This window comes from Hemicordylus capensis, chromosome 2 (assembly GCF_027244095.1).
Source record: "Hemicordylus capensis ecotype Gifberg chromosome 2, rHemCap1.1.pri, whole genome shotgun sequence".
Classification (NCBI taxonomy): Eukaryota; Metazoa; Chordata; class Lepidosauria; order Squamata; family Cordylidae; genus Hemicordylus; species Hemicordylus capensis.
In genome coordinates, this window is record NC_069658.1 from 67,886,405 (window position 1) to 68,030,583 (window position 144,179).

General features: G+C 44.3%; 1 protein-coding gene and 1 long non-coding RNA gene across 9 annotated transcripts; one reads left to right on the forward strand and one right to left on the reverse strand.

Moving 5' to 3' along the window:
* Window positions 1–10,897: 10,897 nt before the first annotated feature.
* Window positions 10,898–72,744, reverse strand: LOC128348306 (solute carrier organic anion transporter family member 4C1-like). 8 transcript variants are annotated; one of them, XM_053304156.1, is made up of 14 exons: window positions 72,460–72,744; window positions 71,798–72,099; window positions 65,931–66,194; window positions 61,840–62,034; window positions 57,824–57,920; window positions 52,849–52,970; window positions 51,970–52,085; window positions 33,447–33,591; window positions 29,397–29,592; window positions 21,636–21,798; window positions 20,981–21,162; window positions 20,014–20,078; window positions 12,356–12,493; window positions 10,898–11,200 (listed from the first exon to the last, which is right to left on the reverse strand). In XM_053304156.1, the coding sequence occupies exons 2-14, from the start codon at window positions 72,000–72,002 to the stop codon at window positions 11,082–11,084; spliced, it is 2,007 nt and encodes a 668-aa protein (XP_053160131.1). In that variant the 5' UTR covers window positions 72,003–72,099; window positions 72,460–72,744; the 3' UTR covers window positions 10,898–11,081. The 8 variants fall into 8 exon arrangements, 7 of the variants coding, with proteins under 7 accessions (XP_053160131.1, XP_053160132.1, XP_053160130.1 ...); XM_053304157.1 differs by lacking the exon at window positions 71,798–72,099; XM_053304155.1 differs by lacking the exon at window positions 72,460–72,744 and having other exon boundaries at window positions 71,798–72,354.
* Window positions 72,429–75,775, forward strand: LOC128348307 (uncharacterized). The gene is made up of 3 exons (XR_008318068.1): window positions 72,429–72,532; window positions 73,577–73,677; window positions 75,629–75,775. It is a non-coding gene; the product is annotated as an uncharacterized LOC128348307 (long non-coding RNA).
* The last annotated feature ends 68,404 nt before the right edge of the window (window positions 75,776–144,179 follow it).

The following is a 144,179-nucleotide window of genomic DNA, read 5'->3' on the forward strand; positions in this document are numbered from 1 at the left end:
CTCCCTCACTCCAGATGCTACTGGCCTCCAGGGCTGTCCTTCAATCAAGAGAGAAGCCCAGGCAGCCAGTTCCCCCTCCTCTCTGCAGTCTCACTGATTGCAGAGAGGGAGCTCTCCATTTTGTCCAAATTTGGATGGGACAGTGGGGGGAGTGGAATCGTGTGAATGTGGCCAAAGTTACCTCACACATTTGCAAGTAGATGCAGATGATCCATTTGATGTGGTAATTGAGCCACAAAGGGAAACTACAGGGAGGTGGCTTCATCTCATTCATTATATGTAAACAGTTGCCTGAAATAATCCAGCCTGCGTGTTTTATGCAAATCTTCTATTTCTCATTCACATAATTTCTGAAATTAGGAGTGTATTTTTAGGTTCACAGCAAATAGTATTACACAAGTAAATTTCATATGTTTTAATGGAAGTTAATTCCTGTAACTTTGCTTAGGTTTGCGGCATTGCAATCAAATACTTACAATCCCCTTAAAATTTGTGATTGCATCATTCCTGAATCTCAACCCTCAAAATGAAGAAATAATCCTTAGTTCCTTTGCCAGTTCACCTACATGTTTCCAGTCCATCAAACCATCACTATCTCTAGCCTCTAAAATCTCTTTCCCCCCAATAAGCTTCAGCATTGTACACTTCTTCCAGTGCCTCGTGCCCATCTGCCTAGCAAATCACCTATATTTTTGCATGCTCTCCCCCTTACCCCTGCAGCCATTGGCAGTTGGCACAGTATCCTACATCATAAATGAAGGTCCCTTTGCTCTTAGGAACAGCTTTTTCAGCTGCAGGGAGGAGGATGAGAAGGGGCCACTTAGAAGGAGAGAACTACTTCTTGGTGCCTCTGTGTGTTATATACATCATTGTGGAAGCTACCCATTGTGTTTGCTAACTTGGATACCTCCAAACATTTGGGACAAGCATTCTCAGTTACGATTCTAAATATTTCATGGCAACAATGTGTATAATTTCAAGCTGAATTCTCATCACTTGTTTTCCTTGATGTTGTTAATGAAACTGCTCTTGAAATATTGGCAAACCACCCCGACAAACTTTTGGGCTTGAGTGGGGAATCAGCAACTCTGGAGTGAGCAGTCCACTACATAATAAATGTGTACAACACTCCGGTCTTGGAAATGACTGACAGAGAACTGAAGTCAAACACAATCAGGTTTATTTAGGATTTAGGGGTACAGAAACGAAATCTTGATTAGCAAGCAACACAATATTAACTAACAAAACTAACCAGACTAATATTAATAGTACTAAACTGAGACTCACCAAGAGGCATTTTGGCTTGAGATCTGAATTAAATCCACTCAAGCCTGACAAGGGAAAAGGACTCAGAGAACAGCCTCAGACTTTAAAGAGAGCAGGAAGAGAGAGAAGCAAGAGATTTCAGAGCAGAAATTAGTATACCCAATTCTTTCCACTGGTGGGCTCGAATGTTGCTTGGTCCCTCGATACTGAGGGACTTCTCTCTCCAGGAACAAGCAGAGAAGTGGGATGCAGGAGTGGGGACCTGTGTGCCACTTGCAGGTCAGGAAGTCAGGAAAAGTCCAAAGGAGGCCTGATCTCGGGAGACCAGGTTCCTGATGCAGCCAAGCATACTGCGCAGATTGGGCCTGGAAGCAGGGCTGATCTGGAGGCAAAAGGCAGGATGGGGCACAAGAGCCAAGGCACAGCAGGATGATATAGCTGGTGCCCATGCACACAAAGCGGGTGAATCCAGAGAGGAGACACACTGCTTGATGATCTCGAGGACAGAAATAGGCAACATCTTGCCTTGGGGCCAAATGTTGACCACACCTTTCTGCTGAAAAGTGTGACTTTCGTGATAGACAAAGGAATACATTTTGTCCTGTTCAAACTTCAGTAGGTATGCTCTAACAGCACAATGGGGGGAATAGGTTTGAGAAAAGTGTGCAGGATGGAGTGAATGGGCGCATTAAGGTTTATCTCATGGTTAGGAAGACCTTGATAGATGACTGAAATGTGTTAAAAAGCACACCTCCTGAACCTCGAACCAACCATTGTTTCTTGTTAGAGAGATGAGACTGTTATCTCTTATCTGTTCTTCCTGTGGTAAGCTGGGAGGCTACTCCAATGTGCCAACAGAGGGGAGTACTTGGCTATCTCTGCTTGAGAAATAACTCTTCATTAAGTCATGTCTGCTTTAGCATCCTCACCTGATCTTAAACAGAGAGGAGAACATGGAGGTTACCCACCCCCACCCCACCTTCAGTTGCATGTTAGACTTGATCTGGGATTATCTTCCCCATGTTACCTGCTAAGTGACTTACCCTTGGGAGTCAGCCTGTGTAAGCAAATGGTTAGGCCACAATCCCTTAAGTCCAGAGTCAATAAATAAATAAAACTACAAGCCGCTAAATCAGATGTAGGGTGCTGCAGGGAGCCCCCAAACAGACCATCTTCATAACAATGTATAGATAGTTATGTAGAATTATGCTAGCTTTGTGATAGTAGTGATGCATAAAGTACTTGGCTAACTCGCAAGTTTATAAAGATCCAGAAATAAGAAACAATATATTAATTTGTAACAGTGAAATACTTGGCTGAATCGCAAGCTTATAATGATCTAGAGATAAGAAACAATATACTAATTTGTAATAGCTCATTTCTGTAACCCTATGAGCCATGTGATCTTGACAAATTAAGAAACTTAGGTAGTGCTTACAAACAGTATGTATGGAGGAATGCATGAGTGAGCAACATCAAGTGTGCCCCAGCCCCACTCTCTCTAGAACACGAACAATGTTGGGAAAGATGCCAAAGGCCTGAAGAATCGGTGAAAACCGGGGAGAACTGCCAAAGACATTGTAAAGGAGAAAGAACTAGGAATAGAACAAAAAGATGAGTACATCTTGTGATCACGGAAATAGAAGTGGACTGCAGATGTACTAGCTGGTGTGGAAACATCATTGCATGTATGCATCTTCATTCCTTGCATTAGAGCAGCGTTAGTCAGGTTGCCAACCAGTAATGGGGAGTAAAACCAAACCTGAACCCCAAAACCCATTCAGAGGGGTTTCTTACCAAAACTGAACTTGAACCAGAAATCTTCTGCTTGCCTTGAACCTGAACTGAACCCCTAATACAAAGAAATAGTAACTGGTTCAAAACCAGTTCATTCAGGGCCAGCCTTAGGGGTGGACAGCTGGGCAATTACCCAGGGCACCCACCTGAAGGGGGCGCTGAGCTGAGCTGAGCCTGGTGGCTTGCTGGTTGGTGAGCATACTGTCTGCAGTGAGCTAAGGAGAAAGAGAGGAGATGACCGAAGAAGAAGCTGCAGAAGGCCTGTGAGTCTTCAGTGGGATCCAGCTCATTGGAGCAGGAGAGCACTGACAGCAAAGCAGCACATTATTGAGAGGTAATTCTGGGCCCTTTTCATGGGCATTGCTGAGAAGCCTGGGGACAGCAGGGGCTGTTGCACTAATAGGTTTTGCAGCACTGCACAAGCGACACAACCTGGCAACAGTGATAAACTAATATTGGCGGGGGTGGGGGAGAGAGAGACCAAAGCCACTCACTCAGGGCATTATTTATCCGAGGGGCAGCCCTGGGTTCTTCAGTCAGGCACTCAGGGGGTTCTTTTGAGGAGTAGTAAGGGTTCCTGTCTGTTCCAATTATATTTGGATAAACCATATTTCCCAGCAAGGCACTTGAAAAAAAGAGAAAGAGGAACAGGAGAGACTGGCCGGCACAAAGCTTACTCGGCCAATTTTGCTCGCAGTAGCAGTGCCAGTGCCCTGGTTCTGGTATGAAGAAAAAAAGAAGGGAGGTCTCCCTTCCTCCCCACCACCACCACCACCACCACCACCACCACCACCACCACCACCCTGGAACATTACATAGCAGCTCAGTTGGACAAAAAGTTTAATGGCCCATAGGCAATGTCATTTTCTCTGGGGCTACTGGCACTGCAGTAGCCCTTGGGGAACAATTTCCCCCAAGGATGACTAGCACATCCTAGCACCCTGTTATGGGTGCCAGAGTACTGTTGGGGAAGAGAGACATAACTCTTGTTCTCTCTTCCTATTGCAACATCAGAGTGTCGCTGCCACCGCTGCCTTAGCTAAGCCAGGTTACAAGGGGATGGGTTTGGAATTGGGGGGCTGGACAGAAAAGAGGGGGAGTGATTCCTATTTTCCCCCTAAAGCAGTTTGGCTCATTTAAGTTTGATCCAAGCTAATAGCCCTGTGCAAAACTTCAGCTCTGAATATGCCAAATTTCTACCTAGCCTCCTTGGTGCAGTGTGGAGGCAACCCTTTCCACTACTCACCTCTGTGCGCTGCTGTGCTTTTCCGGGCCTGGTGGGCCCCTTAAAAAGAAATGAAGACTTACTGGGCCCCAGCAATGTCCGGGAAAGCACATGGAGAGCACTGGGTGGGGGTGTGGACTCCACGTCCTAGTGCTCCCCATGCATCTTCCACATTGTCCCTGGAGTGTGCAGGACTCAGTTTCTCTTTCAGGGGCCGCACCAGCAGAGGAGGCAGCACAGCACTGCACAGAAGTGAGCGGTCAGAACAGTTGTCTCTATGCAGTGCCCAGGTGGCTGCAACCAATATTTGGCTTTGGGTATCTGAAGTCGAAGCTTTTCACCAGCCAACAAGCTAGGGGGAACTCACCGATCTCTACCTAGGACACAGACCCTTCTATACTACTGTTAATGACACGGGAGGTTCTCAAGGTCTAAGAGCTAGTGACTCCTTGGTTCCTTTGACTAAAGGCCTCCAAATATTTTCCTCAAGCTTCTGCCTCTTCTACCTGCTCTTCCCTCAGATTCCTCTATCCAATTCTATTGCCTATTCTATCCCTTTCCTTCAGCCACCCAACCTTTCTCTATCCTGCCTCCTTAGACTTCCTCCCAATCAAATTTCTAATCCTTATCCTGACTCACACAGTTTCTCCTCCATAGGCCCTGTGTCAAATATTGATCTCAGCCAAATTTACATTTTCTTTCATCATCAGAATTAAACTGTGACCATTTTGTTGTCTGCAGCTTTTCTCCCTAGCAGTTAATATTTGTGGCAATTATTTAGTACCATGCCAACTCAAAAGAGAGTAGTCCTCTACTTTTCTACCCAGATTAACGCACAGATGTCCGATCAAATATTTTTGATAGACCTGTGCAAATATCTGGCAGCAAATAGCTGAAACGGAATAATCAGCCCTGCTGGCGCTGTGCAGAAGTGACTGCTGCCACCATTCACGTGCACACAGCATGGTGTTGTTCCTCACATCGTTGGAGGCCCTCAAAGAAAAACAGAGCCCTAGAGCGGCGTGGCAATATCTGGGAATGTGTGCAGGGAAAGCTGAGCATTGGAGTCCTTTCTAGCACGCTCCACTTTACAATGCTTCCGTGTGTCACTGGGGCTCTCTGGGTATGCTTCTCATTGAGGAGCTCCACCAGTGCAGGGAACAGCACAACACTGTGCACAGGTGAGTAGAGGGAACAGTCACCCTAGTATGGTACCAGCAGGGCTGTGTGGACTGTTTGGCTTCAGCTATTTAGAGCTGAATATTTGCACAGAATTACTGATCAGGATTGTTCTGCTACTTCTGCCCTGAGCTCCGTGTTTGCATGGAGCCTACATATGCACACTCTGACATGTTAGGCTCCTGTATATGCCATCAAAGGCCCTATATTTTCCAGGCATTGGATGTGTTTAGGTATATATATATGGGGTCCAGGAAAATATCACACGAGAGTGCATGGAGACTGAGGATGGGGCAAGAAAGAATGAAAGTGAGAATGAAAGTTGACACTCACTGAAAGTGTCAGTATGCGGCAGCTGTGAAAAAAGGCATATTCCATGCTAAGGATCATCAGACAGGGGTTTAAAATAAAGATGCAAATATTATAATACCCTTATACAAATCTATGGTGCAGCCACATTGGGAGTACTGCATGCAGTTCTGGTCACCATATCTTAAGGACATTGTAAAACTGGAAAAGGTACAGGAGAGGGCAGTGAAAATGATAAGGGGCCTGGAGCACCTTCCTTATGAGGCAAGGCATCTGGGGCTTTTTTGTTTGGAAAGGAGGCAACTACGGGGAGACATGATAGAGATGTATAAAATTATGCATGGAGTAGGAAGAGTAGACACAGAGAAACTAGAACCAGGGGTCATCCCATTAAACTGATGGCCAGGAAATTTAGGACCAACAAAAAGAAATACTTTCCCACCCAGCACATAATTAAACTACAGAATTATCTGCCACAGGATGCGGTGATGGCCACTAGCTTGGATGGCTTTAAAAAGGGCCTTGGACAAAATTCATGGAGGTCTAACAATGGCTACTACTAGTTGATAGCTATAGACCACCTCCAGCCTCGGAGGCAAAATGCCTCTAAATGCCAGTTGCAGGGGGGGAGCAGCAGGAGAGAGGGCATGCCACCTTTTTCTTGTGGGCTTCACAGAGGTGGACCACTGTGGGAAACGGATGTTGGACTGGATAGGCCTTGGGCCTGAACCAGTTGGGTGGTTGTAATTAAAGCAGTCAGACTCCTTCATATTTCCATTTGGTACAAATGCATGCCTGAACAATGATGAGATTGAGTAAATTCACTCAGCAGTTTTCCCCTAGATCACTTTCTAATACACCTGTAAGAGCAGGCAAACAATATGGGACCAGTTCAAATGAACATTAGGAGAGGAGAGCTGGTCTTGTGGTAGCAAGCATGACTTATCCCCATAGCTAAGCAGGGTCTGCCCTGGTTGCATCTGAATGGGAGACTTGATGTGCGAGCACTGTCAGATATTCCCCTCAGGGGATGAAGCTGCTCTGGGAAGAGCAGAAGGTTTCAAGTTCCCTCCCTAGCATCTCCAGGATAGGGCTGAGAGAGATTACTGCCTGCAACCTTGGAGAAGCCGCTGCCAGTCTGTGAAGACAATACTGAGCTAGATAGACCAATGGTCTGACTCAGTATATGGCAGTTTCCTATGTTCCTAACATGGACACCTACACATGATTACTGGCACTGCGGTGAGAATGCACTCATCCCAACATCACTAAAGAACCTGCTGACATGATCTCAGCATGTTCTGTAATCATATGTGAAGGGTGTTCATCAGAATCGCCCCTTTACAAGCACTACAATATGCAGGGTTTTGTAGTACATGTACAGGGGCAATTCCAATAAGTGATTAAGGATATAGCAAGACCACATTGCCACATCCTTTACTGATGTCAGGACAGGTGCGTTCTCACTGTGGCTGAATTTATAACATGTAAGGGTCCATGTTCATTTGAACCAGGTCCATTAAGGAACACTGTAGGTAACTAATCTCTCTGCTCATAAAAAGCATTATTCTTTCATCTGAGACATGAGATGCTACCTAAATATGCCTAAGTTGCTCTTCCCTACTAAAACAACAACAGTGGAATACAGAGAAATAAATCCCCCAGTGCACGGCACTCATTGTACAGTGCATTTGGGAATTCCAGGAGGCCATGACTCATTGTCCCAGCCTCCGGCGAGCAGCACTACAGTGGCACACCCAAAGGCAAATTGATGATTGTCTGGGGGAGAGGTAGGTCCATCCCTGCCTCCCCTTCCCCTTGTTGGTCATGAGAATAGCCTTATTTCCCCACTTTTAAGAAGTGCTCCATTTAAGTCACATTTAAATGACCATCAACATTCACAGGTACACATCTGAGTTTTGGTGTATTTTGAAACTTCATCTGGGATTGCCACTATTCATATCTAATTTATGGGCTAATTTATTTCATTTTCAGGTGTAAATAGTAGGGTTGTGCATTGGCTGCTTCAATTGCAAGAAATCTGTAACGTGTGCACACATGCATCCGTGTACAGGAAGCCACTCTCCGCATAGCCATCTCCATGCAGTTCCTCAGATTTCTTGGGCTCAGAATTGCACAAAGATGGCCATGCTGGATGTGGCCACCTCCACATTCCACGGAGGTAGGGGTGCTACAAACCTATCCAGAACAGAATGTCCAATGCACATCTCTAATAAATAAAACAGTGATGATTCTCTGTCTGACACTACCTTGTTTCTATAGATCCATTATCTCAAAATTGCATGTAGGGGTGTGCCTGAAGCATGCTTTGAGCACTTTTGGATAAATGGGACAGATAACCTTAAGGAAAAGGAGAACAGGTCCTTGCCTGGTTTCCACCACCCCATTCTGCTTCCTGCTGGGGCAACATGCATCCCAGAAAGCCCTCGCATGACAACACTATGCACATGGCACTCACACATGCCTGGACACCATGTGTGTGCTGGCACGGCATTGGGGGTTTGGGGGATGTACACCACCCCAGTAGGAAGCAGAACGGGGCAGCAGAGACCAGGTGCTCTCCTTTTCCTTAAAATTATCTGCCCCATTTACCTAAAAGTGCTCAAACCGCAGTTCAGGTATATCCCTAGTCACCACAAAGGTATTGCAAGACAGAGCAGCAATAGGCCATTTCTCTGGAGTATTGGCAAAATGATTATAATCATGTTTTCTACTTTGAATTAGTAGTGATACAGTGTACCATGTTTGTAAGGCATACATGGTGGTGGCCTCCCAGCTCCATACAGTCTTGGAGGAATCTGACTATCTAGATCCATTTCAAACTGGCTTCCGGACTGGCTATGGGGTGGAGACTGCCTTGGTCGGCCTGATGGATGATCTCCAACTGGGAATTGACAGAGGAAGTGTGACTCTGTTGGTCCTTTTGGACCTCTCGGCGGCTTTCAATACTATCAACCATAGTATCCTTCTGGAGCATCTGAGGGGGTTGGGAGTGAGAGGCACTGCTCTGCAGTGGTTCCGTTCCTACCTCTCGGGCAGGTTCCAGATGGTGTCCTTTGGAGACTGTTGTTCTTCAAAATCTCAACTTTTGTATGCTGTCCCTCAGTGCTCCGTATTGTCTCCGATGTTGTTTAACATCTACATGAAACCGCTGGGAGAGATCATCAGGAGATTTGGTGCTGGGTACTATCAGTATGCTGATGACACCTAAATCTATTTCTCCATGTCAGCATCATCGGGAGAGGGCATAACTTCCCTAAATGCCTGCCTGAAGGTGGTAATGGGCTGGATGAGGGATAACAAACTGAGATTGAATCCAGATAAGATGGAGGTACTCATTGTGTGGGGTTGAAACTTGAGAGACGATCTTGATCTGCCTGTTCTGGATGGGGTCACACTTCCCCAGAAGGAACAGGTACGCAGTCTAGGGGTACTTCTGGATCCAAGTGTCTCCCTGGTGTGGCCAGAGGTGCCTTCTATCAGAGGCGGTGGCCAGAGGTGCCTCCTATCAGCTTTGGCTGATACACCAGCTGCGTCCATTTCTTGAGACAGACAGCCTCAAAACAGAGGTACATCTGGTAACCTCCAGACTCAATGCGCTCTATGTGGGGCTGCCCTTGTACGTAGTCCAGAAACTACAGTTGGTCCAGAATGTGGCAGCCAGGTTGGTCCCTGGGTCATCTAGGAGAGACCATATTTCTCCATTATTGAAGGAGTTGCACTGGCTGCCGATATGTTTCTGGGCAAAATACAAGGTGCTCGTCATCACCTATAAAGCCCTAAACAGCATGGGCCCTGGGTATTTAAGAGAACATCTTCTTCGTCATGAAGCCCACCGCCCATTGAGATAATCAGGAGAGATCTGTCTGCATTTGCCACTGGCTCGTCTGGTGGCTACTCAGGGACAGGCCTTCTCCGTTGCTGCCCCGAGGCGTTGGAATGCGCTCCCTAGTGAAATAAGAGCCTCCCCATCTCTGATAATTTTTAAAATCTTTAAAGACACATCTATTCACCCAGACTTTTAACTAATATTGTTTTGATTGTTTAAATGTTATTTTTAGAATATTGTTTTAAAAAAATTAAATTGTGTTTTAAATTTCTTGTTTTGTTTTTAACTAATGTTTTACCTATGTTTTTATCTTCTTGTAAACCACCCAGAGATGTAAGTTTTGGGCAGTATAAAAATCTGTTAGATTTAATAAATAAATAAATGTTACACAACAGAGGCACTGCCAAAGTAGTTGACTACATGTCAATCAACTACACAGAATTACAAGATTCAACCATATCAGCAACTCACTAGAAAGGCTTTCACACATACAGTGAAGCCCAAAAGATAACTACTATTATGTAATTTTGTTCTTTCTACCAAGTCAATGTACTGAAATGAAGAAAAACCAGACGCGGTCAATTAGCTCAAAATCAAGCAAAAAAGGGGAGATGAAAGCATAAGTAATTTAGGATAATTTATAAATTTAAAACTCAGTTGGGTCAATCTGTGAGCTATATGAACATTAATCCATATTTATCATTTGAGAAACAGAGGATGAACAAACTTATATTACTTTGAGCTTGGTTAACTAGCCAGAGCCATTATATATTTTGCTGAAAATACTATGAGAACTTTAAACTACTAAAATGAACTTTTAAAGTAGGTAATGCCCTCCAATCCATTTCAGTCTGGTGGCAAACCCAGTTAGACATTCAGAATATACTGGCTGCTGGTAGTTGCATGGGATTTCATGGAGCCACTAACAGCATGAATCAGTGCCAGCACATGAGCCTGTACATATGGCTGTCATGATTTACACAATAGCAGTGGTCATGTGTCACAGCCCCATGGGAAAGGATTATTTCATATTAAGTGCCTCTATCTCATGTGCCCCACGGGGTCATAAGCTTTGCTGGCAGCCTACCTACTCCTACAGCCAATTGCACAGGGAGTTGCTGAGAACCAGAAGCAGGCACAATTAAACGAGGCTCCTAAACTCAGTATATGCTTGATATGCTAACCAGAAAGGTTAAATAAGAGAGCTACTTCACGTTCTGCAATATTCCATATTATTTTGCCTGGTGAAAAATTGTTTCACATGACTGAAATAAACCTGACAAGCTGTATTTATTTTAAAAACATGAACTGGTTGCTCAAGAAGTGCTGGTATCATTCATTTCAGCAGGCACAACTGCCATGCTAGCTGCTATTACAAGTTCTTTCAAAGCTGTCCCTTGAGTCTTAGATTTGTCTGCAAGTTTCTCTGAAAGTTTTAGCTGTTTGTTCATCATGTTATACAGCAGTTTCCATTTCATCTCTCTCCTGTGAAGCTGCAGTTTGAGTTGGTGGAGGGTTATAGAAGACAAGTGCTACAACAGTAAATATAATTGTATTTATTTTGGCAACTGCACCTGTAAAAGAGAGGGAGAGGAGCTGTATGTTTATTTCTTTATTATATTTAAATAACACTTATCTTAACAAGAAAAACTCAACACAGTTCAAAATGATCAACATAATTAAGAAGTTACAGTTCAGAGATCAATATAACTCATACACATACAAAGTATATGTAAGCTGCCCCGAGCAGTATTGTACTGGAGGGACGGGTTATAAATATTTTAAATTAAATAAATAAATAAATAAATAAATAAATAAATAATATAGACAATAGCAGTAACAAAATAATCTCAAAATACAAACAAGTGTGCCCTTCTCTTTCAGACTTGTCAATCAAAAGTTGCCCTCACTGCTTGCAACTGGCCCACCAATTGATCCACTAGTTTAGCTGATTATCAGTTAAAACCAATTCAATGGAAGTTTCAAAATAATTAGAACTGCGAGATTTAATCAGTTTCATCAGTAGATTAATCTGATTTAATTGATTAATCAATGTGGATTTAATTGATTAATCAGTTTGTTCCATTTTAATTTTAATCAGTAAGCTCAAGTTTTGATTGAAAATAAAGGAATAATGGGACTACTTTGGTTCTGGTTTACAGTAATAAGGGATAGAAAAGAAATTATTTTTTAAAGATGTTATATATGATTTCCCCCCACAATAATTAATATGAACTTTTAAATAAATAAATCTATTCATTAGTAAAATTCAGACATTAAATCAATTAAGACTACATTCCTATGCACACATGGAAGACAGACATAGGACATGTCTGCATGCTATTTTCTCCTTCCATGTGATTAAAAGGCTGACATGTGGAGTGCCCACTCATTGTCATCCTTTTCCACAGATGTCCCAATGCCCTCCTGGAGCATCCCTTTATAGCACTGGGTGTGTGTGTGTCTTTTAATGGCCATGCTACACACACTCCAAATACAGTAGTAGTTTAAACTATTATTTGGAATGCGTGTAGACCTCTACATTTGCATTCAGTTTGCACAGAACACCAAATGGAAATCAAAAGTTTAATTATAAACACAGCTGAACTTTCTTCCCCATATTTCCATCAATTTTTATTTTGAAGAGTTTGCAATTAAATTATTCAAACCAATTAAATTATTTTGCATATAAGATATTAACTTATCTAATGTTAATGTGTGGCACTTACTTATAGTTACTAACATATATGCCATTCTTTTGTTGTCATAGGTCCAACATGATCCCCTAACTCCACATGTATCTACTGACCATAAAGTACATGTTTCGTCTATTGCAACACCAAACACTATTGGTCCAGGGATAGTACCTATAAAAGACGGAGTGTTGCAAAATTACTTCAAAATGCAACTCAAGACAGTACTTGGCAAACATTCAGAGAAGGCTGTTTTGTGGTGGCAAGAGAGAAAAACATGAAGATGGGACACAGAAGGGACAAAGTACATTTATGGGTGGACAGACTGAGCTACATATTAGATTTCTGAAACAGAAAGTGGGGCAGAGGCAAGCCACTTACCCTGCCCCCCCCCATGCACCGCCCCATGCTCCCCCACCTCAAGCTGTGCTTGCCTCAACTTTTTTTGCAGATAAAATCTCTCACATTTGGGCTGAGCTGGATTCCATAGTTACTGAAGAATCTACTGTGGTTTCCAGCAACTTCTCTTATGGGATTAGATTGGGTCATTTTCCGTTTGAGACATGTGAGGAAGTGGACAAACTGCTTCGGACTGTGCATCCTACAACCTGTTCTCTTGACCCTTGCCCAGCTTGGCTTATCTCATCTGATAATCATATTATCAGAGAGGGTCTGGTAAATATTATAAATGCTTCTCTGAGGGAGGGCAGGATGCCTCCTTGTCTTAAGGAGGCTATTATTAGACCACCTTTGAAGAAAGCTGCACTTGATCCCTTGGAGTTAGCTGTTTCTAATCTTCCATGGTTGGGCAAGGTGACTGAGCGGGTGGTGGCATCTCAGCTCCAGGCAGTTTTGGATGATGCAGATTATCTAGACCTATTTCAAACCGTGTGGACTATGGGGTTGAGACTGCCTTGGTCGGCCTAATGGATGACCAATCGACAGAGGGAGATGGATGGCCATTGACAAAGGGACTGTGACTGCTGATCCTTTTGGATCTCTGCAGCTTTCAATACCATCGACCACGGTATCCTTCTGGACCACCTGAAGGAGATGGGATTGGGTGGCACTGTTTTACAGTGTTTCCGCTCCTACCTCTCTGGTAGATTACAGATTGTGTCGCTTGGAGACTGTTGCTCTGCAAAGTGAGAATTGAAGTGTGGAGTTCCACAAGGCTCCATACTGTCTCCAAAGCTCTTTAACATCTACATGAAACTGCTAGGAGAGACCACCAGGAGGTTTGGTGTAGGGTGTTATCAATATGCTGATGACACCCAGATCTATTTCTCCATGTTGAAAATCATCAGAAAATGGCATTTCTTCCCAAAATGCCTGCTTGGAGGTGGTAACAGGCTGGATGAGGGATAGCTTACTGAAGTTCAATCCAAATAAGACAGAGGTTCTGACTGAGGGGAGTTGGGACCTGAGAGGTGATTTAGATCTGCCTGTTTTGGATGGGGTTACACTCCCCCTGAAAGATCAGGTATGTAGCTTGGGAGTGCTCCTTGACCCTAAGCTCTCCCTGGTATCTCAGGTTGAGGCAGCAGCCAGGAGTGCTTTTTATCAGCTTTATCTGATATGTCAGTTATATCCATTTCTAGAGGTAAGTCACCTTAAAACAGTGGTACATTTGCTGGTAACCTCCAGACTTGACTACTGTAATGTGCACTATGTTGGGCTGCCTTTGTATGATATCTGGCAACTACAATTGGTACAGAATGTGGCAGCCAGAATGGTTTCTTGGACAACACGAAGGGACCAAATAACACCGGTTTTGAAAGAACTGCACTGGCTGCCGATATGTTTCTGGGTGAAATACAAAGTGCTGGTTCTTACCTATAAAGCCCTTAACGGCTTGGGTCCAGTGTATTTAAGAGAGTGCTCCTTTGACATGAACCCTGCTGCCTGTTATGATTTTCTGGAGAGATTTATTTTTAATTTATCATATTTTTATACTGCCTGATATGTAAATCTCTAGGCAGTGTACAAATCCCAACATTAAAAATCACAGGTTAAAATACATAAAACATGATAAAAACTATATAAAATGAATTATTAAAATCCTAATTAAAAGCTTGCAACAGGACAGTCTTGAGGGTCTTCCTGAAAACAAACAGAGAAGGAGATGTTTTAATTTCAGCAGGGAGCATATTCCAAAAGCCCTGGGGCAGTCACAGATAAAGCCCGGTCCTAAGTCTCCACCAGACGAGCTGGTGGCAAATGTAACTGGACCTCTCCAGAAGATCGTAAAAGGCAGGGGGGTTCATGACGGAGGCACTCTCTTAAATAGCCTGGTCCCAAGCCGTTAAGAGCTTTATAGGTAATAACCAGACTTTGTATTTCACCTGGAAACATAACCTGATGCAGATCAGGTTACGATTGCCACCAGCTCGTCTGGTGGTGACTCGGGACTGGGCTTTCTCTGTGGCTGCCCCAGGGCTTTGGTATATGCTCCCTGCTGAAATAAGAGCAGGAAGACCCTCAAGACTCTCTTGTTCTCACAAGCTTTTAATTAGAATTAATTTTAATAATTTGAATTTGTTTAATAACTGTTTCATACTATTGTTTTTATTGTGTTCCATGTATTTTATTCTGTGTTTTTCTAATATCTTAAATTTTGTACACCACCTAGAGATGTACATATCAGATGGTATAAAAATATGATAAATAAATAACAAACAATGGCATAATTCCATGCTTTAGCAAAATATTAGATTGACTATCACATATAGAAAACAAACACCAAAACCCTGCAATATGAAAATATTTTAATATTTAGAAGTATGTTCTAGGTCCTCTTGTTACCTATGCATGGTGTACTTTCTCTCAAACAAGAAAAATAGGTTGTTTACCTGTAACACGTGATCTTTAGGCGATCCGAGATCATTCACAACATGAGTAATACGCCTGCACAGTAGCCCCATGGAAGGACTTCATAGCTCCTCTAGGTGCTCTGAAGTTCTGCCCTTCATGCGTGGCGCACACTTGGTATCTTGGGCAGCAGAGCACCTGCAACTCAGCTTGGTTGACCACGAGAGGCCTTTTGTTTGCTGGAAGCATTGATTGTAAGTGACTAGACATAACATCCAGGCAGTGGGGAGGCTGGGCAGGTGTTGTCAACGATCCCAGATCACCTGCTAAAGGTAAACAACCTGTTTATCTTTATGGTGATCCGGGGTCATTCCCAACATGGGTGATTAACGAGCTCACCAAAGAGGTGGCAGGGTACAAGGATGTTATTAAAGAACTTTCTTTAAAACTGCCCATCTGAAATTAGCCTCAGCCGCTGTTCAGATATCAATTGCATAGTTCTTTATGAATGGTAGGTTAGAAGACCATATGACTGCTTTACAAATGACCATAATACTAATTCCAGACATATGTGCACAGAGATAGTTATAGCCCTGGTGGGATGGGCTTTAATAGTTGGAGGAGGTTTTAGTCCTTGAAGGTAACAAATAGTCTCTTTGTCTTCCTGAAGCCTTTAGTTCTGTCCATACAGATAAGAAGGGCTCTACCGACATCCATAGATTGATCATTCCAGAACAGAGATAGCCTGGCCAGCCTTGTCAATAGATATAGGCAATCATGGTCGCATTGTCTAGTAATACCTGAATTATGCAATTTCTTATCATGGGCAGAAAGGATTTTAGACCTAGGAAGATCGTGACAAGTTCCAGGAAGCTGATATGGAGAGCTGACTGTTTGAAATTCCACAGGCCCCAAGCATGTAGGTTCAGGCAATGAACCCCCTAACCTTTGTGAGAGGTTAACCTTTGATCCATTGTCACCGTGACAGTAGGAACTGGGTACTGGAAAGGAACACCCTCAGAGAGATACTTCTTTCGAGTTCACCACTGAAGAGACTTTAATACAGGTTGAGGGATGATCAGCCATAGATGCTGACTGTCCACATTCAATTTGAACACCGACAGAAACCACATTTGAAGCCGCTTTAGCCTTAGTCTGGTGTATTTTACCATGGCTGTGCAAGACACCATTAAACCTAAGGATATGGTTTTTGCTCTCTGTCTTGGATTGGTTCTGAAGGCATAGATCAGGTTTACAATTAATAGCTGACTCTTTTCAAGTCCGTATCGAGGAGGCCCCCTATATAGGAAATGTATTTTTCAGGTTGGAGGATGGATTTCTTCCAGTTGACCTGGATACCAAGGTCTTGGAACAATGTCAAAATGCACTGGACATGGTAATTTAGGGAGTCTTTTATTGTGGAAGTCACTAGCCAGTCGTCCACATACGGGAAGATGGAGACACACTGCCTGTCATTGGGCAATGACAGCAATCATGCACTTTGTGAAAACACAAGGTGTGGTGGAGAGACCAAAGGGCGAATGGTATATTGGTAGGCTAGTTGTCCTAAGGTGAAACATAAATTTTTCTGTGTTTGAGGTCAATACCAATATGAAAATAAGTGTCTTTCAAGTCCAAAGTCATGAGCCATTCTTCTGCTAGTAGGGGAAGGATGCCTTGTAAAGTGACCATTAATTTTTTTTTTTTTTTTGATGGATGGATTTGTTGAGCCAGCATAAGTCTAGGATTGGATGGAGGCCTCCATCTCTTTTGGGAACTTGAATATACCTGGAGTAAAACCCCTTCTTTTGTTCTTTTAGAGGGACTTGTTCTGTCGCTCCTTTCTATAAGATATCTTTTACTTCTTCTCTTAAAGTAGGAGTTGAATGGGTGTATTTTATCTCCAAGAAGTTAGGGATAGTGGTGAATTTGATTGCATATCCAGTGAAAATGATACTTACTATCCAAGCATTGGATGTGATGCAACACCAGGTTGGAGGGAAAGGGGCAAGTCTGGTGGAAGAGGGGACTGTAGGAACAAGTGATTGGAAGGGGGTGGTCAAAGATGCTGTTTTGACTGGTCCTTTAAAAAAATTCTGTTTCTGTGTTTTTTAAAATTATTATCATCATATTTTATATCCCGCTCTTCCTCCAAGGAGCCAAGAGCAGTGTACTACATATTTAAGTTTCTCCCCACAACAACCCTGTGAAGTAGGTTAGGCTGAGATAGAAGTGACTGGTCCAGAGTCACCCAGCAAGTATTATGGCTGAATGGGGATTTGAACTCAGGTGTCCCTGGTCCTAGTCCAACCCTCTAACCACTACACCATGCTGGCCATAGGAACGTCTGGGATTGTACTGGAAAAGGAATGGGAGGTTTTTGATTTTTCCTTCATGTCCAATTAAAGACTTGTAGTTTGTAGCCAAGCATGGAATTGAAGTGATATAGCTCCTTCTAGTGAGCATGATTCTGTTTCAGTCAGAAGTTTCATTGTGCTCAGATGCTGGTGGGTTATATTCACTGATATGGATATAACGTCTTTAAACTTAGATTTCAGAGTTAGATTTGGGGGCTTTTACAAAGTGAGGAGTTCCTTCTCCTTCTCCTGATCATGACCCTGTGAAGTAGAATTAGTTTTGAGGTTTTTCAACTTCCACAGTCTGAATTTGTCATAGTTGTGTGGTAAGGAAGGAGATGGCCTGACATAACGATCTCTAAATTTGCCAAATCTGCAAATATAGACAGGACTCCTGGGGAACTCCAGTAGTCCATACGTTTCCTATAGGAGCAATAGGCAGAAGTAGAATAGTGATTATCTCTCCTTCCAAGGATAAATAGATATGTAGGATGGAGAGGAGGATAGTGTTACTCTAGCAGGACATGCTGATGAGGTTTTTGGAATTGGTACTAGACCTGAGCCCAGGTCCTCATCAACATCCAAACCATGTAGAAGAAACCATTTGAAGGTGGAGCCAGATAGTGTATTATTGATAGAACCCAAAACCGATTCTATATCCTGTAACAGAGGAAGATCTTTGGACACTGAAGGTGTAGAAGAAAAGTTGATGCTGGAACTGGAAGTAAACCTAGCACTCTTTGCATCCATGGTATGGGCTTCAGGCCACATTGTGGAGGTGCTGACAACAATGGGTATTGTAGGTACTGAAGTAGCCAATGTTGAAGGCTCAGTAGAAGAATGAGTTGTCATCAATACTGGTGTCTGTGTCAGTGTCAGCTTAGGTATCAGTATCGGTGTCTATAACAACAAAAAATATTTATATACCGCTTTTCAACAAAAGGTTCCAAAGTGGTTTACATAGAGACATAATGAATAAATAAAATGGATCCCTGTCCCCAAAGGGCTCACAATCTAAAATTAGCTTCGTGGTTGGTGTTGGCATTGATGCCGGGGAAGAGGTTGGAGTCAAAATTACATTCAAAATCTCTAGAGAAGAGGAGGCATTAGATGGGATGTACTGAACCATGAAAGGAGAAAGGGTATGAGGAGAGCTGGTCTTGTGGTAGCAAGCATGACTTATCCCCATAGCTAAGCAGGGTCTGCCCTGGTTGCATCTGAATGGGAGACTTGATGTGTGGGCACTGCAAGATATTCCCCTCAGGGGATGAAGCTGCTCTGGGAAGAGCAGAAGGTTTCAAGTTCCCTCCCTGGATTCTCCAAGATAGGGCTGAGAGAGATTACTGCCTGCAACCTTGGAGAAGCCGCTGCCAGTCTGTGAAGACAATACTGAGCTAGATAGACCAATGGTCTAACTCAGTATATGGCAGTTTCCTATGTTCCTATGATCTCGAACCTCCAAAGAGCTTTCCATGAATAAGGTGTCTGAGGTCAGTGGTTGAACTGAGGTCAAGAGTTTGATGTTTGTCCCCCGCGATTGTCAACAATAATGAGTGGGTTGATATAGATGATGGACAATTTGAAGTCTCCGATGTCAGGGTCATCGACCTTAGGATCAATGCCGAGGAAGAGGTCTTTTTTTGCATTTAGAAGCTGAGCACGATCAGGGATCTTCTGATGTTTCCACTTCTTATGGTACTCGTGATGTCCTTCCTGGAGACATTGTGGGGCTTCTTATAAAGCTCGTTAGAAAGCTCCGGGCTGACACGTTGGGTATGGGAGGCTCTCTCAGTTGAACGTCTCAACACTGACGTTGACTTTGAGTGTCGATGACTGGACAAGATCAAAGCCATAGACACTGATGGTAACAGGAACTCAGCTTAGGCAATGGAGGACCTAACACTTTTTTGTATAAAGCAGCTCTAAGACACAATTCTCTACTTTTTCTGGTCTGTTTAGCAAAAGAGAGGCAAATCTTACATGTCCAGATGATATGATCTTCTCCCAAACCAAGCAAACACTGGTCATGTTTGTTCAACAATGGGAGAGTCCACCTGCAAGATGAACACTTTTAAAAAGCGTCCATGAGTCCAACATGATAGGAAAGAGAGGAGTCAAGAGCAGTCCGAGTCCAAGTCTTAGAATCTAAACCAATTTTCTTTGAATTTCCACAGGAACCGAGACGAAAACGAGAGACAAACTTTGAGGCACACACTGAGGCAGTCGAAAAAGAAATGAGCAACAGGTGCTCCATCACCCAAGATATTGAGCGTGTTCTGTGTGCAAAGAACAGAGCTTCAGAGAAGCTATGAAATCCTTCTGTGGGGCTAATGCGTAAGAACTAATGACAACACATATTAACCATGATCCAAAAGGACTGCAACCACACAGATTTTCCCCAGTCAGCTATGTACATGGAAAAGCTGCTTTTGAAAACGAAACACTCTGATCCTTCATTTATTGTAGATAACTCTGGGATTATCCATTATTATACCATTTTTACTGAAGTAAAAATAAAAGGCATACCCAGAATTCGTATAAACAGCATTAGAACACCCATAGCAAATGATCGAAGCCTTTCTGGTACGCACCTGTAACCCAAAGTTAAGAATGAAGGAAATGTCACCAATGTAACTTTCAAATCTAGTATTTCTTTTGTACATTTTACTTATGCTTCTAACCATTCTTTGGATTACAAAAAGAATATGCAACTTTTAAAAATATCAGTAAGCTAATGTATTGTAAGCAAGATAATCAAGTTCAGCAATGTACCTATAAATTGTTCTATGCTTCTAGATTTTAATGAAATAATGGAACATTCTGGATAATGGCTAAACAGTATTGCTGGGGAAAATAGAAACATCCTGGTTTCATGTTCCCACAGGGATTTAAGACAGATTCTTTGAAAAGCATCCCCCTATGTCACATTGCAAGCTGCTTTGGAGAGTGAGAGGAATTTCAAAAGGAGAGTGTGATGTGGCATGGGGAACTGGTGTTCAAATGAAAAACATCAGAAGTCTCACAAAGTATGCCTAAACACTACACCTAAAGTTGCACTTATTTCAAGTTGCCAGCCTCTATCATTTTATCTTATAATGAGGCTACTTAGGATTTTTTTCAACCATTTATAAAGATTAAAACAACTTTACCATCAGTTGCACTTATGCATACTTTTATATGACCTTCTCACTTCAACACATTTGTTAGATTTTGCTCAAAGCTGTTGTGTAGCATAACAGTTACTTCCTTCTATAACAACTATTCCTGAGAGAAAATACTTCATTAGAAATTAAATCCAGTTGAAATCATAATCAGCCCAACTATCCTATAGACCTTTAACACCAAAGTTTATTTGTTGTGACTTGAAATGTAGTAGGAAAACAAAAGAGAGGAGAAAAGAAAAACCTTTTTAAAAAATTAAGTGAAAAACTATGAAGGAAATTTAGAACATTTTACAGGGTTCTATAAATAGCAGGAACCACATGAGTATTACCTAAGAATAGCCACAGTTGTAGGTGTACCTGCCATAAACGTAAAAAATACAGCAAAAAAGAAGAAGCCAATGAACACAGGAAGGACTTTACACTTGGATTTACATCTCTCATCCTTGGCTCCATGAGTGATATTTTTAATTTGATGTTTTGGATTCACAATACAGGAACAGTTAGTATACACCTATAAATAGAGTACATAAAAATATTAGTATAAAATACGTGAAAAATAGAAAATGTATCCAATATTAGATATTGGATAACAAAGTACTTAACCAGTTACAGCATAAAAAAACCTACTTTCAGGACACAATCCTTTTACCAGTCCTGAAATTTCCTTGGAGTACATACTCATCCTGATCCAACTCCAGCTGTTCACATACAACACTTAGCAACTAAATGCAGATATGAATTCTCATCTTTATCAAGAGACACATCAGCTTAGCTCAAGGGCAGCTAGATGAGCATGTGCATGCGCAGCTGCATTAGCAATGGACGCCTGTTTCTACATGAGGATCTTCCTCACTGGATTGGGGTGAGGGTCTCTATATGGATATTTCTTTGATTTAAAATCATAATAGCAGCACTTCAGTTCATAAACCCTTGCACTTATTTCAATTCAGACTTAAAGTAAATTGTGCTATAAAATGACAATACCTTTACATTCCTCTGAGGTAGTCTTATATATGATGCAGCACATCCTGCATAACATGGAGAAAAATACTGTACTTCATCTGTACCACACACTGGGGAATAATATGATTCTAAGCATCTGCAATCAGCATTACATGGTGCAGACAAGTTTGTTAATGTACCTGTCCTGAAACAGAAATATTAAAATGAAATGAACTGAACATACACAATTTTGTGTACTCCCTAGAAAAATATTCTGAATCATTAACAGCTATAAAATATATGCACAGTATTCATATATTCAGTAGAATACACTTGCAGGAATTCAAACCATGTCATATATTACCATCTTTATAAAGAGAAGGTGGGAAAGCAATGGTTGAATTTGCTCCTTCAATGTTAGCACCAGAGATTTTGAAGGGGAACCTCTGCCTTCCTGAGCCATTGTTAGAATTTCATATGGAAATACAAAGCTGCTACCTTATACCAAGTCAGAACATTAGTCCACCTTCCTCTGTGTCCTCTGCTCTGACTGGCAACAATGCTCCAAAGCCTTAGACTGGGTCTTTATCAGCCCAACTGTCCAAGATTCTTTTAAGTGAAGATGCCAAAGGTCAAACCTGGAACCTTCTGCACACAATCCATGCACTCCATCACATCCATCATTGGTCCATCCTCCAATGGAATCAAATTGTTAGCTATAAATGACCTAAGCCTGACACATAATATCAAAATGGTGGGCTGGGTCCGCAAGGGACATGAGTGGTAGGGTAGTATGGTGGGGGTGTATGTGTGAAGCACAGCTGTGTGGGCAATGGCAGCAAAGGAGCACAAAGCCAAAGGAGGTGGGAATGGTGATAACAGGCAGGTGTGATAATACCTGTGGGGGGGGTGAGGTGTCCACACTCACCACCCCAGGCTGCACTCACCATCTGAGGCCATTGTCTCATATGGCTGACCTGTCTTAGATGTATGGGATTTCTCCTCCCATAACAGCCACTTAACATACAGTATGGCCTATCTGTGGATCTGAGCATGTATTGCTCTTACTGGAGCAGGGCACATATTGATAGCAGTTCCTCTATATCAAAGTCCAGAAACTTTGCAACTAATTGCTATTCTTCTGCTGTATAAAATTCACAATGATGAAATATTTTCTATTACAGTACTGTGTGTCAGCATTCAGTGCTGTTGTTTTCAGATGGTGGGGGAAAGGATATATCCTCCCCCCACCATTAATTTCTTTATTTAATTTTAAATCAAACACATGATCTGGCAGATTTTATGAGCTTAACCATTCACCATACTTAGGATTTGCCATCAAAATGGTGGTATTGGCTAAAAGCCCCATGTGGGCTATTTTCACATCATTATTATCAGAGTTTTCTGTAAAGCAGAGCTCTCGGTAGACTTACATTAAGATATTACATATTTTTAAAAGGTTAGAATACATTTGTCGTCACTATATTCCCTGACTAGACCAATTTTTCTCAAAGCAAAAAATGCATTTAAGATATTGAGTTCAAGTTGTTTTAAAGTATTTGCTGACAACCATACAAAAAAACTCAAGACAGATATGCACACATGACTGAGCCCATAACCAGGAATGTTTATATTGTATTAAACACACAATGAAGTCTTTCACACAACCAAAAACTGAGTAGGACAAAACTTGTTTTGGCTGTGTGAATGAACTCAATGAAGTACAGTAGATTCAACATAACTATTTCAAGATTATAGGAATGCTCACACCATCAAACAAAACCTTTGCCTCACAAAGCCTAAAACTGAAAGGTCAAATACGAAGAAAGATGGCTAAAACCTTTACATAAATAGAACTTAGTTACATAAAGGTTTTACAGAGATTTCTTGGTTCATGGTCTCTCATGAGGCCAGAGAAAGTGGTGTTGCTTTTAATTAATTCCCGGTTCTTCCAAGGAAATACAACCCAACCATATTTTATCTAGTGGCTTTTTCATTTTGCTACATCCCTTAAAAAAGGAAAGGAAATGATCACAAACAGAGGTTGTGCACATGACAGAATCACCACTGGGCGGTGGGAGGGCGAGCAGGGACGCAGGCTCCTGCTTGCCTTCCCACACACAATCTCCCTCCCCAATTCCCTCCACCACTCACCGTGGCACATGAGTGGCACTGTGACAAGCAGCAGAGCAGGGAACAAGAGGAGGAAGTCCTCCGGCATTGCTCAATGCACTATGCCAGGAGCATGGTGCATTGAGAGATCCTCCCTCAGCCAGGCACCCTTGCTGACTGGCTTGGTGTATGCCTATGCTGCGTGCAGCCCAGGCATACACACAACACCAGTGCCAGGGTTAAGGGCATGCTCGTACACTTAACCCTGGCTAAAGGCTGGGGCAACAAGTAGGGTTAGGCAGGTTAGGAGTGCCAGGATGGGGAGCGATCCCAGCACTCCAAATGAGCAGCCTAATGCAGGCTGGGCTGCCCTATGCTGCTCATGAAAATAGCCTTATAGTGTTTGAGGTATGCAGGTATCTTAATCATTTATGGACTTCATGTGTAGTAAAGTGTGCTGTCAAGTTGATTTCGACTCCTGGCGCCCACAGAGCCCTGTGGTTTTCTTTGATAGAATATTGCGGGGGGGTGTACCATTGCCTCCTCCTGTGCAGTATGAGATGATGCCTTTCAGCCTCTTCCTATATTGCTGCTGCCCGATATAGTACCAGCAGGGATTAAAACTGGCAACCTTCTACTTGTCAGTCAAGCATTTCCCCATTGCGCCACCTAGGTTCATGGATATCAATCAGATCTTCCTCATTCCCTCCCCCCCTTTATTTTGTTCCACTCCTATCTTAAAGTGTGTCATTTCTTTCTCCCGTCTACTCTCTGGTGTGTCTCTGCATGTGACAAAGATTCCATCTTTGTATGCTCATACTGAGTCCACATGTGTTGCTTACTGTCTTGCCCTTTATCTATGACATAACTTTTATTACATGTCAGCATTTATCCACTGTTCATCTGCACCTTATATAATCATTGGTTTCCTTGTTGCATTACTGTTGCCTTTTGCCAGATTGTTCTGTTTTGTTAGAGAGAGCACCCTCACTGCATCCCTTGGCTCTGGGTCTGGATCTCTGGTCAATCAGTTGTAGTACAGAACTTGTTTCTGTTGCTGCTGTCTCCTTAGTTCACCAAAGGGTGCCCCTGTGAATCCTGGCTGTAATGGCCTCTCACTTGTTAAAAGTATATTAGTTTGTCTACTCATTAACATTTGTGCTGGGCTTGATGTCAGGCACTGAAATAGTGCTTGATATGGATCTGCACCTGGAGTTTTGGCTTTTCTTAAGAGTTTCTTAGCTGCTTCCACTGCTGATTCTATCCTGGTATTATATTGAGAATATCCAGATGATTCAGTGATATCAACATCTCAATTCTTGATGAATTTCCAGAATTCCATCACAATGAACTGAGGCCTGTAATCCTAATACTCACTGTTTGATATCACATAGCATGCAAAATGTGCTTTTATCTTATGTATGACTGTTTTGGCTGAAATATAAGGGACTCCAAAACTGGAAAAGAAATGAACAATGGTCACATATTCATTGTCTATCCAGCGATGGCATATTCCTTGTCCGTCCAGACCTCTTTTTACCCAAGGTCTTTCTGGAGCGATGATTACAAGTATTTATATACTGCTTTTCATTTTTTAAAAAAAGTAGTCCATGAAATGGTTTACACAGAAAAAGGAATGAGAAAATGGTTCATGATCTCAGTTTGCTGAGAAATGTTAATAAAAGTGGTTGGCCATCCCCAGAAATCTCAGGACTCCCTAGATAGGGTCTTAGTATGTCTGGAAGAACTCTTACTTGTTCTGGGACTACCTTCATGCCCCGCAAGGTCAGTAAATGTTCAAGGTATACTTCACTGACACTCAGTATGCATTTGTCCTGATTCAAGTTGATATTCTTCTCCTCTTTACATCTCTTCATAAATGCTATTAGTTTGAGATCACAATCTTGCCACTCTTTCTCTAGGTTTTCACCCTTTCCTGCTATCAGATCATCATCAGCTGTTGTATGGACGTCAGGCCATATACTTGTGTCGGCCTCTTTTGAAATAGCTTAGAGGCCAGACAGATGTTCAATAGCATCTTCCAGACAGTGGTATCACCCACATAGTCTAGATAGTAAGTAATTTCAAAGTTTCAAAATTAGATAATATCTGAACTCCCAACAATATGTTTTAAATTGCCAATATATTTTAAACCATTACTGTATTGATTATATCTGTTCCTTACAACTAGCAATAGCACTTACATTTATATACCGCTCTTTAGCCGGAGCTCTCTAAGCGGTTTACAATGATTTAGCATATTGCCCCCAACATTCTGGGTACTCATTTTACCGACCTCGGAAGAATGGAAGGCTGAGTCAACCGTGAGCCCCTGGTCAGGATCGAACTTGTAACCTTCTGGTCTCTCTAGAGCGGGTATTCCATAGATGGAGGGCCACCACTGAAAAGGCTCCAAAGATTATTTTAAGGATGAGGCAGGTATGTGTCAAGGGAGCAGCTCCTTCAGATAGACTGGTCCTAAGCTGTTTAGAGCTTTATAGGTCAACACCAGCATTCTGAATGGGGCCCAGAAACAGACTGGTAACCAGTCCCAGCAAGCAGCCTAGCTGCACTGTTCTGCACCAACTGAAGTGTACAGGATGTCTTCAAATGTAGTCCCATGTACAATGTATTGCAATAATCCAGGCAGAAGGTTACCAGTGCATGGATGACTTTTGTCAAATTATCTCTGTCCAGATAGGGTTAATCTGCAGCTGACAAAAAGCACTCTGTGCCTCTGAGGCTACTTGAGCCTCAAGTGACAGAGATGGATTTATAAGGACTCCAAACTATGAACCTGCTCCTTCAGAAGAAGTGCAATTCCGTCTAGAGCAAGTTGAGCATCACCTAACCAGACACCTACCAACCACCTATTAACAGCACTTCCATCTTGTCTGGATGGAGCTGCAGTTTGTTGGCCCTCATCCAACCCATTACCAAGTCCAAGCAATGGTTCAGGACAGCCACCAACTCACCTGCATTTGATGAGAAGAAGAGATAAAGCTGAGTGTCATCAGGCACTCCTTCCCCCTGAACAACCTCTCCCAGAAGTTTCATATAGATGTTGAAAAGCATGCGGGGGAGGGGGGGAAACAGAATCCCAAGGAGCCCCAAAATTTCAACAATGCAGAACAATAGTCTCCCAGCACCACCTTCTGGAGATGGTCATCCACTTATTTGTTTAATTTATATACCACCCATTCTATAGTGGCTCAGGGAAGTTTTCATTAAAAATGTAAACCATTTAAAATTCCAGCATACAATTTAAAAGTTAAAATATTAACACAAAACTCATTTTAAGACCATTTAAAACCAGTTAAATATTATTCAAAGCCAGGCTGAAAAAATTGATCTTTACGGATCTCTTCAAGGCCTCCAAAAATGATAAACATCTTATGCGGAGCATGTTCCACAAACTAGGGGTGACAACTGAGAAAGCTCAATCCCAAGCTGCCACCAGATGAACTGGTGGAATTTGAGGACAGACTTCTCCGGATGATCTTAATGCATGGTTAGGATTTTACAGAGAAAGGTGCAATCTCAGGTAACCCAGGCCTAAGCCATCCAGGGCTTTAAGAGCAATAACAAGCACTTTATATTTTGCCTAAAAACATACTGGCAGTCAGTGCAACTATTTAAGAACATGAATAACGTGGTCTACCCAAGCTACCCCAGAGACCAATCTGGCTACCACATTTTGGACAAACTGAAGTTTCTGAATTAAGTACAAAGGCATCCCTACATGGAATGCATGCAGTAGTCCCGCCTGGGGGTTGCCAACAGATGCACCAATGTGTTGAGATCATCCTCTTCAAGGAGCAGGCTGAGCAGAACCAGCGTAAAGCAGTGCCTCCAACTCCCAGTTCACACAATCTTCATAGAAGAATACTATGGTCAAAAGGCATCAAAAGCCACTGAGAGGTCCGAGATAACTAAGAGTGATGCACTTCCCTACCTTTGTCACATCAAAAGTCATCCCACAGGTTGACCACGGCAGTCTCCATACCAAAATCAGGCCTGAAACCTGATTGAAATGGGTCAAGATAATAAATACCCAGGAGTGCCTGGAGTTAACTAGCAACTACCACTCAGTCACCTTGTCCAAGAATGGTATATTGGCCACTGGGCTAAAATTACTGAAGTCCTCTGGATCAAGTCCTGGCTTTTTCAGAAGGGACAAAACCACCATCTCTTTCACAAATACCAATAGCTGGACATCCCATTATTACAATTTTACTACTATGTTGGCATAATTTGGATAAGACACCAAAATATTTTGGGCTATCTCTGAGATGCTACAATAATGAAAAGGGGACATAACAAGCAAGAAAAGCCCTAGATATGTTGCAGCAAACACTTGGAGTACAGAAATAATTATTGGAAAGTAATGTCAAGGGCATTACTTTTCCATAATGGTCAGGGGCGTAACAAGGCTGGAGTGGGCCCAGAGACAAAATTTTAAAATGGGCCCCTCGCTAAGACAAACACACACGTTTCACAATATATAGTCATGTGACTTGCCTCTGGGGGGCCCCTCGAGGTGTGGGGGCCCCCAGGCAGCCGCCTCCCCTTGTAGTTACGCCCCTGATAATGGTATGACCCATTCTTGCTGTGTTATTCCCAAAGGAAAGAGAACTGCCATGGGAAGATCATCAAATTACAGAAATGTTTAGAATATAAAGCAGTAAGAAGGACTTACTAAGCAAGTATACTTAACTATGGGAAATAAGTGAGAGTTTTGCTTAAATTTTAAGATATCACAAACTGTGTTCCCTGTAAGAGGGATACCCAGATGTTGTTGACTACAATTCCCATAATCCCCAGCTGCAGTGACATCTGCCTGGGGGTTATGGAAATTGTAGTCAACAACATCAGGGAATCCCTCTTACAGGGAACACTGATCACAAACATTTTGTATGTACATAAAACAGTTTTCTAATTTCCCATCCCTTCCTCCATCCAGTACAAAGTTCTACTTCTTACATTTAAAGCTTTCCTCAGTCTGGTTCCTCCTATTGTTTCTCAATATAACCATGCCTTTGTCTTTTGTTCCTCCAACTCCAGTATCCTCAACTGTCCTGCTCGCTTTAAATGACTCCACCATTCTCTTTTGCTGTCTCTTATTCCTCCTGCTTCCTAGAGCACGTATGTGGTGCCACTTCTCTTTCCTCCTTCAAATCCTTCCCCAAAATTAAAATGTTCCATGAAGCTTTTGATCTAGCACAGGGGGTTGCAACAGGGGGTACTAACTAGTACACCTAAGGGTACTCAGAGCCCTTGTGCCTCCACCCCTTCTCCACACACTAAAAATCTCTGTGTGGTACCTGAGCTGAAGATTTGTAACAGAAAATATACACATGTTTAAATAGGTTGGAAACCTCTGATCTAACCCATTCTCATCTCCATCTCAAATGAAGCCTCGTTTATGCAAGTGCGTCTGTTCAGATCCATCCCTATTTACTCTTATCATTCCAAAGAATCTCTCAGCTCTTTTTTGTTACCTTTGTCTCTTACTTCTCTCCCCTCTTGCCTTCCTTAGTGTACAGAATCATACTGTAATGCAATATGTAATGCATCATACTGCATGGTGGTCTTTTGCTTATGATACTCTGTAAAGAACCAAATACCTTAGAAATATTATTACTATGAACATTACTTAATAAGGGAAATCATGTTTTAAATTTTACTTACCCATTATATGTTTCAGATACACCTGCAAAGGGTTCATTTCCACATTTAGCAAACAGAAACACCATATTTAGTAAAAGTGCCACTGAACAATTAGCGATAATAAACTTAATTACATTTTTGCAACTCAATTCAAGCTTGGAAACCAAGGTTCCACTTATCATTAGGCCTATTGATGATCCTGGAACTAATACAAGCCCTAGAAGAAAACAAGGCAACAACAGTTATCAAATAAATAGTCAAAGAAAATATGTAAAGTGAAAGCCTGTTACTTTTAAGGGTATTTTGCATGTTATCTCTAAATAATTATTAAAACCATCTTTAACAGTTTACATATTTGTCTCAAACAATTTAATTTTTACTTCCACATGCTTTACAGGTCTGCTTTTCCTGGATATCACTAGCAAGTTTGCACAGTTTGGTTTCTAAGCAATACAGAGCACATGCCTTGCACATAGAAAGTCCCAAGCTCAATACTTTGAATTTTCAGGTAGGGAAAGACCAGTCTGAAATCCCACAGAAATTTTAGCACTCAGAGTAGACACTACTGAGCTAGAGAGATCAATGGTCTGATTCGGTATAAGGTAGCTTCCTATGTTCCAATGGATTATTTAATGGAATTGTGTATATGTGAATCAGATGTCACACAGAAAAAAGCCAGAGGTTAGGTATATAGTCACATCTGCACTTCCCCTCTTGCTGGTATGCTATCTCATTCACTACCACCATCACTGTTTCCTGTATCACAGAGTAGAGAGCAACTGTTAACTGGCTTGCTAGCAGACAACTGCTGGGGGTTGACAACTCTCCTAAAAACAGGCAATAACCAGAGATCTTAGGGGCGGGCAATCAGAGCACTAACTACATAGGCGGAGTTCCCCCCCCCCAAAGAGTTCATTCAATAACCATTACCTAGTAGGGTCTAACTAAAGGTTCATATGATTAGTTGTACAATTGTTCATGGCCAACGTAAGAGACATTCTCTTCTTTTAATGTATTTAAGCTCTGATCAGGGAATTTTTTTAAAGCCATAGGGGCCAACAAATCACCAGTGCTTCTAATGAGTTCCAGACTAAGGCTGCACTGGTACTGGTGTGGGTGCAAGTGTGAGACTTTGTGGGCGGGTGCTGGAATTTCAACTCCCTCCTCTTGCCCAAAAAAGCCCTCTTTGTCACCTGATAATATGTCCCTGAAGGCAACACACAGTACTTCCTGGAGAAGGGAAGTTTGCTGAAATTTGCCCCCACTGCTGAGCCAGAAATATAGCCGAGTTAGTTGAACTTTTCAACAGCATCAGTGCTTCATTACTCTGGATGTCAGCCATTAAGTCTGCAGCTGAAAACCCTTAAGATCAATTGACAGAACCATACAAAGGTCAAAACAGGTTTTACGCCAATGTGTGGATTTTCTCACAAGTCCAACACACACTGTCAGTTTGCTCACCATATCAGGAATGTAGCAAGGCTGGAGTGGGCCCTAGGACAAAAAGTGAAAATGGGCCTCCCCGCTCCACCTCCCCATCTTCTTTGTCAGAGAAGTGGGAGGAAAAGAGCAAAGAGCAAGCTGTCACCCAGCCAGCAGGGGCTTCCTTCCTTTGGGGGCTCAGGGATATTTTGTTCCCCACCTTGTTCAATTGTAGTTATTGCCCTGCACTATATGTATGTTCAAACTGGAGATGTGCAAAGCTTTACTGACTGAACAAGCAGCCCAGTTTGTGGTGTTATATCTTTAAAATATTGTGGAAAACATGAGGTGTATTTAGGAAATTAATGCTGGGCCATAAGCAAATTTGTTCGTGGAGAGCTGAAGTTGTGAGTTACAGAAGGATGGGGACCAGATTACTGGAGCAGATCCACAGATCAATTCCAAGATAAACTTGCTTGCAGGCCAGAGTTGAATCAAGAAGTATGACCAGAGGGAGCAGGGATTAAGATGAGGATGCAGAGAAGGAAGCCAATTGGGAGATCTGAAGTAGAATACTGATGGATTGGTAGGCAAGTTCCTGAACAAGTCTAGAAAGCCACAAAAGCAAGGCCTGAAAAAGTCGGCATGCTTCTAAAGCTTGACCTGCAAGTATTTAGAGCCAGCTTGGGAAGAGCCCCACAACTTCATTCATTCTGTAGTCTTGAGTGCTCACTGGTGATATTAAGGTATTTGGGCGAATTGTTGCCAATTTTTTTTTTTTAGCATCTTTCTTTCTTTCATCACAGTTCCCCTAACCCCACTTCCCTTAGACCAACCGTGCATTTGCCAACTGTGGGGTTTTGCCGGAACGGAGCCCTCACAATTGGTGAGGGATAACTGTACTTGTCATGTTCTGTGTCCACTCTGTAAGGGTTAAAAATGTTGCTACCTCTGACAAGCAGCTCTGAGGGGAAAGTTTGCAGCTGCAGAGTTTTGGAGGAAAAGTTGTAAATTGTTACTATTGGTTGTCTCCAGGCAGAGAAAGAAGGTTCTAGCTACCTGAGGTAACAAACGCTCTCATCGGCCAAGGTATCTCTTTAGAATTGAATAAAAGGGAGACAGTATTACCCGGGGCGGGGGGAGGAGAGTGAGAGGAGAGCTGTGGGAGAGAAGAGCTCTGTTAGACTGTTTGCTGCCGAGCGTTGTGTGAGCTCGAAGGCTAGAACACTATCAGAATAAAGATCAGGCTGAAACTGCTAGGGAAGTTAACACTGAGGGAGCTGGTCTTACTGAAGCCTGCTAGGCCTTGTGACAGAAAGCTAGCAAATTTGCTTGTTTGTATTTTTTAATTTTTGTACTCTTGCCAGTCTACTACAGGAATCTACTGTACCTATATTTAATTTTTGCATTCCTGAAACCTTTCAATCACAAGTAAACCTGTTCTTGTGTTTAATATATTTTATGGGGTTTCTATCAGTTATTTTAGTCCCACCTCATGCCTTCCTGCCCCTTTTACCACTCTACTAAGTTTTGGTCTTGTTTTTCACAGACAGAGGGTTAATGACTGTAAGCCTAAGCAGTAATGCAGGTTTAACCATCTTTTTAGTGGCAGTGAATGGTTAGGCTAAGCCCTCACAGCTAGAAACGCTGGGTGCCCAGCATTCCTAATGATGGTGAGAGGATCTGCCCCGAGTACAGCATTTACTTCAGATATGTGCTCTTATACCCAGGTGAGGCTTCCAAGCTTGGTATAACACCTGGACAGGACTCTCCAGAAGCTATTTTAATCTGGCAAGACTTTTTGTCTATTAATTATTATGGGAATATATTGCTGATGGGTTTTTTGTTGATGCTTTTTTGTGTTGATGAATATGTTGTTGATGTTTGTGTTTTATGCTCTTAAACTGATTTTGTTAGTTGGTTTGGGAAAATATACAACAAGCCTCTAAAAAGAGCAGTACTCAACTCAAACAAATAAATAAACCACCCAGTGGTCCTGGTATGTGCAGCACATAGGCAAGTTTACTAAAAAAAAAAAGTATGAGACCAATGGAACTTGTTTCCTAAGAAGTGTGGTTAGGTAAGTGTGAATCTTACTATTCACGGAGGCTGTTCTCACGTGCAGGCAAAAATGGGCTAACGAAGCCAAGCCCAGTTTTGCCTATGTGTGAGAACCACCGGGATTGTGCCCAATCCCAGTGGCGCCTCAGCAGCAAACCCTTCGAAGCCACCCTCTTAAATGGGGTTAAGAAAGCAAGCGCTCTCTTAATCCCATTTTTATATTAGTCTGCCAGCCACAGCTGCGCTGGCAGGCTGTGGGGCTCCGGGCCGGTTCCGGGGAGGGGGGATGCCCATAATGCACTGTGCATTCACATGGTGCAGCATGGAGTTCCAGCAACGCATCCCGGCATCCCAACCCTCCGAGCTACCGGCAGCAGCCAGTAATTGTCTGAGTGGGCGATCCACCTGCCCATCTAACAGAAACAGATCGTCTAACAGAAACGGCTCACTTACTTTAAATATTCTAGCTACCTTTCTATGAACAAATGCTCAAGAAATCTGATATTCCCAATTCAGTTTTACCTTATTCATGTTATTAAATACAAGTAACAAACTAGATATATTTTTGTAAAATAACTAAATAAATACCTGCTAAAGTAGCTGAATAACTAGCTGAATATCCAAACTGATGTTCTATATATTTGGGCAAGAAAGTTGCAAAGCCAGTGACTTGTATACTTTCTAATGAAGCAGCTATTATAAGACTCATGAACACAGGGTTCTTCAGCAGCCTCTAAAAAGAGGAAGAAATGATATGAATTCTCTATACAGTTAATGATGCTTTTGTAATAAACATATTTGGTATTGCAAATATCACAGAAATTCTCTCTACTCTAATGGTTCTTACATCTGTAACCATGCTTGCTGGGAGCTGTGGCCTATGCACACGTGGCTCAAAACACCAACTTGCTCAGGAGACTACAGTCTGAAGCTAAGGGGAATTCCTTTGTTATTAGAGGAAGCTTTCCCCCCCTACATAGCTAATTCTACTACTGAGGAGAGCAGGCAACTATCCACCTGGCAGACAGACTCCAGGATTATTAGCACTAATCCTGCAGTAATGAATAATCTTCTGGATCAGTTCCTAAGAGTGAAATATTACCTTAGACTACTCCAGAGAAGTAAACAGAATCAGAAACAAAGGATTTTTGAAAAGAAAGGAGGGAAATTGTAATATGTACAAAGCAAATGCGAAAGCATACTATTTGGCACTAGGGATGTGCAAAATGTTTGATGTCAAAATATTGTTATGCTAAATGGACTGTTTTGAGCTTGAAACAAAACACCCTTTAAATAAAGGTCCTGTTTCAAGATCAGAACAAAATTACCCTTATTTGATTTGAAACATTTTGATGCTTTGAGCTACATTTTGGAAGGGTTTTCCACTTGCCGATTGGTTTTCTGGCACTGGCTTCTGATTGGCTTGTGATCTCTTTGCTTCTTCGTTTGCTTGTTATACAAATCAAGTGTTGTCATGGGTAACTGTGCCTCCATTGGCTGGGGGGAGGGAGAAGGGAATTTCAAAATGTATTCAAAGGAACTGGGAGGCAGAGAGAGTCCTTATAGTTTGACTCTCTTAAAGAGGATATATCAGGAGAGGAGGAAGAGAGGTTTGATTTTGTGGTGTGTGTTTTTCAGGACTGAGTATAATATACTGTGATATTGTTGCTATAACTCTGGTTTTACTGAATCTCAGACTGAAAAAAAGGAAGAATTTGGGTGCCTGCCTTCCTTGAGTTGTGGTTTGGTTTTTTTGTGAGACAGTGTTGTGGCAAAAAATGGACAGTGGCAGCTCTTTGTGTGTATAAAATATATTTTGGTGATTGCTCTGATAAGCTCCATGCCTAGCCTTGAGACTAACTTGTGCTTCAATCACTGTTCTGAAACCCACATTGCAACGTGTACGCCATCAAAATGTGGCTGAAGTTGCTCTAGTCGAGCTTATGGCTAGCCCTACTGCTAAGGGTGCTGCTGTACAATGCTAGGCAGTAAGGAGTCATAAGTGTGTGTGTGTGTGTGTGTGTGTGTGTGTGTGTGTGTGTGAGAGAGAGAGAGAGAGAGCAACTTGTGCCAATGATTTTACTGCGGCACAGGCACTGTGGCTGGCAGTAGATTCTGGGTCAGTGATCCTTTTTGGCCATTTTTGGATTATGTTTGAAATGTGTGTTCTGTGTTAGGAGGGACAGATTCCCTTTTACTGTGTGCTTCTGCAGTGTTTTTCAAGGCAGGGTTGCAAAATCCATTGCATATTATTATTATTATTATTATTATTATTAATAATAATAATAATAATAATAATAATAATAATTCCTCGATTTCTATACCACCCTTCCAAAAATGGCTCAGGGCGGTTTACACAGAGAAATAACAAGTAAATAAGATGGATCCCTGTACCCAAAGGGCTCACAATCTAAAAAGAAACATAAAATAGACACCAGCAACAGTCATTGGAGGTACTGTACTTGGGGTGGATAGGGCCAGTTACTTTCCCCCTGCTAAATAAAGAGAATCACATTAAAAGGTGCCTCTCTGCCAAGTTAGCAGGGATCAATTGCAATGCAAGTTGTGTGTGCGCTCTGAGTGCAACTTGTTCCGGCCATAGGAAACAATGGGGAAACTCAAAATTCCCCATTGTTCCCCATGAGTAGCTCATAGGGACACCAAAGTGGTTTGTGGGCAAACAGGAGATTTTAAACAAATGTTTAATCTTGCCCCCAAATGCCCATAGGATCAGTGGCTCACCTGGGTCCAAAATCAGCCCAGACCTATAGGGCTTCAGAGGCCCCCCCCCCCCGCACTGCAGCGAGCCCCCCCCCCCCTCAATTTTTTAAAGATACCTCACCCTGGTGCTGCTCCTGCCTCCTAAGGGGCTTCCAAACGATCTGGGGGGCCTCGCCAGAGCCCCACCACTGTATTGCAGCCCTGTGCCCACCGCCGCCCCACCTTACCAATAGTTCCTATCCACCGCTGGGGGTTGGGCTGCGTGGGAAGTGAGCCAAGAGGAGCAGGCTACCTCCCATGGCAGCAGTGGCATGTGGAGTTCTCCCCACTCCCCGGGCAGCATGCGGGCTTCTCTCTGGCTGGCGTGCCTGTGCAGTTTGAGTATGGAGAGCGTTGTATGCTGTTACATCATGGCATGCAACACTCGCCATACTCAAACTGGTCAGAGAGAAGCCTGCATGCTGGCCAGGGAGTGGGGAGAATCCGGCGCGCCGCTGCCGCCATGGAGGGGGGGTGGCCTGCTCCGCTTGGCTCACCCCCATCCCCCAACCAAGATAGGAAATATGGATGCGGTGGGGCAGCGGCTGGCGCAGCGTGATGGCTGCACTGTCCAGCAGCAGCGGGGCTCTAGCGAGGCCCCCCAGATCATGTGGAGGCTCATCAAGAGGCCACAGACCTGGTCCCCAAGGTCCGTGCCTAACTGTGCCTGTGCGTAGGATCCTATGGGGATTTGGGGAAAGGTTAAATGTGTTAATCGCCTGCTTGCCCCTTTCTTTTGTGGGTTGGGTGGTAGGTAGAACCCATCATGCCCTACCACACAACCCACTCAGGTGTCCCTAGGAGCTATCCATGGGGAACACTGGCATGGTTTGAGTTCCCCCATTGTTCCCGATGGCCGAAACACTCAAAACATTTTGAGTTTTATTCAGCTGAAACAACCGGTTTGACCACTGTTCTGATGAAATGTTTTGGCCATCTGTGTTTTGTTTCATACTCAAAAAACCCCACAATGTTTCCTGCACATCCCTATTTGGCATTAATTGTGCTAATGGGGATGAAGTTGGAGCTCAGGGACAGATGGGGGAGGCATTGCTGTGTGAAGCTTTGTAGCTGGCTTGTGGCATGCCTGCAAGATGCCCAGGGGACACTCACCAGTGACAGGTGGAAAGCAGAAACAGGATTGAGTTTCCTGTGAATGCAGAGAACAGCATTGTGGCAGAGATGCCGCTGGACTTTATAAAATAGTGGCAGCAGAATGGAGGTGCAAAGACTTGACTTGATGGTGGCAGTTCCCATGGGGGGAGGGGCTGGCATCCTCTCAATGATGCAACCTCTCACAATAATGCAGCATTTCCACTGAGTTAAGTCAAAGAAAGCAACCATCAAGGAAAGGAATATAGGCAACTTCAGCAGCAGGTATGCTTTCAGAGGTGAGCAGGGCTGGAGGAACCAGACCCAAGGAGCTCAGGGTAGATTTGACCCTGAGAGTCTGAGACACATAAAAGGGCTACATGGGAATCCAGAAGGATGCTAGTAGGCACTTAAGGCTCACAAATTCTCACAACTAGCTACAAGTCACATATGCAGAAATTAAACAGTAATTTCTGTTTAATTTAATAGCCTGTGAGTTCAGAGCCAGGAGTGATTGATTACCAGGCAAGGGTGGAGCCACCATTGGGTGAATGGGTTCAAAGAACCTGGGCTGCTGCGCCTCGCGGACCCAGACATGCTCCCCGCATCTGTCATCAGACATGGGGGGCATTATTTTGCTCCCTAACAGGGCCCCAGGGCCCCATTTGGGACTGAAATTAGCCCACGCTGCATTGGCAGCACAACCAGAGAGACTCTCCCTGCCTTTTAAAGGCAAGAAGAGACACTCCTAGACTCACTGCCAATGCAGCGGAGCTGATCTCGCTTCCAAACGGGCGCCACATGGTCCTGTTTTGGAGGCCACACCCACGTGCCTGATGTATGACTTGGGGCCGTGGTTAGTCGGTCCCCTGCACCTGACATCAGACACTGGGGGGGGGGGCAGGCAGGGGGCCACGGCGGTGGCCAAACACGGGACACCGCTAGCTCCCTCCATGCATGTTACCTGGTTTTAAATACTAGTACTATTTTAAACATTTCCTTCCAAATACTGCCCCCTAATGCATACCATTAACAGTGCATCAGAGTGTGAACTGTGTTCATGTCACCTGAGCAACATTTTGAGTTACTACAATTTTCCCTTCTTGGACAGGAAGAAGGGAAAGCTCTATTGTTGAAAACTATGATCAGGGAATTGCTGACTGTTCACTGGCTGCCTTAGCCAGAATGCTCAAGACATACTTTCTCAAGGGTTGCATCCTAACTTGTTCAACCAACAGAAGGCACTTCTATTTATGTAGTGGAGGGGAGCAATTTTAGTCAATTTATTCATCCCTCTGAAGCCCCTTGTACTCCTTCCAAATCTACTCCTGAGGTTTGGGGGATCCTCCAGAACAGGATGCTACATGGCATGAGGCTGCAGCAGGGAGAACTGGTGATAATAGCCCCTCCTTGCCTGAACAGAAGAGCCTTCTGTTCATGGAACAACTTCAGATAAAAGTCCAAAAGGACCCATTACTGTGCTTTTTATGAAGCCAGTTGTCTGAATGTTTACCAACTCTCCCTTGCTGAATTTTTACATTAGAAAATAAATGTACTTATGCTATTTACTAAAACTAATTATGGATATATATGTTAGTAAATAATGTATTTACTGCTTGTTAGTAAATATGCAGGTTTAAAAAACTGAAATCTCAAATACTTTCTTCTCCCAGTGCTTCTTGGAACTTCCTACCACTTGGGGAAGTAGGAAAGACAAAACAGTATTATGAACTAATGACTTGTGGTGGCTAGTAAGCAGCCTATTTATTGCCAAGGTTTTGTTTCATTTTGAAAAAGGAACATTGGTACTTACCGTGAAGGTTTCTTTTTGCTGGTGTAGAAGAGGTCACCCAACGTGGGATTACATCCCTCCACGTGCTTCAGGAGGCAGGAAGTAAGCTTAATTGAAGATCTTTTAACCCAACCCCTGTGGGTGGAGACTCTCAGTTACTTGAACAGCTCTAGATTCAGAAAAAACATTAACATAAATGCCATAACAAGGTGAAGATCTCGGACCAATACAGCATATGCCCAGAAAAAAAATGACCGAGACATGGATAATACAGATGAGCAGAAACAAAGAAGGAGACCAGATGCCCCCTCCCTAGGGCAGCAGATCCAGCCGCCATACAATCCCAGGTGGGCATTGGGTGACCTCTTCTACACCAGCATGAAGAAACCTTCACAGTGAGTACCAATGTTCCTTTCTCAACTGGTGTAGGAAGTCACCCAACGTGGGACAAAGCACAGCATACAACCACGGGTGGGAACCAAGCCCAGGCTGGATCTATTGCACAGGAAGGACCCGTTGCGGAACCCTACGGCCAAATGTCGCCCTGGCTATAGCATGCTCGTCCAGCTTGTAGTGCTTGGAAAACATGAACGGAGACTTCCAAGTGGCCGCCTTACAAATCTCTTCCAAAGAAGCCGGAGTTGACAATGCTGCCAAGGTAGCCGCAGGCCTCATGGAGTGGGCCATGACATGTCCTGGTGCTGGAAGATGCTGGGAATCATATGCTGAAGCAATGCAGGCCCGAACCCAACCTGCTATCATGGCCGCTGACGCCTTCATCCACATCTTGGATGACGGAAAGGAGATGAACAATGCATCAGTCTTACGAAAACTATCTGTCCTGTCCAAGTATATCCTAAATGCTCTCCGCACATCCAGCCTGTGCCATTCCTTTTTCCGCAGGTCTGCGTGGCTCAGGACAAAAAGAAGGTAAGTAAATGTCAGCTGACCGACTGAATGGCGAATTGACCTTGGGCACGAAGGAAGGATCTCGGAGAAAATACACAAGTTCTCTCATGGAGAGAGCCTGCAACTCAGACACCCTTCTGGCCGATGTTATTGCCACGAGAAAAAACCCCTTCCAGCTCGGGATCTTGAGCGGTATGGAGCATAGGGGCTTGAACAGTGGGAACTGCAATCCTCGAAGAACGATATGCAGGCCCCATGACTGAAAGCAATGACTCACCAGCAGTGAGAGCTGAGCGGCCCCCCTCAGGAATTTTTGCAGCAGCAGGTGTTTAGCTTGGTAAGACCACTGTTGCAGAAACATTTGCACCAGGCAAGCCGCCTAACACTTAAGCGTGTTTGCCTTCAATCCCATCGAGAGGCCTTCTTGTAGAAAATCTAGCAGATGGCACAGCATGCACCGGTCCGGCTGCAGGGAACTCCTAGCTGCCCAGCGTAAGAAACTACACTATTGGTAGATCCAATTCGTTGAAGCCTTCCTGGAAGCCAAAATGGTGTCTATTACCCCTGAAAACAGACACTCCTTTCTCAGGAGGAACCTCTTAGCCTCCACACAGTCAACTGCAACCAGGCAGGGTCCAAATGGAAGATTGGGCCTTGAGAAAGCAGGTCTGCCCAACTTGGCAGACAAACCGGATCTCTTTCTGCTAATGCCACGATCTCCAAGAACCACGGTCTCCTGGGCCAGAAGGGTGTCACCAGTATCAGCCTGAGACATTCAAAGTTTCCGTAGACAACGAGAAAGCAGCAGTACAGGTGGAAACGCGTACAGAAGACATGGTGGCCACAGCACTGACAGAGCATCCGTTGCTTCCACCCCGTGTGTAGCAAACCATGAGAAGAATCTGCTCAGCTTGGTGCTTTGTGAGGAGGCGAATAGATCTATCAAAGGGGACCACCAGGTGCTTCATCAGCCACTCAAACACCTATGGATGCAGACTTCACTCCGCTGGATCAATCTCTTGGTGGCTCAGCCAGTCCACCTGTAAATTGGACACCCCGCTCACATGATGGGCTACAATACACTGCAGATGGATTTCTGCCCAATTCAGCAACTCCACTGCCTGTTGATGACGGGACTTGGACTTCATCCCCCCTTGTTGGTTTGTGTGTTCCTTTGTGGAAGTATTGTCCATGCATACCAGCACGTTCTTGCCCTGTACTAGAGGGTGGAAGCACCTCAGGGCCAGGAAGACGGCCCGAAGCTCCAATCAGTTGATTCTGTGACAGGTTTCCGCCTCCACCCAATGACCCTGCATTTTCCGGTTCTGGCAGTGAGTCCCCCAACCGAGCAGGCTGGCATCCATGAACACCAACACCCTGTCCGGTTCCACAAAGGGCTTCCACTTGCTGAGATTTTCTCAAAAGGTCCACCAGGAGAGCGACTCTAGAAGCAGTTCTGAAACTGCTATCTGCTTGTCAAGTCTGAGAGCAATACTTTGCTGAAAGGGGAGAAAAGCCCATTGCAGTTGGCGCAGATGAAGCCTGGCCCAGGGCACTGAGTCCATGGCCGCCACCATAAATCCCAAAAGTCTTGCCAGAGTAAGCATGCTCACCGAAGCTTTTGCCAACACTGCCCTCGCCAGGGATGTGATAATGTCCATCTTGTCCTGAGGTAAGTAGAATCGTCCACTATCACTCCCAAATGCCGGGGTCTCAGAGTGGGTGTCAGATGGCTCTTGCCCTCGTTTATCAGGAATCCTGGTTGCCAGAACCAGGACCTTCATAAAGACCCGAGGTGCTGAGGATAGCCCGACTGGCAGTTCCCAGTACTGGTAGTGCATTTCCATGCAGCAGAAGCAGAGTAGTGGACAACTGTCGGGGTGAATGGGGATATGGAGGTAGGCATCCTGAATGTCTATTGATGCCAGGTAATCCCCTGCCTTTAGGGCTTCTGAGATAGACCAAAGAGTCTCCATCCTGGACTTCTTTCTGACAACATACTTGTTGACTGGCTTTAGGTTCAAGACAGCCCTTGCCGATCCGTCCTCCTTCGGTACCGTGAAAATTACTGAATAGACTCCCTTGCCCTTTTGGGGCTGGGAAACCTGCTCTATGGCTTCTATGTCCAGTAGATGCTGGATAACCTATCCTCAGCACCTCGGGTCTTCACAAAGGTCCTGGTTCCCCTGGTAGCCCTCTTGAGGAGACAGGGGGTTCATCTTTATTGCTACTTGGATTACTTGCTCATCAGGGCAAGTACAGAGGGAGAAGTCCAAGCAGCACTACAGAAAACTATGTTGGCACTTCACAACCACAGATTCCTGATAAATGAGGGCAAGAGCCATCTGACACCCACTCTGAGACGCCGGCATTTGGGAGTGATAGTGGACATTGCAGAGTGTCGATTCTACTTAGCAGTAGCCCCTTGTGTTTTCCCATATTCTTTGACCTTGGCGTGAGCAAAAACCTGTCCCTTGGGTGACTGGAAAGCTCTATCCTGTATCCCTGGCATACAATGGAGAGAACCCATCTGTATGAAATGGATTCTTTCCAGGCGGGCCCGAAGTCCAACAGGCAGGCCCCCACCTTGTTGCTTTGATTGTCAGAACTACTGCTTGGGGCCCCTAGCCTGGATCCCAAAAGACTGACAGTTCTGTGAAGTGAACCCATCTGCCCTGGCCCCTGGCCCTGCTCCACTGTGGTGTAAACTGTATGAAAGTTTGCTTCTGCCAGAACCGGGGCCTAAAGACCCTGAATGGCTGCGCTGGCTTGCAAGAAAAACCCTTGTCCTCCCTCCTGTGAGCGGATGGTAAGGCTTTGCACTTGTCCTTAGTTTTCACTAAGACATCCTTCAGGGCCTCATCACCAAAGAACTCCACCCCACCCCCCATGTAGAGTACAGATGCCAGGTTGGCTTTAGACGTGTTGTCCACCTTCCAGTATTTTAGCCAAATATTGCCTCTGGCCAGAACGCCAGCGCTGACCGCACAGACTGAGAAACGAACACTGTCCAGCGTAGCATCCGCTGAGAAGGCTGCCTTTCTTTGCAGGCGGAGCAACTTACATCTCATCCTAGCCGGGTCAGTTGGTGGATCATTAAGAAGTTTGTCTATCCACAGCACTGACACTCTGGAAACCAGGGGAGCTGTAGTATCAGTTCTAATGCCCATTGCTGTGGACTCGCGAGCCCTGCGCAGCGCAGCTTCCACCTTCTTGTCTGCCGGGTCTTTGAGTGTAGAGTCACCATCTCTGGGGACCACTGCACCACAGGAGTGCTCCAAATGATGCATCTGTGAGGGGTACTTTGAGCAAATCTAATGTCTCTTCTTCAAAGTTATAAAGCCTATTAGCCAGCGCAGAGACCCATTTAGACGTGGAAATGGAGGTCCACTCTTCCTTAATTGTGTTAGTGCAACCCTCTGGCATCACTGTCTTGGTCTGTGGGGTTGAAAGTTTAGGCAGAACCAGCGAGCCCTTAGATACCATTGTGCCCTGGTCAGTAGGAGCCAGTTTTAGACCCAGCGCAGCTACAGATTGGTTGATAAGAGGCTGGAAGTCCTCCATCAGGGACAGTCTCTGGTTATACATATTAGAAATAGGGTCCTCTGGCAGCTCACCTTCCTCTGCAGACGACGACTCAGAAACTGGTCCACTCTGCCCTCATGGGGGCTAAAATGGTCAGGGGAATTCTCCCTGGAGTCCTTGGATGACCTAACCTCCTTACTCCTTTTAGGGTTATGTATGACCCCTGAACTTTTATGCTTCTTGAGACAGGGAGCCGCTGCTTGCGAGTCTGAGAAAGAGGAGGCGTCCCTGGACCTCTTGCAAGAGTGGGAAGATTACTGCCCCTTCAAGGCAGCAGCCAGGGATTGCTGGACAGCCTCCTGTATCCATCCCTTCAAGACCGCAGGATTGGGTGGGTCCACCAGACCACCCCCCCTTGGCCATCTCATCCTGAGGAGGGGAACCATGATTTGGGGGTTCCAAGAGTACATAGGAGTCCTTATCCCTGCCCCCCAGGGGGAAGATCAGGTCTCACCACTGCTTGCTGCGTGGCGCTCCCGGGTTGCTGTTGCTGCTCCCGCATTGCCTCTGTATGTTCCCCCTGTGTTTTGCGGCTCTTTGCCCTCTGAGTCCGTCTGGTTCTGAGGGGGCCAGCCAGCTTGCTGCTTTATAAGCAGTAGCCTGCATGCTGGGGATGGAGCTCCCCCCTCGGTGTGTTGGGAGGCCAGAGAAAGAAGGGGTGGAGGAGGGGAAGAAGCCTCCATGATTTCCCTCTCGTTGGTCCCGTCTGAGGACCTTCTGGCAGCCTCCGGGGAAGCTAACAGGCATCCCTGATCCAGGAGCCTGTGCCTCCTATACCTCTTCCTTTGCCCCAACATGTGGGAGGTCCGGTGGCGTTATTTGTGCCCGGAATCCCAGCGCTCCTCTCCAGGCCAATTTTCGAGGGTGGAGGTAAGTTGCTGTGGTCCACTGGTGCCAGCAAGGCTCCCTTCTTCTGCTGCCATCGTCGCAGTTTGTCTTCAGCTCTCCCATGGTTTTGGTGGGAAGAGCTGGTGCCGGGCATGTCCCTCCCTGAAGGCCAGGATGCCAGGGGTTCTCTTTTCGAACATCGGCCGATGGGAGAATAAGTGGAGGGCACTGGAAGCAGGGAAGACTCCAGAGGAGGAGAGGCAGTGAGAGAATAGAAGAGGGAACAAACAGAAATAAAATAAGAATTTATTTATTTTTTGAATAGTGAGAGATGGGAGCCAATAGGAGAGTGGGGTAAAAAGAGAAGGCAGGAGGTGAAGAAGTCGGGGAGTAGGCTGGACCAAAGGGAAAAGACAAAGACTAAAATAGAAAAGTGAAATCAAACAAGAGACAAAGGAACGAGCTGAAGCAAGTGTGACTCTCTGGAGCACAGGCAGGAAGTAAACTGAGGGGATCCGCCCACTTCAATTAAGTTTACTTCCTGCCTCCTGGAGCATGTGGAGCGATGTAATCCCACGTTGAGTGACTTCCTACCGGGGTGTAACTATAATAGGGAAAAGGGAGACAGTTGTCTTGGGGCCCACTGCCTTGCTGCCCCCCCCGAGGCAAGTCACATGACTGACTCCCCCAGCCGCGCAGCCTCCCAGGCTTCTTTCAGTTGCATTCATCCTCCGAAATTGATGTGAGTGTTAAGATCTGGAGCTACCAGAACAGCATGTCTTTCTCTAGTACCATTAAATGACTTGCATTGTCCACAATTTACAAAACATTTTTAAAAATAATTTAGGATGATGTTCTGTTGTGGCACATTACATACATACACACACACACACACACACACACATACACACACACATATATATACAGCCTCATTTAAGATTTCTTTACTTCATAAGCTGAGCTTCGGGGGGGGGGGGCGGAGGGCATTTTAAAATTTTGTCTCTGGGCCCACTCCAACCTTGCTACGCCCCTGCTTCCTACACCAGCTGAGAATGTAAAAATAAAACATACTGATACATGTATCCTCATTTCCTTGTGTTTTTTTCAATTATTTTGAGAAATCCTCAATTATTTTGAGGAATTATCACTAGAATACTGATCCTGCTTTCCACAGTTGCTAACAACCCTAGGACACAGGAAATATGAGCCCTGGATGGGTTCATATAACATGCAACTGGATACATTTCATTCAACCTAGGTTTGTTTGCTTGTCTGAACTAATGCTGGCAGCCAACAAACCTAGATTTGTTCCAGGACATCAAGCCAAAATTTGAACTCTAGGATTGAAGGTAGTTTGTGAGCCCACAATCTAAGTTGAAACTAAGTTTGTTCCAGCAACACCACAAGCCTAGAGCAACTATGAAACAACGAAGCAGCAAGCACTTTTTGCCACCACTTGCTCAAAGTTTTCTGCTCCTTTCTTGTCTGCCTGGCTACAGATGAGGTCATTCCTACTGCCTATCTCACTCAACACACTTGCATGCAAAGAAATTGTTGTATTCTAGCTAGTAATCTAATGTTGTATTATTGAGAAGTTTATCCCAGTGGGGATCCTGTAGAGTGTATGTGTGTGTTGGAGCAGAGTGGGGGGACAGGTGGACTCAGAAAGAAAAAGAGAGGGAATGGAGAAAACGGAATTGCTTATAAATAAACCTTTAGTTAAAAATACGTAAGATTACTTTGTGTCTGAGGGAAACAGCTATAAAACATTTGGTGATGAGATTTTGAACCAGCTAAAGTGTGTGAAGCCTACAAAGCTTGTGAATAGGGTTGCACGTTTTGTATTTTTTCTGTTTCGATTTGTACCAAGTCCAAATCAACCCCATTTTGTATTTTGTCCAAATTAAGCCTTCCGAATCACCCGTTTTTGTTGTTGTTTATTTACGATCTTAGATCAAATATCAATATACACAGAATATACACAATAAAAAGAGAAAACAATAATGGAAATAAAATCTAAAATGTCATCAAATATATAAAATCAGGAATCTTTGACAGTAACCGATTGCTGTGCTCTAGCTTCTTTTGTATCCGAATTAATCCAAATCTGAATTAATGCAGATTTTAAAAATGGGTCACATGGTCAAAAGAGTGGGTGGGGGTTATAGTGCCCAATGAGTGGAAGCTACCACAAAAATTTCAAAGGAATTGGACAAATTACTGGTTTTTGGTGCATTTTTAAAGTTTGCTCGTCTTTCAGATTTTCCCCATAGGGTATGATGGAGGTTTCAGGAAAAGTATAGCTTTACATCGGGGGTGGGGGAGGGGTGGCCCAGAGTGGAGTGTGGTTGGTGGTAGTGCCCAGTTGGTACAAGGAAGCTGCCACAATTTGTTGAGAGGAATTTGGCAAAGGGCTGATTTTTAAAGAATTAATGAAGTTACGCATCTTTCAGATTTTCATCATAGGGTATAATGGAGGTTTCTGCAGTCCCATAACTCCACTTGAGGGGCACTGGGGTGGCCCAGAGCAAGTAGTGGTGTAGTGCACATAGGGTGCCAACCACCCACATGGGTTGCCAACCCATGAAGAACAGGGTTTTATTGTTCTAGAGGTGTTCTGAGAGTAGATTCTCTAGTAGCATACGAGAGTGGATAGATGGTTTTTCATTAAAAATCTCATTTGCTACCAGAAAATCTAAACACAACACCTCAGAAACAACAAAGCCCAGTACCCCAATGGGTTAGCAATCCAGGAGGGTGGTTGGCACCCTCTGTGCACTACACCACTACTTGCTCTGGGCCACCCCAGTACCCCCCAGGTGGAGTTATGGGGCTGCTGAAGCCTCCATTATTCCCTATGGGGGGAAATCTTAAAGACGCGTAAACCTCAAAAATTCCTAATAAATCAGCCCTTTGCCCTATTTGGAATCTGCATGCACCACCCTTGGGGCACTGCCACCCAACCCACTGTTTTGCCCCTGAAGCCCCACATAAACAAGTTGAAAGAGTGAAGAGAATGATGAACAACGACGACACTTAATTTTTTGAGTTATTTGAGAATTTTGCAGCAGCTGTGAGCCTGTCCCTGTGGCACTAGCACAGCAGCACAACCCATTTGTGGGTTCAAGCAATCTTTCAATAAAAATACTCCCTCCCCATGGAACAGTGACCACAGGTCATTTGAGATACCAAGACAGACCAATGAACTGCCTTGGTACTATGGAACAGCTTCAGATGTTCATTTAACTGAAGTGGAGTGAGCCGTAGCCCAAACAAATCAGCCTACTGTTCAGAATTGCTGAGATTTATCATCACTGCATTTAAGAAAGTGCAAAACCATGGATCATGGTTACAAGGAAGAGAGAAGCAACTAAGATTCCTGGCGATGTCAATAGATTGACAGGGTATTCCCCACCCCCTCCTTTTGTCTCCTGTAGTCCCATGTGGATGAACTGTCCCCGCAATGGCAAAAGTTGTGAACCACTGGCTTAGACATCATGTCCCACCAAATGACATTGTAGCTTAAATTACATTAGACTGCTCAACTTGGGCAACAAAACTTAGACACCACTATAACTCATAAAAATCAGAAGAAAAACAAAATAGCTCTTCAAAGACCCCTGAACAAGTCAAAAGATTCTTTCTAAACCTTTGGAAAGAAAAACCTGTGTAATTTCAGAACTTTCCTAACCAGCTTCTCGAAAAGCTTCTCCACACAATTTATACCATGGCTTTTAGCAAGAGCTTTGGAATTTCATTGAGCTCCCAAGCATATTTGGGTATTTTTGTCTCAAAATGCTGCCTTCCAAATCCCTTTGCAAGGTCGGTTTGCATTTCAATCACACTGAATACAACACATACTTAACTAAATCATTCATACTCAACAGCTTTTTGCATATCTTATCTTCTGCTAATCACTCAGTGCCTCAGCTGGAGTGGAGAGAGTCAGAGAAGTCAATTTCAATTGCCATGCTTTTCCAAAGAACAAAGCATTCTGTCCGAAACACAGTCATTTTGATTTGGAAACAAAAATCTCTGTGTGTGTTTTAAATTTTGTTCTGGTTACAAAACCTCCAAAATTGCCATTTTGGGGCACAAAACATTTTGTACCCAAATCGAAATGCACAAGCCTACTTTGTGAATGTTCCTAAAACCTAATTTTATTGCATTACTGGGCCTACATTCCTGAAAAGCTTTCTACTATTGCTGCTGATTGTTTCTCCAGCTTCCTGACCTGCATAACCTCTGAAGGTACTTTTTCCTTCCCAAACACTCTGTTGTTCACTTGATGCCCACTGCAGCATGGCTCGGATCCTACCACCACCCTTCTTCCTGTCCACCCCAGAAGAACCTGCTCTTCCCTAGAAACAATGGAGGTCCTATTTCTGCAATTACCTCCTAATTGCATATTAGGAGGTAATGCAGATACATACAGATGCCTAATTTTACTCTAGCGGAAGGCTTTGGCCTTGAAGGCCAAAGAATATTTGATCATTTGCCCTTTCCTGCCAACTTGGAAGGGGATACCAATTCTTATGAAGCTGCTCTTCAAGCCTTAGATGATCATTTCAACCCTACATTTCAATGTGACTGCTGAACATTTCAAGTTCTATTCTAGATTCCAACTGCCTACATCAGATCCGCACTTGCAGCCTTCAGACATCCACCCATGGGAATATGGAGGTTCCCCTACTGCCATAAATGGATACTTCACAGCTATCTTGGAATACAAAGGACATACTGCAGAAGCAAAAGTGTATGTGTCACAAAAAGGAGTCTCCATATTGGGCTGGAGACATCAGAAAGATCTACTGATGGTGTTAGACCCAAATAACACGGAACCGATATTATAGATTATTGCTGATTCCTTGGAGATTTTTGCTGATACTCCTGGCACTGCCATATATTTCAAACAAAATCCACATAAAGGCAAATGCAATGCCTGTATGACACAAAGTGAGGAACATACCCATAACATTGCACCAACCACTTAGAGAGGAGCTCTTAAGACTGCAACATCCTGACATCATAAAGCCTGTTGATTCAGCAGAATGGGCCTCTCCCATTGTTCTTGTGCGGAAATCAAATGGTACACTTTGAATGTGCATAGATTTAAGAGATGTGAATTTCAACATGGTAGTGGATTGTCATCCATTACCCAATAGCAATGAAATGCTGCTTACTCTGAAAGAGGCTTCAGTGTTCACAACTCTGGACTTAATCTCTGACCTATCATCAAATTCCTCTGCTAAAGCGTTCTTGCAAATACACAGCCTTCATTACCCTGGGGGTCTTTTAGAATACAAAAGACTGCCCTTCTGATTAGCCTCCGGAACTTTGGTATTTCAAAGAATGATGCATGCAATTTTGGGGAATATGGGTGGCATCACTTTCAGGATGACATTTTGGTATATGGCAAAACCATTGAGGATCATGATGTTAAACTGACAGAAAACTTCGACAACATGGACTTACTATCTCTGCAGAGAAAAGTCAGTTTTGCACACTCGGTGATGTATTTGGGACACACAGTATCTCAGAGTGGTGTACATCCCAAAACAGAATTGGTGAAAGCTATTCTGGAAGCACCAGAGCCACACTGCACTTGGATCATTTTGTTGGACTCTGTATTACTTTAAATTTGTTAGACAATTTGTCTCCATTGAGTCTGTTTTTTAAAATGTAGCATTTAATTGGGATGCATCCTGCCAGGCTAGTTTTCAGACTATCAAATAGGCCATTGCTGAAAGCCCTGCTCTCACTTCTTTTGACACCAACAGACATACTATTGTGGGTCACATACTGATGCTTCTGAATATGGTTTGGATGTTCTCTTGATCCAGCAAAAAGTGGACAGGGAAATTACAGTTGCTTTTGCCTTGAGTGTTGACTGCTTCAGAGAAGATGGATTCTGTCATTGAGGCAAATGTCTCTTTTTACTTGTGTGGCAGAAAATTCACTTTATGGTCAGATCATAAATACTTAGCTGCTTTATTTACTACTCTGGGATCAAGTCAAGCGACCCCAAGAATAACCAAATTGATCACCACACTTATGGATTGTGATTCCCAGGTGGAATAACTTCCAGGTCTTTAGAATACAATTGCAGATTGTTTATCTTGACTTCCACTTCCAGGCCAAGAAGAGAACCCAGAAGAAGAGGACAGAGTACTAATTGATCAAATCTTCTGAATGGAAAGCAGCCCTCAGTGCTGATCACGAGCTTACTGGACTTAAACCTTACATCACTAATGGATCACCATGCAAAAGCAAGGTACCTGAACATCTTCAATCAAACACATATGTAGCAAGTGAGCTCTCTCTTCTCAGGACTGATCATTTGGTGGTGCCAACCTCCTTACCAGCAAAAATGATCAAATTGCCCATGAATGTCACTTGGGCATGAGCTTGACTAAAAGGCAAATCAGAGAAGGTTTTTGGTGGCCAGGTATGTACACACACACACACACACACACACACACACACAGAAAATGAAATTCAGCACTAAATGACTTGTGCTGTTTCTGACAAATCGCAGAAGACTTTTACCACTCCCTTAACTCCAGTAATGGATCCCAATGATCCCTGGGAAAAGCTTGCTTTGGATATAATGGGGCCTTTTGATAACCAACCTGCAAACCAAAGATTTGTTATAGTGATGGTGGATTACTATTTCAGATTGCCAGACATTTCATTTGATGACAACATTACTACAAAAAAGGCGATCTAGTTTTTGTGAGGGAAGGACTTTTTAAAGAACTAATGACTGACAATGGGTCATAGCTTACCTCATTTGAAATGGAGCAATACTTGCACAACACAAGACAATTTCCTTGCACCATCCCCAAGGGAATGGCTTAGTGGAAAGAATGAGCAGGTTAGTGAAGGAAGATTCTGAACTGTCTACCACGCAACAACCACCTTGGAACAAGGCACTCAATGAAACTATTTACTTATCAAACTACTCTTCATTCTGCTACATTCAAATAAATAACCTTTTGAACAGCTGAGATTATACAAAGCTACCAGCAAAGTTACCCAATGGCAACAACTGATAGGACTTTCCATGCCATCTCACCATGCAGATATTTGTGATCAGGTAAGGGAGAAGCAACAATAACACACATTGCATTTGGATCAGAAATGGGGTGTGAAACAGCTAACAGTTCAGGTGGAGGACTTTGGGTATGGTTGCTTTATAAAGTGAGAAAGGAATGTTCCCAATATTCTGGACCAAAACAAATTATTGAAATACAAGGAGAGCCTGTCATATTGGATCTTGCCTCCAGTTCTGACCTCACAGAAGAGGCTGATGAAAGTGATGGACAATTCCTGTACCAGAAAAAATACATAACTAACAGCTCCTGTGCCAGAGAACCCAAGAATTAGGGATAATGTGCATGACGAGACCACCTAAAAGACTTCAAGACTTTGTCACTGAATTTTAAATTAACAATTCTGGATGTTATGAAGGGGAGCGATGTGTTCTATCTAGTAATCTTTTGTGCTGTGTTGTCTCGGTCGGGATCCTGTAGAGAGTTGGGCGGGGTGGAGTCAGAAAAAGGAGGGAAAAGAGAAGAAGAAAATGGAATTGTTTCTGAATAAACCTTTAGTTACATCTACATAAGATTTGTATCTGAGGGAAGTAGCTATAAAAATATATAACAATCAAGGGCATCAACCCTTTGAAACAAAGGTATCATAGAAGGGATTCAGAAACAAATTGTAACATTTTTTTTTCTAAATTCACAAACTTTGAGCAAGATCCAGATTATAGGTGTGTGAGAGGAAGAATTCACACAATGGGAGTGGGATGATTTTTGGCAGTCCTACCTTCTTTCTGTTGCCCCAACTAAGGGCTGGGCAACCCTCAGGGACATAGTTTTGGGCAGTTTAGTTGACAGTAGAAAGAGAGGATCACCAAAAGTCACACACCCCCTCGTGTTGTATGAATTCTTCCCCTAAAGCAGCAGTGGTCTGTATTCTACTCATTTTAAAAACACACACACAAAAAACAGTCAAGGCATGGCAACACTGCATTACTTGCACATTCCATTCAGAAATGTGACAAGATATACAACAGGGAAAACCAAAAACAATTTAAAACCACTAAAGGTATTGCTTTGGAGTTACTGCTTAGATTACCCAGAGAGCCACTGGAAAGTCTTTAATGTTCATCCCAAGATCTTTGCATTCAGTACTTGTGTCACTTCCTTGATGATGTGTTTCAGAAATCCTGTCAGCTCTTATTTTGCGTGTACCTACAAACAAAATTCATATCCAAAAAGCAGCAGAATTTGTATTTGTAACAAAAAGGCATGGACAACAACCCTACAACACAATGAATGGGTGAAGTTTTAGATCAGCAGTGTTTTTCTGTAGACTGCACCAAATATTAAACTATATAGAAGTCACAGGGACCAGAAGATTTATTGCTGCCACCACCACCACCACCACAGAAAAATGGTGTTTTGAGGCTTCTGGTTATTAGACATCTTGACTAAAATTAAAGCCAGATGCTCAGACATCTTTTAAGAAAAAACCTACATTAGCTTAAATAGGGATACTGAAGCTACATGTAACCTACAGGCTATAGATTCATTCTCATGATCAAAATTAGGATAATAGCAGTTCCCAGCCAAGGTAGGAAAGGTATCCGCACTCCCAACTGGCAGTCAAGTGCTGGCAAAGACCAAGGTAGGAGGAGCAGAGAGTGATCTTGTGGCAACTGGGACCTGGATAGGATGGGTGTGACCAACCCACTTTCTGTCCCCAGCATTTTATTGGCCGTGGACTACTATCCAACACAACCACTTTTCCCTCTTCTTGCCCTGACCTTTGCAAACCCCTGACTGACAATTAAGAGCATGCACAGCTCTCCTATCCTGGCTGGGAACTCCTTCTACCCCATTTAGGGTTGTAGGAACAACCCCTTTATGTTCCAATCTCCTTTCATACTAGAACCTTTGGAGTTGCAATGAGGCATCCAACCACTCAGGAGTACACCATCACCCTACTTCTTACCTGGCAGATGTTTTGGAAAATATGAAAACGGTGCTACTAAAAGCCATGTACCGAAACAGCATACAACAAATGATATCCACCAGGCTCCAACCCAACGTGGGTCATCTGGATCAATGTCTACACTAGGAAGATATTAATTTAGCAAGCACAATTTTAATATAGATATGTCAATTGAGAGAATACCTAGACAAGTTATTCTGCTTGATCAATTATGCATTTTTGACTTATCATATTGTTGCCCTTTGTTAACATGAATAAAAACAGGTTGCTTACCTGTAACAGGTGATCTGGTAGTGGTTCCATACATTCATAAGGACTGGGTTCTGCGCCTGCGCAGACCATACTTCGGATAGAATTCTCTAGCTTCTCGCAACGCCCAACCGCCAGCAGTGCGTGGCTACAGTACCCTTAAACAGCGGTTAGGCGTCTCCTTTCCTCAGTTTTTTGGTGATAAGCCATTCATTCAGTTTGACTGAGGACGACCGGCCTTTAGATGCAGAGCAGATGTTACTGCAATGACGTCTCACAGGTTAGCACCGTAGCTTATTCTTTCCTTTCCCCATACATGCAGCGGGGATGGACGGGCGGGTCTTATGAATGTATGGAACCACTACCAGATCACCTGTTACAGGTAAGCAACCTGTTTATCTGGATAGTGGTTCCAACATCCATAAGGACTGGGTGAATCACAAGCTGCAGAGTTTGGTGGTGGGTGCATAAAGCTATGGTAGGATCCTTTTCAAAACCGTCCTTTCAAATTCAGCCGCAGATGCCAACCTACTGTCCAAGGCGTAATGTTTGATAAATGTTTGGTGCGATGCCCCCGTGGCAGCCAAACAGATGTCCTGAAACCTGATGCCCGACAGGTGCACTGCAGAGGCTGTGTATGCCCTGGTGGAGTAAGCCCATATCTTAGCAGGCGGAGCGACCTTCTGCAAATCATAAGCCATCTTTATTAGCTCTACCAACCAATATGCCAATTTTTGGCGCAATGAAGGTTGGCCTTTGTGCCGGCCCTTCTCACAGACAAATAGGAGTCTTGTTTTATGGCTTTGACATGTGGCTTTTAGATAGTAAAGCAGAGCCCTTCTCACATCTAGAGAATGCATTGCCCTGTCCAGCTGCGTTTCTGGATCTTTAAAGAAGGTTGGTAAGACTATATTCATATTGAGGTGGAAATCAGAGATGACCTTCAGTCTAAAGTCTGGATCCAAAAGCATTACCACACGGTCTGGGTAAATCATGGTATATGGTTCATCTACCCATAGGGCCCCAAGTTCACTAACCCTCCTTGCCGTGGTTATCGACACTAAGAACAGGGTTTTCAAAGTTGTTAATTTTAATGATGCTGTGGCCATGGGTTCAAAAGGCCCCTCTGTAAGTGCCCCTAGGACTAGTGAAAGGCTCCATTTCTCAGCAGGTTGTCGAACAGGTGGGTATAGATTATTCATCCCTCTGAAGAAGTCCTTACATTTAGGGTGTGTGAAAACAGTCTTGCCATCCCACCCCGCGTGCCTGGATGACAAAGCGGCCATGTGGACCGCTAGATACATTGGCTAGATACATTAGCCAATCCCGCTCTCTTTAATGAGATGCAATAAAGCAGTACCTCCTTAAATTGAGATTCTTTTGGTCGAAAATAATGCTCCCGAGCACAGGAGCAAAATCTCTGCCATTTTGCCTTGTAGTTCTCTCTCGTAGACCACCTATGAGTGTTCAAAAGGATCTTCTTCAGAAGCCTGTCCTCCAAGCTGTTAGATTGAGTATTGACAGGTTGGGGTGAAGGATCTAGCCCTGACTCTGTGTTAGCTGATCCTTCCACTTGGGGAGACGTATGTATGTCCCCTTTTGAAAGTTTGTGTAGCAGCGTGAACCAGAGCTGACGAGGCCACCACAGAGCTATCACGATTGCTCGTGTTCGTTCCTGGAGGAGTTTGGCCACAATTCTGGGAAGGAGCGGTGTTGGTGGATATATGTAGAAGAAGCCCCTTGTTCATTTATATTGAAAGGCATCGCCCTTGGAATGCCTGCCTAGACCCATCCTGGAGCAGTAAACATTGCATTTCCTGTTGTTTTCTGTCGCAAATAGATCTACTTCTGGTCGCCCCCAGGTCAGAAATAGTTCCTGAAGGATCTCTGTGTGCAGTTCCAACTCGTGTTGATGCAACACAACTTCTCTGCTCAACGCATTCGCCAAGCAGTTTAGGGTGCCTTTGATATGTATTGCCTGCAAGTGGAGACCCCTCAGAATACAACAGTTCCATATCTGCAGGCTGAGATTGCACAGTCCGCGTGACACGGTACCCCCCTGTTTGTTCACACAGGCTATTGCTGTGGTGTTGTCCATCTGCAACTGGACTATTGTGTTTTGTAGGCTGTTTTGAAAAGTGAGTAAAGCCTTGTACGTAGCCAGTAGTTCCAGGAAGTTGATATGCATGAGAGCCTCCTTCTGATTCCATAGGCCCTGAGCTTTTCTGTTCCCCATGTGGGGCCCCCAGCCCCGCATGGATGTGTCCATCGTCAGGGTGCAAGACGGCAACAGTGTCTTGAATGGCACCCCTTTTAAGAGATGAGCCCCCTTCATCCACCAACGTAACGACAACAGTACCTTCCGTGGTAGTATGAGTCGCTTGGTCTGCGGTTCTTGGCTTGGACAGAAAAAACGGAGGAACCACAGTTGCAAACTGCGCATTCTGAGCTTTGCATAAGGCACTGTGGTGGTGAATGAGGCCATCAGGCCCAGAAGAACCTGAATTGTTCTCGCCTTCTGTTGTGGTGTCGTCTGGAATTGATGCACTAGGGCGCATATGCAATGGTACCGCTCTTCCGGTAGATACGCCATCTGTCGAAGCATATCTAGTCATGCTCCGATGTACTGCAGGCTCCGCGCCGGAGTTAGATGAAATTTTTTCCAGTTGCTCTGGATCCCTAACTCGCTTAGCAAGGACTTCACAACCTCTATGTCGGAGAGTAATTGCTCCCTGGTTTTGGCCACGATCTTTATTGAGAGGCAAGCGGTTGAATAGGTTCTCCTTCCCAACACATCCAGCTTGCACCCTTCTTTGTCCGTTGGAGTCGAATGATGCTTATCCCCATTTGAGGCTGTAGCATAGTCTATCACCAAGGAGTTTGGTGTGGGGTGCCTAATCAAATACTCGTTTTCCTCCTCCTGAACACGGTATAAGACTTCCAACCGTTTGGAGGTAGGCGTCAAGGTCTGGAGCACCTCCCAAGCAGACTTTGCTGCCCATGAGATATGAGGTAACATTGGCAGATAAACTGGTTGTAACCCCGCCGATTTTGCTGATTTCTTCTTTGATGTCGAGGTATGTGTCGCAGTCGAAGCAGCTAACACGGCATCTTTTGATGATGCTGCCTCTGAGAGTTGTTTATTATTATTATTATTATTAACATTTATATCTCGCTCTTCTTCCAAGGAGCCCAGAGCGGTGTACTACATATTTGAGTTTCTCTTTCACAACAACCCTGTGAAGTAGGTTAGGCTGAGAGAGAAGTGACTGGCCCAGAGTCACCCAGCTAGTTTCATGGCTGAATGGGGATTTGAACTCGGGTCTCCCCGGTCCTAGTCCAGCACTCTAACCACTACACCACGCTGGCTTTAGACTGCATCATAGCAGGTCTCAACTCTGAGGGCCCTTGTTGTTTAGGCTGCAATGCCTGTTCCATTAAAGCCACTTTAAGACAAGCAGCTCAGTTCTTTAGAGTCTGCTTATTGAAGGTAGAGCAGACGGGGCAACATGAAAGATTATGGGCCTCTCCTAAACAGAATAGGCAAAGTTCATGCCCGTCTGTAGAAGAGATTTTCCCACGACAGTCACGGCACCTTTTGAAGGTGGTTTTTCTCTGGGCTTTTCCTTGCTTGAACTCATAGGAAAGCCAAATAAGTCAAAATAAGTGGTGGTAGTTTTCCAAAGAGATATCCGTGAGTGTTCAGAGTCGTTAGCTAGAAAAGTCCGTCGTCCATTCAGAGTCGTTCGCCAGGGAAGTCCGTCGTCCGTTCCGAGTCTATTTTCCTTTTTAAAAAAACAAAAAACTATCAGATAGTCTTACAAGGGTTGTCCGATAAGGTCTGTCAAAATCCGTGCCAGTCGATATCTAGTAATCGTCTGAAGAGCAAAGTTTCCCGAAGATGTGATCGCTTAGGCAGTCAACAAGAAACTCAGGAAAGGAGACGCCTAACCGCCGTTTAAGGGTACTGCAGCCATGCGCTGCCGGTGGTTGGGCATCGCGAGGAGCTAGAGAATTCTATCTGAAGTATGGTCTGCGCAGGCGCAGAACCCAGTCCTTATGGATGTTGGAACTACTATCCAAATTTATATAAATACATAGATGTACTCCTATATCACCTGCTGTGGCAATGACTAGGTTTTAAAGTTCTAAAAGCAGTTAGCAAAAGATTCCATGGGATATTATTTTACCACTTTATAGCAGAGGTGGGTGGCGGGGGTGTCTGTGAAATAGTTATTTGACCAAGACAGCCCAACCCAAATCCATCGCTGATCTGGGATCCAAACTCAGATTTCCCAACTCCAATTCAACATCAGACTAGATGGTAAGAACTTATTTCTTATCCACTATCCAACAAGGAAGCCACCTAATGGGGGAAATGACTTGATTAGGAAGCCAGAGGTTGACAGTTTGAATCCCCACTGATATGTTTCCCAGACTATGGGAAACACCTGTATCTGGCAGCAGTGATATAGGAAGATACTGAAAGGCATTGTCTCATACTGTGAGAGAGATGGCAATGGTAAGCCCCTCCTGTATTCTACCAAAGACAACCACAGGGCTCTGTGGTTGCCAGGAGTCGACACTGACTTGACAGCACACTTTACTTTACACCCACCAAGGACCAATAAATTGTTCACCATATTCACACTGTAAGAGACATGGCTTACTAGAATTCCTTTTAAGACACCTGGGCTTGCATTATGAATATAAAAAAGTCCCTTGCCTTCCCGGATGTTTGAAATCAACATAGATTCTAAGCATCTGGCCTCCTAACACATAGCCAATAGCAGGACCCAATGATGACATGGCATAAGAAATTCCTGCAGAGAAGAGAAATAAGTTTGTATTTCAAACATAAAATGCACATTTTTCTCATTTGGACTGCATGGAAGATGTCTACAGACACTTAAAGCATATAGACTGAATGCGTGGAAGAGAACAGGATCACTGCGGCAAACCTCATGCATGTTCATTGACTGTGTACAAGCCCTACATGACTATATACTGCTTTTTGCTAAGTTCCTGATCCCGCAACTCTACAACAGTGTAGATTATGTGCAAAGTTGATTAGGGGCATGGCCTGCCACCACAATCTTACTCCCACATTACATATTCAAAGTGCTTTAAATGTCTGTAAAGAAAAGCCATGTTGAGCATTTATGATATATCAAGAAAGAAAATATATGTTCATCACATAGAAATAGTCAGAAGAAATTACCTTGGGTGTGCCCAGAGAGCTGGGCAATGAGAAAGCATAACATCTTTTCAAGCAACGTAAAGGTGTTTCCCACCTACCAGTCATGCCCTGCTCACCTCCCCAACACAGAAGCTACTCCACATTTACATTTATTTAAGTTACTTATATCCTGCCTTTCCCTGCTAAACAGGTACAAGGCGGCATACAACACTTTAAAAGAGTAAAAACAACATTAAATCTGTGACTCAAGTTAAATATGCAAAACTATTAAAAATAATATAAAAGCAGATGTGTCACAGTAATAAGTTACAAACTAAAAAACCATGTGAAAGTAAAAAGTCTTCAACTGTTGTTGTTTTTTTAAAACAATGAAAGAGGGAACCTAATACATCTCCCTGGGGAGAGAGTTCCACAGCTGTAGCATCACCACAAAGAAAGCCCTGTCTTTGGTACCCATCAGGCATATTCCAGTTTGAGGTACGTGGGTTCACAGGGGAGTAAGCAGTTCTCCCTGAATTGGGCCCAGAAGCAAATGGGAGGCCAGCAAAATTGGCACAATATACACTAGGTGTAATATGGGCTCTTCATCTGGTCCCAACCAACATCTGAGCTGGAGAATTCTTCATTAATTGAAGTATTCGAATTGTTTTCAGAGGCAACCCCACACAGAATGCATTGCATTGCAGTAGTCAAGCCTGGATGCAACAAGATCATAAGTCAATGAAACTAGAGATGTGCATGGAACCGGCGGGGCCAGTTCAAAGGCGGGGGGGGATAACTTGGGGGAGGGTCCACTTACCCCCACCACCACATTTCCCCCACTGGCGCTTACTGGAAAACCAGTCCGGTGGGGTGGCAGCATAACTCCCTGCCACCCCATCCACTCCTTGGAAGTGACTGGAAGTGGTGCGTGCACTACATGTATGCTGCCTATTATTATTACTATTTATTGCGGCGGCGGGTGCTACTACTACTACTACAAATAAAATTTATTTCATTCTGACCATAAAACAATACTTAAACCTAAAAACAAAACTAAAAATCATGAATTCAATCAAATTGCACAACAAATTCCAGAAAATACATACAATATAATTAATTACTAGCTGGCCCTGCACAGAACATCTGCACCCTAGTTTTCCATCTCTTACCCCTCCCGGACAATTTGGCTCCCTGTGCTGCCTCCCCCCATCCCCTCCTTAAGCCACCCCCTGCCATCCGGGATGGCAGCGGAGGTGGTGAAACCTCCCACTCCCCTGCACAACTCAACTCCCCCCAACTCACTCCCTCACCTCACCTCTCCCCCACAACTCACTCCCTCACTCTCCCCGCTCCACACACACACACAAAGACAAGGAGCAGGAGTGTCAGCAGTTACACCTGCTACGGTAATCAACAAATGGGGAAAACGGGGGTGGAGGCCTGGACAGGGACAGTTCTACCAAAACGAGAATTGGTAGTTCCAGTGCATTTCCTTGAATGCTTGCTTGCACATATATCTGACAACAGGAACCTATGAAAATGGCTGGGTGGAGAAATTTGTACCCTGCACATACCATGACTTACATGCACAGAATGCATAGATAAATCCCCACACATGCATGCTTAGAGCAGCTGCAACCACCTGCCATCTGCAGTAGCTGGCAGAACAGAGCAGAGCAGCAGAGAGAGCAGGCCTCAATGTGGCCTAATACACTTCCTCTTGGCCATTCAATGCTATTCCCCCTGGATGGATAAGGTTGGGCTGTGCAGAGATGAAGAGGCAGCTCTTCTGCAAAGCCCAAATCTTAAACTTTCCACTCCCACCTGAGAGCCCAACCATGCCCCATTTCTGAGCCAAGTAGGGATGCTGGTTTTCAGAGAAAGACAACGTTACAGCTGCACCCTTTATCCTGCATCCAAGTTCACCACCTGTTAGAAGAAGTCAGCCTGCACCCCCTCACTTTCTCTCCCCACAACCACAGTACATCTATGATCTGGTCCTAGAGCATGGGAATACAATCAGTATGATTTGGCCTTCCTGGCACCCCAGAGAAAAGGTAAGAATCGCAAAGGGCTAAGAATGGTCCTACATATGTGACAGTAGCCTAAGGAAATAGCTAGCTGAATAAGAAAGACTAAGAGTTACTCTGGACTGATAAGGGTATTGGCAATGAGTCAGAATCTCTGCCTGAAGGAGTATCCAGATCTGGCAACAATGCAAGTTCTCTGGGAGTATTCAAGGTCAGCACACCTCCTTCCTTCATGGAAGCAGGTCCCAGAGAGTATCTGACCATTAGCCAACAAAAGACTGAGTATCTGCCTGGCAACAACATGAATGCACAGGAGGGTATTGCCAGCCCTAATTCAATCAAGTCTTTTGTTTTCAGCTACTGATGGTCATTTCCAACATGGATACCCACCAAACCATGCATGCGAGGGGGATGGGGTGTGTATGTGCATGCACCATCCTGCACAAAATGCATGCTTTCCCCCTATCCCATGAACACCTCCACACACCTCAAGTCCAGATACAGACTCTGGTCAGATGGTTCTTCACTTCAATCTGTTTCCTTCCAATGAATCTGTTTCTGCTAGGGGTCAGGTGACCTTAAGCTGCCTACCCACCACACCTGAGATTGCTATATGCACTTAATTTAAGCAAATGGCCCCACACAGATCAAAAGTAGTCACAGGACACAACTATGCACCCCCTTTCTCACTGCTTCCAAGACCCCTCAGACAAAGTTGCTCTGACCCAAATGGCGCTGGTACAGAGGAGAGAAGCACACTGCTTCTCTGCCCAAAGCTAGGTCAAAGTGTGCTGCAGGATTTTGGGTTTTCTGAGGGGAATTGTGGGAAGGAGTGGTGTATGGTGCACTATGGGGACCACAGGGTGGGGAATGGGTGGTGGGTCACCACACTGCCTTCGGCATGGGGAGTGAAGGAGCTTGGGTAAGGCCTGACTGATTGGCAGTGTTTTAGATAAAGAGTTTTAGATAAAGATCTTTTCCAGTCCTAGCTAGATATGCCAGGAATTAGGCCTAGGGCCTTCTGCATGCTAAGCATGTGCTCTGAACAGTGGCATCATGGAGATCTTCTGGAAGGCAATTTGAGGCATAATTAAATAGCAGCTGAGGATGCCTAAGATACTAACAAATATTTGTCTTCGTAACATGAATCTGTGCAAGCAGGAGAGAAGCAATGGTGGTTTTAATGGGAGTATAGCACTGGATTCCCACCTCGCAGTCTGGACAGATGGCAACTGAATCTGACTAAATTTCTCTAGGTTTATTAATTATTTATCGTGTATATGCTACCAAATATGTGTATCTCTAGGGAGTGATGCAATAAAGTATATCAGCCCTACTCAGCCAATAACAAGCTAAATGCTAAAGTTTTCAGAGTTAGAAGCTCTCAGTTGCAACTTGCCCTGCTGCAAAGTCATTAAATACTGGGATGTTATTGTAAAGTAAATGAACAGAAATCACAGGAGATGCTGTGCACAAACACATAACTAAGATAAATGGCAATTTCAAGAAATAAAGGTGAACTGAGCTTACCTATATAAATTGAAGCTGTGTGTTTTGGGACACTATCATCAATGAAAACTGTTCCCAGAGTGTAAAGGGGAGTTCCTCCTGCTCCCATTATCAGCTGTCCCAGAAGAAAAACATAGAAGAATCTGGAGAGTGTGGAGCTGGATTCGGCAGTGCACGACATGTTATGTGCTCTAGGATGAAATGTTCTGCAGGTGTCTAAAAATAGAGGCACTGTTCTGTAAATGTAATCTATTCTTTTAAGGACAGACAAAATGCTCTTCTGACTCTGTTTCTACTCCTCCTCTTACTAAGAATGATGGCAAGTCCCCAATTGTTCAAGCTTTCACAAAACCCAATAACTCACATGTAACACTGAAGAAATTATCAAATAAGACAATACTAAAATGAATATACAATGAATGCTAATTCAGCCTGTTCATAATGACTCGATTAAACTACAATTAAATGCTATAGCAACAAAACTAGGGATTGATTAAACAGGCACTTAAAAATTACACAGAGCAATAAATTTTTGCTGTGCCAAACGTTGCTAGCTTCTTCAACATGAATTTATCACTCACTTTGGCACAACTTTTGACTGATGGTACAATGTGCTGCTTTTTCAGCAGCATCACTAACCACCAAAATGAAAGGAACAAACCAATGCTCTAGATAAAGGGTTTTTCACCATTATTTGCTTAAGAGCAGCCCTGCTGGATCAGACCAAGAGTCCATCTAGTCTAGCATCTGGCTTCCCACAGTGCCCAATCAGAGGCTTCTGGGAAACTTTTTTCTCCAAGGTAAATTTCCTAGATCACCAATCTTTTGGGCATCTCAGATGAGCAGCCCATGACATCAAATGCAGCATCTAAGTAATGCTTCTCTTTGCCTCTGTGGATACCCTCAGTTTGGTTCTAGCTCCCACAGGGAAAGGTAAGAACAGAAGAAAAAACACATCATGTGACAGTAATAGCAATTAAACATTTCAATGTGTTATCATTGTGCAAATATATGCAGATGTCCAATGTTTCGTTACATTATCAGGTTAGTGCATAAAAGTAACTTGGCCTAGAGACAAAACCCAAGGTGTGGAACATGCTTCCTCATACTCATGCCAATTTAGTAGATCAATAGACAAATTGCCTACATTTATCAGCAGTAATAATATTCTCTAAATTGGGGTAGGTAACCTTGGCTCTCCAGGGGTTGCTTAATTACAAATCCCATCTAGGGATGTGCAGAACCAGCTTGATCGTGAACTGGTCTACCGTGAACTGGTTGGTTTGAGTGGTTCAGTTGTGAAACACTTCAAACTGGTTCATCGAACCAACCGGTCTAGCCATTCAGTTCAAACTGGAACAGCAGTTTGGTCTGAATTCAGACTGAACCACGCCGAACAGTCCATGCACACCCCTACTCCCATCTTTCCCAGCTGAATAAAGGCAACAGAGTATGGAAAATGTGTAATCTAGACCAAGGCCAACTCAGTAACATGTATTCTCACAAACATTTAAAAGCCAACACAAATTGACAATTTCTTTGTTTCCCAGAGCATAATATACTATTCACATGAGCAGCCCTACTGGGATTTTGCACAGCCCTCTGTGTAGTCTGAGGTTCCCTCCTGGGCTTTTATCCAGGTAAAAGGGCATGCGTGCACCCTTTTCCCGGGGTTCCCAGTTGTATGAGTGTGCGGGCTTCAGGCAGTGCGAGCACACACAGAGCCAGGCAGCAAAAGCTCCCACACTCCTGGCACAGTGCACTGAGGGATGAGAGAGGACTTCCTTCTCCGGTTCCCCGTTCTGCTGCTTGCTGCAGCACAGCTTGTGTGCTGAGGGAGCAGAAGAGGCTTCACACTTCATTTGATCATGTGTGGGGAGGCAGGTAGGAGCCTGCCTCCTTGCCAGCATTTTCAATTGTGCGAATGACCTTATTGTACACTGCAGGCAGGCTGCTTTAGTAATATTATTAATAATATTTTTCTACCACTTTTCAACAACAAAAAATGTATATAGCAAAAGGAATAAGGAAATGGTTCCCTGTCTGAAAATGGTTCTAAAAAGACACCACCAATAGCCACTGGAGGGGTGCTATGTTGTGTTGAATAGGAACAGTTGCTACCCTGCTGCTAAATATATGAGCCACCACTTTAAAAGATACCTCTTTGCAAAGTTGGCAGGGTTCACAATTTACTCAGGCTAATTGTAAACTTTCAAAGTCCACTATCTTGTTCTTTTGACTTAACTTTCAACTTCTTTTATACAAGAAGTGGAGAAAACAAATCTTGCCTATGGTATTTATTTATTGAGAAAATGCGTACAATACATATTGAATCAGAATGGGATCATTTCATAACTAAAATCATTCTGTTGTGACAGGACCTGCTCCCCGTCCCCAGGAAATTCAGTCTCACTGAAGCCACTTTACTTCATTATGTAGAACTCAGCAAGAGCTAAGAATGTGCCAAAATGGGATTTGGCTTCCAAATTGCCAGTACAATCCCTTTAAAAATGAGGACTGCCACTGCCTCTTTAACAAGGAGGAGAGCAGGTCCATACCTGCTCCTCCCCAGCTTGCCGCCACTTCTGTAGTACCAGTGATCCTCCTGGATAGCTTCACAGGTCAGTGGGGGGTCTCCCAGCTGCCCCTGCACAATGCTGGCACGCACATGGCCTCCATGCACGCACGTAGCCACTTCCTGGCGGGTGTCATGTTGAACACCTATCCTGCAGCATCATGACAGGGCAATGTGGGTGAAAAAACAGCCACCACCATTACTCTGTTTTTAAAAGATATATATTTATACACATGGTAATGAATGGTTTTCCAAAACTGAACCTCATTCATAACCATTCAACATTTTGTCCAATTTCCAAATGAATGTTCCAATGAACAGAAATTAGTTCAGTTTGGTGCAACTTTCATTCAACCTGAATATTGCTATGTACTCTCCACTTCCTCAAGAGGTTAGAAGCGTTAATTTATTCTGGATGAGAACACTCTGGAGATTTAGGACATCTCTCTAAGAGTAAGAGAGCAACTTCAAAAGCCCCAGGCTGCACCTACAGTTTCAGCTCTAGCACTCTCTCTCGCTCTCTCTCAATACCAAACTCCCATTTCTCTCTCCCTCTCTCTCTCTCTCTCTCACACACACACACATACACACACACACACTCTCTCTCACACACACACAAACACACACACTTCTGATCCTCAGTGAGAGGCTGTCCACCCATTCAAACAAACAGAGAGGTCCCCCAATTATCAGTGAGCACTGGCTCCCATAAGCACTGGCTCCCACAAACAATAATAAACAATGATATCAGCCTAAGAAAGGAACGGCCAGTCACACCAGCCCTTAACAACACTTTGAAAATACAGTAATTACTTCATGGCAACAATCTTACACTGAGAATAGGTTAATTTCCTTACATAAGATAGAAATGTGCACGGAACCAGCGGGGGGGGGGGCGGTGGCGGCTTTAAGGGTGGGGAAGGATGCACTCCCCCGCTGGCCATGTTTCCCCCTCTGGCACGCGATTCCCTAGAAGCCTGTCGGGGCGGCAGCATACCTCCCTGCTGCCCCGTCCCATCGTTGACCGGATATAACCAGAAGTACTAGCTGCACCTGCACACATCATTATAGCTCATTTTGGAAAGAGCCATTGTTGGAAAGTTACACTTCAGACTCTTACATCTGTATAGGAGAATAATGCTGTGTTGCTGTTGTCACTAGGTGTCACTTGACACCTAGTCATTTGACTCTGATTTTAGGAAGATCAATGCTTTGGTCTACATTGCTGTATTCTATCAATAGGTGGGGCGTTTTCCTGTTAGTTTTTTGCTTTCAAATGCTAATACTATACTCTGCAGTGCTATGTTCTGAACAGCAGCAAAAATAAGTGTATGTGCATTATTCCCGTCTAGCGAGGATGTACACTGGAAAACAGCACTCATCCATCAAACCTGAATAAACAACAGAAAAAGACAAGTTGACTGTATAAATTCATACTGGGTTTCATATCTATATATTGAACCCATATCTTTAAAAACAACTTTTAAAGAAATGTAAAGTAGTGGTGGTGATTTATTTTTTTTTAAGAAGAGCTTACCATCAAATCTCTCTCCATATATATATTTCCCACTAAAAAAATGTGGAAAGGAAAACACAAGTGATCCTAATCCTATCAGGAAAGATGCCAAAGCCAGCCATCGTGGTTTGTGCCCTCTTGCACCGAAGAAAGACACGAAAAGGCATAAGACACAGAATGAAATGTCATAGCCGGCAGAGATTACACCACTGAGGAAGCTGTTCATTTCAAAGCGCTTCTCAATAGTGGAAATGCTCACATTCACTAGTCCATTTACCACAATGCCTAGAAGAAAAAGACATATAATTAGACAATCAAATTATGTTTTTGTAAATGAAAATTTATTCCTGAGGAGTATCATTCCTCAAAGGTGGTCAATTCTTGTGAAAGAAACATTAACATGAGCCAAAACATACATACTGAAAACAGAGGTAGCCTGAGCTGGAAAATGTTACTGTATTTTATGCATTTGTTACTAGATGCAATTAAAGCATCCAGTAACAAAAAGCTAGTCAGTACGCAAATACTGAATAGTTGCTACTTCACTGTAGCTTTGTCCCAATTCCCTTTTGACTTGTTAAAAGGTCTGATTAAGGCAATATTACCAGATTGATTTCAGGTGGACATTTTGTTTGAAAGTGCCACCACTGATTATGGTATATATTAGGTCACTATATTAGGTCATATTCAAACAACAGCTCATCACTAGCCATGTTTTTGGGCTTGCTATATGTTACTAAAATTCATTCACTTATATGGCTTCTGTTTCTTTCAATACATCCATAATCAACGTGAATATTTTTTAAAAAATATAAGTTTAACATATATAAATAACGTACTAAATTTAAATTCTCATTTTAAAAAATTATACGGTTAAAATTAAATCAGAGATATGATACACCAACATGTACAGTCCCCTACAAATGAATTAATTACTAACACACATATTGAGTTACCTAGGAATCAAAGATGGGTGCAGAGGCGTATCTAGGGAAAATAGCGCCTAGGGCAAGCACTGAAATTGCGCCCCCTGTCCAAATATCTCACACCCATCTTTCAGATAACTTTACTATAATATCAGCTGAAAAATACAAGTCAAGCTCGTTAATCTTTTAAAATTTCAAAAACTATTTAGCAGTGGATGTAACCAGACCAAAAAATGCTGGAAAACTACGAATTTCAGTATGCTGGGGCTCATGAAATACCCAAATACTATCTGGAGGTGTACTTGGAAAACTAAACAGAAGTGCCTGTCTAATTCTCTACTATACATTGTAGCATCACTATTATATAAGTTTTAAAAATAAATGGAGAATTTGACTTTTCCCAGATACTCTGAAAATAATTAAATGATATGCAGAGTAAACTGTGTCACTGCTTGGAATATATTCTAGTATTTCAGAAAGACAGTTAAAATGAGAGAAAGAGAGCAAGAAACTTCCAGTGGGCCTTAATACTAAGGATTTCACACTGATTCAAAGACAAATTCACCATTAATAGCCATATTATTAAGACACCACATTTAACTCACTTATCATAAGAAGCAAAGTAAGAGCAAATGAATACAATCCTAGCTCATAAGTTTCAGCTCAGTATTCACAAGCCCTGATTCTCTGTACATAGTGCCAAACTGAATATGTGTACAGTGTCTTATATTATATTAAATTATTTTTTTTTTTACCTGTAGCCCCTTCAGGGTGCTTCCTATAGGCCAGGGGGGGTGTGTCTTCAAAGGTTACCCCTCCCACTACTGGCCTCTAGGGCCTTGCAGAGACCATTTGAGCATGTGCAGTGGCCATTTTTTAAAGTAATTGTGGTTTTTTTTAAAATGGCCACTGAAAACAAAATGGCCACCACGCATGCTCAAATTGCCTCTGCGAGGCCTGGCATGGCCTAGGGCCTCACAGAGGCCATTTGAGCATGTGCAGTGGCCATTTTGTTTTTGGTGGCCATTTTTGTTTTTTTAAAAATAATTTTAAGAATTTGCGCCCCCTTCAAGTGGCACCCAGGGCATGTGCCCTGCCTGCCCTACCCTAGATATGTCCCCGGATGGGTGTTCTTTTCAGTTTCATTTCATAAAAATGGCCCTAGTTTGCCAGCTACCCAGCAACTACCAGCTCTTGCTTTTGCAAAGTTCTGGGCTTTCACTATCTGTTTCTAAGAAGACTAAACTCAAACGTGGAAAGATATGAGTTAGACAGTAGGGCAGTTGTTTGCAGTGAAGTTGGAGCAAGGTAGAAACTTAGGACAAAGATACAATACAGGGAAAGAGGTGGAGTAGAAAAACAGTGGAATGAAAACTATTCATTCCTATTCAGTACACAGCTTCTTATATTCCCCACACTAGAGGAATATTGTCACAGCTTCTGGGTGCAAGAATCACCATTTCTGGGAATACTTTGAAGAAATGCCTTCCCTGGTTAAAAAGGAAAATCTGTCAAGTGTAAGCAGTGCCACAATGAGATGCTGGGCAACTTGACACAAATAATGAATAAAACTATCCATTGCATTAAAAAAAAGAAAGAATTATGCACTATTTCTTAAACTAGTAAAAATCAAGTTATCTAAAAGTTACTTAAAGTATGCCCTCCTAAATACTGTAAGTACTCTAAATTCATATGTTTTAGTGATCAGATTTGCACCATTGTTTAAGAAATATATGAGGTAGCTGTGAGAAACTTGATTTAAAATCAATGATTTAAACTGTGGCTTTCTCTTGAATTAAATTGCCTTGATTTAATCAACCCATTACTACTACTGCTACTACAAATATTTATATACTACTTGTCAACAAAAGTTCTCAAAGCGGTTTGCATAGGGGGGAAAAAATAAGATGGTCCCATCCTCAAAGGGTTCACAATCTAAAAAAGAAATAACCACCAATAGCCCCTAGAAACCACTGTGCTGGGGTTGGATAGGGTCAGTTGTTCTCCCCCTGCTAAAATATAAGAGGTATCTCTGTTCAGTTAGCAGGGACCAACATATGTACACAGTGCATGTGAGATACCAATGGGCTGAAGGCCTGAAAAACAAGTCCCACCCATTAACCTAAGTGATTTTCAGAGTTGGCACAAGGCTATGCTCAGCCAATTGTAATTCTAACTGATCTAACATTGTTAGGTAGTTGCCTGCTAGGCATGTGCACGAAACGTTTCGGAGGCCATTGTAAAGGCCTCCGAAACATTTCGGGCCGTTTCGGCACCAGCGGGGGTAGCGCTTTAAGGGCGGGGGAGGGTGTACTCACCCCTCCCGCCGCATTTCCCCCGCCGGCGCGCTGTCAGTTTTAAGCCCCTCGGGGCGGCAGCGTTCCTCCCTGCTGCCCCGTTTCTGCCATCGGCTGGAAGTCATGAGTGCGTGTGCGCCCATCGTGCGCGCATGCACACACGACGGGCGCACGCGCAACTTCCGGCCACTTCCTGCCGATGGCAGAAACGGGGCGGCAGGGAGGAACGCTGCCGCCCCAAGGGGCTTAAAACCAATAGCGCGCCGGTGGGGGAAATGCAGCGGGAGGGGTGAGTACACCCTCCCCCGCCCTTAAAGCACTACCCCCGCCGGCGCCGAAGACCTTCGTGCACATCCCTATTGCCTGCTTCTATGTGGTTGCTTCTATAGATCAGTTAGGATTGCCAAGTTACTACTGCCAACATTTAATACTTTTCAGAAAACTTTACAGATTATTTATTTATTTAAAATATTTCTAGACTGCCTGAAACTTGCATCTCTGGGCGGTTTACAATTAAAATCATTTAAAACATTAAATCAATCAACAATTAAAAATCAGTAAAAAGATTAAAAACATTTAAAATCCAGTATTAAAATTATTTAAAACTATAAATCGAATTAAAAGCCTGGGTGAATAAATGTGTCTTCAGTGCCGTTTTAAAAGTTGCCAGAGATGGGGAGGCTCTTATTTCAACAGGGAGCGCATTTCAAAGTCCAGGGGCTGCAACGAAGGCCCGTTCCTGAGTACCCTCCAGATGAGTTGGCGGCAGCTGCAGGCGAACCTCTCCAGATGATCTTAGCAGGCAGTGGGGCTCATGGTGAAGAAGACATTCTCTTAAAAACCCAGGGCCTAAGCTGTTTAGGACTTTATAGGTAATGACCAGCACCTTGTATTTTGCCCAGAAACGTTGCTCAAGGCTTCTCGTTGGAATGATACTGACTGACTTCAAAAGCAATAACACTGGGGCTGGTTACTTAAGGAGAGTTGACTTGCACTAAAGCCTTGCTGTATAGGTGCAAGTGCTCCATCTTTGGGCCCTTTATGGAGCAAGTTATTGACAACAGGGGTGTAGCTATAATTGAGCAGATGGGTTCAAAGAACCTGGGCCCCCAAGCTCCTGAGGGCTCCCCCCAGCTCCACCCCTCCCTATTTTCTTCATTATCTCCCTCACTCTGAAGGGCTGCTGGAGAAAGGGGCAAACATGGGTCCCCTCTCCCCTAGCTATGCTTCTGACTGACAGGGTGATTAGCTGCTGCTGAGCAGGGATGTAGAATTCATGGGGAGGTGGGGCTCAAGCCACCCTCTGGATTCCCTGGGGAGGCAATGCCCCCGCCCCCCGCCTGCCAAGCAGCACCAGCAAGCTCTCATGCTCAAGTTCATCAGTCAGTTGAACAACACAATCAGTCCTGTGCTGTCTTTGTAGCAACTCAGCAAGTTCTTAGAAGGCACAGCTCCCTCTCCGGGCTCTTTCACGCTATGATTCTCCAATTAGAAGTAGTATAACAAGGACACGTGCTCTGCCCAAAGCGACCCCATTCCCTAAGGGGAATATCTTAACACTGCTCACATGTGGCCTCCCATTCAAATGCAAACCAGGATGGACCTTGCTTAGCAAAGGGGACAAGTCATGCTTGCTACCACAAGACCTCTCCCCCCCATGTGCCCCATGCAGACCCTGGGAAACTGAGACGTCTACACCCTTACTGCTGAGGACCTTCTTAGTTGGGTGGATCTCCTCTGTGCCACCACCAACCAATGCCAAGCATTGGCCCTGCTCCTATCCTGATTATAGCCTCTGCTGCTCAGCTGCCCTCTGGCGTAGGAAAGCACTGGTCGCAATTGCAGTGCTTTCCCATTCATTTGCCCCCTCTCCCAATGGGTGGCCCTGGGAGGTGGATGGCGCCTGCTGCGGTCAATCCCCAACCACACACTTTGCAGAGAGAAGGCCGGTATGCCTGGCAGGTGCTCCTTGCAGGCTCCTTCCCAGCTCAGTCTCCTGAGCTGAATGAAGAAAGCTACAAGGCACCCTTTTCTTCTCTGCAGCGTGGCGGGAAAAACAGCCCGCAATACAATACCCCTTCCCTCTCTACTCTATTTCTGTGATGAAGGATGCATGCATATGAACCAGAACCAGGCGTGTTAGATCAGTGCAAAAAACAAACCCCGGGGGGGGGGCATTTTCAATAAGCAAGCCAGAGGTTGCTGGTTCGAATCCCCACCGATATGTTCCCTAGACTATGGGAAACACCTACATCGGGCAGCAGCGATATAGGAAGATGCTGAAAGGCATCATCTCATACTGTGCAGGAGGAGGCAAGGGTAACCCCCTCCTGTATCCTTCCAAATACAACCACAGGGCTCTGTGGGGGCCAGGAGTCGACAGCGACTTGAGAAGGCCCACTTTACCTTTACCACTGCATGAAGGGGGGGGGGACGTCTTTGATCAGGCTATTATCACACAACTTTGAAGAGGATGGATGCGGGGAGGGGGCGCTCTCTAGATCCCGCCCTTTCGGTGGTGGTGGTGGTCGTGTATCGATGCCTGAGGCAATCCTGCCTCCCCAGGGCGGCTCCCCGTCCCGCGGCCGCCACCAGCGAAAGAAAAGGCGCCTTTTTAGGACAGCGCCGTCTTCCGGGGAAGGGGCTCTTCTCTCTCGCGTCTCACCTTGCAAAACTGAGAGGAGGCTGTAAAAGAACAAGTAGCCTTCGGGGGTGTTGCAAACCTGCAGGGCTGGGGGCGCGAACTTGCAGCACTGCTCGTCCGGGTCAAAGCTGGGCCGCTCAAGGCCGGGGGCTGAGGGTCTCTGCCGAGCTCCGTGCGTTGGGCTGGGAGGCTCGAAAGCCGGGTTGTCGACGCCATTTTCCTTCATGGCACTGCCGGGCGCCGCCAACGCTCCTGTGGCAACACCGGGAGCACGTGCTGGTTCTACAAGGCCAGCACCTGCCGCAGCCCAGGGCCTGGCGGGGCTGGAGGGTCGCCAAGGAAAGAGGGAGAGAGAGAGAGAGAGTTGCCTTTTGGGTTGGTTTGCAAAGAGAGGGGACCCAGTGTTAAGCCGCTAGACGTATACGCCTGGCCGAGGATTACAATAAAGGATGGGAATTAAATAAACTTTGTGCGGATGTCCATCGTGGCTGCTTAAAAGTGTGCCTCCAGTGGGATTAGCACTCTGCTTGCTGTCACATAATCCTTCTGCTGCGTGAATAAAAGCGAGCCTTCCACCCCCGCCCGCCCGCCCTCGCGTCCCCCAATAATGCATTGCACAAGAAGAGCAAAAGAACCAGTAGGTGTCACCAATGCCCGTGCTAAATTTTGTGTTCAATACCTACCTAGCCTTGAATCTGTTTCTGTACACATACGATTTCTTTCCTTGAAATCATTTTTTTTTAAAGTGTTGCCAAGGTTTGTTTGGATTTTTCCCTTTAAGCAGTTATGTCAGTGTATGTTTAAGAACAGTGGGGAGGTCGTTTTAAACACAATATGTGACCCTGTCAAATTATATTTCAGACATGTTCAGCTTCATTCATGGCAAATAGAACTGCTGGATGTTAGCAATTATTAGAGCACAAATCCTTCCTATAATCATCTGGAATGTTGCAGACAAAGTGTATTGTGACAGTTAAGAATGACAGTTGATCAGTGACTCCATGGTAACCAGGTTGTTTCAGAACAAAATGAAATAACCTCATACTACAGAGTTATATCTTTCAGCTGATCCTGAAGTATAAATGCTGCAGCACTTATTACTTTAAAACTGCAATCCTCCTCACACTTGCTGGGGAGTAAGATCCATGGGAACCAGTGGAACTTGCTAATGAACTGCCCAGGGATTTATTTATTTTTTTGTATGGGGCGGTATATAAATGTACTTACTTACTTACTAAGTAAATAAATGTTTATTTGTTTACATAGCAAGAACCTTACATGCATTACAGATTCACCCACTGATTTCAAATGAATTAACTGAAGTCAGATGAATGACCAGCAGAATAAATGACTATTGAATGTATTTTTTAATGTATACTCCACTTCTTAAATGCAGTGCTCTCCAATGTGGCCTACAAACGCTAATTGAAAACATTTTTAAAAGCCCATTAAAATTTTAAAATGTAACATTTTAAAAGGCACAGCAACCCAATTTATAAAAGTAACAGCAGCTAAAATATCATATTAAAAGCTGAGCAGATAACTGAAAGCAAGTTAGCTAATTATGTCCAAAGGCTTATCTAATAGGGGGAGTGTTCAGCTGCTTTTTGAACTTGAATAAGGACTCAGTCTGTCGACTCTCCCAGGGAGAATGTTCCATAGACATGGCACTATTACTGAAAAAGCTCTCTCATTTTCCTCCATACAAACTGAAGACTGACTGACTACAGAGCAGGGCTCATGAAGTAAGCTCCAGCAGGTTAATATGTTTTATATACATATGGGGTTCTTTTTCCCCAGTGCTCTTCTAATTACATACAAGTCGTCCCCTTCAATCAAGTGTTGTCAGGGCTTATCTGACCTTGTGAGTCTCTTCCAATTTTTCTGAATCTCAAGAACAGGTAATGGTAGGGTTTAATTTGCCTAGTACAATCCTATAATTGTCTGCAGGAGACCAGTAGTGAACTCCTACTTGTGTGTAGTCTGGAAAAAGCAATAGCATCACCATATTTTTAATCTCCTTTTGTAACATATTCCCACACTTTTTACGCAATGGTTTCTCTGTCTTCAGAAGGAATATAAAAGGCATGTAGGCACTCCAAACAAGCCTCCAGACAGTATAAAAATAAGAGTATATTCTGAAGATTTTAACAGAGATCAGTTATGTCTTAGCCCAGTTTAATTGACCCCTGCTAACTTGGCAAAGAGGCACCTTTTAACATGGTGATGGGGGGGGAGAGCAACTGGCCCTGTCCACCCCCAGCACAGTATCTCCAGTGACTGTTACTGGTGTCTATCTGATGTTTCTTTTTAGATTGTGAGCCCTTTGGGGACAGGGTTCCATCTTATTTGTTTGTTATTTCTCTGTGTAAACCGCCCTGAGCCATTTTTGGAAGGGTGGTATAGAAATCGAATAAATAAATAATAATAATTGTTGTTGTTGTTGTTGTTACTTTGTTGAATTCACAACCCAACTGGTTAACATCACATATACAATAATGAAAGCTAGTGTGGTGTAATGGTTAAAGTGTCAGATTAACACCGGAATTCAGTCCTCACTCAGCTATGAAGCTGATCTGAAGCTTGGTAGTCTTGGTCTACTCACTCTCAGCCTAACCTATCCAACAGGGTTATTGTGAGAATATAATGAGGATGGGGAGAGAAGAATATATGCTGCCTGACCTTTTTGGAGGAAGGGTGGAATAAAATGTAAAAATAGAATTTCCCCTCTTTGTCCATATTGATTAGTCCAGAATAATTTACCACCTACTGGTTTTATATACAAACAGCAAATGAGGTGGTAAAGCTGTTCCTGGACTGAATCACTTTAGAGTATAAACAGGGTTAACTAAGAACTTGCTTTAAAAAATCTTCATGTATACAACAAAACCTGTTTTCCCTGTGGATACCACTTGTTCACGCATGTATTTATTCCAAAGAATCCAGATTATGCTTTTTCCAAACTACTGCATTTCTATTTTGTTTTGATTTCTAAGTATCATTCCAGTTTTTTGAAGGGCTGGTCTCTTGCAATCTTTGAAATTTCCATCCCAATCATAGCAGAATCCTTTCAAATGTGAACCGATATCATGCTAATGGCTCACTTTCTGAAATAGTGTGAAGATGTGGCTTATTTACTAACATCCAATGATTTGTTTCATTTCTAAGATAAGTTTAGTGCAGTACATTTTAATTGTAAAACTATGCAACAGGTTGATAGATGGAGGACACAAGGGAAAAGGAGATAAGATTGGGGATAAACAGGCAGTGGGGAAATTGTCTTCTCATTCGGGAGTTATTCGTACTTGGCTTCAGGCTTCGGGGTAAATGTTGAGCGAAGCCACTTTGAAGTACTCCCGTGGCATTGAGGAAAGCAGCCCCTCCCCTCTGCACTCGATTTTCTTTTGAAACAAGTCCACATGGCATGCTCCGTGTTTTCCTTCTAGCCAATGGAGGGTGGGAGAGAGAGAGCTCCTGCAGAGATAGATTTGCATTTCTGAAGAGAGCATGCCTCTTATCATGCTAATGACTCTATGTCAGTGCCTCTCCCATTTGCTCCAGCATTTTCAGAAAAAGTAGCTTAAAACAAGCATTTTTAAAACAAGAACACACACACACTCTCTTCTGAAGGAGATTTGGGGCAGAAGCCCTGTGTGTAAAACCTCTGGGTAACAAACACAAGTCAGCAAGAGAAAGGAGGCAGCAGGTAAATTCTCAGACTTAGGGTTGACATTTCCAACAGGTTGGTTCTGTTTCAAAATAAATTAAATATTTAGAATTTACAGAGTAAATCTGATGTTTTGCTACTGTCTAAATAAATAATTATTTTCTTGGGCTTTCTTTTGATTACAGTTGCACAAGACTGGACTCGGGCTGAAGTCAGATAAATCTTGCATGAGATTGACTGTCAAAATTTAAACTGGTTGTCCAATTTCAAAAAACAGATGTAAGTTTTTGTTAAAAACACATAGAATTGCATTCTGGAGCTTAAAGAAAGCTATGTGGGAGGTTGGTTGTCAGAATTCAGAGAATTCAGACAATATTCTATTAAACATTGGTATTGTATTGACCACATCATCAGTCTTGGCTCCTGACCCTAGTGATAGAGCAAAAGGAGCAGGAGAAAGTGTGAGATTATAGGAACATAGGAAGCTGCCATATACTGAGTCAGACCATTGGTCAGTATTGCCTACACAGACTGACAGCAGTTTCTCCAAGGCTGCAGGCAGGATTCTCTCTCAGCCCTATCTTGGAGAAGCCAGGAAGGGAATTTGAAACCTTCTGCTCTTCCCAGAGCGGCTCTATCCCCTGAATATCTTAACAGTGCTCACATGTGGTCTCCCATTCAAATGCAACCAGGGCAGACCCTGCTTAGCTAAGGGGACAAGTCATGCCTGCGACCACAAGACAAGCTCTCCTCCCTATAGAATGCATTTGCTGCTTACTTATATAGTGCTCAGGTTGCAACGTTTTCCAGACTTCTTACACTGCTACACTATCTTCAGTGAACCTGTTTACTCTGTCTTCCCAACCAACAATGACAATGATTGTTTTCCAGTATCTGCCTCCTGTTTTTGGTAGGAAATGAGCCAGACTCAAGGTTCTTCTCGGGTTCCACTCAGGAGTTTAGGGATCCCCAGACAGTCAGGCACAGCAATGGTCCCATGGCAAACCTACGCAAAGTGTACCCAAGAACTCTAGTTTCCAAGAGCACCAGGGCAGTCCAGTACAGGTCTCCCTGCATCAGTCCCGTGACAGCAACACTGAAAGTTCAGTGACTCTGAACCCCACAGTTCAGTGTTCTCCAACCTGGGACTCGGCAATCCAGGGATTCAGCTTAGAGGAGGAAGGGTGTGAGTACACGAGGAATACTCAGCCATGTAGGCTTCTGGAACAGTAGCAGGAAGCAACAAAGAAGATTCCAAGAAACCTTTCACACATGTATCTGGGGGCACAAGTCCTTTTATAAGAGTTTATCTTCTGCAAAATCCCAAAGGTGGGAAAACTTTAGGTACAAAGGTCGTCCAAGGGACCTGACTTGAGGAGGGTATGTGTACAGCAGTGGCTATTCAGAGGAAAAATTAAAAGGGTCTATCCTGTCAGATCTGGAGAGCTGACTTGGGACTTGATTTTGATTGCATTCAGGGGTGCTAAGGCAGTTTAAAGGCTCTCCAGCCTCCAGTTAGAGTCAGGAATTCTAATTAAGAATGCACATGATTCAGTGTGGGTGTGTCACTTCTTCCTAGACAGCTTTTGCACAGGTTCAGTCTTTGCATGACAGCACTCTTGGTCTAAAGAGACACCCATTTCTTCTTTGGCAGCAAGTACCTGTCCATGCTCTGGTTCCATTGCTTTCTGTAGAAAGCCAGAAAGAAGTGGGTGATGGGAAAGGAGAAGATACTCTCTGCTAACTTGCTTTCCATACTGTAGACAAGTTTATAGATTGATGATTTGATGTCCCTTTATTAAAGAGTTTGCAAATTGCATTTCTACCTGACTTCATCCCTCCAGTGGCTGTTCCTGATGTCTGACTTATGTTTCTTTTTTAGATTGTGAGCCCTTTGGGGACAGGGAGCCATTTTTATTTATTTATTTATTTATATCTATGTAATTGGGGAATTTTTGTTGAAAAGCAGTATATAAATATTCGTCGTATTTGTATTCGTATTCAGTTGTCAAGATCTTCCCATTTTTTTTGCCTTCCCTTTCTTGGAACAGGGAGTTTCCAGGTAGGTCACACCCACCGAAAGGTACTAGATGTCAATCACAAACAACCAAGAATACTCGGGCACCATAAAGGCCAACTCATTTATTAGAGCATAAGTTTTGATGGACACCAGTCCATGAAAGCTTCCACCACAAAGAATATGTAAGTCTCTAAAGAGATAAATAAAACTCCATTGCTGCTTGTGAGAAGCGATGTACTTTTAAAATTGCATCTGCCTGCTATTTCAGTGACATACTCTAGGGAGGTCAGTATTACTGTACATGGAGTGCTTCCAGTCAGGGGCGTAGGTATAATTGAGCGAAAGGATTCAAAAAACACGGGCCCCCAGCTCCTGAGGGCCCTCTAGCTCCATCCCACCCTATTTTCTTCATTATCTCCCTCACTCTGGGGGGCCACCAGAGTGAGGGATGAACATGGGTCCCCTCTTCCCTAGCTACGCCCCTGCTTCAAGTGTGTTGTGGGCAGAAAGATTTTCACCGTTGGGCAGAACCCTCTCAGTAACCTAGCTCAATAACAGCTACATTAGATGTTAATGTATATGCTGGTTTTCCACAAAATAATTGTAGGAAAAACAGCACACAATCACAAAACACAACAGCAGTAACAATGCATGTGAAAATATAACAGCATCATATAGACAGACATTCCCATTCTAATCAATATGACAATCATAACTATCTCAGTATAAATATGCAAGCAAAAATAATTAGAAACCAGTTAAGCTAGGGCTGAGAATTCAGAGTAAAAGCAGGGGATGAAGTACATGTATACCTTTTATTATTTAGCTGTAGCTTAAAACTTGTGGTATTGCAACACTGCTGACTGCTCATCACATCTTTCACCCTCATGGCCTAGAACCTTTCTGTACTAGCACTATTTTCCACCAGAAGATGCAGTGTTGCCATGGAAACCATATGATGAAATGTGCTGCATGTTATTGCAAATCATGAGGGTACTGTAGCCCTATTCACATGTTACATTTAATGCACATATATTTGTAAAGTGTAGATACATACAGATCTGTGTGCATGTACATTTATTCACACATTCCATTCATGTTATACACAGTAGTACACTTCCTATCTGTACCCTGCATTTGAGGGAGACTTGTCCACTTTTAATGAATTCATGTTCAGTGATTCAGACCCAAAAATGTATATATGACCCCTGGTAACAGAGCAAAGAGGCATCTTTTTAACATGGCGATTCTCTTATATTTAGCACAGGAAGAGCAACTGTGCCTATCCAGCCCCAGCACACGATTTTTCTACCTGCTGTCTACCTTGTGTTTCATTTTAGATTGTGAGCCCTTTGGGGACAGGGTATCACCTTCTTTCCTTTTCTTTGTAAACTGCTCTGTGACATTCTTGTTGTTGAAAAGCAGCATATAAATATCCATCATAATAATAATATGTATAGTCACATATATGGACAAAAAAAAAGTAATGTCAGAATAGGGCTTATATAAAGGTGATTTCAAATAACACCTGCATAAAAATAGTTAAGTTCAGCTTGGCTCTACCTGAACTAAAATAGGATGAAATATAAGATACATCAAGATAAAGGTCTGAGGGCCAAGGTAGACATGACATGGAAGATCTATAGTTGTTTTTGATTACACAACTGTGGCTTGGGCTACTGCACAGAGAGCTGCTATACCCTCCTCTGTGCCATTTCCCTGAATTACTCCTTCCTCAAAGCTACTTTGAGCTGCAGCAGGGGAGTGGGGGGAATACACTATTTTGGCAGGGTGGCTTTAACCCCAGCCTTGCCTTGGTAGCCAACCTTGCCTTGGTAGCCAGAAAATCAAGCATATATGAGATGAAGAGTCTTCCTTGTTCAAGAGAGATAGCCATGCTACAGGATTTAAGAAAGTCTCTTTGCTTCTGTGTTATTGCTGTGCGAGAAATGAAAGATATTTCATTTAGTAAAAAATTAAGAAGAGTGTGCAGGGCTGTCAGGGCATGACAAGCAGGGCGACCACCCTGGGCCCCACTTGTTCAAGCCCCTTTAGAATTAATTGGAAGGGGCCCCCGCACTGGCTGATTTGCCCCAGGCCCCATGTGGAGAACATGATTTAAAATTGTATATGAAATCATAACCCATGGCCATCATTTCTTCCCACAAATGTAGTGTGATGCAATTTGTACTCTCATTAGCATATTAAAACAACTTACTTAGTTTCCAAATACTGTATGGCACTTATAGGGATTCATAAAGAGGGCATTAAAAACTCATTAGAAAAAAAATCTAGACAGAATTTTTATTATTATTATTTTAGAATAGGTAATGAGATAAACATATTTGTCAGCTACTTGAACTTTTTTTTTAATATGGAGGAAAAAATCCCATATTTTTGCCAGTCCAAATGACTTGAATTACTCAACGTAGTCCCATTGAGAATAAAATGACATCAGGCATTATTTAACTTGTCCTTTTAATTTCAATGGGACTACTCTGAGTAATTTTTTCATTGTGTCAGCCACTGATATTATTTTACCTTCTAAGGTCCCAGTGAGCTAAAGTACAGCGGTCTATATAAGACAAATCTCTGTTTCTCTAAGTTCAGAGCAAATACAATGATCCTCATTATGCCTGCTTAGATGTGCTGTAGGACAGAGATTCATTTCAGTGGGGTTGGTGCATTAACATCACATGGATTGTACCCTAATCCCAGGTATTTAATGCAGGTATGGGTATCAAATGTAAGCCCTTCCAAATTGTACAGAGATAGTTCATCCAATACTGTGGGAAACATTCTTTGTACTTCCTTCTGAGTAAAAGGATGAAAATCAATATTTACATTTTGTCTGAAGGTAACCTCCACCTCCAAGAGCCATCTGTGCACAGGAAGAAAACCACATGTAGTACTTTATGTACAGCAGGCTTCCCCAAACTGCGGCCCTCCAGATGTTGCTGAACTACAACTCCCAGGATACCCAGCCACAGTAAATTCTGGACATCTGGAGGGCCGCAGTTTGGGGAAGCCTGATGTACAGTAAAAGAGGAGGATGCTGGGATCAGGCTCCAGTATAAAAGAACAAAAGTGATTAAGCAAACGTGTTGTATTGCTTTACACTTAATATGTTTGAATCTTCAGAGACAAGTGATGTGTTTCTGAGAATAATGTGTTGGCACTCTGCTTGACATAAATCAAAGGCACAGCCGAAATCATCAAGTTAATACAGAAGTGTACAGCAAGATGGGGATTTTAATCAGAAAGACTGCAGGTCATCTGCTATAATCCAGCCCATCTGCCAATAAATTAGATCTAAATGTTCAGGAAAATTTCACTCTTTATGAATGCCAAGAAGCTCACATTTTGAATCTTTTGACTTAAATGGTAGCTTTCCTTGCATAAGAAGTCTGTGTTTATGGATATCATACACCTTCTCCGGACATTCAAAGCATAGAGAGCGAATGGGGTGGGGTGAATCTCCTCAGCAAGCTGTGCCCCCCAGCCTGCACATGGTCATGACACTATCTCCACAATTGCGTAAACTCTGTACATGCCATTGGGAACCCTGCTTTAGAGAATGTTGTATATGTAGGTCAAGATGTGGTTCCCCCACCCCTGACAGACAGACAGACAGACACACACACAGACACACAGTGCTCTGAAAAGGAATAAGCGAAGTTTCTTGACCAGGGACTATGATGGGGGGGTGCGCAGGGAGTACATCGTACCTGGGCCCAGGGTCCAAAAGGGGCCCCGGGAGCCAAAGTATTAACTGTAACCTATATTACACGTTATTGCAACGGTTCATAGCTTATCTACATGTCAAAGTAGATAAGGGACCACATGTCAATTTTTCCTTCTTACTCTAAAAGTTTCCCTTCACTCCTTCCCCTGTCATTCCCAATCTCAACGTTTTTCTTCTCCCTGGCATGCAGAACACTCCAGGGAACAGTTTTTCCTTCTCCCTGCTTCTCTTCTTATCAAGATAAGAATCCCTGCAGCAGGTTTGCTAAAGACAAGTGACCGGAGCAAATTGTATGTTCTGCTCACTATCTGTTTTCCCTTTTCCCCTCGCAGCATACCTTTTACCTCTGTCCTTTATTCACTGGTCCCTGACCTTAAGTTTTCCATTCTCTGTTGCAAAGAGTTCACCAGGGAGCAGTCCTGCCTTCTACTCTCTGTACCTTTGCCTTTTCTCCTTCCCTCCATCTTCTTAGCTGGCGGGAAGGGTGGCAGCAGAAACCAATGGTCACAGAGAATGTTACCTAGCTTGGCAAGAACTAGAAAGGCTCCTGCTGTCTGGGACAGGAGTTGACACCATCTTAGAAGCGTCAATCAAAACTGAAGCTGTGAAATGGTACGATCTTTTAAAGCACATCATCGATGTTGTACTCTTCTTGGGAGAACATGGTCTGGCATTTACTGGTTCATCCCATCGAATTGGTGATTCAAACAATGGACACTTTTTAGGACTTATTGAACTGCTCTCCAGGTGGGACCCCATCCTTCAGGAACATGTGCTAAGTGTAGAGGAGTCACAGAAAAGGCGTGAGCGGCTTCAAGTTCATTATTTGTCCCCTGACTCCCAAAGTGAATTTATTGCAAAATGCTCAAATCTTGTGAAACAACACATTTTGCTGGAGAGGCAATCTGCAAAGTACTTCGCAGTAATAATAGATGCCACACCAGATTCTTCCCATATTGAACATACAACATTTCTTTTGAGATACGTACTTTTAAAAGAAACGCAGTATGAGATTCAAGAAAGATTTCTCAAGTTTGCAGATTGTATCAACAAAAGGGGAAGAAATTGCTCAGTTGATAACTGATACATTGAAAGAACATGCTATTCCTCTCAGTGATTGTAGAGCATAAGCCTACGATAATGGGACAAATATGGCTGGAAAATAAAACGGTGAACAAGCAAAAATACAAGAACAATGCTCAACAGCAATTTTTTCACCTTGTGGTTGTCACACACTCAACTTATGTGGAAATAATGCTGCTGAATGCATACCTGAAGCAATAACCTTTCCCGGAACAATTCAAACTGTGTACCACCTGTTCAGTTCCAATCCTAAGCGGTGGAATTACTACAAAACCGTACTGGTTGTTCTCTTCATGGTATGTCTGGAACAAGATGGTCAGATCGTGTTGACTAATCGTGAGACCCGGCTCCATGTGTATGAATATAAGAAGTGTATAAAATCCTACATGTGCGTTTAAGGGACAAAGGGGATCATACCACTAAACCTCCTCACCATATCTTCCGCCATGCCACTACAGTGTCACATCATCCAAGACATATATTTGTTCACTTTAAAAAATCCAAAAACCTCTATTGTGTGGGAAGGCCCATTTATGTGGCCATTTCAGGGTGCTGGCAAGGGGAAAGATGAGCAAGGTGTATCAGGACACGTCCAGCCACTGGCTGGCTGGTCCATGGGGAGGACATGGATGAGGATGGGCCATGTGAAGAACTTGGTGTCTCTGGTCTGCTCCTGGATTCTATCAGTCTGGCCTTTTCCTGGATGCCAAAGGACTATAACTTCAAAGTCCTTCCCATACTTGCAATATGAGAAGTTATTAGCTCATAATATTCTTTCTAGTCTGATGGGTCTGCTCCTTCTCTCTGTTTTACTATCTATGAAAGGAAAATGATTTGAACATTTTTATAGTTTGTGTTTATTAAAAAGACAATAGAATGGAAATAAGCAGAAGTTTGATGATCTTACATAAATCCTCTGGAGATCTTTTCATGTCATACTAAAACAGGGAGAAGAAAACATAATAATGAATGAACCACTTGTCCACTTTAGGTTAAACTCAAGTAAACAGATCATAGTCAATTGGACTTACAGAAAATCCTATGAATATTTACTCAGAAGTAAGTCCACTATTTTCAGTGGGGCTAACTCCCAGAAATGTGCATAGGGTTGCACCCTAAATCGCCTTAAATCTAAGCAGGATGTTTTCACTGTGTTCTTGATTTAGTAGCTAAATTCCACACATGATTTACGCAAGCACATTTGAATGATAGGAATGGAAAATGTATTTCTACTGACTGCAGAGTATAAGCTTACTGTGTATAATTGTATATAAACAATGAAAAGCTGGCACCATTGGCAGTTTCATATCAGTGATGACCCTGATCCCATGAGTGGCAAGGTTGACCAATAGCTGTTTAGGATGCTGCACTAAGCACAGCAACAGTGTTGTAGGTTAGTGCTGTGATACCAGAGACTTTCTAGATGCAGTATAGAGTCCTGGTGCAAAGCCAGTGCAGATCTGAGCGGAGAGGGCTGTGGATGGTGCTGTCTTTTATGCAGCAATCTATGTGTGTTTCAGCCACATAGAACTACCTACACTGGCATAACCTGGCACACCTAACACTGGGTAATCCCTTTGTACAATGGGATTTTAAACTGAGCAACAGCAACAGCAGGATAGATCTGTCCTACTTGCCATCTATAGAAACAGGGTGCTGCTGTAAGTATTTGTATGTAATCTACTCTGTATGCTCTTCCAGCTCTCCAGTTCAGGGGTGGGAGTCCACCTCCTTCACCTCTTAGGGCCAAACTACATGTGACATACAATGAGCAATCTACTTGTGACATCCTTCACATTTGAGCCAAGCTACATTTTGCATTTAATTTGGCCCTGTATTTTTTTAAAGTTACATAGCAGCGGCAGGAGTGGGGTTCAGGATCAAGGCCACAAGCATTCAGTGGAGGATTTGAAATGCTTGCCTGCTGCGTATCAGGGACCCCCTCGACCAGGACTCTGGAGAAGGAGCCCACAACCAGAGTCAAAAAGCCCTGCACTACTCAGCTCTACCTCTTATGGATCTACCTCGGCTGTTGGGCAAGATTGCTCCCAGGGAGGACTATATTCCAGAGGCCAGTCCCCACTGGGGAACTAGCAGTGTGACCAACAGACCCCTTCCTCTGGGAATATTGTCATCATAGATTCCAGGCCCAATTGCAGCAACAACAGTACAGCACTTGACTGGCAGTCTGCAAACTGGCTCAGGAAGTGTCTTCTCAGGAGGTGGAGAGGTCACTTCAAGATGAGGAGACAGGAGCAGCAAACACCACTGTGGGGAATAAGGCTGAATAATATCAGTTGGAGGTTTCAGGGTTCCTGCTTAGCTACCTCAGTTTCAGCCATCTGTTGCCAGTGCAACAATCTTTGCGGACTCTGCTTTCTGACCTTTTCTCTTGCTCCAGGTTCTTTGAGCCCTTCTTTCTTCCTACCCTATGTCCCCATCTGGCATCCACTTGGACTGTGCCGGTCCTGGCTTGCAGTGACCAGCTTCCCATCGGTGGAACCTGGACACTGTGTTGCTAGTTCTGAAAGAAATCTTGCCCCTGAAGGTCATATCATATTAGTCCCAGAAAGGAAGCTTCCCTGATCTGGCCAATACCAATTTGTGGGGAGGTGGATGGTTTTTCCCCAGACTGCAGTGAGGGAAGAAATAGTTAAATGTGCGCCCTCCAATGCTAATGCACCTGCTGAGTGCTGGTCATGCCCCAGGGTCACTGCATGTTCAGCATTTGTCTAAAAAGGGACCCAACTGTATCCATAAATTACCTATCAACATGATTTGTAGCCTCAGAAATCAGGATTCCAAATCCCATGGATAAGCTCTGCTAAAGGCAGGGCCACCAAGGGCATGGCCACCAGCTATATCAACTTCACAAGGTATGGTTAGCAGCCATGATCCTGCTCCACTGCACACATTTGCTAAGAGGGAGGCATTTTGAGATGAAGGCTATAGCCTTTTCAGCAGTGGAGCTGCAGTCGAAGAGCAAAATCAACAGATGCTCCTGGATTCTAGGCTCCTTTGCTTTAATTGAAGAGGCGGCTTTGGAAAGTAGGTCATCATTATAGTTGAATAAAAGATACCCTTTTCTTAATTATACAGGCACAGGAATGCCTGCATAGTTAAGGTGGATGGATAGGTTAATCACTATTCCACCATTATAAGCCCTGAGGAAGATACTTGCTGCTAAATTGAACATTCCCTACCCAACGTTGAGATGAAAGAGCAATGCAAAGTGTGGGTGCATGGACATGGAGCCTAATTGGTAAGTGAGCATAATGTACAAGATTTTACAGCTTACATGGGACAGAAATAGAGGTATGTTCCTTCTTACAATTTCCATGCTTTGAGGGGCATGACTAAAAAAACTGAAGTGCCTTAACTCTCATTTTAAGCTGAAGGTTTTTAGCTTACCTTCTCAGTGAAGAAGGTTTATAAGATTATCATGTATCTCAGGGAGGTCATTCACACAATCAAAAACTGAGGCTGTTCTCACACACAGCCTAACCCAGGCTAGGGAAGCCCAGCCTGGGTTAGGCTGTGCATGAGAACCACCAGGATCAGGCCTGATCCCAGCAGGGCAGCACCGCCTGGCCCAGCTTTTTACCCAGGCTTTTAGCTGGGGTCAAGGGCGTGAGCTCACCCTTAACAGGATTGTGTGTTCACTCGGGCTGCATTCAGCCCATGTGAACACAGAGATGGGTGCCTAGAGCTCCCGTCTCCCAGGGGATCCTATTAATGCACCGCACTCATGGTGTGATGCATTGTGGGATATTCGGAGACCAGGACACATTATCCCTACCTCCGGAGCTCTGCACTGCGTGGCACAGCATGGATCATCGGGAAGTGCGGTCCATGCTCCCAGCAACATTTCTGCTATCATCTGGGGGGAAGGTAAATTGGACCAGCCTACCACCACCACCACCACGTTTGAACGGCCCCACTGTGTTTTACCCACATTTGAGAACTGTTTGTGCTCCCAGTTTTCAGTTGTGTGGAAGCAAGGTAGGAGGGAAATCTAGGTAGAAGTGATTTTGTGGAAGCAAGGTAGGAGGAAAAGCTACCTAGGCTTTCCTCCAACCTTGCTTCAACACAACCGAAAATTGGGAGCACACACAGCTCCCAAACCTGGGTAGAACATATTTTTTGATTGTGTGAATGACCTGTCTGTCTGTCTGTCTGTCCATGTCCCCACCCTCATTTCCTTTTGTGTTTACAGTTAATCAGTGAGCCAGGTCTCACAATCAGTGAGACCCAGTTTGCGAAGTTGAGAGGGGAGAGCAGGCTAAGCCCACTCTCCCTGCACACGAGCAAGCAGGAGCCCTGAGCAGCCGGATTGGCCACCCACACGATTGCCGGCTCAGTGACGGAGTCGGCGGGGGTCTGGGGGGAGCGGGGGCCATGAGGCCCCCAGAAGCTCCAGTATGCCCTGCGTGAGTGCACAGGGCATACTGGGGAGACCCCTGGAGCCAGGAGGCAGCTTTTCGCCTCCCCTCCGGGGATATACTCATTGGTAGCCACGGCACGGAGCTGCGCCGCGGCTACTCACGATCGGAAAGCCCGGGTTTGCAGAGCACTCGCTCCACAAACCCAGGCTAAGGGGAGGGCTAAAAAAGCGGGCTAGCCACTTGTGAGCCACTGAGCTCGCCTGCGAGCCCGGTGGTTTACATGATCAGCCAAAATCGGGCTAGGCTCTCCTAGCCCGATTTTGGCTGATTGTGAGAATAGCCCCAGTGTTTACTGATACAAACCAAATTTATAATAAAGTACACAGGAAGGGCTCCTAGGGAATTCTGACAGGGATATTTTTATTTTGGTCCACCATCTTATAACAGGACAGCAGCCACTCAGTTGATTAGTGACATTCCTTTTGAACTCATGTGTTTACAGTTAAATATGAACTAAATTTATAGTACATGGGAGGGAATTTATGCTTGCTGCTAGTAAATTTTGCCCACCTGAGTAAGAGATCCTTCAAAGTGTTTAATAGGATAAGACTGTCAGAATTATGATTATTTTTTTAGTTGAGTAACATTCAGTCTTATTTCCTGGAATTCCCCAGACAACACATTGTAATCGATTTTCTGCTTTTCTAGCCATTACATTGAACCTGGTTCAGGGTTAGCAGCAAGTGAATGACCATGTTGATAGGACTGCCTTGGGGATGATTGGTCAACACCCCCAGTTTGGGTGAATGGTAGGGTTGTGGGTTTTGATTTTTGTGGGTTTTGTTTTTGGCCTGAATCCAGAACACCCCCATTTTGTTCTTTGTTCTAAATCAGCCACCCCAAAACATCCCAATTTTGTTCTTTGTACGAAACTGCAAAATCCAAATCCGAAATGTTTTGGATTTTTAAAAAATGGTGCAGGGGCAAAACTAGTAGGTGGGGTGGTAGTTCCCAATGAGTGGAAGCTACCACCCAAATTTCAGAGGAATTGGGCAAAGGGCTGACGCTCTTTAAGTGTAAACGGAGCCAGTGCTCCGTTCTGCCCAACAGCCCCCATGGCTGGGAATCGCCTCCGCCACTTACCTGGCTCCCACAGAGGCGAGCCCCCGCCAGAGGCCAGGTGAGTGGCAGAGGCGATTCTCCATGCTGGGTGGCATGGAGCGCCGGCTCTATTTACACTTAAAGAAGCCGCCCGCTGCCCCTGGCCCTGGAGGCGCATTCATGGCCCGTGCCTGGCCCAGAGTGAGTGGTGGTGTAGAGCAGATAGGGTGCCAAACACCCCCATGGGTTTCTAACCCATGGGGTACTGGGTTCTGTTGTTTCTGAGATGTTTGAAGTGTAGATTCTCTGTTAGCATATGAGAGTGGATTCATGGTTTGTCGTTAAAAATCTCATATGCTACCAGAGAATCTACACTCAGAACACCTCAGAAACAACAGAACCCAGGGGCGTAGCTATAATTGGGTGAACGGGTTCAAAGAACCCGAGCCGTGCCCAATCAGGAGCCGCCATTCGCGGTCGTGACACGCCCCCTGCGTCTGACATCAGACGCGGGGGCGGTAGTTTAGCTCCTGAGCGGGGGCCGTGCAGCCCCTTTGAGAGCTAAACAAAGGCTGGCGCAAAGGCAGGGAAGAGTCGCTCCTGGCTGGTGCTGCGAACGCAGCGCCAGCCTAACTAGCTCCTGAAGGGGCCGCCCGGCCCCTTCAGGAGCTAAGACTGGTGCTGCATTCGCAACGCAGCCCAGAAGCGGCTCTTCCCTGCAGGGAAGAGCCACTCCTGGGCTGCGCTGCGAACGCAGCACCAGCCTTTGTTTAACTACCGAAGGGGCCGCATGGCCCCTTCAGCAGTTAAGCTGCTTTTCCCGAACGGAGCCTCAAGGCTCCGTTCGGAAGCCAGACCACGCCCCCCGCGTCTGACGTCAGACGCGTGGGCATGGCTATCCCCTGCGTCTGACGTCAGACGCGGGGGCAGGGCTATCGGGGCGCCCGCCGCAGCCGCACACGGGCCACCAGCGGGCTAGCTATGCCCCTGACAGAACCCAGCACTCCATGGGTTAGCAACCCATGGGGGTGGTTGGCACCCTATGTGCACTATACCACCACTCGCTCCTGGGTATCCAGTGCCCCCCAGGTGGAGTTATGGGTCTGCTGAAACCTCCATTATTCCCTGGGGGGGGATCTTAAAGACACGTAAACTTCAACAATTCCTAAGAAATCAGCCCTTTGCCTTATTCCTTTAGAATCTGGGTTGTGGCAGGCACCCCTAGGGGCACTGCCACCCAACCCACTGTTTTGCCCCTCAGGCCCCCTTTCTGCCCCAAATCTGCCCCAAAGACATGTAAACTTCAGAAATTCTTTAAAGATCGGCCCCTTTGGAATCTGGGTGGCGGCAGGCACCCATTGGGGCACTACCACCTGACTTAATCTTCTGCCCCCAAAGCCCCCTTTCTGCCCTGAATCTGCCCCAAATAACATCAATATCACACATCATCATCAACAACAGCAGAGCTTTGCAAAGAACCAGGAAAATTTTCAAAGGTCATGCACATCCGCATCCTACCCAGAAATACAATTGATCTGCACACAACAGTGTGAAACAAAAACAATGAAATGCACACTGCACCGCGCAGTGTGTACACTGCCCCACTGGCTAATGAGGGTAAATTTTACCCTTAAATTTGCTTAAAAAGAATAAGGAGGCAATTGCCAGCAGATCGATTAGTCCATGCTTTCGCTGGCCAATCTGCAGGCTGGAAGGGCCGGAAATTCAAACAGATGTCAAAACTCAAAATGGAGACTGAAGGAGAAAGACTTTTAATAAAGTTCTAAAACAGCCGAAACAACGAAACATTTTGTATCCGAAACAGGGACGTTTTGTTTCAGCTACAAAATTTTATGAACATTGCGTGTTTTGTTTCAGCTACAAAACAGCCCAAATGGCCTGTTTTGGGCACAAGACATTTTGTATCTGAAATGAAACGCACACCCCTAGAATGTGGGGAATTTAGTTCAAAAGGGGAACAGTTCCAAGCAGTTTTAGTTTGTCCAAGCATCTGAACTCAAGAAAATTGGCTTAAGAGAGATGTTCTAATTAACAAAAGGAGTTTATTGTAAGAAAAACAAATAAAAGCCATAAGACTAGGTTACTAGGCAGTTCTAGCATAAAAGTAATACAAATATGTTTAAAGACAGACTATTGTAAGGCACATTTAGCTTAAAGTTCCAAATTATGTGTAAATCCCCAGGCAGGCTAGAAAGAGTTACTTTAAGATTGGGCAGGGGGGAAGGTTTCAGAAATAAGAGAAAGGGATAGATTTAGCCCTGAAGGAGCTGGGCAAGAGGCTATTAGGGATGTGCAAACAGGTTCAATGTCAAACGTGTTCAACATCGAACCTGTTTGGTTCGACCGTTCGGGGTTGAACTGAACCATCCTCTGTTCAGTCTGACCCCAGACCGAACCAAGGGGGAGGGGTTTGAGAGGGTGCCAGACTGAACTGGCCCAGTCTGGTCCAAGTCTGGTCCAGACTCGAACTGAACCAGACCAGCCAGTTCCGTGCACACACCTAGAGGCTGTATCACTTGTCCTCACAAAGATCCGACTTGGGCAGCTGGAGACTAGCATCCGTCCAGGGAGGTGAAGTGAAAAACAGGAGAGTTGAAGGAGTTAGTGGGGTTGCTCACGAGGAAAGTTCCAGCATGAGGTCAGCTGGATAGATTGTCAGGGGGACTGATCTAAAACCAGGCACAATGAGCTGAACCTTGGCGTGAGGGCAGCAAATTGGCCAGACAGGTAGTGATTTCAGCTCACGTGGCCCCAATGGAGAGGGGAACACCAAGGTGGTCTGCTGGAGTTCTTGTTGCAATGAAGTCCCCAGTGTAAAGCACAAGGGGAGCATGAAGATGGTCTTGCTGAAGTCCTGGTTGCAGTCTGATGGAGTCCCAAGATATAGGACAAGGGAGCACTTGTAGCAGTGGAGTCCCAAGTGTATAATACACAAGGAAGCACACTGAGTCATGGGGTTAGGTATATCACAATACATGCCTTGGGGGCACATGGCTGTTGTCATGCTCTGCTGAATAGGGGAATGCAGACAGGCTTTTTCAGAATGCATTGTGTCCTTCCTGGGTAGGAAGATAAATGTGAATCGCCTATTGAATGCAAGGCCGGTTCTATTGAAAACTAGGGTATGCAGGTGCATCCAAAGAGTATCCTGCCCTGGGGCTGATTCTCCCATTAATTCTATCAGAAGTTTCAGTGTGCACCTTTTCAAGTTTACATCACTGACTCCTCCCTATTGTGAGGGAGGCTGCTGCTGCACTTGTCTCTATCTGCTTTCCCTTCCTGGCCTAATTGCTTCATTAGCATCAGGTGTTATCTCTCTTGCGAGAGGATGAGGGGAGTTTAGATTTCATTCCAAGGCCGAAATGACCTCAAATGCCAGACACTCACAGTAACTAGTTCTGAAGCCTGCTTAGCTGCGCCCCCCTCATAGAAAGAGGGAGTGTGAATCTAATCCCCTTTCCAATTTGTGGTGCTTGTAGCCAAATCTTGGGTGACCAGCCCACTGCCAACGAAGCAACTTGTCCCCATGTATAACATAGACTGGGAACTCACTTTGCGGTGCAGCTCCTGAGCATAACCAAAGTGCAATCTCCAAGCCTGGACATGCAGCTGCAACCAACCAACCCCTTCTAACTTGTCAAAGAGACACCTTTTAATGTGGTGATTCTCTTTATTTAGCAGGGGGAGAGTAACTGGCCCTATCCACCCCCAGCACAGTACCCCCAGTGACTGTTGCTGGTGTCTATCTTATGTTTCTTTTCAGATTGTGAGCCCTTTGGGGACAGGGAGCCATCTTATTTGTTTATTTCTCTGTGTAAATCGCCCTGAGCCATTTTTGGAAGGGTGGTATAGAAATTGAATGAATGAATGAATAAATAAATAAATAACCAGGGAGGCCTCTGGGAGTGGGCAGAATAAGCTCAGCTGGTAACAGACCAATAGATGTGAAACAGTTTTGAGTATGGTTCTAGCTCCTGTTGGCATTCTACTGGGCATAATACTGTATGTTCCAAATATTGTCTTATTTCACAAAAGCCTATTTGAACAACAAGAGAGATTGTTTACAAATAATTTTAATTAATTCAACAGCCTGTATAAGAAGTTATCTTCACAGTTCATAAAGTTCCTTTCAAACCTGCTAAACCAATAGCTTAAGGAACTTTCATAATTTTCTATGATGGCTGTTATAAAAGTGGAATTTCCAACCAGTACCAACTGAATCAGTGCAGAGAGAAAACAGAAAATCATCCCACACCATTCCAAGTAGATTCACTGTGGTAATTGAGCAAGTGAAGGGAAATTCCCTCCAGGGTGAGGGTTGGGTTTTTTTGGGGGGGGGGTTTCGGGGGGAGTGTCAGGAGAAATAAGGTGAGAGCAACTAAGTGAATGGTTATTCAAGTAAATTGGCATGTCACTGATAAATGGCAAGATCAGAACTTACATCCTGCAATAGTTATGAAATCTGGGATGAAGCAAGTCATGCCACACATCATAAAGCATTCATATTTCTAGTAACTTTACACACAAAAATTAAAGAAATTACTGGATGGTGGCTTCATCTTACCGGTTTTCAAATAAGTAGTTGCCTTTAAATGATCCAGCCTGTGTGCTTTATGCAAATCTATTTCTCATTCAAATCATGATTGAAATTAGGATGTATTCTTACATTTACAGCAAATGGTCTTACACAAGTAAGTTCCATGTTTCAGTGGAAACTGCTTCCTGTAAGTAGGTTTGCAGGACTGTATTGCAATCAAACACAATTTCCTTTAAATTTGTGATTACAACATTCCTGAATGTCACTCCTCCGAGAAGGAAATAAATATCTCATTTTTCTCAACCAGTTTCAGCACAGTACCTTTCTTCCAGTGTCCAGTGCCCATCAGCTAGCAAATTAATCCTTTCTGCCAGCAACAGGGACTATTTATTTTATGTATAGCTTAACTTTTAACTTTAAAGCAATGAGTTCATTGTGTCTTCAATAATATGTCATGTGTCAATCTTTTTGTAGTGGCAACTCATTAGATAGCCAAACTGCCACTGTGTTGACCTGTACTGTTTTCCTCTGGCATCGTAGCTGCTAAGATATAAATAATAATAATAATCCTCAAGTCCAAACTCAATGGCAGGAACACCATACAAGCCATAAACACCTGGGCTATACCTGTTATCAGATACACTGCAGGAATAATAGACTGGACCCAGGCAGAGCTAGAGACGCTAGATCGTAAGACCAGGAAAATAATGACCATCAATCATGCTCTGCACCCCCCGCAGTGATGTAGATAGGCTATACCTCCCTCGCAGCTCAGGTGGAAGAGGAATGCTGCAAGTCCATCAAACAGTAGAGGAGGAGAAAAGAGGACTTGAAGAATATATCAAGGACAGTGAAGAAGATGCACTTCAAATGGTCAATAATGAGAAACTATTCCACACCAATGAAACAAAGCAGGCCTACAAGAAAGAACAAGTCAAGAACCGAGCAGAAAAATGGAAAAATAGGGCCCTGCATGGTCAATATTTGCACAATATAAATGGAAAATCAGACATCACCAAGACCTGGCAATGGCTTAAGAATGGCAACTTGAAGAAAGAAACTGAGGGTTTAACACTGGGGCTGCACAAGAACAGGCACTAAGAACAAATGCAATAAGAGCAAAAGTGGAAAAATCCACAACAAACAGCAAGTGCCACCTTTGTAAAGAAGCAGATGAAACCATGGACCACCTAATCAGCTGTTGTAACAAGATCGCACAGACTGACTACAAACAAAGGCATGACAAAGTAGCCGGGATGATACACTGGAACATCTGCAAAAAATACAAGCTACCTGTAGCCAAAAATTGTTGGGACCATAAAATTGAAAAAGTTGAAGAAAATGAAGATGTAAAAATATTATGGGACTTCTGACTACAAACAGACAAACATCTGCCACACAATACACCGGATATAACTGTAGTTGAGAAGAAAGAAAAACAAGTCAAAATAATCGACATAGCAATACCAGGGGATAGCAGAATAGAAGAAAAAGAAACAGAAAAAATCACCAAATACAAAGATCTACAAATTGAAATTGAAAGGCTGTGGCAGAAAAAGACCCAAATAATCCCAGTGGTAATTGGCACCCTGGGTGCAGTCCCAAAAGACCTTGAAGAGCACCTCAACACCATTGGGGCCACAGAAATCACCATCAGCCAATTACAAAAAGCAGCTTTACTGGGAACAGCCTATATTCTGCGACGATATCTATAACCATTGACAATAAAATTCTGGCATCCCAGGTCCTTGGGAAGGACTCGATGTCTGGATAAAACAAACCAGTCAAAAACACCTGTGTGAATAAAGAATAATAATGTGTTTGCTAACTTGGATCCCTACAGCTTCCTGGGATAATAATTCTCAGTTAAGATTCAAAGTGTTTCATGATAACAATGGGGCTATTCACACGCACAGGCAAAACTGGGTTAAGGAAGCCCAGTCTGGTTTTGCTGGCACATGTGAACCGCCAGGAGCCATGTGGCTCCCGGCTGCAGTGCAGTGACAAACCCACTGAGGGAGCCCATTGCTTAGCCATGGTTTGGGGCGTAAGGCCGCCCTTAAACTGGGCTTAGTGCTCATGTGTCGGTTAGGGTTGCTGCACGGTGCTGCGTGGCTCCGCGTGGCACCTACATGTGTGTCGCCTCCTGACCTGCGCTGGGAGGATCCCAATAATGCAGAGCGATCTTGCTGTGAGAATAGGGGTTCCAGAGGTTGCAAAGATGTGTCCCAGCCCCTGACCCGCCACACTGCCAGCAGTAGCGAGCAATCATCTGGGTGGGCGATCTGCCCACCCATGAAGGAGCCGTTGGTTGTCTGCTGGGGAGGTAAGCATTTTGGGTCTTCCTCCCCTGCAGATCGGAGCACTTTCTCACTGATCATGAGAAGGGCAGGGGCTCAGTGTTTAATTTGAAGATGTCTTCTTACCACTCTCATTTTCCCTAGGTTATTGAACATCTATACTGCCCCTCACCTTCCGGGACAGGTAAGGGTTTAGAACATTCAGAGTTGAGATATACGCCATCACCCTACTGAAAACAGTGGCCTCAGAAGCGAAATTGTCTTTAATTAATATTTTAAATACCCCCCTCAAAGGAGGGCTGTGCCACTGGAAAGGCAAGCAGGCAGCCATGTTCCACTTTTCTGTTTCATGTTGCCACCGTCTTTCCTTTTCTCAGTCCTCCAGCAGCTCTTGCTGGCTGTCTAAGAAACTACATCCCTAATGCTCCAAACCACAGTTTTAAAAGCAGCTGCTCAAAATGTGGGAGGGAAATTATGCATAAAACCAAAATCTGTCACCAACAGCCTAAGAGAATGCTTGGAAAGAAGACGTGCTGGAAAAGGTGGTATGGAAGGAAAGAAAGGTGGGGAGGGGGGTCAAAGAAAGAATAAGTGCAGAGAAAGGAGGAGGAGAGGACTTATCCAGGCAAAAGAAAGACTAACATATCATATAACCAGTCCAGAGGGGATGGAAAGTGGCATAAAATAAACAATTGTTCCCCATTAATATGCCCATAAAAATGACTAGAGGAGAGGATGTCTCCAGGCATGAAGAAAGAAAGTGAAATAAAGGAGAGGGAGGGACAGAAAGGAGTCTAACATAAGCAGAGAGGGAGGGAGGTGACACATAAAACTATCAACTGATCCTCATTATTCCACTGAACCACAGCTGAACTGAACCACAACCTAGTATCTTTTACTTCCTTGAACAAGAACCAAAAGTGAACCCCACATCAAAAAGTGGCAATCAGCTCAAAACTGGCTGATTAATCAGGCAATCGGGGTTCTTCTGAAAGGGTTCTTCTCTGTTCCAGCTAAATTTGGAGAAACTACAGTAATGGGCCTGCCCCACCCCTACCCCACAGCAAATTAATTCTTTGGCAGGGGAATTGTCAAAGATCAGATATTTTTGGCTGCCAAAGGGTAGATTTGAGAGAAGATTTTATTTATATGAATTATCTTGAAAAAGGCAAACTTGATAGCCTGACCTCAGATATGACCCAGTGCACACATTTAAAAATAAATGATGTCTGCAGTAAGGCAATGTTGGACATACTAAGATATATATATATACACACAATGATAAATTTTCAGGAAATATTTCCTGCTGAAAAGATCATATATCATCATTCCCAGGAGAAAAAAGTGCCTGGCTTTCTACCATCTCATTGTCAGTAGTAATGGAGCAAGTGTCATCCTTTCTGCTGGTGGAAAACTATCTTGTGTCTCACAGGATTTGCAATAATGCTACGCAAGTCACATCTCCTGAATTATGCCAGTGATTCAGTGCATTATCCTGTGAGTGGGTGTGTGAAAAGCTCATGCACTTAAGGGATTCAAAATAGAGGAGAGATTTGCTCATTATTGATTCAGGGTGGGTGGAAAAAACTAACAAGACCATGTGTTTCTAGAACATGTTCCAATATTGTGTCTAAATAAAGAAACGCTACCTTTCGGAAGGTAGATCCCAGCCAAATCTACCAGCCAAAACAGGAGGGTCGGCCGCATGATTTTGTACTTCTGGATGATATGGCAGCTTGTATTTTACCATGTTAGGAATCAGAGATGACCACACCAGAGGCAGCAGAGGCTTCCCCAGGAAGTGATGGGCCACAGTCTCACAGGAGCAAAATTTCAGCTTGGAAAACCTGTTTTAACATGACAAGAAGAAGCATGACAAGTCCCTTTGAAAACCATGAGAGGGCAGGGTGAAATAAGTGCTACTCTCTTGGAGAGGCCAACTCCCTTTGCCATAAGGGAGTGGAACAGATGGTGGTGGTGAGAATACATAGGATGAATTGTCCTTGCTGACAAGCATGGATTAAATGACCCTTTCCATTGTAATTATGTCTGTTTATTTGTTCCCAACAGTTTAGTACTTCAGAACCAGATTCTGAAATTATTTTGGTGTCTTTCTTCATATAAATATCAGGTGGTCCCTCAGTACTGCTGGCCTTGTGGTAGCAAGCATGACTTGTCCCCTAAGCTAAGCAGGATCCACCCTGGTTGCATATGAATGGGAGACTAGAAGTGTGAGCACTGTAAGATATTCCCATTAGGGGATGGAGCCACTCTGGGAAGAGCAGAAGGTTCCAAGTTCCCTCCCTGGCATCTCCAAGATAGGGCTGAGAGAGATTCCTGCCTGCAACCCTGGAGAAGCTGCTGCCAGTCTGTGAAGACAGTACTTAGATAGATAGATCAAGGGTCTGACTCAGTATATGTCAGCTTCCTATGTTCCTATGTACTTGGGTGGCCCTTCTGAAAGGCACGTGTTCTAATTTGCTTACAAAATTCATAGTGGCAACCTTAGGTTGCCACTATTCTGTTGCCACTATTCTGCCAATCCATAATGGCAGAACCTTAGGTTTATAGTGTATACAGGCAATATATGTAGATATCATTCTGCTGTAGAGTTTAGAAGCAGAGAGTTGCGCGCCTTTTCTGGATGGTAGGGTATTTAGTGAGCAGTCAGAAAGCAGCAGCATATTGTACAGCAACAGCACTTCTGAGATAAAGGGACAAACAGTGGCACCTATTGGTCAAATATAGCATTGCTGGCCATGCATTAGCATTCTTACGCTGCGTTGCCGTTTACACAATCACAAGGATCCTGGTTAAAGGGTTAAGCAGGATTAGTGAGCCCAGCAGAGCTGACTGTGTGAACAGGGAATTTGAAAGCAATCCTGGTTATCTACTCTGGTTAAATGCTGGTTAACTGGAGAGGTTTGACCAGGATCACCCTGAAATTCTGCACTCACACAATCAGCTCTGCTGGACTCACTAATCTTGATTAATTTTAACCTGCTAACTGATGTCCCCTGCTAACAGACCAAAGAGGCAGCTTTTAAAAGTGCCTCTGTATTTAGCAGGGGGAGAGCAACTGGCCTATCCATCCCCAGTAGAGCATTCTAGTGGCTGTTGCTGGTGTCTATCTTATGTTTCTTTCTTAGATTGTGAGCCCTTTGGGGACAGGGAGCCATTTTATTTATGTATTCATTTATTTCATTATTTATTTATTTTTATTTCATTAGACAGTCTCAAAGAATTCTAATGAAGCATGGGGTCAAGGTCAATGTGGACTTCCAAACAGCTAAGATCTTAAGGCCTCAGCATTTGGTGAGATCAAGACTATATGATATAAGATGTGAAACTAAACCTTGCCTTGTGTGTGAAGACGGGGAAGGCACTTGCAAACAGAAAACTGTTGTTTATAAGATCACTTGGGCAGACTGTGGTGAACGTTGTGTGGGATAAACTGGAAGGCCACTGCTGGCTGGATTTAAAGAACATCTGGCAGAGTCAAAGTATGCTAATAGAAACAGACCTTGGTCAATACACATGAGAGACACACATAAAGGAATAACAATGCCACTCAAAGTTTGTATTTTGTAGATAGAACGTTGAACCCTTAAAAGAAAAATCAGAGAAGCATTGTATATTGATATATTGAGACCAAGGATTAATGGCAAAGAGGAACTTAAATAAATTATGAGATATATTGGCCTTTGAGGGTGTACTGTTTAGCTTACTCCTTTCCCCTCTCCCTCTTTGTTGGTGATGAGTTCGGGAAAGCACCCTTATCTCCCCCACCCTCCATGTTTCTCATTAACTTCAGGTGACTAGGAGAGTTTCAGCTTTTGTTATATAGGAATGCCAGTTCAAACACTATTGAATATCAAGCATTGATCATGATGTTTTACGTCAAAACGTTTGCTTTTCTTTACAGAATTTTGTTGGATTCTTTTTCTTTACAGAACTTTGTTGGATTAATTTTCTTTTAGATGCAATAAAAGGTCTACAAAGGAGATTTATTTAGAGTGTCTTCATGCGTATTTCATCACCACTAAACCAGCTATTTATTTATTTATTTATTTTATATCAATGTAAACTGCTTTGGGAACTACGGTTGAAAAGCGGAATATAAATATACGTTGTACTGTACTGCACTGCACTGTCCTGTACTGTATTGCAACTAGGATCCTTGTGATTGTATGCATGTAACCTTAAGAAGAGAGGTGTTTTCAGACAAAAATACTCCATTTTAAAACTGAAGTGCTTACTGTTTTTCTATTCAGGGTCCAGACAACATATTCTTGGCTGTTGTGCAATTCTGCAGCACCATTTCTGGCCATTTGCTGCCAATCCATGATGAGAATCATGGTCTGTGAAACTAAGTAGTCTTGATAAGGAGTCTACATTCCTTTTTACGTAGTCCAGAAACTTCCGTTGGTTCAGAATGTGGCAGCCAGGTTGGTTTCTGGGTCATCTCAGAGAGACCACTTTACTCCTTTACTGATGGAGCTACACTGGTTGCCAATAGGTTTCCCGACAAAAGACAAAGTGCTAGTTATAAGCCCTAAACGGCTTAGGCCCTGGGTATTTAAGAGAGTGTCTTCTTCACTATGAGCCCCACCGCCCACTGAGGTCATCTGAGGAGGTCCGTCTCCAGTTACTGCCAACTCATTTGGTGGCTACACAGAGACGGGCCTTCTTGGTCACTGCCCCAAGATTGTGGAATGCGCTCCCTGCTGAGATACGATGCTCCCCATCTCTGGTAATTTTTTAAAAAAACACCTGAAAACCCATCTTTTCGCCCAAGCTTTCTCAGCTTTTTAAAATTGTTTGTTTTAATTTTATGGTTGATTTTAAACTGTTGATTTGTTTTAACTGTTATATGTGTTTTAATTGTTTTGTGTTAACTGCCCAGAGATGAAAGTTTGGGTGGTATATAAGTTTGATGAATGAATGAATGAATGAATGAAACCTCAATCTGATCACAGACTGGTAGCTAATGGCCAACACATGGCCCTGCAAAATTGTGCAATGGCCAAGGCATCCTGATCTGTACACTGAGTAGAAAGGTGGTAAGAACTTCCATATGAGAATTTCTCTGCTCTGCCCTTCTTTCCACAGCAGCTCCTTGTGCCTTTGAAAAACCTATCCTGGGGGTCAGGGACTTGGGAAGAAGCAGGGGGCTGTAGGAGAGAGGGATAGCCTAAAATTAGATGGAGTCCTGGAGACAGCTTGTGCAAGTGGAGTTCAAATTATGCAAACAATTTTTACTTGTTATGGGGCAATTCCACCATCCCTCCACTTGCAGTCACCCAAACTCCATCTTGCCCTATTCCCAAGTGTTCTCTGGCCATCAAAAGAGGATTTGGGGGTTGTACGTGGAGTTGCTGTAGAAACTTCATTTTGCACACAGCAGCTAACTCAATATAGTGTTAGAATATACCAGATGAGCAGTGAGACGAGGATTTGTAATGAAGAAAACCCTTCAAGAAAAAGTAAGAAAAAACCCCTTAGTGATAGCTGTGTGTGGCATTGGTGGCTGGAGAGGGGGGGGCAGTGTTCTTCTCCATGAGCAAAAAGTCTTTTTCTCACAAATTATTGATTGATTGATTGATTGATTTGATTTGATTTGATTTCTATACCGCCCTTCCAAAAATGGCTCAGGGCAGTTTACATAGAGAAATAATAAATAAATAAGATGGATCCCTGTCCCCAAAGGGCTCACAATCTAAAAAGAAACATAAGACAGACACCAGCAACAGTCACTGGAAATACTGTGCTGGGGGTGGGTAGGGCCAGTTACTCTCCCCCTGCTAAATAAAGAGAATTACCACATTAAAAGTTGCCTCTTTGCCCAGTTAGCAGGGATGACTCCACTCTTTACATGGAAAGGAGCAAGATCATGCCAGCTGGCACCACTGCTGACCTTCACATGCTGATGGAGCAGGGCTACTGATTTGTGGAAGGTCTACAGATGTACCGCTCAATATACACAGAAACCAAATCCTCCCCTTTGCCTCAGCGCGCCCTTAACCCAGCTGCTGGGATTGTCTGGGATTGTCTGTGAGGCTGCAAGCAGCCTGAGCGCACACAGAGATGAACACCTAGATTGTCCGTCTTGTGGGTTAATCCTTCAATGCACCTTGCTCATCACACAGTGCATTGTGGGATACCCAGAGGCTGGCCTCCAGAGATCCATGCTGCTCCATGCAGTGTGAATCATGTGAGTGTTTGGCAACGTGCCCGAAGAAGAGGCCCAACGTTGTCTGAGGGGAAGGTGAGTTGGACCCTGCCTCCCCACCACCCCACCTGCCCACCCGGGCTGGTCTTTACAATGTATTTCGTCCTTGGAAGATCAGCATCACAAATACATCTATACCTTAATAGCAATGAAGAAGAAATGGCCACAAAACAAGGCACAGATTGATGAATCATAGATCTAATGTGCAAGTTGGCATAAGTATGGGAATCTCATTTCGAGAGTGAATATCCAGAACACGGAATGTCTAAACGCAGAAACTGAACATCATTCGTTCGGAATATTTTAGAGCAGCAGCTACGTAAACACATACATTTTCATAACCTTCCCAGATACAACTAGAATTATAAAATAACCTAGCTGCTGAAGAGAAGATTGGAAACAGTTCCCGGTAATAAAATCATGCCACATAGAATTAAACTAATGCCTAATATCTAGTGAAAGAAGATGGAAATCAGCATGGGTATGAGTAAAAACACAGAACAAAAAAGCCTGAGATCACAACAATGAGGCAAGCTTTCCATCTACAAAGCAATAAGAGTATGCATGCTTAGACAAATAACAGGCAGAGGCAAGGGAATAAGATTCTGCTACTTCAAAACACTTCACTTAATTAAAACACGTTACTTAGCCATATATGTGATTTGCAATGAAGAAGTAAAAGACAGCATCCAATTTGAGAAGAGTTTCTCTTCTAAAAGGTGCATTAGTTGTAGATTTATGCTGTGGGTGTGGGGGGAGGTTGTTGCTAGGAATCTAAAGTACAATTATTTGGTCAGTGCAAAGCCATGATGTGTGATGGGTATACTCCCTTCAACAGCACAATTGGGACTTAAGGCAATAAGAGTTGCCATTTCTCAACAGTCCTGTTTGTCATATTTCTAGTAGCCAAGAGATGACCATTAATCATTTACTGTGTCAATTCACTATAACATAGCAAAGCAATATTATTCACTGTCAATAGAGTGACCTCTTTTATTAACTCTTGACGCATTCTAATTCCTAAGATTTTCATCGATTAGCCTAAAACTAAAAATTAAGAAACATGTAAAAAAACAGTCAGAAAACCCAGTTGCTAAGTGGGCTGCTTTAGAAGAAAACACCTGGCAACCTTGCATCAGCCTATGCAGGCCTCCTTGGATAAGGAGTGAAGACTGCCTACTCAACAGCCAATAGCCAAAGAAGCAACTTCAGATTAATGTTCTGCTAAATCTACTGTCAAAGTCAATATAACTTGGGGCCAGGCTAGATGTGACTCTCTTGCTTTCTCAAAAAGCAGCTGCAGAGGACCTGATTTGGATCGGAGGGGCAGTATAGGGGAAGGGAAGTTCCAACTCTTTCACTTCTGCCGATTCAGCAACTTAAATTACCCATAAGTTTTTCTCTTTGTGGCTAATACAACTGAAGGAACAATTTTAATTAGGGCTGCAGCACTAGAGGAGGGGAGAGTTAGTCTCCTCACTTCCGCACAGTAACTGCTCTAAGAGGGGGGGAAATGACATCTGGACCTCCAAACCCGAAGTTCCCACATCTTGACTGGCCACCCTTCTTGGCAGCACTTGAGTGATTTATTTTAGTACTGCTTATATTAAAGTATGTTTTATATCGCTTTCAAATTTTAGTTTCTACATGGAGGCTTTAGGGATAGAACAATTTTCAAGTCTAAATGGACAAGAATAAATGAGATTGTGATTCCAATAAACTGGAAATGTGTGTTTGAGACAGAGCAGTTGTTCTTTTAGGAGTTCGCAGTTCCAAAGTCTGAAAAGGGAATAAGCAAGATACCAACCTTAGGAAAATAATTATGATTATTATAGTCACCCTTGAATTGACCTAAGCTGCTGCAACAATTGGTTCATTGTCTATAATGAACTTAGCAAACTTAGAGTAAACCTAGCAGTCATGGGATAAGGGGACAGGTTCAATTGTGGGTTGGTAATTGGTTGGACAGGAAACAGAGGGTAAGAATAAATGGACAGTTTTCACAATAGAGGGAAGTAAGAAGTGCAGTCCCCCAGGGATCTGTACTGGGGCCAGTGCTCTTTAAGTTATTAATAAATAATCTAGAAGTTGGGTTAAGCAGCAAAGTGGCCAGATTTGCAAATGACACTAAACTATTTAAGGTAGCAAAATCCAAAGCAGATTGCGAGGAGCTTCAAAAGTATCTCTCCTCTCCACATTTTGGGAGAGGTGACAGAATGGCAAATATGGTTCAGTGTAAGCAACTGTAAAGTAATGAATATTGGGGCAAAAAAACCAACTTCCCAGGAAGCGGGGGGTGGGGATACAGGAAGAGAAGATAATGGTTAAAGAGCAACTATATTAAACTGGAAACACTAGCAAGACCAACAAGTTACAAAAGATTGTTACAGCTCACAAGGAGCCAATTTGGCTTGAGTTTCTGAATTAAGTTCACTCAAGGCAGACGAGAGAAACGGATAGTTTTGGATTTTAAGAGAAATGAGAGAAAAAGAGAAGTAGAGTTTTGAGAATAGGGGTTTTATATCACCTCACTCATTCTCAGAGGAATGCTGTGAACCCTTGCAGCTCGGTCATTACCAAGAGGTTTCTCTCTTCCGAGGCAGGCAGGAAGTCGGAAGCAGGAACCCAGGAACTGCTGTGGTTATTGTGTGTGTGGGGTGTGTGTGTGTGTGTGTCTCTGCCTGGGTCATGACCCAGGCCACGCAGATGGCCAGTGTGCATGCACGGCAGTCTCCAAAATGGCCACCACCAGCACAAAGAGGCCTAGAACAAGCCAAGCACGGACTAAAATGCCCAAACTGATCTGATTGGAGACCAGGAGGAGGCCATGTGGGGATGGGGAATTGCCCTATCCCCTCCCCCATGGCAGCACCCTCTGGAGGCAGTGAGTTGTTGAAAAAAAAAATTTTTGTTAGAATCCCTGGACCGGGCGGTGGGGGGGGGGGCGAGGTTTGGCTTGAGTTTGGGTCAAACTGGGTCTGGTTCGACAGGCGAACCAGGGGTGCGCCCTTGAGCCAGTCAAGTTTGATGTTAGACTGGCTTGAACTCAAGCTGGTTTGCACATCCATACCATCAACCAGCAAATCCAAAAATGAACCAAAACCTCACAGCCAGGAGTGCTGCACAGACCAGGTTATGAAAACGGCCAGTCTGGAGGTGGAAAGTAAAGCAGGAGCAAGAGTCAAGGCAGGGCAGAATGGAGGTGCCTGTGCTGAGCTGGTGGGAAAAGATGGTGGATCCAAGAAATAACCACCTGGTGAATCCACGAGTGACCCAAGAGGTATGAGATCCACAGAAAACACACAGATTGATGGTGTCTTGACCAGTTATAGGAAAATTCTTGCCCGAGGGCATTATGCTGATCACACCTTGCAAAGGTGGACAATAGGGACAAAAGACAGAATGCAACATTGTTCTATACAAAAGTGAAGAGTGGACTTCTTGAACAAAGACTAGTGAAGGTCTGAAACACCCATGTAGGAAGAGGTGAAATGGATGCGTCAAAGACTATTTCTCATGTCTTTTGGAATATCTGGGTGTAGCTAAAATGTAAACAAGCTAGCTTCCTTCACCTTGAGCCAGGCATCAACATACTCTAAAGGAGATGGCCTGTTGCTTTCTTATCACTCTTTCCTGAGGAGGTGCTATCTTGACCTGATCTGCTGTGCCAACATAGGGAAAATACTTGTCTGATTCTTTAAAGAATAGCTCTTGATTAAATCAATCACTTCTACTCCAGCTTGTGCAGGAGATGGCAATGGTAAACCTCTCCTGGATTCTACCAAAGAAAACCACATGGCTCTGTGATCACCAGGAGTCGACACTGTCTTGACAGCACAACTTTACCTTTACTCCAGCTTCCCACCTGTGAGTAATCAGAGGTGCTCTTACCCCTGGACTTTGGGGCCAAAGTCCAGGGCCTCCACAGCCCCTGCCCCCCCCCCAATCCTCTCTAGTCTGTCCCAGGTGGTGTGGTCGCCATGCAGAGCATGATGTTGCTTAATTTGCAGGGGAGGAGGATCCTCCAAAGGCCCTTAGGTCCAGGCTCCAAAATCACCTAGGTGCACCTCTGTGAGTAATCAGGGGGTTGACAGTGCAGGGAAGTTCTCCTGCAGTCCTGAGCTTTTGAACCTGGCCTAAGAGTTTTTTCTCCCAGGCTATGTGCCAAAGTGACATGCCCTTTGAGTTAGCTACAGATGAAACAAAATTGAGATCTAACGGTCCTATGGGATAGAGAGTGCAAAGAGTGGTAACTACAGGCTGGTAGTTCCAAATGTAGAGGGGTGCTCCTCGAGGTATCCCCCAAACAGGCACTCTTTGTAACAACTAGCTTGGACGCCTTTAAGAGGTGCTTAGACAGATTCATGGAGGACAGGGCTATCAGTGGCTACTAGTCTGATGGCTATAGGCCATCTCCAGCCTCAGAGGCAAGATATCTCTAAATACCAATTGCAGGGGAGCAACAGCAAGAGAGAGGGCATGCCCTCACCTCTTGCCTGTGGGCTTCTCATCCGCATCTGGTGGGTCACTGTGGGAAACAGGATGCTGGACTAGACAGGCCTTGGGCCTGATCCAGAAAGGCTGTTATATTCTTATATATCCCAAATCTGGAGCGAAACATCTTGTCTTTCATGAGGCAGCTATTGTGCTTCAACCTTTGAACTGGAGGTTGAGAGGACCTATTCCCATAGTACCTCTGGAGAGTTTTATTTGTAGGGACTGAACTCTTTGTGCCCAGATGATGCCCATGGATATAAGGAGATGCTATATGCTTCCTACTCTATTTAAATTAAACAACCACAGCAACAATTTTTTACAGAACCATCTAGGAACTTGTTCTTCATAACACTTGTATCCTTCAACAACTTCCTTCAAGGGTTGGGGAAGAGTGGAGCTAGCCTAGCATCCTTCCTGATCGTTTGCTAATTTTAAACTGGTTTGCCTGGATAGCCCTTCACCTGCCTTTTCCAAATGAAAAATTGTGTGTGTGTGTGTGTGTGTGTGTACGTTTACAAAAATTAATAAATCATCCCACCATGCTACAGCCCTGACAAAAATTGTTAAGCTTAGAACAGAAGCCAGAAGCTTCCTTTGGAACCCACAGAAGGGAAGGAGAGCTGGTCTTGTGGTAGCAAGCATGAATTGCTCTCTTGCATTTCAAAGCTGATACTGTCATATTATTTGGTTCTGCTGTTGTTTACACCTTGTAACTGTAGTCTCCTGTCCTCTGTTAATCTGCTACACTATATTACACATGTTGTTAATGTCCTTCTGCAGCAGAGACATGGGGCCAGAAGAAGGAGAGGAAGGCAGTGGAGCCCATTTTAAAATCTCATCTCTGGGCCCACTCCAACCTTGGTACACTCCTGCTACAGTGTTTTGCCTAAAGCTACCCAGTGAGATTTAGACAGAGCAAAAATTCGAAAATAGGTGTCCCTGGTCCAAATCCAAAATACCATACTAATCTTCTATTTTACCAATATATCTCATCATCATACTTGGAGACTAAAAAGCTAGTAGGTAAACCATAATTTCTTTAACTCTCTGGTGCACATTCAAGAATTGCTTGATCCTAGACATATCAACAACATATGGAAATGTGCTCCTGCATCATTACAACTCATTTTCTTTCCTGGCTGTGTTAAATGTATATTATTTTTTTCTAGAGTCAGAAACCAGAAGGCCACTGACTTAAAAGTGTTCATTTATTTATTGTTTATTCTTATTGCATTAGCTGTGATGTTATCTCAACCCTGCTTTAAGCAAGATTCCCAACCATGCATATAGAGCCTATGCACATACAGTATGTACACATGTAGGATCTGTTCAGGTGATCAAATGAACACACATTAGTTGTGGGTGGAGCCTGCCACAACAATCCAAGTCCCATGTGTGTGCCTTGAGTTGTACATGGTTATATAATTGGAAGAGTGATGTAATCTCTACAGCCTTTTTTACACATTATGTTAAACACATGTACAACCTGAGTACAGTGTGCACATGTGCTGTTCTGTACACATGTACAGTTATCCACACATTATGTTCAGTGCACATACTGTAGTACACTTCCTATCTGCATTTGAGAGATCTGCACTGTGGAAGTTGTTTCGTTTGCTTGACCAGACCGAAGCCATCTTGTTAGCTTGATGCTAGAGCGGTTTGAGCAGATTTGCTTTGCAAGGAGAAAACAGGACAACTAGCTTGGCACAGTGCAAGCAGGAAATGGCAAGCTTGGAGTTTTGGCTTGAAATAGATTTCAGGGAAAAGGTCCCTGGAGACTTGAATAATGCTTTAGCAGACAGTGATGGGAGCTGCACTTTGCAAAACCCTGTCTGGAGCATTCTGATCATGCAGGGAAAATATGGTCTGTCACTATAAGTTCCTAGTTTTAATATACACATGTAAATGTCCAGCTAACTGCTTGAAATGTTTAAGCAACTTGAGACAATTATATAACTGCCTCTTTTGACAAGATAAGACAGTCTTCTGTACTTTGCAAGTGGTCCTTGGGGTCTGGTCAGGTCTGTGACCTGCACGGGCTCTCTCTGACCCATTTCAGCTGAAACTGTCTTTTTATCAATAAAGCAATTACTTGGATTATAATAAACACAGCGTGAAGACCATGTTTTCTTCCACAGTACCTAGGTTCATTTTTTAAATGAATGTTTTTAAACAGTTATTCACACAGAAACATCTAAATGTGCGCAGACACCTGTCTCCATGTACACTATGATGTACCTCATATTGGATATTCTAATTAAGGCAGGTTTAGATATTCTAATTAAGGCAGGTTTACCTTAGTCATTTGTACTCTTCCCAGGGGAACTTTTTGTTTCTGACTAAACAAGTCTCTAAATGTCTTGATCTCAGCCTTTATACCATGCTTGAAAAGGTTCCACTCTCACTTGTATGAGTTAAATTCCTGATGAAATGTGGCATTATCCATCTTCTAGCAGAAATTGCCCTAGCAGGTTCGATTTATCACTGAAGTAACTCAGAAGTAGAGGCTTACATGGGATGGCATAAAACACGCATACTGGACAATCTTGTAACCATATTCCTACAAACGGAGGTGAAAGAGTGATTCTTCTTAACCACAGGCAATTGGTTATCTTTTTATTTTTCCATCTTTATTTTAGGGCAAAATAACTCTTTCTCCTCCAGCTACAGAATAACCTTATAAAAGAATGAAATAGGTCCTGAAAAATCTGAAAAATAACCAGAACCAAATGATCTCTCTTTTCAGCCATATGCTATATTACACACACTCAACACAGCGCAGCCATAATTTCTGTTCTTTCACATAGCTTTATCTTGTTTAGCAGGTGTTTTAATGATTTATGAAGTCCTTCCTATACCAAATGCAGAGCAAGAGAACGCTATTGTTGTAGCTATTTCCCTTGTCAGTTTCTTGATTCATCCCACCTCTCTGCTGTATCTACATATAGATGCCTGTGTTTTTCAGGATAGCATTTTGCCAATGTGTGTTCTCAAACACATTATCTCTATTTAACAGATAATAATATTAATTAGGTTTCCCAGGCTGCAGGATAGCAGAAACCAATGCTCCAAAATCTAATTAAATCAGCTAGTTCACTGATGCAATGGCCCCAGAAACTCAATCTTCTGTACTGTGGCTTGTAGTTCTAAATCCAGATTGATACTGTCATGACTTGTTAAGTTTCACAGCCTATGAAAAGGCACAGAAGCTGCTGCCAGAAAAGGCACACTAGGCCCTTGCTTTGTTTGTTTGTTTGTTTTCTTGTTGCTATTTCCTTTCTTCTCTGTCCGTAGCTTACAATACTCTCTGCCTGCATGGTGAAAAAAATGCCTAACTTGTTCTTTTAATTTCATTGGGACTACTCTGAGTAAATTTCCTCACGCCAGCACCTGTTGAAGTTATGCACACGACCTTGCGCATGTGGGGTGGGGAGGCAGGGTTCAACCTAGCTTCCCAAAGACTCACAGCCACAAAGGCACACAAGCCGCATGCCCACACGACCAGTGCTGCTGGGAGCAACATGGATGAATCTCCGTGCTACTCCCGACAGCATGGGTAAACAGAGGCTGGGAATCGTGACATGCGCAATGCATTGGGGGATTCCTCCAAGAGACGGACACTCTAGGCACCCAACTCTGTGTGCAGCCGGGCAGGAAGCAGCCTGGCTCACACACGAGCAAGTAGCCCAGGTTTAGGGAGCACTTGCTTCCGAAAGCTCGGCTAGCAGCTGGACTAAAAAACCGGGTTAGGTGGCACTGGCCCACTGGGATCGGGCCTGATCCTGGTGGTTCTCCCTTGCAGCCTAACCCAGTCAACTCCTAACCCTAGCCTGGGTTAAGCAGTGCATGAGAACAGCCTTGTTATTTTACACAGAAGGGCTAGAATGTTTCCTATAAAAGCTCGCTTTGCTACTGCTGTCAAATCAGATCAGTTTCAACATGCATGCAATTTGCAGACTTATTAGCGGAGAACATAATGGTATGCACTAATACTCAAGTTACAAAACAGCATACACATCATAAGTTGATAAGCATAACCATAAGACTGCCAAGCCTAAGACTTGGATTAAAAATTCATAACTTCATGTCATGTAGCTGACTGGCCTGGGATCAAAAATATTGGGATGATCAGTATGATTATTTACTTTGAAATAGAGGAACACAAGCTGGAGTTTCTAATGCAGTTCTGATATACCATATTATGCTTAGAGATGGCCCATGTGTTAGGAGAACTGGTAGGGCTCAAATGAGCACTACATGTTCCAAGACAACATTCTCAGTGTGTACTACTCTGTGTCTTATGGCATCTCTGAAGTGCCTAGATGGAGATCAAGATGATTTGAACTCAGGAGAAGAGAAAAGTGGGGTGAGGAATATGACGCAGCACCAAGAAGTCAAAGCAGAGCGTGGGGGTGGGGGGAGAAATCCCAAAGGCGCTGACTGAATCAATCAGTTTATTCAACCTTGCCTGATGCATTTAACTTTTGAGCAATATGCTCTTCTTCAAAGGAAATTGGAAAAACATTTTGTGACAGCCTGGGGCCATTCACATGACCAGGTGTGCGGGAGGAAGGGCTGCCACAACTCCCCTCCCCCTCCCAGACGATCATAAAAAGGCTGCTGGGGGCGCAGATCATGCTCCCAGACAATCCACGCTGTGCCACAATACATCCTGGCCTCTGGAGATCCCACAATGCACTGCACCACAAGTGCAGTGCATTGACAGAATCCCCTGTCAGACGGGCACTCTAGGTGCCCATCTCTATGTCTCTGCAGGCTGCATGGCACACACGGAGACACACAGGCCTGGCAGCCGGGTTAAGGGAGCACTCTTAACCTTGGCTTAGAGCCAGGCTTGGGAGCGGGGTTAGGCTGGGCAGGAGCACCAGGATCTGTGTGGATCCAAGTGCTCCACACGAGCAGTGTAGTCCAGGCGAGGCTGCTCATGAGAACAGCCTCATTCTGTAACCATTCTTGTGAATACATACATACATACATACATAGCCATACATTAAAAACTCCAGTCAATATAAGAAGCCTACGTATATTAAAATGAAGTTATATGTAATCTTAGCACAACATGACATGATATATTGCTTAAAACAGTAATATAAAGTCATAAATAGTCAATGCTTTTGTCTAAAGAAGTAATAACAGCTCTTGTATCTAAACCCATTCTTCAAAATAAGTCTCATAAAAAGAAACCATTTTTTCAAATATGGTACTATATGGTACTCAGTCTAAAAGATTATCGGAAATTAATCATATACGCACAGCACTAACACACCCAGCCATCTAAAGTCTGTTCACTGGCTCAACAAACGCTCTAAAAGCCAAGAGGTGGGGGGACAGTTGAGAGACTAAAAATGAAAACATAGCAATAAAACTACTCCAGTGGCCATTGCCAGTGGCTGGTTGGCACTTCCGACAACCTTGGGCTTCTTCCTGCTCTGCTTTCCATCATCATTGCTTTATCCCTGCCCCCTCCTGCACTGGTCTTGTGTGTCCTTGAAGATATTCCTGAACCACTTGGATGTTGGTTTTGGGTATGAAAGCAGACAATTTCATTCATTTATTTGACCCAGGGTCTGTGGCCAGAGCCTTCCAACTTCCTGGAGCAAATCTTCTAACATTTTGCATATAAGGAAAGAAGTGCTTCTGTTGAGTGTTGGTCCTACAATGTGGCATGTATACTACCCTTCTGAGTGTTCTATTCAATGCATGTACAATAATAGATTTTCTATCTATACCTGCATTTGAGGGGGCTTGTACCCATGTTCACTTTTTAAATGATTGTATGTACAGTCAATCACACAAAAACATCTCCATGTTTACAGACACCTGCACAAATATATAGCTTAATGTCCGAGCAGGGCTATTGTGCATTAAATCTGACACGTCACTGCTGAAGGAAGGTGAGGCCTTTTGCTCCTTGCCAGTGACTGAAGTGGAAAATTGGGATGCACTGCTATGCTTATTCATTGGCCTCTAGAGACTAGTGCAGGCCTTCAGTAACCAATGGTGTCATATCACACTGAGGCTATTCTCACGATGGATGGAAACCGGGCTAAAGGAGCCTGGCCCGGTTTTCATCCACCGTGAGAACCAGCGGGCCCGCAGGGTGAGCCCAGTGGTTCTCTGGTGGCTATCACGCCAAAGAAGCCCTCCTCTTAACCTAGGTTAGCGGAGCGAGTGCTCCGCTAACCCGTTTTCTGGTTGTGTGCAGCCACAGCATGGCTCCGTGGCACAGTGACACTGAAACAAACCCCACAGCCCCAGGGGTATCTCCAGGATGCCCCACGCACTCATGTGGGGCATCCTGGAACTTCTGGAGACCACATGGCCCCTGATTCCCACAGCCTCCACCGGCTCCATGATGGAGCTGGCAGTCATGGGAGCAGCCAATCCGGCCGCCCAGGGCTTGGAGGCTGCTCATCTGCTAAGCCCACTCTCCCCGCAGACCCTCCGGAAGCTCTTCTCACTGATCATGGGAGAAACTTCATTGTGTTGACCGTTGGAGGTTCTGAAATATAGTATAAGCCTTATCCTAATACACGGGTTCTCAAACTTGGGTCCCAAACAATTCCCACCATCTCCAGCAATAATGGCTAAATGCATTGTGGATAAGGATGATGGGAGCTGTAGTCCAACAACAGCTAGGAACCCAAGTTTGAGAACTTCTCAGATCCATTAAAACCCTTTCCTTTTTTGCTTTCACTCAGTCTTCCTAGCATGTATGCTGTAAGGAGCAGCAGTTATTCCCTTGCTATTTAGGCACAACTCAAGGCTTGCAAGACTAGTATAATTTAGCTGTGTATTTAGCTGTATCTTTGCTCATTTCTCTTACTCACAACTGGGGACTTGGGACTTAATAGTTAAAGCATTCCCACAGAAAAAATTAAGGGCCCTGACCAACAAGCAGCAGATTTAGATAAAAAACACTCACAATGACACAAAGCTTTACGTCAGGTGCTGACCAAGGTTCTGTTGCATGAAGATCTGGTGTTGTTGTTGTTTTTAATATAATTTAAAATTTCTGAACAACAACTGTATGTTCTACTATAAGTTTGCAGGCTTGATCCAAAAGTGCCTGCCTATTGATAGCCTAAGACAGATAATCAATCTGCAATTTGATGCAAGAAAGAAAGAAAGAAAAATGTAATTTCATGCTAGAGTTTCATGCAGTCCCTTTCTCTATATATTCTGATTAAGAATCATGCTTTCTGCACATTCTACACTTAGTGGAGTGCTAAGTAAGGACTGGAAAAGAGTGACCTTGTTCAAGAATCATCCAAAAACAGCCAGGAGGTAGAAATAACAGGTTCCAGAATGGATTCAAGGTAAGATTTGGGGGTGAACATCTCTGGGTCATGTTCAAATCTCTACAAGTGTCATAGCAGTAATTTTCCCAAGTAGAAGCAGGATGGATGTGAGTAGAGACTTTTGCTATACTCCTTCTATATGGGGAAAGGAAATAATTTAGGATATCTTTGTTGGATAGTGACTACTGTATCTGGATTTTTATTAAGTAAATAGACTTGAATAAGGGCTAATAAAATAAAGTGTGCCGTTGAGTCGGTGTCAACTCCTGGCGACCACAGAGCCCTGTGGTTTTCTTTGGTAGAATACAGGAGGGGTTTATCATTGCCTCCTCCCACGCAGTATAAGATGATGCCTTTCAGCATCTTCCCATATCACTGCTGCCCAATATAGTACCAGTGGGGATTCAAACCGGCAACCTTCTGCTTGTTAGTCAAGCATTTCCCAGCACTATAAACACAGGCTGGAACTCCAGTACTCTCCACAAGATGGCATTATACCATTAAGTCTTAATAAGTTCTTCTAAAATGAAACTCAGGTATAATATGCTTAATTAATCCCTGCCTGCCTTTTTGAGAGAGAAAAGGGGGTGGGTTTAAAAAAAAAAAAAAAGCAGATCCCCTGCCAAATAAAATATTCTGGAAGATAACTCCCATTTAACAACATGATGGACATCTCTCTCTCTCTCTCTCTCTCTCTCTCTCTCTCTCTCTCTCTCTCTCTCTCTTCATGTGCCTTCTTCGATTGGGAGGTTGGCAGCCAGCAAAAGCCATAGATTGCAGTCCCTAGCATCATGGATGATATATTGTATCAATTTCTAGCAATTCTTTCAGATCATCTATCCATCTCTTCCTCCTCCTTCCTCTTGATCTTTTTCCTGCTAGCTTTCTTTCTAGCAACAGTTGTGGTATTTGATATTTTACTCTTCTGAGGATATGTCCACAATACCCCAGTTTGTGTCTCTTGATGGTATTATTTGTTTGTGTTTTTGCTTTTCGAAGTACTTCTTCATTTGTTATTCTGCTGGCCCATTTAATCTTGAGTATTAAATGGACCAGCAGATCAACAAATGAAGAAGTACTTCGAAAAGCAAAAGCTGGACATCTAAAAGCAATAATTTTATACTAGCTTAACCCACGTAGAGCATCTACGTGCTAGTACTTGATTGCTCCCCTCTCCCCAGAGCCCCCCTCACTCACAGCTTGCCTCACCTCAGAGAGCTCTCCACCCTCACCTGAGCAGCACTCCTGCTCCTCCTCCTCCATCCTGTTGCCTCCACTCCCCCCACCCCTCTTGGTCACTCCTCTATCCCTTTATTCCACCCCCCTCACCCCTCTTGGTCTCAGCTGCAGCATTGCTGGCACCTATTGGCCAAGTTGCAGCTCCCTATCCCCAGAGACCTCCCCACCCTCACCCAAGCCCTGTGTCATAAATCTGTCAGGCTGGAACGAAGCGTAACAGAGGCAGAGCAGAACAGCAAAGTCTAACAGGAATAAATTATCCAAACCAGGTCTAGTCTGAGTCAATCCAATAAATGCAACAGAGTCCAAAGCGAAATCCACAGGCAAGGTCAACACAGTCCAGGGTCCAAACACGGTCAAGGTAGTACACTATCACACCAAATTAGCTCACAGGAAATTGATCTTGCTATCAGCAGGGTAGCTATGTTACAGGCATCTCAAATAGGCTGACCCCCGGTGCTGTTAATTAAGAGTTGCTGAGTCAGCAGCTTTGCCTGTTGTTCTTTGCATGCGGCTCCTTAACTCTTGCTGTCTCTTGAACCAGCATCTCTTCACATCTGAGACCGGTCGCACCTCCTCCACAAGAGCTGCCTCATCTGGCTCTAACTCATCTTCTACTCTTTGTGCATTGGACCCACTCTCCTTTGCAACTTCTGGTCCTTGCCCACCCTCCTCTGCTGTCAGCTCTGTCTCTGCCTCCAACTCCTCCTCGGAGACTTCCAGCATGCCCATGACACTCTGCTCCTGCTTCTCTCCACAGGAGCAGCAGCAGCAGTGGGTGACCAGACCCTTCCTCACTGCCACCGCCATGGCCACTTGTTCCCCTCAGGCTGCTGACAGGCCCAGGCCCGTCCCTTGCCTGCCTGCCTGTCTCCCTCTGCCAATGGCCTCAGTAGTCCCATACAGCAGCAGTGGTTGACTGGGACCTTCCTTCCAATAGGCACCATACTCTCTAACGTGCCACCCATTATCTCATGGACCACTCTCTTACAAGAGTGCCAGTCATCAGGGCTCAAAATCATGCCAGGATGCTTTATGGAGGAAAGCAGTGGGGACAAATACCTCAGCAACTGCTTTCCAAGTCTTGATGACTGCCACCAAGTCAAAGAGTGCACCCTGTCAGCCTCTCCGCCCATGTGGACTTGTGCACCCTTGTCCATGCCCCAAAATGGTGACCCCGCTGTCCTGGGGCCACTGGAAACTGGGGGTCCCCTCTCCCACAAATCCCTATGCCAGGATATCTTCATATGGTTCAATGCCGGACCAAGCCTGGGGATTTTGAATGTGTTTAAAAGTCCAACCCAGAACCCAGTGTCTTTCCAATCTGTACATGTGGGCAGGCTCTGATATATGGGGCATCAAAATCCCCTATGGGTGCACACAAGGCTCTACAAGAAAGGGGGGTTGTAGCACTCAAGTTCAATCTTTTGCCATTGAGAGTTGGATGCCCTCCACAAGTGGAGCCCCTATGCATGAGCGTGCAGCCTTGAGGGAGACATTGGGCAGGCCCCCTTGGTCCTCCCCAGGAGACAGCCCCTCTCATGGGAGGGATAGCCAACATGAGTAGGGGCCCCCATTGCCAGGAGGGGCACAAATGGTTTGGGGAAGGGTGCTTCTGGACGGGTTTAAAGAACAGCCCCAAGCAGGGACTCTGGAGCAGGGATTCTGGAGCAGCCAAGTTCTATTTTTTTCACTGAAAGGTTGGGGAAGGGTGGCCCAGCCCCTTCCCCTTTGGAAGTTTCCGGTCCCTAGGCTTAATCATGAGCAAGGCCAGTCATCAGGGTCAGTCATGCTCCAGTCTTAGGAGAGGGAACAACTGCTGTGAAGGCAGATTCATCCAAACCAGGATGGACTGTTTGCTCACAAGAGTGCCAGGCCATGAGGGCACCCCCTTACATTTCATGAGAAGAATCATAAGATTGGAGGGGAAAGAAATGCTGAGCAAATTCAGTCATGATGCCTGGCAGCAAAAATCCCCCTTCCCAACAGACTCCCTCACGGGAGTGATAGACCACTGGGGCTCTATATCAAGCCAGTTTGTTGTGTGGAGGAAAGTCATGGGGAGGGCTTTCCTTGTCTTGGCAATTGCCGCCAAGTTGCTGTCAAAGTGTGCCTCCTGCCAGCTCCTCTACCCATGTGGACATGTGTACCCTTGCTTGCGCCCCCAAACAACAACCCCACTGTCCCAGGGTTGCTGGAAAATGGGGGTTCCCCTCTCCCACAATTCCCCGCACTGACAGATGTGCATACAGCATGATACTGGACCGAGCCCTTGAATTCTGAATGGGTTTAAAGGTCCATCCCAGTGTCTCCCCTGTCCGTGCACCCAAGCTATGGCACAAGGAGCATCTAGATCTCCTTTGAGTGCATGCAAGTCTTCACAGGGAATGGGAATGGGGAGTTTACAAAGATTCTGTTCTACCTTCTACCATGGAGAGTTGGGGGCCCTACACAAGTGGGGCCCCCTTGGGTGGGTGAGATGGCTCAATGTATGAGCTCACAGTCCGTGGGTTGACCAGTACCCTCAAAGTGAAACTGGTCTCCTTAAAAGACTGGCCTTCTCGTGTGAGGGCGAGCCCACCAGCAGCATACTACCAGTGGAGAAGGATGTCCATTGGGTCTGGATAGACTGCTTTGGTAGGATGACCCCTTGCAACATCATCCTAGGTTATGGTGGGGCAGACCCCCTCCCCCAGAATCCTTGCCCTCCCTCATCTGCATATCCACTCCTGGGAAGTCTCAATGTTGCCCTCCCATCCCAGAGTAACAGGGAAATATCCTCCCATGGGCCACTGAGCCCATCCCAAATTCATGCTTGTGCAGGACTATCAGGGTGCAGGGCTCTTTGAGGGCTGCTGATGCCATTGCTGCCAGAAGAAGCTCTGGCATGGCAGGGCAGGGCATTTAAAGGGATTTAAATGCCATTTCCCTGCCGAGGGCAGGATGTGTGCTCTGAAAATGCACGATTCCGCTTGGTACACCCCTTCAAGGTTGTGGCCAATGGTGGCTGTTCTGGTGACGTGCCATCACTTTGCCCACAGTCTGTCCATGGAGCTTTCTGGGATTAGCCTTGGCGGCCGAGAAGCAGAGAGGGGCTACCCTCTGCTAGAACTAGAGTTCTGCAGGTTGCGGTTTGACGAATGTCTGCTGCACAGTTTACAATTCCATATTGAATCCATGGGTTCGCCGACCTCCGGTTTTGTGTTACGTATGAACTGGGCCTATATAAGCAATTTTCCTAGCTATACCTCCTCCTCACAGAGTTTGGTTCCTGCCCTTTCAAATCCCTGCATACCTTCCCCTTTCTGCCAACCGTCTTTTTACCACCATCCCTACACATGCAAATTGCAATCTGCTCTGGCCTTGCCTGTTCCCGCTCTATTTCCGTGAGTCTGCAAGCCTTTTTCTAGTTCTCTGGGCTTGTCAGTCCTGATTCCTGCTGCTTTCTGCACACCTGCTTTACTTTCTGGGATGCACCCCCATCCTGCCTCTCTGACCAACCATTTTGCTTGCCTTTTGGTTTGGTATCTTAGTTTGACCCCGCAAAGAGAGCCAGGGACCCAGAGTATCAGCTTTAAGGAGCAGAATTGTATGTGTGATAAGCTATATGGGTCTTATTCTCATGCTACTTGGTCTGGATTTTCAAAACTGCTGTTTCTATCGAAAGATGCTATACAATTCCACACATCACAGTTAACAAAAGAAAAAATCACAATGGCCAGGCAAGCCCCCCAGGAGTGGGGAGGAGCCATGGGGTAGTCAAACTTCTTCTGAATTCATTTATAAAACTGGGTCTCTCATCTTGCGGTAGCTTTAGAAAGATGACCTTACAATGGAAAAAGCAGCCGGGTGAATCCAACCTGATTCATATGCAAATCAGTAGAAAGCCCACAGAATTCAGCTGACTTATGTAAGTATGAAGCGGATTCAAAGGAGAACCAGGTTAGCTGAAATGAGGTGGCCTTCAGGTTAGCTGAAATGAGGTACATTGGTACAATGTAAGGAATGCTGAGATTTTTCTTCCGCACACTCCTTTTCCTCCCAGCTCTACTTTGCACTTCTCAGATGAATTGATCTCACATACTGTTGCTGCATATGCTCCAGCAGTGCTGCTTTGTGTTTTTCATTAAAAGCCTAGGAAGAACACCCTTCTTTCTCAGTAGCCCCAGGCCAGTCCCCATTTCAGAACATCACTGTTTTGAAAACAAATGCCACCTTTCGTATAGAATATTAGAGATTAAGCTCAGTGGAGGCCCTCCAAATTATAGGTCTTGGTGCAACAGCAAAATAGCTTAGAAGAGGACCTTAAATTGGCACCTGTATGAAAGGTTGGGATGGTTTGCACTTTAAAAGCAATGTTTGTGGCTTGTTACTTAGGAGTGACCACCAGGAAACGAGGGAAGTGGTAGATGCTGCCAACAGATTGTCTGACAATTTATTAGGATTTAGAAATCCAACAAGTTTTACTGTTCAGTAATTATTGTTTATCGAACATGAGACTGTTACACTAGATTATCAGTACTCAACTCACACATATAAAAATATTTTAGCAGCTGCTAAAAAAGTTAATGCAGTCTTAGGAAGTGTTAACGAGACATTGGGGTGATTCACATTATTGCCCCGTGCAGGCAGGGAGGGTGTGGGGGGAAATCTGCTTTTACCTTCCCTTCCCCCCAGACAACCAAGCAGGTGCTCTTCAGAGTGCCTCCCATGTGACCACACAGGCAGCCGTGCTCTGTGCAGCTCCATGAAGCACGGAAGGATTCGGGGCCAGAACTTGTTCCAGCCTCTTGGTTGTTCACGCGCATTGCATTGCGGATTCCCCCCTCAGATGGGCGCTCTATGCACACAGCCCAAGGAGTCACATGATACCCAGTCGCCGGGTTAAGGGCATGAGAGTACCCTTGACCTTGGCTAAAAGCCAGGTTTGTTAAGAGAGTTAGGCGGGTGGGGAGTGGAGGGATCCTTGAGGATCCTGCTGCTTCTCATTACCAGCCTCATAGAGTCCAAGTCAGGAGAAGTAGTAGTTCCAAATTATTCTGTGCCGGTCCGACCTCACTTGGAATACTGTGTCCAGTTCTCAACATCATTTTTTGAGGAGGACATTGATAACGTGGAACAGAGAAAGGCAAAAAATGTGGTGAGGGGTCTGGAAACCCCTCACTGCATATGAGTAACAGATGAAGGAGCTGAATATATTTATCTTGGAGAAGTGAAGACTCAGGGGATTCATGATTGGCATCTTAAAATATCTGAAGAGCTGTCACATAGAAGAAGTGGACTTGTTTTCCGGTGCTCAGGACTAGAACCAACAGGCTGTCATCACAAGGAAGCAGATTTAGAGGCCATTCAGACAATCAAAAACTACCCAGGTTTGGGAGCTGCGTGTGCTCCCAATTTTCAGTTGTGTGGAGCAAGGTAGGAGGGAAAGCTGGGTAGCTTTTCCTCCTACCTTGCTTCCACACAATCACTTCTACTCAGGTTTTCCTCTTAACATGCTTCCACACAACTGAAAACTGGGAGCACACATAGCTCCCAAACCTGGATAGAACACAGTTTTTGATTGTCTGAATGACTTCACGGTGTTTGAAGTCCCAGGAGGAACACAAAAAACCCACATCTAATTGCAATTCTCATGATAAAATAGCTGCCCGAATGCAATCTTTTTGTTCCATTCAGATATAGAAGATCAATAGTCTGATTGTTATTCTTCTCACAGACCACTATACATTATTCAAATAGAATATTAAAATTAAATGCAAACTAAACCATTAACTACCTTTAAATGAATTGTGGCTTCTTTATATTGGATTTGACGACGATCCTGTTGAAGTCTTCTATTGACTTTCATTGGACCTATTAAATCCCTCTCTGTCTGTTTGCTTGATAAGAATGGGCTGAATTCAAGCAAGCTTGCACTGAAAATGTTCCTAGAAATAGTCTGCATACTACACATTTTCCACTGTAATTGTCTTTTGGCAGCATGTTTGTTAACTATTATTATTATTCTCCCTTTAAAATATTAAACCATGTCACAGGACAAAAAGAAAACAGAAATATTATTGAGACTGAGGGTGAGGAATCCATCTTCCTGTGAAGAAAAGCTCAAGTATTTGATACTTTTCAGTTTATCAGGACTCCCCTTTACTATCACCTTTCCCCCCTAGAAGTAAACAAAACTGTATATGGTGTGGAAAAACTAATTGTTCTCCCTCTCATGTAATGTAAGAATTGAGGGTCACACAATGAAATTGATTGACAGTCAATTTAGAACAGAGAAGAACAAGAACTTCTTCATAAAATGCATAACTAACTTATGACAGTTGTTGCCACAACATATGGTGATGGCCTCTGACTCAAATAGCTTTGTAAGGGGATTAGACAAATTCATGCAGGTCAGGTCTATCTCAGCTACTATTAGTCATGATAGCTAAATTGCACTTCCATTATCAGAGTCATTATATCTCTGAATAACTGTGGGGAAGGGCTGTTGACCTCATGCCTTCCTTGTAGGCTTCCAGAACCATCTGGCTGCAGAGGCATACTAAGCCACAGATCTTGGGGATGTGGTCCGTGGCCTCCTGTCTCAAGGGGGGCTCCAAATGTTCTGGGAGGCCTCCCCAGAGCCCCATCACTAGCCCATGCTCACCCCATCATTGCCCCGCACCCGCCATGCCACTGCTCCAACGCACAAGTTAAATCTCTCTTTTTAAACTTGTTTTCAGCTGCCACTGCATGACAGGGATGGTAGCATAGACGGGGGCAGACGGTAGGGTGTGCAGGCACTTGAGACGAGACCAAGGCAGGGGAGGTGGAGGCAAGAATTCCTTCCCTCAGCTTGCCTGCCTCCCAAATGACAGATGGGGCCATTTTTGGCCCATTTAGGGACTCTCTGTTTATGCATGCACAGAGGCCTGGAATGGGCTAAAAACGCGTGTGCGGAGGCCCGAAATGGGCTAAAAATGGCAATCTGTCATTTGGGAGGCAGGCAGGTTCTCCCCAGGAAGAATTGGGCTGTAAGCAATTTGTGTTACATTTTGAAGATAAAATTGCTCGCATCTGTTCTGACTTGGATGCTAAGGTTTTTGTGGTGCCAGAACTGGATGTTGCCAATGTAACGTCTGGTCTTCTCATATTGGATGGTTTTCAAACTTTGTTGCCTGAGGAGGTGGACAGGCTGCTTGGCAGACAGAGGCCTACCACGTGCATGCTCGACCCTTGCCTTTCATGGTTGGTGAAGGCTTCTAGGGAGTAACTGGGTCCATGAGTGGTGGGAGTGGTGAATGCCTCTCTAAGGCAGGGGGTGGCTCCCCTCAGCGGAAGGAGGCAATCATCGGGCCACTCCTAAAAAATCCCTCATTGGACCCAGATGACCTGAATAACTTCTGATCAGTTTCTAAACTCCCCTTCTTGGACAAGGTGTTGGAGAGTATGGTGGTGCCTCAGCTCCAGGCTGCCCTGGATGAATGTGATTACTCATATCCTTTCCAGACTGGCTTCCGGCCTGGATATGGGGTGGAGACTGCCTTGGTCTCCCTGGTGGATGACCTATGCCGGGAGATAGACTAAGGTAGTGGGACTCTGTTGATTCTCCTGGACCTCTCAGCTGCTTTTGATACTTTCGACCATGGTATCCTTCTGGGATGTCTCTCTGGGTTGGAACTTGGGGGCATGGTAATACAGTGGCTCCGCTCCTACCTTGAGGGTTGTACTCAGAAGGTGGTGCTGGGGGATGCCTGCTCCATCCTCTGGCCTTTGGTCTATGGGGTGCCACAGGGATCTATTCTGTCCCCTGTGTTGTTTAACATCTACATGAAACCTCTGGGCGAGATCATCCGTAGGTATGTAGAGCTGGGTGTCATCAGTATGCTGATGACACCCAGCTCTACCTATCTTTTAAGTCAGCAAACACTAGGGAGGCAGTGGATGCTCTGAATGATGGCTTGGAGGCTGTTCTGGACTGGATGGGAGCAAACAAATGGAAACTTAATCCAGATAAGACAGAAGTGCTAAACCTGATTATCTGAGTAGTGCGGTAAATCTGGTCTTGGACAGGGTCACACTCCCTCTGAAAGATAACATCTGCAGCTTGGGTGTGCTTCTGGACCCAACGCTGTCCAACGCTGGACCCAATGCTGAGGCAGTGTGCAAAAGCGCCTTTTACCAGCTACGGCTGGTGCACCATCTGCGACCCTACTTGGAGAAGTCGGACTTGAGCTCAGTCACTCATGCTTTGGTAACATACAGATTGGACTACTGCAATGCACTACAGGGGACTGCCCTTGAAGATGGGTTGGAAGCGTCAGCTGGTCCAGAATGCTGCTGCAAGGATGCTCATGGGTACAAGTCGCTTCACAAGTATCACACCCATCCTGTGGCAGCATCATTGGTAACCAGTCAGCTTCTGGGCTAGATTCAAGGTGCTGGCCTTGACCTTTAAAGCCCAAAGCAGCTTGGGGCCAGGGTACCTGTCGGACCACATCCGCTCATATGAATCTGCCAGGGCCCTCTGCTCGTCATCACAGGCCCTGCTCATGGCCCCGCCACTAACAGAGATCCGGTTGGCGAGGACTAGAGACAGTGCGATTTGGGTTGTGGCCCCTTGCCTTTGGAACGCCCTCCCAGAAGAGCTTCGCCATGCTTCCTCTCTCAGTGTTTTTAAAACACAACTAAAACACATCTTTTAAAAGAGGCTTTTAAATGTTTCACTTGTTGCTTCTATCTGGTAGGTTCTTGAGTCTTCAGTTTTTATATTTCTTAGCTTTTAGCTTTTTAAAGAATTTAATTTGAAATTTTAAAAGCTAATTCTGATTGTGGTTTTAGCTTGGATTTTAAACTTGTTTAATTTGGTTAATTTTATTAGTCTGTTTTCATATTATAACTATTTTATAAATGTTGTGAACTGCCCAGAGCAGTAATGTACTGGGGTGGCAGGGTATAAATATATTAATTAAATAAATAAATAGATGGTTGCTGCTCATCTGCTGGGGCAGGCAGGTGAGCTCCTGACTTCCATGCAGCCTGCCCGCCCTCCCCAGTGAGGTTGTGTGAAAGACCTCATCTGTATTATGTAGTACACTCAGGTTTGGGAGTTGTGTGTGCTCCCAATTTTTGGTTGTGTGGAAGCAAGATAGGAGGAAAACCTGGGTAGAAGTGATTGTGTAGAAACAAGGTAGAAGGAAAACTTTGGAAGCTTTTCCTCCTACCTTGCTTCCATAAAATCACTTCTATCCAGGTTTTCCTCTTACCCTACTTCCTCACAACTGAAAATTGGTAGCACACACAGCTCCCAAGTCTGGAAAGAACATAGTTTTTGACTGTGTGAATGACCTCACTATTAAGATTCAAAATTATCTGGGCCCAAAATCAACAAGATGAAGTTTAACAGAGAAAAATGTAAAGTCCTGCATTTGAGCAAGAAAAATCAAATGCACAAGTACAGGATAGGGAAGACTGGGATTGGCAGCAATGCATGTGAAAAGGATCTAGGTATCCTAGTGGACCACAGGTTGAACAAGGATCTGCAGTATGATACAGCTGCTAAAAAAGATAATGCAATTTTGGGCTGTATTATCAGAGGTATGGTGTCCAGATCATGAGAATTCATAGCTCCACTCTATTCTGAGCTGGTCAGACATCACTGAATGCTGTGTCTAGTTTAGGGCCCCACATTTTAAGAACATTAATCAACTGGAAAGGGTGGAGAGGAAGGCAACAAAGCTGGTGAAGAGTCTGGAGACCAAGTCCTATAAGGAGCAATGGAAGGAGCTTGATATGCTTAGCTCGGAGAAGAAAAGACTAAGGGGAGATATGATTGCTTTCTTCAAATATCTGAAGGTCTACCATATAGAAGCAGGAGCAGACTTCTCCCCTGATGCTCCTGAGGACAGGACTAGAACCAATGGGTTCAATTTATATGGGGGACCACTCAAAACCCAATTCAGATATTGTGTTGTATGCGTGTTTGAGTGTCTGTATACATGTACGTGTTTTCGTGTGAATGACTGATATGTGTTCATTTAAAAAGTTTCCTCAAATGCATTGTACAGATAGGAAGTGTATGGACATTTCTCGGCCTGTCTCAACTCCTGCTCACAGTGGTGAGCCTGAGTTGGAAGCTGAGGAGGTAGGACCAGTGCTGAGCCTAGGCCTGGACCATGGCACCAGGCTGGAACCAAAGCAAGTTTCAAGGCTGGCATCTCCTGTGGAGACTCCCTCAGGCAGCATTCTCAGAATCCAAGCCCACTATAGAGCTGGTCTCTCCTACACCATCACCCCGCCTCCAGGGGTGTGCAGAACCGATTCGAATCGAAGCGGCCCAGTTTGCTTGAACTGGTTTTCCCTTTACAAACATAGCCCTCGAACTGGGTCAAACTGGATCGACCGAATGGACTGGACTGCCGGCTGGCTCATGGACCGGGCGTTTGGTTCAAATTCGGTTTGAATTTGAACAGAACCACCAAACCCGGTTCCATGCACACCCAGTACACACACACCCTAGTGTCTACCCTGCTGACAAAAAGCTTGGCAGGAGCAGACAGTGGAGAATGACTGCTGGATTCCAGAGGGCTGCCTCTTTATGGCTCTTAGGCAAGAGGTGGAGCCCAGGAGGAGTAGACTGTACTTAAGGGCTCAGTCTGCTTTATGGAAGTGGCTACTCCAATTACAGGCAACATCCCTTTGTGACTCATGCGGTGACAGTTGGATACAAACCAAATTCACAGCACATGGCAGAGGGATCCTAGGGGACCCCACAGGGTTGTTGTTGGCCAATCTGACATGCTAATTCAAGATGGCTGCCACTCAACACCACTTTGTAATTCTTGCGCTGACAGTTGGATGCAAACCAAATTCTCAGCATCTGCTCTAGGTAAGAGTCACTGAGGCACTTCACATGACACGTGCGAAGCGCCTGATGGGTTTCTGTGGGGAGAGTGGGCTTAGCCACTCACAGTTGGGCGGCTGGATTGGCCTCCCACACAGCTGCCAGCTCCATCACGGAGCTGGCGGGGGCTGTGGGGATCGGGGGCTGTGCGGCCCCCAGAAGTTCCAGGATGACCCACGCGAGTGCACAGGGCATCCTGGAGAGACCCCCCGATCCCGGGAGGCTGCTTGCAGCCTCCCAGTCGGGGGCCTACACGTGTGTCACCACGTGCTGCAGTGACACATGGGCAAAGAAATGAGGTTAACGGAGCGTTCGCTCCATTAACCTCGTTTAAGGGGAGGGTGTTTTGGTGGGCTAGCTGCCTTGGGAGCACAGGGCTTGCCCGCAAGCCCAGTGGTTCCCATGATGGACAGAAAGCGGGCTAAGCAACCTTAGCCCACTTTCCGTCGATCACAGGAATGGCCTCACTATGTTAAAAGAAGTGGAAAGTAGGGTCCATTGATTCTACTTAGAACTACTTGTCTGCATTCTCTTGTGCCAGTGATGAAGGGAGCTGAAGTATGCTCAGAAAGGAAGGGCTTAGAGAATGGATTAATGGATAAGGGTATATCTTAGCAGCTCCTGTTTTGCATACACTTAACTATGTTCTTCCACAGTGAATGCACAGAATCACAGACATTACTGCCAAAGATCTGACTGATCCCCTCTTTACTTTCTGATTCTGTTTTCTGTGGTTAAAAAAATTGATCTGAAAGCATCAAGTGATTGGTGTTGGCATTTACCAAATTAAGATGAATTCTAGCATTTTCTCTGATGTCATCCATACCAGTTATCAGCGTTTTACTATATCAAGGCACCTTCAATCAAAATATTCACCACATTTGACTGACATGATAAAATCACGTTGTGGTGATTTGCCATGTCAAAGTAGTATGAAAAATTAGGCTCGAGAGGAACATCTGTGAGTTTACAGAGTGAAACATTTCATTAACTGCTTTGTGGAATCTGGGCTATTTGATCTGGCAGGTTTAGTTGGTGGTAGCCTGCTGGTTCTCTGATATAATTACTAGAAGTTTTAACATTTCTCCCATTAGGTGTTCAGGATCCTTGGGCCATCAGTTTCAGAATGCTTATATTCAGATTTTCCAAATATTATCTTCCATACTTTGTTCTGCCATCCTGGGATTTCCCTTTTCCTCACTAATAGGAGCGTAGGGAGGCTAGCAGTGACCCATAAACGGAGCAACTGCAGCCAAATGGGAGTGACCTGTAGACTTAGAGTGACCTGCAGATGTATAAATATATATTTTTTCATCTGAATAAAAACCTAAGGGGACCACTCCAAAAAATGTCCCCCATTTTTGGCAATGGGATGGAATGTTCATGAGCACAGACAGATAACAGTCAGGTTGGTACACTAAAGTAATGGAATTCTGAGGCAAGGGTGGGGAAGGAAGGCTTGGAAAAAAGAGAGCAGGAAATCTATTAGCTTGAAGAAAACTCCCTCAAGAAATCACCCTTCTGGTTCTTAGGGGAAAGGTGTGTAAAATTCTTTTGTTTCCTCACCACCCATTTCACAGCTTTGTGTTTCTGAGGGGGGAAAGGACTGAAATTTGAAAAGGAGCTGGGACTGAGCACTAGTGCCCCCCCCCCATCCCTACAACAAAACAAAACAGGCAGAGAAAGCTGTATATTAAGTAAGACCAAAGTTAGAGCTGGCACTCCAGCTAGATTTGTTTTTTCACCATGCTCAGTTGTACACCAGGAATAAACAGCAACATTCTGTTGCAGGGCCATTCTTTCTGAGAAATTATTTCTAATTGGTTTTGTCACCACTTGCCAATTAATTGACAGCTGGCCAGACCCTGATTCAGGAGACATGAAGGAGGCATCCTCTCCTGATTGGCTGACACCCTCACCACCGCAGGACACACTCACACAGGGATGTGCAACATCCGGTGTTCAGCTGGTTTGGTGGGGGAGACCTTTAAGGAGCAGAGAGGGTGCCCTTACCATCCTCCCAGAGTGTTTCCCCCACCAGTACTGTCTCAAAAATCCTTGCCACCCTGGTCAGCATCGTACTGGAAGTTGCAGGTGCATATGCGTGATGTGCGCACATGTACCAGCCACTTCCGGTATGACGCTGACTGGGGCAGCAAGGAGGTATGCTGCCACCCCGCAACAGCGATTTTGGCAACAGCACTGGCAGGGGAAACATGGTGTGTGTCTGGGTGGGGTGGGGGGGCTAAAGGCACCCTCCCTGCTCCTTAAAGATAACCACCCCACCGCTGAACCAGCCAAACACCAGACCTCTGGACCTGTTCGGCAGTCTGGAAATGGACCGCCAAACCACATCCCTAGACTCACACGACTCTCCTGGCCAATCAGGACCATAATACAAACCTATCCCCACTGCTACCTAGTGGAACTGAAATAGTCATACCAACATGCAGGCAAATTAGTAGGGACTGTAACAGGGAATATAATTCAGTAATCTGAGGACATAGCTCAAAAATGATGAAATATTTGTGATCTCCTTATTTTTTGACTTTAGCACACACCCAGCATAGTTAACTGGGCCATAAATAGGAATTTGAGCTCAAATAACTTTTACCCAGCCAAGAGGGAAAGCTGAATGGAGATATGGGAGGTGTACCATGGGCTTCTATTTACAGAAATGGCCTGGTGTACTGCAGTGCCCCTGTGTCTAAGTGCTGAGAAATTTGGGTCTGTATAATCTCTATATTTAATTCTCCTAAACATTCCCGTCGCTAATCCCATGTGTGGCAGCTCTCACGAGAGCAGCTGCCTGGGGGATAGTGACAGTGATGGGAGACAGTGGCGGTGGGAGGCCGGCCCAGCCCGGCTGCCAGTCGGCCAGGGGAGGCAGCAGCGGGCTGTCCTGGCCCTGGCCCGGCCACCATTCAGCCGGAGGCGGTGGCGGTGGGTCGGCCAGCCCGGCCGCCAGGAGGAGGAGGAGGAGGCGGCTGGCTGGCCTGGCCACTGGTCAGCCAGGGGAGGCAGTGATGGTCCTTCCTGGCCTGGCCACCAGGACAAGGAGGTGGGAGGTGGCAGCAGCGGAGAGATGACCTGGCTACCAGGACAAGGCGATCAGAGGAGGAAGTGGTGGCGGGCCAGCCTAGCCCGGCTGCCCACCAGGAGGAGGAGGCGGTGGGCCAGCCTGGCCCAGCTGCCGGGAGGAGGGGGTCGAAGTGGCGGGCCAGAAAGCGTGGGGGGGGAGAGAGGAATTGGGCTGGTGTGCCAGAAAGCGCGTGGGGCGGGGGGAGAAGCAGGCAGGGGAGCGGCTGGCTGCCGGAATGGTAGTGGTGGGTAACAGCAGTGGTGGGTGGGCCGGCCGGAGACACAGATGCTCTGCACCCAGCCCAGCTGGGTGCAGTGACCATGTTTTCTGCATGTATTTCACAATCTATATATTTAATTTTCTTAGCCGGCATGCATGCCCAGGACTTTGCAGCAGAACTCTCACGACACGCTGTGAGAGTTCCGGCACTAATAATGGAGGCGAGGTGGCCTGGCCCGGCCCAGCCTGGCTGAGTGAGGAGGGATGGGGAAAGCAGTTACTGGCGGGTGGGCTTGCAGGGGGGAGAAAGCCGGGGGGACTAGAGGCGCAGATGGTCTGTGCCTGGTTCAGCTAGTATTAACTATTACAAAAAGGATACTATGGGTAATATATACAACAATTTCTGAACCTTTCTATCAGATCAAGTATGAATTCTCAATTTCACCACAAAGTAAAAAAACCCCAAAAAACTGGCTAATAGAACCAACTTCCCTATTCCGCAGTATTCAAAAATGGAAAGAGTGTAGAAAACATTAAAAGAACTAAATCAAATATTCTAATTTGAAAACAAATATTAATAATAGTGCTTGATTTCTTTAAATACCAGTGAAGAGTCTTTTTGTTGGCTTCAAACAATCCCCTGAAAAAATCTGAAAAGCAAACATCTGAATAGGATGAAAAAGCTTAACATCCTGAACATGAACTGATCAGAAATTTAAAAGAAAATGTCGGCTGGCTTACTAAAAAAACTGCCTGTCAGGGAGATCTATGAGGTTGTGGAATAATCTCCCAAGGGATGTGATAGAAGCTTTATTGCACCGGTAATTTCAAATTAATCTGGACAGTGCACTAAAAATGTACGATCATGCATTGGCAAGCATTACTCAGAAAGTTATTTTTACAAGACCTTGCAGTTGGCCAATGCTCTATGACCTCATAGTCTATTTCCCTTGAATGTATTGTAATGCCGAGTCCACTTCAGCTATAGGGGCTAAACAAAGCACAAGTACCAAGAAACATTACTTGGGAGAGAAGTATTTAATTTTCCATTGATTGCATTCATAGTGCTCCGACATAAGCAATTATGGAACACAATTTACCTAGCATTTTTCCTGCGCAAGATCTATCGACATCAATTAGACCAGCATAAGAGCACAATAGTCATGCCTTCATACAACGGAGCTTGCCCAGGAGAACATCCAAATTGACCGTACTCATGGTCAGTTTTGAAACAGCAATAACCAAGGCAAATTTGTTTGTTTTTCCAATTTGTAGACCTCACCAGACTTCCGTCTCTGGGCGGTTTACAACAACATCAAACAGATTAAAAATGAAGACCTTAACACAATGTAAAACCACAGTCCCATTAAAAAGTTTGGGTTAAAAATTAGTTTTCTACATTACAATGTGACTTCCCATTCATCTTTCAACACAGTTATACTGCAACATCCATATTTGCTCTCATGTAAATTTTTTCTTCGTATTTATATATCTGGTTATTATGTCCTAATCCTTGTTTTCATCACCATAGTAATCTATTAGTTTCATTACTATAACAAATTCCCCAACTGTTATTTTTACATTTCAACCCCCGTTAATAAATCCAAATTCACATTGTTTTTCATATACCGCAAAAAGGGTTTCCAATCTTCTACAAGTTTTCTATATGACTATCTCTTACTAATACAGTAAGTTTTGCCATTTCTGCATATTCATATGCCTTCATCAGCCACTCTTCTTTTGCTGGAATTTCCGCAGTTCTCCATTTCTGAGCAAGAACCATTCTAGCCACCATCGTAAGATATAGGAATAAATTTCTATTTTCTTTTGAGATTTCTTCATTAATTATGCCCAATAGAATGGATTCAGGTCTCTTATGAAATACACATTTAAAAATATTTTTAAGTTCATCATAAATCATGTCCCAGAATCTCTTTACCTCTCTGCAGGACCACCACATGTGATAGAAGGACCCCTCACTATCTTTACATTTCCAGCACTTATTAGATACGTTTTTATACATTAAAGCTAGTTTCTTAAGTGTTAAATACCACCTGTACATCATTTTTATTAAATTCTCTTTTAAGTTATAACACGCTGTAAATTTAAGATCTTTCTTCCATAGCTTCTCCCAGGCCTCTAAGTTAATATTATGACCTATATCTTGTGCCCATTTTACCATTGTTGATTTTACCACTTCATCTCTTGTTTCTTCACATAATAACAAATTGTACATTTTGGTAATTAGTTTTACATCACTTTCACATAACTCTATTTCAAATTTTGATCTCTGCTCTTCAAAGCCTATTTTTGAATCTTTTTTAAAAGCCTCATTTAACTGATAATATTGAAACCAGTTGGTCACTCTATCTTTTAGTTCTTCCTCCTTTTTCAGTTCCCAGAAAAAACAAGTCTTTAGAGACTTTTAAAAAGTTGTCAGAGATGGAGAAGCTCTTATTTCAGCAGAGTCTCAGAGATGCAACAGAAAAGGCCCATCCCTTCACAGCTACCAGACAAGCCAGTGGCAACTACAGACAAACCTCTCCAGATGATCTCAGTAGGCAGTGGGCAAGCACATAGGAAGCCATCAGCGGCGTGGGTGAAACCTGCTGGTGGCGGCCCCTAGGTGCCCTAGCTACAATCCTGCATCTGACCTCAGATTCTGCATCTGACCTCAGAGGCATGGCTAGCTTGGATGGGGTGGCTCCACAGGGAGTGGTGGCCGGGTTCTTTGGACCCATCTGCACAATAGTGGTTGCACGCCTGGCAGTGGGGCTCATGGTGAAGAAGACATTCTCTTAAATACCCAGGGCCTAAGTTGCTTAGGGCTTTATAGGCTATAACCAGCACCTTGTATTTTGCCTGGAAACATATTGGTAGTCAGTGTAGCTCTTTTAGTATAGAAGTATATGGTCTTTCCAAGATGACCCAGAGACCAACCTGGCTGCTGCATTCTGTCCTAACTGCAGTTTCCGGATTATGTACAATGGCAGCCCCACAAAGAGCACATTGCAGTAGTCAAGTCCAGTATTCCCAATGACAGGGATTTCCTGATGTTATTGACTACAATTCCCATAATCCCCAGCTAAATGCCATTGCAGCTGGGGATGACAGGAGTTGTAGTCAACAACATCTGGGAATCCCTGTTACATGGAACACTGGTCAAGTCTGGAGGTTATCAGCATATATACCACTGTTCTGAGGTCATTTATCTTAAAAAAAAAAAAAGACGCAGCTCGTGTATCAGCCAAAGCGGATAGAAAGCACCTCTGGCCACTGCCTCAACCTGGAACACCAGGGAGAGGTTTGGATCCAGAAGCAACCCCAGAAGCATACCTGTTCCCTCTGGGGAAGTGTGACCCCCATACAGAGACTATCAAAATAGTCTCCCGTGTTCCAACCCCACACAAGAAGTACCTCCATCTTATCTGATTCAATCTCAGTTTGTTATCCCTTATCCAGCCATCACTGCATCCAGGCAGCCATTTAGGGAGGTTATGCCTTCTCCTGATGATGTTGACATGGAGAAATAGATTTGGGTGTCATCAGCATACAGATAACACCTTGCACCAAATCTGATGATCTCTCCCAGTGATTTCATGTAGATTTTTAAAAGCATTGGAGACAATATGGAGCCCTGGGGGACACCATATAGAAGTCCAGATTTTGAAGAGCAACAATCTCCAAAGGAAACCATCTGGAATCTGCCAGAGAGGCAGGAGTGGAACCACTGCAAAGCAGTGCCTTCCACCCCCAACCCCCTCAGACACTCCAGGAGGATGCTATGGTCGATAGTATTGAAAGCTGCCAAGAGATCCAAAAGGAGCAGTAGAGTCACACTCCCTCTGTCAATTCCGAATTGGAGATCATCCATCAGGCCGACCAAAGCAGTCTCCACCCCATAGCCTGCCTAAAAGCCAGTTTGAAATGTGTCTACGTAATCAGTTACCTCCAAGTCTGCCTAGAGCTGGAAGCCCACCTCATTTACCTCATCCAATCACAGAAGGTTGGAGATAGAGGCTTAACTCTGAGGGATCCAATGCAGGCTTCTTCATAAGAGGTCTAATGACTGCCTCCTTAAAGCAAGGAGGTGTTGGGAATTCTCTCTGGTAAGAGAAACCCTTTTTCATTATAGCAGAGTGCACAGAGGCGCAGCACAGTGGTATTTGGTTAGGCATGCGTGTATGCTGAGAGTAAAGTAACTTAGAGCCAGTTCATAGTTTCAAATCAATATACATAGTATTTATTAGAGAACTCCATTCTAGATAGGAAAGTGAGGAGATAGACTCTCTAATCTATCTATCTAGCTGGATGCAGATGGATTCTGCATCTCTGCACACATGGTGCAGAGGAGAGGAGCTTCCATGTTGCAAGGTAGAAGGAAGGGAAGAAGAAGGGAAGAGGAAGTGGCAGGAAGGAAGGAAGGAAGGAAGGAAGGAAGGAAGGAAGGAAGGAAGTCCCTGATATTAGCAATCTACATATCAAAGGGATAGTGTCAGAGCAGTAGAGAAGGGATGACCAATGTCTTGACCCTCTAGCCCTCTGACTCACTAGTCGGTCCTCCTATGTCATTGAGACAAGAGACAGCGCATAGTCCTTCACTTCCGACACCCCCTCTCGATGTCTCATGACTCAGTTCACAAGATTCATTTTCTCTCTCAGCTTTCCAAAGCAGGGTCTTGGTAGTGGCTTAGTGAGTAGATCTGCAAGCATTTCATTTGTTGGGCAGTAGATCAGCTTAATTAGTCCATCCTTTTGCAGATTTCTCACTACATGGTACTTCACATCAATATGCTTGGTACGCCTCTTTACATCTTCCTGTTTGGAGAGTTGAATGCAGCTTTGGTTGTCTTCATACAATGGTATGGGTTGTGGTACATCTATACCTAGATCCTTCAGTAGTTGACACAGCCATTGTGTCTCGTGACAGCCTTGTGCAGCTGATACATATTCTGCTTCAGTGGTTGATGACGCTGTTATGTCTTGCTTGGTGCGTGACCAGATTATGGCTCCATCTCCATAGAAAATTATGTGACCGCTGGTGGATTTCCTTTCTGTTAGGTCTCCACCCCAGTCTGCATCTACGTATGCTTCTAGTTTTAGTTCACTGTTAGCTGGCAGCTTGAGCTTAAAGTGTGCAGTACCCTTTAGATACCCTTTAGAACAAGTCTCTTATTCCTTCCGAGGTCGGTAAAATGAGTACCCAGAATGTTGGGGGGCAATATGCTAAATCATTGTAAACCGCTTAGAGAGCTTCCAGCTATAGAGCGGTATATAAATGTAAGTGCTATATTGCTATTAATTGCATTCCAGTCCTTGACTGTTGGTGATGCCGTCTTTCTGCAAAGTAAGCCAACTGCTGTACTAATATCTGGCCTAGTGGGTGTACTAATGTATAGAAGCTTACCCAATGCTTCACGATATCTATGGTTGTCAGATAGTGGCTCAGTTTGATCTTCTTGCTTTATGTAGTTCACTTCCATGGGAGTTGGTGTAGGATTCATGTCTCCCAGTCTCAGCAGGTTGATCAGTTCTTTATATTTTCTGTTCTTGGTTGATGAGGAAACTTCCATCTTTCTCTCTTTGTACTTGAAAGCCCAAGTAGTGTGCAATGTTGCCAAGTTGCTTGACTTTCACATCTCTGTTCAGATGATGCATTATTTCCTTGCTGACATCTGGATTATCATAGGCAAGAATCAAATCATCAACATACGCCAAAATGTAGGTCCACTCCTCATCTATGCATCTTGTGTACAGGCAGGGATCAGCTTCACTTCTTTTGAAGTTTGCTTGAAGCAGCATATCATTTAGTTTTGTATTCCATGCTCTGGAACACTGGTTTTAAACCATAAATGCTCTTTTGCAGTTTGCATACAAGGTCCTCTTTGCCTTTCTCTAAGAAACCTGGTGGTTGTTGCATGTAAATGTCCTCTTCTAGTTCGCCATGCAAGAATACAGTTTTCACATCTAGGTGTTCAACATGCATTCCTTTGCTAGCAGCAATACTTAACAGAGTCCTTACTGTGGTGTGTTTAACTACTGGTGCAAATGTTTCATCATAGTCTTCTCCATATTTCTGTTAATATCCTTTCACTACTAATCTGGCTTTGTAGTGCTGAATCTCACCATCAGCATTATGTTTGAGTTTGAAAACCCATTTGCATCCTATAACTTTCCTTCCTTTAGGTAACTTAGTAAGAGTCCAGGTTTTGTTTTTCTGTAGAGCCTTAAGCTCTTCAATTGCAGCTTGTTTCCACTTCTGGGCTTCTGGTTGTGGTAGCTGGGATATTTCCTCCCATGATGAGGGTTCTGGTTGTTCCGCCATTCTTGTGAGGTAGGATAGTCTCGGGGCTGGAACACCTCTGGCTGAGCACGTTGAGCACCTCACTCTCTGTGGTCCCTTCCATTATCTCAGGTGCGTCTGGTGGGTTGCTGGGGGTCTCTGTGTCAAGCGTGGTTGGATCTGGATCTGCTGTCTCCTCCTTCTCAATTCCGCTGAGATCAAGAAGCATAATCCAGTCATCAAGGTTTTTGGTCTGGTTGCTTGCTTCAGTGCAGGCCCCCTCTGAAGACGTAGCTCTTTCATTCTCATCAAAATACTCCAATCTGCTTATGGTTATTTTGTTGGTGTCAGGATCCAGAATTCTGTAGCCTTTGGATTGCGCTGAGTAGCCTACAAAAATCCCTTTTGTGGCCCTAGCCCCTAACTTAGTCCTTTTTTCCTTTGGGATGTATGAGTAAGCCATGCTTCCAAAGACACGCAGATGCGACATGGATGGCTTATGACCATGCCAAAGTCCATATGGTGTTGTTCCTACAGGCTTTGTGTGCATTCTGTTTTGTATGTATGTAGCAGTCATGATGCCTTCTCCCCAGAGTTTCTGTGGGATGTGTGCATCAGCAAGCATGCATCTTACCATGTCCAGGAGGCTTCTGTTTTTTTCTTTCTGAGATTCCATTTTGTGATGCATTGTGATGGTTTGATGCACGATTCTATGTTCTCTCAGGAACTGCTGTGTGGCGCTGGACATATATTCTCCTCCATTGTCTGTGCGCAGGACCTTTGGCTTCCGCTCAAATTTGTTGCTTGCCATGGCCATGTAGTCCTGGAGTTTCTCGAGCATCTGTGATTTCTCCTTTAGTAGAAAGACAACTGTGTATCATGGGAAATCATCGATGAATGTGAGAAAATATTTGTTATTACCTATGGTCGCTGTCAGTGGTCCAGATATATTGCTGTGGATCAGCTCCAGGGATCTTTCACTCTGCTTAGGAAATGGCTTGTTAACTGCTTTGGACTCAAGACAACAAACACAGTTAGTCACAATGTCACATGGTACAAAATCAATGCCATCAGCTAATCCCCTTTCCTTCATGTTCTGGATTGACTCATAGCTCCTGTGTCCCAAGTGTCTATGCCACAGTTGCAACCAGTTTTCATGCAAGCATGACTGAGCAAGGTTCACTTCATTGGGCTGGTATGCTTCAGGTTTGGACCAGGCTGGTCCTTCTCTATCTGTCTTTGACACAGGTTGCTCCTGCACATTGTACAGGCTATTGCATTCAGAGCCTACAAGGCAAACTTCTCCATTCTGGATAACAACACATTGTCCATTTCTACTATACAGTTCACAGCTTGTTTCTCTAGCTTGGATATTGAAAGCAAGGAGCTTGAGAAGTCAGGGATATACAAAACATCCTTCACAAAAAATTGTTTAATTGATCCACCTGGTAACTCACAATACAAAATTCCTTCACCATTCTTCTTTGCTTTAATTGTAGTATTATTGCCCAAATGAACAATCTCTTCAGGAATATCAAGTTCAGTATAGAAATCTAAATGATTTGAGATATGAACCATGGAACCAGTGTCCAGAATAAATTTTTCCATTGCCTTGCATCAGGCAAACACTGAAATTCTTATTTGAATCTGTTTCTGTAAAGTCAGCTTTCCTTGTCTGATTCTTGGGACAGTTTGCCACCTTATGGCAAAATTGGTTACACAGAAAACATCTAAAGGCATTCGTCCCAGTTGGCCTCATTCCAGGAGCAGTCTCCCTGCTGGCGGTCATGTGACCTCCCTCTCTGGATTGAGTTCCTTTGGCAACCGAGCCAGACCTTTTTGTATGCAAATGTGGGGGGCATGTGGTTTCCTCTTGCAGCATTCCCTCGCCACCTTGGGTTTCCTCTGGAATGGCCAATTGTTGCCTTAAGAGCAAAGTTATTTGCCAATTCACCTTCATATCGAGAATTCAAAACTACTTGCTTCAGCAGAGAGAGTTTCCACAGCTCTCTCAAAGGTTAGAGCGGTGTGGGTTTCCAATTGGCCAATTATATTGCTATAGCTGGGGTGCATGCTTAGGAACAGAGCTTCCAGCTTCTGATTCTCTGTAAATTCCTCCTTTGCAGCTTTAAATGAAAAAAAAAAAGTCTTGCAGCAATCCCAGATGCTCAGCAAAACAGCCTCCATCTTTATACTGCAGATTCTGCATTTTCTTTCTCAAGTTAAAGGTGTATGCCCACCCCTTTTTCATATGCAAGGAATCTAGCTTGCTTAGCATTTCCTTTGAGGTCTCAAGATCACATATGGTAGAAAGATAATTTTTACTCACAGAAGCAGCAATCAAAGCTTAAGCCTTTGCATCTTTGCCACGCCTCTTTAGTAGTTTTCTCAGCAGCTGTGCTTCCATCTGTGGGGGCATCTTCTTCAGTGACTTTCTGTAGTCCTTCAGCTTGTAATGCAAGCCTCAGTCGAGTTTGCCATTCCAAGTAATTGTCTGGGTTCAGGATAGTCAGCCTGAGCTTTCCCTCTAGATAAGTAGCCATCCTCACTGAGCTCCGTAAAAGGGCAGCTGTAGTTCAGCAATTCAAAGTGTCCATGGCTAGATCTCACTGGATCTCCTGGAACAAACCTAACTCGTTAGTTGCAGTACACGCAGCTCAAAATACAGGGCCCATAACCTGTTAGGAATTCTCTTTCGAAAAAGAAACCCTTTTCCTTATAGCAGAGTGCACAGAGGCACAACACAGCGGAATTTGGTTAGGCATGCTGAGAGTAAAGTAACTTGGAGCCAGTTCATAGTTTCAAATCAATATAAGTAGTATTTATTAGAGAACTCCATTCTAGATAGGAAAGTGAGGAGACAGAATCTCTAATCTATCTATCTAGCTGGATGCAGATGGATTCTGCCTCTCTGCACACATGGTGTAGGGGAGAAGAGCTTGCATGTTGCAAGGTAGAAGGAAGGGAAGAGGAAGGGAAGAGGAAGTGGCAGGAAGGAAGTCCCTGAGATTAGATTAGCAATCTACATATCAAAGGGATAGTGTCAGAGCAGTAGAGAAGGGATAACCATGCATGGGATTAGCCACGGGTATGCCTTAGAGAATTAAATATATAGATACTGATGCATTCACTGATCACATCCCCAGGACCTCTGCATGTTGATGTTTGTGTGAAAAGGGCAACACCAAAAGTGGGGAAGGTAATGTGGAATCCTGAAACCTCATGAGACTGTGGTGTATTAGGCTCAGTTCACACATCAATAAATCTACAGCGCAGTCCTATGCATGTTTACTCAGAAGAAAGTCCCAGTATGATCAGTGGGGTTTACTCCCATCTAAGTATGCATGGGATTGTCGCCCCAAAGAGTAGCCTTATTTATTTATTTATTTATTTATTTATTTATTTATTTATCGACATATTTATTACATTTTTATACTGCCAAAAACAGACATCTTGTGGTAGTTTGTACAAAAGTAAAAACAGTAAAACCACAGTTTAAGAAAACCAAACAATTTAAAATAGTTCAAAATAATTGTAAGGTAAAGTGTGCCGTTGAGTCAGTGTTGACTCCTGGTGACCACAGAGCCCTGTAGTTGTCTTTGGTAGAATACAGGAGGGGTTTACCATTGCCTCTTTCCATGCCAGGAGCATAGCCACCATTGGAGGACCGGGTTCAAAGAACCCTGGCCGCCGCCCCCACCCCAGTGTCCACACCTTGCAGCCCTGACATGCCCCCCGTGTCTGATGTCAGATGCGGGGGGCGTGGTTCAGTGCCCGAACAGGGCTGCGTGGCCCCATGTGGGAGTTAGGCCAGAGCTGTGTTCGCAGCATGGTCAGGAGCAGTTCTCCCTGCCTTTAAGGCAGGGAGAGCCACTCCTGGCTACACTGCAAAGGCAACACTGGCCTTGATCTAACTCCCGAATGGGGCCACACAGCCCCATTTGGAAGCTAGGCCACGCCTCCCTAGATATGGGGGTGGGGCTAACCACCCACGTCTGCTGTCAGATGTGGGGGCAGGGTGAGGGGGGCCACTGCCGCGGCTGGACAAAGGCCACTGCTGGGCTCCCTCCGCCAGTGTTCTATACAGTGTGAGATGATGCCTTTCAGCACCTTGCTATATCACTGCAGCCCGATATAGGTGTTTCCCACTTACAGCTAACCAAAGGCTTGATTAAATAAACTAGTATTTTTAAGCCCGTTATGATAACGGGCGCTAGCTTTCTCTCACGCCTTTAAGTGTTGTTTTTTTTTTTAACCTTTCTGAGACCGGGACCAGGGGCGGAGCAGAGGCCGTAGAAATCATTAAAAAAAAATGCTGCCGCAGCCGACGCCACCAACCTACCACCCTCCCTCCCAACTGCCGAGTCCACCTTACCCCGGCCCATGTCAGTCAGGCAAAGATAGTCCTTAATTTCAGAGTCAGAGAGGAGCTTGCAAATAGAGCTCCTCTCTGTGGAAAGGCTCTCCCGGAACTGGCAGTATGGACATAAAGGACGCAGTAGGCGTCCTTTGCGCCCAAAACGCCATTTCGGGAAGAGGCTTTGCAGAGAGAGGAGCTATGCTTGCGAGCTCCTCTCTGCCTCTGAAATTAATGACTATCTTTGCCCGACTGACATGGGCCGGACACCAAGGCTTTTATTAGAGAGGATGTGTATTAACACATTTTCTTTATTTATTTAGCAAATTTATATACCGCCAAAAACTCTTCTGCACTAAGTCATAATTCTGTCCCTGAAACAGGATGCTTTCATATCGATGGGTCGGATTCGGATAAGGGAGTAATTTTGAAATGAAGGCCAGATACCCATTCATTGCCTGCTGCTTGTTTTTCACCCTTTGATTTAGATAAAAGAAATATGTAGTGTCTGATACAAAAAGAAATAAAGGAGAACTCACACAACTATTTCTTATTAATGTTGCTACATTTTTAGGCACTCTTAACCTAGAGAATACCGTGGCAACTGCCTAGAAGCTGCTTCTTTCCTGTTTTCCAGCATTCAGAAAAGACTTTATTTTTAAGGCTTGTTTAGCATATGTTGGATTATTACACATGGATTATCGGGTGACTGGAAATCTCATCAGGGTGGAAAAAATGGTTCTGCAAATTCAGAGATAGGGAACCATTCTGAATTCAATACGAGGACCCTTTTTTCATCACATGCACTGTCAAAGCGCAGAACAAGCCATTACACTGCACAAGTTGTTGCTCTATTATTATTATTTTATTTTTTAAAAAATTCTAGTTCCAGTAATATATGATGAATAGAAGAGGCATTCTACAGAATAATGACACATGGATACTCAGACACTGGAGCAACATAGACACTGACAAAATGTTTTAACATTTGTGGGATGAAGAGGACATAGACTCTGGCTGGCATGCTTATGCCTTCACTGGAAATAAATTGCCTGTCTCTCTTCCAAACGTTGGACTGTTTTTGCTCTCTAAAAACGGCACGTTTCAAATGGCAGGAGCAAATGGTATTAAATAGCAATTAAGGGTGAAATGTTCTCATTGATTGCAAATGCAATGAAGAATATAAAAGATCTCAGTAACCTACAGCTATAATGTCAAGATTTAATAGAGTGGAATGTGTATTTATCTTACAGGGGCAGGGAAATATGATGCAAAGGCCTCCAAAGAGACTGCAAAAATGTTTGCAGCCTTACACAGAGGTTTGCAAATTGACTGATGGTTTTGCGGATACCTTAGATTTACTGAATTTCAAAAGTTTTGTTAGGACATGGAGGAAGGGGAGTGGCTTTCCTCAGATCAACATGGTTCATAATGGAAGGCGGTTTTCTCATCAGAAAAAAACAACATGTTTACCTCAAGTTCTCTTGTGCTCCAAATGTAGCATTACCAGACACACAGGAAGGATACTTGGCTCATCATAACACAAGCAAATTATTGCAAATAATTTGCTTAATGGGAACCATTAGCAGCTCCAATATAGAACTACGCTATACACAAAGGCTAGGTTGTCCTTTCGTAGATGACTTGTAAGATATATATATAACTTATATCTATTAAAAATCGTACACTTGCCTTTGCAAACACCCAATTGATTTACTTCTTAATTTATATCATTTTCCTCATTCCCTGGTAAAGCTACGCTGTCTGATAAACAGGTAGCAGAGCTCATGAGTATGCCAGGAGAGACATAAAGCTATTCATGCTGTCAGAAATAATATCCTGGAGTTTAAAAATGGGACTTAATTTAGACTGTGCCTACATCAATGCTGTTTGTCATTTTGCTTCTCAGGTTGCCTTTCCTTGTCTCAGCATGTTCCTGTGCTTTGCACCTTCGTAATCCCCATACACAAAAGAATAATGCAGTAGTCGCTTATATATGCCCCAGTCTAGGGTGCTTCCTCACATGTTGATTTGCTTGCATGTTAAATGGCAAGCAGGTGTATCAACATGCAACTGGATTTCCTTCTAAGATCCCCAGCTTTCTGTTTGAAGTGGCACACGGACATGGCTCAGTTGTCCACTGCAAAGAAGCCAGACCCTTTTTAATGAGGTTCTGCCTTCCCTTCAACAAAAATGAAAGCAGACCTATAAACTTGGATGAACTGCGAACATTGGCTGACACTCTGGCCGCATTCACACATCACACCAAACTGGAGGCTGCTGAATGCTGATGAAGAAAAACTTTATTTGAGTCTGGTTCAGGCCTAGTCAAATATCTAGGCAAGGCCTGTGAGTTTTGGATTTCAGTACTGCTGCAAGGGTTGCTATGGTAACATAAAGTATCAAAGTGCTGTTTGGAGGGAATTGAAGGACTTGGGGTAACATATAGACTGGAGTGTTAAGAACTGCTGGCAAATGATGATTGGTGCATACTCTCAGTGTAGTCTGTTTGACCTTTAATACAATTGGGTGACTGGCTATTTTGTATGCCCCCGATTGTGGGGAACTTTACAATCCTTACTTTGCATAATGTTGAAACTTTATTCTACTATGATTGGTTCAGACAGTGTGCTGTAAGCCCCTAATTGGTGGGCCTATGTTTGCATTAAGATCTGTAACTGTATAAAGCACTTTTGCCAAGTCTACTGGGTGTGCAGGCACCCGGCATGTCGTGATAATAACTCTTGAACCTGATGGATGGTGTGGCCTCTGCTCATTAAAATGAACTCCTGGAGATTTCTCCAACAAGGCAAACGAGCCAGAGGTTCCATATTGTGGTCATCCGAATGCGTGAAACTGTGGTTTTGTCACAAAAGCGGCCCAAGGTTTTCCAGCCAAAACTGTAATCTGAACCTTTGGTTTGTAGTGAATTTTGCTGCTCCCATTTGAGGTTTGAAGGCATCATCGTGATGTGAATTCGGTTCGTCCCTGGGTCCACCTTTTAGCCAATCAAACAGACTCAGTGGGAATCATTTAGAGGCGTTTATTGCTACTGCAGTTTAGCAATAGGTAATCAGTGAGCTTACGCTCGCAAACCGATTACAGTTTGGCTACAGGTGCATCTCACATTTATACAAACAATCTGAATGATGCTGACACCCTAGACACAGTATACGTGACAACAAAATGGTGGACTAAGTATCTAGTACGCATGCGAATGATTCAATGTTCATCTGGTGATTACTCCTTATTTGGTTACATCCTGTTTTCTTAACTGTCAGCAAAGAACAGTGAGAACCTTGTGAGAACCAAGTTTCTTAGATACAATTTAGTGGAGAGAGACAGTGACGTTGATCATGAGAGGCCGTGATGTCCCTGAGCTGGGCTGGGGTTACTTTAAGTTAGAATGAGGTTTTCTAAGTAAACATGGAGTTGCTTTGGTTTTCTAAACACATCAATCGTATTGTCCAAATTCTGCCACCACTATAACCTGGGTTTTGTGCTGTGGCTGCTACCAAAACCATAGCAAGGATGGCTCAGACTAGCCCAGAAATGTGCCAGCCATGTTTCTCACTGGCTACCTCTCCAAGCATTTGCCCCACCCCCCACTGTCTCTGCACTGTTCCAACTGTTGCCCGGCAACAGGGACACTGCATTGTGATGTCTCAAGCTTCAAATCATGTCAAAGGGAAAAGCCATATTCGGGGATGCCCACTTTCCATTGTGTCTCATGTCCCCCTCCCTTTGGCAATCTGCAGAAAAAGGGGATGGGATGGGAACTTTGTGGAGAGGTCTCCACAAATCAGGTGCTGAAGAAGTATTTGCACAAGCACATGGAGTTCCCATTGCACCACAAACCGGGCAACCGGGTTGTCTCCTAAAAAAAATAACACATGCTAGGGAAGTGATACCCGGGGTCTGGGTTGAAAGAACCCTGGAATTCCTGAGTGGCTCTGCTCTATTTTTGTACAAATTTATAGAAGGGGGTCCCAGCCTCTTCCCATTGGGTACAACCATAACCATGCAGTCTCTGGCATTACTCATGAGAAGCACCATCTCTGGGTACACCGGCAGGGGCGGAGCTACCATTGGGCGAACGGGTTCAAAGAACCCGGGCTGTGCCCAATCAGGGGCTGCGCCCCGACACGCCCCGGCGTCCCGAAAATGGCAGCTGGCGTGGCTTAAAATGGCGGCCGACACCTGCTGCGTCGGGTCCTGCCACCCTGGCACTCCGAGAGCACCGTGCAAGACAAAAGCGGGCGGGCCCTGGAGCCCGAACTCTCCACTCTGCCCCCCGCCGGGCCGCTCTTGGGGCCAGTCCACGTGCTTCATGGCCTAGCCGGAGCTCCTGCCCGGCACGTCTGACCTCGGCCCCAGGCTCTCTGCAACTCCCGAACGGAGCCTCAAGGCTCTGTTTGGGAGCCAGACCATGCCTCCCACATCTGACGTTAGACGTGGGGGCGTGGCTAGCCCCATGTCTGACGTCAGACATGGGGGGCGGGGTTAGCGGAGGCGGCCGCTGCAGCCCCACACGGGTCGGTGGTGGTCCCGCTTCGCCGGGGCTGGATCGCTAATAATGTGCGACAACACCCCTTCTCTGTTGTGAGCTGCCCAGAGAACAATGTGTTATGGGGCGGCTAACAAATAAAGTTGTTTATTTTATTATTTATTTATTTATTTATTCATTCATTCATTCATTCATTCATTCATTCATTTTCTGCTGTGAGATAATTTCCCTTAGGGGATTGATCTGTAGTTCAGTGGTAGAGCATCCGCTTGTTTACTACCTGGGAGAGACTCCTGCCCGAAAACTTGGAGAGCCACAGTATAGTCAATATTTAGCTAGATGGACCAATGGTATGACTCAGTATAAGGCAGCTTTCTATGTTTCTATATTTGCTGGTCTCATCTTCCCTCTGAGGCCTACTGTGTCTCTTGAAAATATGCCCCTGAGGGTTGAGTGACTGGGTCATATTTTTGAGAGGCAGTGAACTTCAGAGGGAGTGGGAGAATGGCAAAAATTGCCCTCTACCATAGCACCAGCATTAACCTAGAAGTCAACTGTTATTCCCAAAATGTCCTTGAACATATCCTGGACATAATGGATACCCCTACCTCTGGAAAACCTGAGTAGCCATTTGTGATAGTCTTGGATACTTCTTCTCATCATTGTGCCTTGACTTATGGAAAGGCAATTAACGTGCTATTTTACCTCTTAGGCTTACAGTAGCAATAAGGCTGGAGCAGCAAGTCATGCAATAAAACAAGTTCTAGGTAGTGAAAAGGAAATCAACAGAATCTGGCAATTTAGAGTAAATCTCTCCCTTTCATATAAATAATGGGAATCTAGGAATGAAAGAGAAAAACAACTCAACTTCTTCTTGAAGGCAAAAGGGTCCTTGAGTAAACTGTTGGTTTCAGTCAT

Bases quoted from the DNA above. Each gene is read 5' to 3' on its own strand.
- LOC128348306 (XM_053304156.1), bottom strand. From the start codon at position 72,002: ATGAAGGAAAATGGCGTCGACAACCCGGCTTTCGAGCCTCCCAGCCCA. The intron at 29,593-33,446 runs GTATTTATTTAG...GTTTTCTTCTAG, and splicing joins TTATTCAGCTACTTTAGCAG to GGCTTGTATTAGTTCCAGGA. The intron at 12,494-20,013 runs GTATGCCTTTTA...CGTCTTTTATAG, and splicing joins GCTGTTTATACGAATTCTGG to GTACTATCCCTGGACCAATA.